This window comes from Phaenicophaeus curvirostris, chromosome Z (assembly GCF_032191515.1).
Source record: "Phaenicophaeus curvirostris isolate KB17595 chromosome Z, BPBGC_Pcur_1.0, whole genome shotgun sequence".
Lineage (NCBI taxonomy): Eukaryota > Metazoa > Chordata > Aves > Cuculiformes > Cuculidae > Phaenicophaeus > Phaenicophaeus curvirostris.
This window is the reverse complement of record NC_091431.1, coordinates 6,569,787-6,693,569: the sequence shown is the minus strand read 5'-3', so window position 1 is coordinate 6,693,569 and position 123,783 is coordinate 6,569,787. Positions and strand designations below refer to the sequence as shown.

The following is a 123,783-nucleotide window of genomic DNA, read 5'->3' as shown; positions in this document are numbered from 1 at the left end:
ATACTTAGCTTGTCCTCGCTTTGCTGTTGCAGTTAGAGGAGTGAGGGGAGCAAAACAGCCTGACTTGAAGAGGTGTTGAGTCATGCAAGTTATTGCCTTGTTTTCTCAGGATCTGAAGGGAGGAGAGGAGACAAGGTCTCCATTAGTCAGGACTGTGAAAATTTTGGGCAATTACTGTGAGAGCCGATGAGTTGATTCCTCCCACCCATCTTCTCTTTCTTTCTAATAAGTAGAACTGAATCAGTGATAGCACACGGGTGCCCAGCCAGGAGCACTGTCTGTTAGCAATGATGTGTGGTAGCGATGATGTGTGGTCCAAACTGCTTCCAAGTCTGCAGCAGTACTAATTTTGTCCAGTACTCAACAAACAACAATGCTTTGTACCCCAGACACCTGCAGAAATTTGTCACTGCTCTGTCAGAGAATGTCAGTTCCAACAACTGATAAAGTGATATACATAGGAATGAAAGAAAGCAACAGAGATCCTAACCCTCTACCTCCAGGACTGTTTCTGAAACACTGTTTTAGCACACATTCAGTCTAACTGATTTAGCATAGTAATTCTGTGGAAGAAGTTGGTTCATTCCTAGAAGAAGGAGCCAATGAAAGGGCTTAGTCCTTTGTGCAATAACTTCTCCCAGAAAGGTTCAGACACATTTTTTTTCTTGCATTATCAAGGATGCCAATACCAAGAAAAAACATCTATCATGGTAATCCTTGTTGCTTTCTGAATGGTTGGGTTTTGTTTCACTTAACTGCAGTTTGCTGCAGATTGTAGCCTCTCGCAGGTGAGGTCAATGGGAATTGTTCAGCTGACTTGAATGAAAGCTGGATCAACCCCACTATGCTACATATAATAGATAGTTTTAATGGCATGCACCCTATTATTGTTTGTATTTTACTCAAGATTGTGAAAAAAAAACAAAAAACAAAAAAAACCCCAGCGGCTGGGTTAAGATATATCTGAGCATATTTCAGAGAGCTATCTCCTATTCGTTTTATAATAGGATTTTGGTTCCTAGTCAGTTGTTTATGGGCAAGTCTCTGTGACAAGCATTGAACATCTGTGCTCAGAAAGGGATAAACTGCACAGACCCCTATGGCAAGCTCTGTTAGGTATTCTCATCTATCAGCTCCACAGCAGCCATTCTCAGTAACTCATACAAAATACACAGCAGGGATTAATTACTAGCTTGATCACAACCCATTTGCAATAGCAGTAAAGAGTTTCTCTTTGCTTACCAGTAGACAGTGTCCCATTTTGTCTGAGCCTCAAATAATGAGTTGACTGTGGTGAGTTTCGCAAAATTTTCATCAAGCTACAATGGATGTACATTTTATGCCTCCATGGGACAGAATGAAGAAAATGGGTTTTAGACAAATCCTTCACTGAACATTGCTGGGCAGCTCACCATGGACCCAAGGCCACTCATTTGCTTGTTCAGGCTAGAGTCGTGCAAGGTAAAACTAAGGTTAAAGCATCTCAACTGTCTCAGCAAACTTTGTCTGCCACATCTCCCACAGGGACAGTGCAATATCTGTAGTCATCCTAGGACTGGCCTTCAATTAAGTCCTGGGGTTGGTGGTTTGCCTGATGAAAGCCATGGGCTACAGCTTTCCCTTTTCACTACTGCAGGTTTAGGTGACAATGACATGACCTAGCAAGGTGGTTTAAAGTCTTCTTGACATGCTGTGTCACAAGCATTAGGGAGGCAGAGAACTTCCTGTAACTTTGACCTCAGATCCTCACAGCATGAGCTTGCTCTGAGGTAGGTGGCAGGCACCAGCGTTTTGACCATATCAAAATATACATTTTATTTTAAAGAAGCCAAAACTCATATGAAGAGCTCTACCGAGACACCACCTTACTGTATTAGTTTAGCCAGGCAGTGGATGCCAGGAGGCTGTTGCTTAAGAAAGTACCTGCAAGTCAAAGGGAAAAGCGAAAGGGGGAAACAGGAAATTTTCCTTGTTCGTCTTCCACCAACAGTGTTCATACTCCAGGAAGACATTACAGGGGCAGCATCAGGCTATTTGTATTCCCAGCTTGCCAGAAAGTACTGTATCTAGAATTTGCCAGCTGTTTGGATTTGTGCACAAATTTGTCACCAGAAGATCTCTAATAACATGTGAGGAGGTCAGGTGTAGGTCACCCTCATGTAACTCCAGCACGAATATGTAGCGTTGAGCTATGTTATGTGATCTTAACTGTGATCTTAACATCAGCATAGGTGTTGTAAATCTTTCCCTTGCATAACCACTGCCACTATGAGAAACCCACTGTCAATAGTGAAGATGGTGTTTTCAAGCATGCTCTGAGCAAGACAAATTCCTCTTCTGGCACCAAAATCAAGAGAAGCTCATCTTCATGGGCCAGCATGCAGCACTGAGTATGCAGAATAAGGGTGGAGGATGAGTGATGACTTCTGCCTCATTTTTCCTACCCCAGGAAGTGGAACAGATCAGGAAATTGATCCCAGCATGCCTATTACTTGGGAACAGCATCAACATGCTTGCTGCTGCTCAGCCAGGAAAAATTGCATTCCTCAGGTATTCCAAAAGTAGTCACGTCCATCCTGGGATGCCTTGTGGCTGTCACACTGCAGTATCACAGTGTCTCTGCAAGACAGATTTGCAGCAGAATAGTTTCATCAAGAAACTTATGTGCCCCAAAACCATTCTCCTTCCTAACACTCAGCCAAATGTTGAGCCCAAACCAAATGGGAAGACGCTTCTGGAAATAAAAGGACATCTGTACTAGTGCTGTGGTTCACATCCTTGCCAGGGCAGCTAGTGCTGGGATTGCTGGTCTTTTTGGCTGTGGGTGGAGCTGCTTGCCGATCCATAGAGCCATCTGTGGATGAATCATTACTTTCCTTGGAAAAAGGCCTGCCCAGGGGAGACAAGGCAGCCAGCTGCTTAGATCAACGGTGTTGAGGTTTGGAACCAAAAGAATCATATTTGGCCGCAATCATTTGACGCAAGGGAATGATAGTTGGTAGTGACTGAATGGAAAGAACACTTGCTAAGCAATGCCACTGCTGATGCCGTGTTGGTGTTTTATAAGTAATGCCGTTGCCAAATCTGAGGGAAGAAAACTATTTGAGCCTGGAATGTCAGCACACCAAATCATTCAGCGCAGTGGTAGCCTTAGGGATGTGATCAGCCTCCAGAAACTGGTGGGTGTGCATTCAGAGTTCAGCATATTTCTCTATGGCTGGCTCAGAGGTAAGGGCTCCAAATGCATGTTTTCTTGATTCTAATTTTGAAAACAGTTCTGTGCAATCCCAACCAGCACAGTTGGCTTGCAGGGTTGGAGTCCCCCATCACAATATAGGTACTACATGGACAGCTGGCGGGTTTCTGCTCTGGCCTCTTAGCAGTTGCCTCTGCAGATGAGCTTATCTCCTCACTCTGTATTCTCTAGTCTATTTTTTATTACACGTCCCAGTTATTTCCCTTCAACTTTCAGTACTGCTGCGCTTTTGTCAGCTGGAAACATGGTGAAGGCTTCAAAAATCAGTGGGTAGCAACACTTCAAGCTACATCAGGAAGAATTTTTCTGATTTCCTTGGCCCTGCAGATCCACACAAGGCATTTGTCCACTGAAGGGGGCTCAGGTGCTAGTTCAGCAGGCATTATAGCATAACCCAAGAGACGCTGAAACGCTACACAAGAAAACAGAAAGTTACCTTTTTTTTTTTTTGTTCATTTACTTGAACAACAAAATATTCCTCAGGTAGGAGATGTCTGTGATCGAAGCCCAGATTTTACAACCCAGGCCTTCAGCAAATGAATCTCAAAACTGAAGCAGTAAACCAGGCATCAGAAGGTCAGACAACCGGTAACCTTACTCCAGGTCATGACAGCGGATGTTTAAGAAAAGCACCAGATCAGGTCACACCTACATCTACTAAAGTAAGTTCTTGGTCTCTGTTCCTCTAAAAGCTTCTGGAAAACAGCACCGTAAAGCATTGAAACAATCAAATTTTATTAAAATTGGTGGGCCTCTTATGTGGCTTTATACAATCTCTTCTTATTTTTCTTTAAATTTGTTCATTCTTTTGGCATATATACAATCATAGAATAACCAGGTTGGAAGAGACCCACCGGATCATCGAGTCCAACCATTCCTATCAAACACTAAACCATGCCCCTTAGCAACTTGTCCTCCCGCACCTTAAACACCTCCAGGGAAGGTGAATCAACCACTTCCCTGGGCAGCCTGTTCCAGGGCTCAATGACCCTTTCTGTGAAAATTTTTTTCCTAATGTCCAGCCTAAATCTCCGCTGGCAGAGCTTGAGGCTATTCCCTCTTGTCCTGTCCCCTGTCACTTGGGAGAAGAGGCCAGCACCCTCCTCTCTACAACCTCCTTTCAGGTAGTTATAGAGAGCAATGAGGTCTCCCCTCAGCCTCCTCTTCTCAAGGCTAAACAACCCCAGCTCTCTCAGCCGGTCCTCATAAGGCCTGTTCTCCAGCCCCCTCACCAGCTTTGTTGCTCTTCTCTGGACTCGCTCCAGAGCCTCAACATCCTTCTTGTGGTGAGGGGCCCAGAACTGAACACAGGATTCAAGGAGCGGTCTCACCAGGGCTGAGTCCAGAGAGAGAATAACCTCCCTGGACCTGCTGGTCACGCCATTTCTGATACAAGCCAAGATGCCATTGGCCTTCTTGGCCACCTGGGCACACTGCTGGCTCATGTTCAGTCGGCTGTCAACCAACACCCCCAGGTCCCTCTCCTCCAGGCAGCTTTCTAGTCTGTAGCACTGCATAGGGTTGTTGTGCCCCAAGTGCAGGACCCGGCATTTGGCCTTGTTAAACCTCATGCCATTGGTCTTAGCCCAGCGGTCCAGCCTGTTCAGATCCCTTTGCAGAGCCTCCCTGCCCTCCAGCAGATGAACACTTCCACCCAGCTTAGTGTCGTCCGCCAACTTGCTAAGGGTGCACTCGATGCCTTCATCCAGGTCATTGATAAAGACATTGAACATTGCTGGACCCTGGGGAACCCCACTTGTCACTGGCCTCCAGCTGGATTTCACACCATTTCCCACCACTCTCTGGGCTCGGCCATCCAACCAGTTTTCCACCCAGGAGAGTGTGCGCCTGTCCAGGCCAGAGGCTGACAGTTTCTCAAGCAGAATGCTGTGAGAAACTGTGTCAAAGGCTTTACTGAAGTCCAGGAAGATACATCCACAGCCTTCCCCTCATCCAGCAGCCGAGTCACTTTGTCATAGAAGGCGATCAGGTTAGTCTGGCAAGACCTGCCTTTTGTGAACCCATGTTGACTGGGCCTGATCACCCAGTTCTCTTGCATGATAGCACTCAAGATCACCTGCTCCATGACTTTCCCTGGCACTGAGGTCAGACTGACAGGCCTGTAGTTTCCTGGGTCCTCCCTGCGGCCCTTCTTGTAGATGGGCACTACATCAGCCTCCAGTCCAGTGGAACTTCCCCAGTCTTCCAGGACTGTTGGAAGATGATGGAAAGGGGTTTGGCCAGCACATCCGCCAGCTCCTTCAATACCCTTAGATGAATCCCATCTGGCCCCATAGACTTGTGGGTGTCCAGTTGGGCTAGCAAGTCTCTAACCACCTCCTCTTAGATCATGGCAGCCTCATTTTGCTTCTCTAGCTCCTGGGTTTTTACACAAAGGGAACAACTTTCTTCACAATTAAAGACTGAGGCAAAGAAGGCATTAAGTACCTCAGGCTTTTCTTCATCCCCTGTCACTGTTGGCCCTTCTGCATCCAACAGGGACTGTGTGGTCCCCCTAGTCTTCCTTTTATTATTTATATATTTATAGAAAGATTTTTTTTATCTTTCACAGACTTTGCCAATCTGATTTCTAGTTGAGCCTTAGCCCTTCTGATTTTTTCTCTACACAATCTCACTTCCCTCCTGTAGTCCACCCAAGAGGCCTGTCCCCTCTTCCAGAGCTCATAAACATTTCTCTTCTTCTTGATATCCCTCAAGATCTCTCTGTTCAACCAAGCTGGTTTTCTCCCCTGCCGGCTTTTTTTCCAGAGCGTGGGGATGGCTTTCTCCTGAGCTGCTAGGATTTCCTTTTTGAAGAGCTCCCAGCCCTCATGGGCTCCCTTGCCCTTAAGTACTGTCTCCCATGAGACTTTGCCAACCAGCCTTCTGAAGAGATCAAAGTCTGCCCTCTGGAAATTTAATGCTACTGTCTTGCTAACCACCCTCTTCACTTCACCTAGTACTGAAAACCCTATCATCTCATGATCACTTTGTCCTAGGTGTCCTCCTACCGCCACATGCCCCACAAGGCCTTCTCTGTTCACAAACAGCAGGTCCAGGAGGGCACCCTCCCTTGCTGGTTCATTCACCAGCTGTGCAAGGAAGTTGTCTTCCATGCACTCCAGGAGTCTCCTAGACTGCTTCCTTTCTGCTCTATTGTACTTCCAGCAGATATCAGGAAGATTGAAGTCTCCCACAAGAACAAGAGGCATCAATCTAGAGATTAACCCCAGCTGTTTATAGAAGAGCTCATCAGCTGCTTCTCCTTGGCTGGGTGGTCTGTAACAGACTCCCATCACAAAATCTACCTTCTGGTGGGCTCCTCTGATTTTAACCCACAGGCACTCAATCTCCTCATCGCCACAATCCATCTCAATGGTGTCCAAGTCCTCCCTTACAAAGAGGGCTACCCCGCCTCCTCTCCTGCCCGTCCTATCCCGCCTGAAGAGTTTGTACCCCACCATAGCTGCACTCCAGTTATATGAGTCGTCCCACCACGTTTCTGTGATGGCAATGACATCATAGGCTCCTTGCCCTACAACAGCTTCCAGCTCTTCCTTCTTATTCCCCATGCTGCGTGCATTGGTGTAAATGCACTTCAGCTGAGGTGCCGAGCCTTCAGCCCTCTTAGAGGGAACAGATTTCATTCCCAATTGCCTGGTAACTGGAGTAGCTAGCTCCAGAGTGCCCATATCTCCCTTAGCACCCCGAGGTGTGTTCTCCCCCACTTTCTGTGTGGTGAGGTACTGGTGGTCCTCACCAGCACACCCTCTCCAAATCACCAGTGCCCCATGTCCAGGCTCGCTCCTGTCTAGCCTGGGCTCAGCCCCCTCCTCCTTCACATCTAGTTTAAAGCTCGGTTTATGAGCTTAGCCAGGATTTTAGCAATGGCTTTAGCCCCCCTAGGAGATACATGTGCCCTTAGTAACAAAGCCGGAGGGTGTGTGAGCCATCCCATGATCAAAGAAGCCGAAGCCCCTCTCCACACATATATAGCCTCCTGTGTATGTAATTGCACCCTGTGTAAGATTTTTTGCTACTGTGATATTAAGCCCATTGGGTACCCCGTCATTCCTGTGCTAGGAGAAGCAGTGAATTATTATCAGCCCCACAAAACTCTTACTAAAGTTAGGATTGCCAGTGAAGCTAGAGAGGATCTCAGAACCCTGAAAGGATGGACTATGTGTATTTTTTTTCCTAGACAGACATAATTTTATCTTATGTGCAAGATTTTAATCTAACATTTATCACAAGTATGGGGTTTTTTTTAATCTTCTTCCTAACAGATGATTCTTTGTCTGAAGTGGTAAGTAGTAGCAGCTACTTGACTGTATGGTAGCTGTCCAAAAAAACATTTGTGAAAGTCTTGCTGAGTCAGGAGTTTCTAAATAGGCAGTGTGCCCATTTCATTGACAGAATTTATCTCATGCAAGCAAAATGCAATACTCTGTTGCTCTACACACTCAGGGAAAGAGAACACCTGGTTTGCAAAAGAGACAGCAACCCTGTTCAGAACACTGTGTAAGTATCTTAGTGCAGTGTCTGCATGTGGTGCGTTACATGGCAAAATAGATTGGCCAAAAACTTTGTTGTTTTACCTAGACAGGTTCCACCTGGTGCCCAGAGGGTATTTCACAATTTTTCACATCTTAGATTAATAAGAGGACAGATCATTATCATGCTTTGGTATTGACTTGAAGATCTCATTTGCAGGGCATACCTATATCAAGTCATCTTGTCTATTCCCCTGCCAGTCCACAGCTGTTGGTCTGTGATGTGCTACCAATGCCATGCTACAATCAGCCTAATTTCTCTTGAAATGGAGACAAGCAGCAGCCTAGTGACTTGCAGTTCCTCTCATCAGGGCGAGTAATGACACCCAAAAACAACTGGCTTCAAATTGCTGTAAGTTTTGATCTGAACATTTTGTACAGTCCTTACCAGAGGCTCTTTCTAAAGAAGGCTCTCAGCCACGCAGAAACTTGCAGCTGTATCACACTTTGGGTACCCACCTGGGGCAGGAAAAGCACTGACCTGACCAGAGGCAACACAACCAACATCCCTTTGCCCCTGCAGGAGTTGTGGAAACATGCACCTTACTGTCGGTGCTGATCTGCTCTCTAGATGCACACCTGCCTGGACCCTACAGTTAGATGAAAGTTATACAGAATTGGGAAGAAGAGAGGGAAGAGAGGAGCAGGGCTGTCCTGCTGCCTTCCTTGAGAAGAGTACAAGGTGTGGGGAGTTCAGGGTCTTGGAGAACCAGTACAGCTCACTGTGGTCCAGAACAGGATGAGCAATAGAAAAGTCACTGGAAGCAAATCCCAGCTAAATCTAGGTTAATCCAGCACAGGAGCAAACATGCCTGGTGTTGCATCCCTGGGGAAAGTGGCGTGCTTCTTCAGCAAAGAATGGAGGAGGACCCTTTTGCTGCTGCCCTTTCCACGCAGAGATCCTGTATCAGTGTGCCTGCCCCATCAGCCACGAGAAGTTCTCCATCTTCACTGTAACCAAAGCCTGCCTCTTCCCAGGGTCACTGCTGTGAAGTCAGCACCACTTTAAATGAGAAGTTAAATTTAGCACAGCATGAGCTTACCATCAAGGAGAGTGAATATACCCCCCTTCATTTATCCCACATTCCTCCCTTCTGCACGGATCCTCTCTCCCATTAGTTTGTTTGCCTACATAAAAGTTTGCTAGCCTAAATAAACCCCCAAGCTCTAACATCTCTTTTACATAAGAACCATGGGGGAGGGCAGATAAACATACGGAAGGTACAGTGTAGTTATCTCACAGTCAAAGTAAACACAAGGGCCTATAAATAGCATGAGATTTAAAACATCTTAGAAGAACAAAAGAAATATATCTTTAATAAACATAATTTGTTTATTTATTTATTTATGGCATATTGGTCCAAATCTGACATCAAACATCCCATCTATCAATTACTGATTAAACTCTTATTTACTTAATCCTAAATTTGCAGGACACTAGGAGAAGTTAGCACAGAAATATGCCAGTGATATAAAGTGTGATCTTCACTTCGAGCTGCCACCTCCTGTGTTGAAGAAAATTGTAGCTACTGGCTTTCAGGCAGCTTTGAACTCCTCAGATCTTACCGTTTTCACAGTTACAGATGGCCACAGTATGGAAAGCTGCCTCTAGGGAATGCTCTTGGCTACATACAGCAAGACTAAATGAAAAAGTGAGTCTCTGACAACTTTCCAGTGAATGAGTCTTTATATTCTCCCCTAAGGTTGAGAAACTTGAAAAGCATCCACAGTGTTTTTATGGCGGGTTCTATGTCTTTGTTTGGGACGGTGAATTTACAAGATTTTTCTTTTTATTCCTTCTCGATAGTAAGAAAAATATCCTAGCCCTGCCTTTGAGAACCACTGGCAGCTTCCAATTTCTTTATGAAATATGCAAAGCAGTTTCACATTTACTTTAGAGCTCCACACCAGCTCAGAGAGAGGGAGTAGCTCCCATGTTACTGTGAAGTCAGTGACTTCGCAAAGGCCTCTTAGGACCTCAAGTTTCCTTTGAGGAAGCAACATGTCATTACATGCAGCTGAAGATGAGAATTTTTAAACAGAATGGAAGTGGATGAAGGTATTAAAAGACACAGTGAGAAATTTGCACCAAAGGCTGACAGAAACCCTTTTCTCCATCTGCACAAAGTGTGATTCCTCACCTTGCCCGTTTCCACACACAGGTATATTCATTCATAAGAATACAAATAGAAGCCAAGAAAACTTATATAATAAATTAAATAATCCATTACACACTTTAAAACTATTTGGTCTTGTGGTGGGAAATGAGGGTCCGGTTTCTCCTTGTAATTTGAAAAAAATTGGCATGTAAGAACTAATCCATCTAAAATGGCACCCCTAACTCATTATTGACTTTCTCAGTGAGGACAATATTTACAAACCACTTTTTTTTTTCCATAAGGCAAGATTTCAAGCAAGACTATTTGCAGAAGGTATTTTATATTGTATTGCGAAAAAAAGAAATTATGTACTTTATAGTTTCCCTAGCTAATTGTACTCAGGAAGTTTGGGTTTACTTCCCAGTTCTGATTTTCAAATATTTGCAATGAATTTTAAAATTTTAAAATAGTTAAAATTCATGTAGATTGCTGAATGAGTTCAAGAATCATGCGCAGAAAAAGAGGTTACGACATTTTTTGATAAATCAGTCAGTGACAAACTTTTCTCACCCGTGTTCCACAGACAGCAAACTCAATTCCCTTTTGATTTTATACCATGCTTTAATTCCCAACACATCTGTGTGTGAAATCAGAATCCAGATACAAACGGCAGGAAAAATCAGGAGGGAGGCAAATGCCATTCCAATCTACATGAAACGTCTTTCACATTGTGAAAGTGGTCAAGGGACAGCAACCAATGCTGATGTAAAAACATCCCCCTTTCTCTTCTCCTTGCATCATTAATATCATGAGACTACCACTCATGCTGAGAGCTCAGCACGCTCCCACTCTGACCCAGATGCTGTCCTGCAAAATGGCCTCCTCCAGAGCAATCTGACTGGCTAATTTAATGTGTCTTGCTCAATCTATAATCTCTTAATGTGTTCCTTTAACACCCATTTAACCATCAAAACAACAAGCCTTTGAGCAAACAGAATAGAGTAACTTAAAACTGCAGCTGTCTATAATGTATAACAACTGTGATATTAAAATCTGTCATAAAGCTAATTTAATAAAATTAAACACATCCATTTTCAGAAAAAAAAATCCAGTACAGGAGCAGGTAGAAAATGGAGACATCACAATTAGTATTATACTTTTATGATAACTCTTTATTTTATAAAATATTGCACACAAGTTACACAGATTGGGGTAATGAAAAATGTACATCTGTGCTTGGGATGCCTTTCAAAGCCATCATTTATGAAATGTATAACAATCACAGAGTAATAATTACTACATACCCTTGGAGAAATGAGACCAGACAGCTGAGTTTAGTCCACAGGTCTGAGACAAAATTGCTCTAAAACCAGATTTAATCATGTTGCAGGCAGTGTCAAATCAATTATAGAGTTTATGATTTTTACATGCATTTTAAATGCAACTCTTAACCAGAATCATGGGATTAGATTTCACAATACGTCATCTAGGATAAAGCTGTGTATGTGCTGCAAACCCTCTAGGTAGGGCACTCACAGCCAGCAATGGGTACCTTAAATATGCTGCACATCATCTTCTCCTCAGGGTTTTGGTTCATCTTCTTTCACTGCATGATTTATAAATCCAAAGTAGAGACTGCAACATATTTTTATTTCCAAACAACTTTCTAAAAAACAAATTTTCTTTTTCTCTTCTACTCATTCACACCCCTTTTTATTCTCATTCAAAATAATTTAAGTTACATGATAGTCACAAAGAAAAATCTAGAAATTTCTGAAGTAGTAGACGATATAACATACATTGAAGAAAGCAGAAGTCTCAAACAAAAGGAAGATAATACTGTGAATGAAGGCAAATTATGAAAGCAAATCAACTTCCAGCTTTTAGCAAGCTGAAAAGCGTACCATAAAAGAAAGCTGTCAGGGTAAAATCCATCTACACATCAAGGCAGCAGAAGGTCTGTCTACCATTTAATCCTTAAAAAGCATCACTATATAGGTGATAAGCCCTTCTGCCGGATCACTATGCAGAAGCAATAATCATCCTTGGAGAGCATGCTGCAAAGACCTTCTCTGTGAGTTGATCTTGAAATTCTCTTTTTCCTCTTACCACACAGGAAGCATTTTGCATCCCCACCTGCAGTCAGTCACTACCATATATTTCAATGCATGCTTATAATGCAAAGGCTGGAATGCTGGACAAGGAAAGGAATTTTCCATTCTTTTATAACTGCAGGCCTACATTGACCTGAGCATGGATTTGGGCTAGGAAAGTGCAATGAAAAGTGTATTCCTTCAAATTTGTGGGAGTGCCTCTTTGATAAAGAAAGCAAGGGAAATTTCATAGACTATGACATTACAGACAACTAATTTCATCCCACAGTAAAACAAGAAGAAAACCACGATCATGGTTTTAAAATAGTCTAGTTGGAGGAAATAGAGAGCAGGTGACTGAAACCAGCATTGGCATCCTGGTAGGCAGAAAGGCAGACTGTTCTTTGGACGGCAGATGGGTGTGTTTGTTCACACTAGCCCATTGTGTATATTTTGTAACCTGTACTTACACCTGTTGTTTGGTGTAAGATACTTTCCTGATTAGAAGGAGGTGCTGAATACCTGGACCCACACTGCTACCCACGTAAAAGGTCTGATCCTGCCCTCTCTAAAGATAGTGACAAATTGCCTGCTGCCCTGAACACTGCAAGACCCTTGAATTTGGCTCTTTTTACAGAGATGGGGCAGCTGCTGGGCTGTGCACTAGGGCTCATTTAGCAGAGGCTGCAGGCACCTCCACTCATCTGAGGATGTAGCTAACCCCCCCATCCCTCCTCTACAGAATGTGTTGAACAGCCAGGTAGCTGACAAAATCTAACAGAATTTAATGTTCAGCATTGTGAGGTGGTGATAACGCAGTAACAGGAGCTATATAAGGATGTCCAGTAATTATTTTATCTGAATTCAGCATTTTGGGTTTCTCAGCACGGGGCATGGGGCTAGCATCCTCATTAAATGGTTGTGTCATAGTAGCATGGCAGGACTGCTCAATGATTACACGGCACTGGTCATTTTGTGCTCACTGTGTAGATATCCAAGCAATTTAGCATTTCAGTGTTTTGCAGCCCCAAGCAAAGGTTTCTCTTTCTTTGCACTCTCTTGTGTAGCAGCAAGTTTTTTGTCTCAAGTGAAACTGTCATCTTCACCCTGCAGATGGACAGCCTGCAACACTTCAAATGGAGTATGAACCTTTTTCCACCTCTCCTAACTGGCAGATTATGTCTGAAGGCCCACTGATGGCAGGCATCCACGTTCCTCGCTTCTGTGCCTGTAAATTGCAGCACAAGGGCAGATGGCCAGGAAATGTGGCAGTGGGAGAAGTAATAAGGGTTAGGAGCTGCCGTCAGGAAAGGAAAACCAGAAAAAGGAGGCAATGACAGGAATAGAAATGGAAAGAAATAAGTAATATAACCTGCAGCATTTCTGGAAAAGGGGCTGCATTTCTTCCTGCTCTCAGCACAGTGAGGACTGTACTGCAGGCAGAGGCAAATAAGTACGCCTTGGAGACCTAACCAGGTGCAGGACCAGGCCCTTGGACTGAATTTCTCCCTTAGCACTAAATCTCTTTGTCACAGAGAAAGGCAGGAAATATGGGGTGCAATGCTTGAGGCAAGCTTTGGGCTGAGATCTTAAAAAACATCAAATGAACCTCACTGTGGATTTCCTATTTTTGAAAACGTAAGGCTCCACTTTAGACAGGATTTTGCTTGTCTGTGTAACATGAGATGCGGGTGGCTGCTGATGGACCTGCTGTCTCCTGTTCTAACTCAGTCCATGATATGTTCATGAGTATCAAAGAAGAGGTGGAAGCTTGAAGGAAAACCAGACTGGTTTATGGCTTCAGAAGCATCTTTTATCTACAAAAGTCCATGAGTATGCAAAAATAAAATAGTAAAAAGTATCCCCAAAAAGATTGAATTCTGCATTTTTTTTAAAATAATACTTAAAAACATATGAGGAAGTGAAGAAAAAGATAAAAGCCAAGAGCATAAGTCTAGAAAGATGTGGAGGGACCTGTTAGGAAGGGAAGTGCTGCCAGCAAAATGTTGGTTTGCTTTCCCTGGGGAACTCTATGCTCCTGGAAATGCCTAATATAGGTACTGAGTTAGCATGGCCAACACCCTTGCCAACCCAAGAAATCCAGACTTGGTAGCCAGGGGTTAGTCCTGACATTTGGAAAGTATAGTCCCACTCAGGAGGTAAAGCCACTGTAGGGGGTGCAGTCCACACTTTTTGCTTGGCTGAGGAACAAACTCTTTCTCCTCCACCTAAAGCAGGGCTTTGCATGGAATCACAGCTCAGAAGAAGCCCATGGGCAGTTCCAAGTCAGTGTGTGCTGGTGGAGATAGGGCATCCCCCTGGGCAAATCTCTCAGACTGATGGGGTGGCCACAGCCCTCTCATACATACGTTCCAAGATGCGGTGGATGCTGGCAAAGCTTGGCCGGTCAGCAGGCAGCTTGCTCCAGCAGAGGCGCATCAGGTTGTAGAGCTCCAGGGGACAATTGTCTGGGCAAGAGAGGACATTCCCATCCCTCACGTAGTAGATGACTTCCTCATGAGCCATCCCATAGTAGGGCTGCATGCCATAGGAGAAGATCTCCCATAGCACCACTCCATAGGCCCACACATCAGACTCTGTGGTATAGCGGTTGTAGAAAATGGACTCAGGGGGCATCCAGCGGATGGGAATGGCATCATTCTCATTGGCTTTGTAATAGTCAGCAGAATACATGTTCCTCGAGAGACCAAAATCAGCAATTTTTACCACCATGTTCTCTCCCACCAGGCAGTTCCTAGTAGCCAAATCCCGATGGACAAACTTGCGCTCAGACAGGTATGCCATACCAGCAGCTACCTGCTTGGCAATGCAGAGCTGGCTGGTGCAGCACAGTGCCAGAGGGTTGGGGAGGCGGATCTGTGTGTCCAGGCTACTGTGCATCAGGCTGCAAAGGTTGCGGGGCGAGCGGTCACGCAGGTACTCATTGAGATCCCCATAGGCCATGTACTCAAACAATAGGCACATCGGCTTCCCAACAGCACACACACCTGGAAGAAAACAGATACACCACACAGATCGCTTGGGTAGCAAAGAGGGTTCTGTTGTGCAAAAATAAAAAAAATCAAAAAATACTTACACAAAGGGGTGACATTCAAGAAGACATGGAGGGACAGAAAGATGAAGTGTGCAAATAGTATCAGATTCACACGCATCTCTGTGGTTTTGAAGCTCCCTCACTAGGGGTCTGATGCTAAGCTCTTTGGGAGATACTAACATGTGATGCAGTTCCCTGATTTCTCTGGACATTCCAGGGAAAAGATACACTTTTTGAGTTATACTTAATTAAAAGCCCACTCCTGCTTAATTTGGCACTAACACAAGATTTTCCTCTTTCCAGGTGAAAATGGAAAGACACACTCCCAGGAAGTAATGGGTATAATGGCTACATATATGCAGGAAGACTTCAGGAGTAGCCACAAAAGGCATGTTGAAGGCTTCAGTGTGACATTTAAATGCAAAGAGACACCCACTACAACTTCTGAGTTTTTCTTTTTTTTTTTTTATAAACAGCTTATAAAAAGGAAATGTTTGTTGCAGAAATTACTTTTGGCATAACAGACATTCAAAAATGAAGGAAAGACAACAGAAAAACAGAGAACAGAAAGGATAGATTTGCCTCATCTAATAGATGCAAAACCTAGTCCCACATTAGTGCAGGACTCCACTCCTACAACTTTTACCAAGCATACAGTGTTATGGCAAAAGTATTTGCATGCCTATTATTAATTTTTCAACCAAAAAAAGCCAGCATTTAAAATGTATGTATTTTGCTTTCTTAGGGTCATTATTTAGCAACTGGCAATCCAACTTATTGTGAAATCTGAAATTCTTGTTGGTGACCTAACACTTGAATCTTTGAGGAAAAACAGACAGCTGTTCCCAGTGTGATAAAATCAGGATCTGGCAAGCATGAGGAGTGTATGCGAGAGCTTTATAGTCTAAGCTGTCTTCAACAACATGGCTTTTTTCTCCACACCCCCTCGATGTGAAACTAGTTTGTTCCTGCACCTTTACCCTTTCCTGACCTAAAATATGTTGACAATAAACACATTGTTTATTTGAGTTTGGGGCATTTCCTGCCTTTGTTTTCTGAAGCCAAAGTATGTGCATCAACTGAGCTTTCCCAAAACTGGGATTTATCTATTTCCAAATTTTGCAAAGCTTCCTAATGAAATAAATCAGGATCTCAGTGATCTGTTCACAGGGATCAGATCTGCATACAGTAACTTTGAGCAGGATCCCCAGATGAAGGTGGCTTGCGACATCTACCACAGTCAATACCTGAAAATTCACTGAAATAAAATTTGGTCAGCAGCTTTCTTCATAGAAGAATGCCCTATTAGCCAGCTGTGGCACTGAGACTTTCTGTAAAACTCAATAAACTAGAATTTCCTTTGAGCTGATGAGGGAAGGAAAATACCACTTTTGCAGCTGGCTTTTTTTGTTTATTTGTTGTATTTTGGTTTTTTAATGTTGGTGAATATTCAGACATCACAATAGTAAATAGCACCCATAAAACTAACAAGACTTGTGCCTGTTTTATTTAAGCACCCACAAAATAAATCAGAGCTCCCAGAAGCTCATGCCTTCCTTGTAAGACATCTGTGCCAATGTTATTAAATGGGAAGCAGAGCTAAGAAGCAAGATGATGAAGAGTATACTCAATGCAGGATGAGGAGTGTTTATTACAATGCATGATCCTTTTCAGGCAACAGCATCAGAATTACACTTTCAGGATCATGCTCGTGGACAAATTAGCAAAGCATTCAGTGGCACATAGAAAATCTCACCTTTCTGCAAGAGGCATTCTCTCTTGCAAAAGAGATCAGCATTGCCATTTCCATTAAGCTCCAGCCATGCACATGTGTTTGCCCCTGCACCCCCAACAACCCCACAGCAGAATGTGGTACCCTGCACATGGATGCCTCATTCAGTTACCTAAAAGTTTGACGATATTTGGATTGTCAAACTCTGCCATGAGGGCTGCCTCCCTCTGAAAGTCAGCCTGCATGTCTGCAGATGCTTCCTCCTTCAGCATTTTCACTGCCACCATCGTGAAAGGCTCATATGGCAGCAGCCCTGGGGCCCTACAGGGAGAGGAGAGAAAGGAAAGCATTGGTGATGGGTACACGCATAACAAATGTTGGTTCTGTTTCTGCTGCAAAAGGAAAAAAAAAGAAAAGAAATGGTGGAAATCTCCAGTACCAACTGAAGGAACATGAAAGACCACCTTCACCTCTAAGAAATGTTTGCATTGCATAGGACAGAGACATGTAATTTTAGTTCAGAGGGAACAAAGGAATAAATACAGTATAGCTTTTTTTGATCATTGCTCTTTATGCTTTCAGACTCTTTACCATGACTGATAAAGAGAGAAAGATAAATAACAGGATGGTAAGTAATAACCTCTCTCTGGGCTGGAGGTCACATCATGGAGGGTAGAATGTACTCTTCAGTCCAACAAGTTCACTTTTGGGATGTAGTAACTGAGCTTAGCAGAGTTAAAACTAAACCTATTTCATATGAAAATATTGAAAGGTCTTCTTTTCACCACATCTTGTCCTATACCTGGCACAATAGTGGCATTGGTAAATCTGTCTACTATTAGAGTGAAAGCAACAATTACAGTAAATATGTTCCCCTAGTTTTGTAAGGGAAGTAGCATTTTGCTGCTGTTCTCTGTGTGTTGTGTGTGTGTGACTGCTAATTCAAGAACTAGCTAATTTCGGCTGCATTTAACATAGTGGAGCTGCAGTCTAGGAAATTATCATGTTCCTGCAAGTTTTGTGGAAACAGGTGACAAGACAGAAGGGACAAAGCATGCATGCATGCCCTTTGAAGAACAAGGTAATGCATGAATAGACTCATGTTAAGATATTGGTGAATCTTCAGATAGAGCTTATCAAGACACAAACCCATGGGAAACAGATCTTCCTGACCAAGTAATTACAGACGCATTTTGTTTTCTTTTCCGCAGGTCACTGCGCCCTCAACAAGCTGAATTAGATGGGCTTGTGAAAGATTTAGGGGTAGCTGTTGCCATGAAAGAGTAACTTTCCACTCTTCAAACATGTGACATGCCTTAGATGTGACACCAGTTCTTCCCAAGGGTCCTGCAGTTAAAGCATGCTCTTTACAGGTAGCCAGCCAGAGCCCATGGAGAGCAGTGCCCATTTATGTGTCATGTTAATTCGCCAACCTGACTGCCCTCCTGTTGCTCAAATGCCAGGTTATTTTACTGCTCAGTAGCTGCAAGAGGAGGTTCCGATTTCCAAAGCAAACTTCCAGTTTCCTTGTCATCTACTCCAGACATATGGCAGTTGCAACAGATGCACTTGGATGCTGTAAATGTCAAATGTCAGAAGATGGCAGGGTGCCCATTAAGAAAGGAATCTCACAGGTGGCCAGATTACAGCTGAGACACTTGGATGAGGAGGTCCGGCATGCCAGAGAAGAGGAACAGACTCCACGTTCATCTGCTACTGCCTCCACTGTGGCAAAATATCTTCCTTTTTTCCCCTTTGTGCTGGCAGTGAATTCCTAGTCTAGTAGGAGTGGAGAAGAACCAGCAAACCAGCACCTACCAGCTGCTGTCTAATCTTAGCACTCAAGAAAATCAGCAGCACCAGCCTGAAGAAACGAGTAAAACATTCTAAAGTAGTAAAAGGGGGGTCTTTATGTCCTCCAAACAACCCCATTGTAGATTACCATTCATTACTGGCTAGCATACCTAGTGCAGTGCCAAAGCATGGTAGGCAAAGCTCAGTCTTGCATGCTTTGGAGAAATTTACCCCGAGCTAAAGCCTGAAGTATACCAATCCATCTCCTCTTCACTGAAATCCTGCAAAGCAAACTAACCTAAATGTAACTTAAGTGAGATTAAGCTGCACAAAGTCTTTTATTTAGCCTTCAGGGAACAGTAAGTAATTTCGCTATTGGTAATTTATGCATTGCTTCAGCCCAGTTCTTAGCAGACCTGGGAAATTCACGGTGATCTGGAACAGAGAAAGACTCTGCCTGCAGTCTAGCCAGAGAAATATTTCTTCACCACTGATGGATTTGTGTAGTTTTGGCAGCATTTGGCTTCTAGGTACCTGACATTCAAAGAATTAACCACCAGTGCAACCATAGATTTTACCCAGTGCCTACCTACAGTTTCCAGTCAGGTTTTCTTTCCAGAGCAGTAACAGAAAAAACTGTGAAGCAGCTTCAACCTGTATTTGAGATTGTGTCCTGTCCCCCATCTTCCTCAGTGTCACAGCTGGGTAGCTTCTGCTAGATCATTAAATAATGCAGTTAACACCTACTGAGGCTGGCAGAGATCTAATTTTTACCCTGTCCTTTGGAGAAATTTGTATTCAGGCAGGAGAGTGCCTTTAATTGGCAGGGGCTCATTTTGTTGTCATTTTGTTTTGGGTTTTTTTTAATTAACATCCACACTGGTTTTCAGCTACATTTGAGACAACAGATCAAAGAAACACCCTTTGCACTTGGAAAGAGCATGACAAGTTTTCTGTCAAAGAAATTCCAGCCTTGGAGACAGCCTTGTCTCCTGCAGAGATCATGAGCTGTGCCTTCACAGTGAGGACCTACTGGCCTGCTAGGCAAGACTCAGCACCCATTAGCCAACCCTGGACCATGCAGCTCCAGCCCTGGGAGAAAACTTGCATGCTGGTCTACACTGAACCACATGAGGCTGGTGCTGTGGTAGCATGTGAGGTCAGCAAGGTCCTTTGGGGGGCAGAGGATTCTAGAGCCAGCCACCACAACCCAGTCAGCACAGGCCTGAAATCGGTCCTGAATCTTGTCTTAAGGATTTCTGTTAGGGTAACTGGTTACTTCCTCATCCTTTCCAGTGCAAAGCTGCCCCTAGTGAAGATGGAAACTTTCAGGAGAAGCTAGTAAATGATAGCCAGACGTTTCCTGTCCTAACACGTTGCTTGACCCAGGAGTGAGTAAACAGTGAATCAGGACTCACAGCAAGCCAACTGGCAAAGGCATTGCTGGCACCATGCTCAGAGATGTGTTTACAGGAGAGGGAGAGACATGATAAGTAAGAGAGTTGCTAAACTTAGTTCAAGACGTCCATTTAACACAAGTAGACAAGTACATTTTATCCACCTGAGATGGGAAGGAATGATCTGAGTTGTAATAGCTTCAGTAACCTGCAGGGATGCACAGCTGGAGCTACTGGATCAGCAGCCTGCACTGATCTGCCCGTGATGCACAAATATGTCAATGATTTAAATGTTCCCTGGAAATATAAGGCTTTAGAAGGAATTCTGGCAGAGATATTAATAAAAATATAAATAAGGAAGACACTAAGAAGATATATTTCAGTGGTCCTTCCCTGAACCATTAAGAGCAGACATTTCTCAGGATACAGTACTCTCCACTTTGCAAATGCTCACTAAGAACGCGGGTTGCTTTTTTTCTTTTTGTCTCTTTTTTTCTCCTAGTTTCCACTGACAATAGCAAAAACTTTAAATTAAAAGAAATTGCAGCACCGAGGTGAATGAAATCCACACAAAAGGTGTCTATAGCACTTTAGCACTTGCTTAACCCAGCGCTTTAGTGACATTTGAATACCCTTTGAGAGGTCCAGCTCAATGTGGATGACAGTCTGTGTCGCTCTTAAATTATATTTAAACTCCCAGCACACAGTCAAAGCAGCACTTGGCAGGAAGACCACCTGCCTTGCTTGCACACCCACAGCATGGTGAAGAGCCCCACCACACAAGCAGGAAGGCAATGTTCTACAGTGCATTCCCTGCTTTGCGCTGAGGCTGGAATAAGGCTGCCCTGTACCCTTCTGCTGGCTGGCATGTGGCGCCCCAAGCACAGCTGTGGCACAGTTCCTTGTTCTCATTTCAAGCTCAAACGTGTTTGGCATTGCCATCCAGGCTAACAATCAATCATAGACTAAGCATCTGTGATTTTCCCACTGCGCACCCTTCAAGCTTTGTTATTTTTAGCTCTCTCTATAGTAAAGAAAAGTATGCCTGTATTTCTTCCATTAGGAAAAAAAAGCATCCCTCCAAGAAAAGAAATCCATCACAGCTATTGAAACTGTTTCCTTGCTCTAACACAGTTAACCTGCATGGAATTAATTTCCTAGCAGACACATCAACAGCAAAAATGCAAACATTAATTGTATCTGCAACTATGACTGCATTTTGCAAGGAGAGTCCCCTGTCTTTGAAGCCAGTGGGAGCTGTTCCGCCAGGCAGGTCTTGGCCCGTGTGGGGCTCTGATAGTCTTCTGGGATTTTTGAGGTCATCATACACTACTCCAGATACAGCTGCAAAATCAGCCACATCCCAGACTCATTAACGCCAATGGACAAAATAAAACCATCCTGTGAGTAAGCATGGAACTGAACAGCCTATCACTTTCTTTCAGCAATTTGGGGTTGGGATTTTCTGAGGAGACCAGTACTGGCCAAAGAATGTACTGCAGGAATTATGGACTCTGTTGAGGCTAACAAGACACTCTCCATCCACCTCCATCTAAGCAGGACTGGATTCATCTCTAGGTTTTCCAATGAAACAGTTTCCATTTTTGAAAAAGTACATAATTTCACCTCCTGAGAGATTTAACGGAACTAGGATCTCATCTCATCCCTTAAATTTAAAACTGGTAAAAGAGACTTCAAATTCCAACAATACAAAACTAGTAACTAAGGAGGACATAAAAAAAATTGTTGGCCTAAGTAGGCTGGGGTTTTCCGGGAGTTTTGATTTGGTTTGGTTTTGCCACTGAATCAAATAGAAACTGGGTCACGACCTAACTGTAGATGACACATTGGTCTCTGTGGTAACTACTGGCCAGAGCTGGTGTTCTAATGGAGGACACCATACACGAAAAATTCACAAATACTGGGAAATGCAAGAATTTCACAATAGGTCATGTAAAGGCAATACTGTTGGCAAAAATAGTGATGATAAATTTAGACAAGCTTTTACACAAGGCTTTGGTACTGAAGTTATTCAAAGCTGAACATACTATTTAGTATACATGCCTTTGATTTTAGTTTGAGTGAATGAACAAATTACTTTCAGTGTCCAGATAAATTGCCCAATGGCCATTTTTTCACAAGTACCTCCAGATAAAAAGAGCTCACACATAGGATATTTACCTTGCTTGGAAGACCCTCCCAAATGCTCCTTCCCCAATATCTCTCACATATTCAATATTGTTCCTTGGATACTCCAGGCTGAGTAGTTTTGGATTAAGGAGAAGGGGCATCCGCTGGTACATTGGGTTAGGGTGTAAGCGGTCCAGGAGGAGTTCAGAGGGCAGAGTGGTGAGTGTTGGTGTCTCTGACTCTCTGAAATTAAGAAGCAGTTTTCGGTCAGTGTGTACACAGCCCACAACAAGGAGATAACTACCTGCATCTTCCCTGAAGCTTAATTTTTCCAGGATGGAAAAGGAAAGCTCAGGAGGGCAGCTGTAAGAGCCTTACAGCAAGGTGTTATGCCATGTCCCTGCAACAATCACTAGGTGATCTTCTGCTCTGGCACAGGGACTCCTGTGCTGGGCTGCCACAGGAAAAGTAAGGGCTGCCCTCTCCCTGCTACTTGTTCATAGGACTATGGTCTCAGAAATGGGTAAGCCCTCATTCAAAGCAACATTTACTGCCTCGAATTAAGTCCCAACCTTTACCTTTTTTTGTTTTTCCACTGCTTTCGCTGACGGCAGCAAACCAGGGTGACAATGCCAAAGATCACAACCAGGGCAAAGCTGGAGATGATCGAGATGATAACAGTCATGGAATATGTAGGGGAAAAGGAAGGAGGAGGAGGGAGATTTGGAGTCTCTCCATGTGGTTTTCTTGTTCCTAGTGATAATGATGCTGTAACACAAACAAAATCAGAAGGTTATGCCTCTGCTAGTTTATAGGGGTTTTTCTAAGAGGTATTTATAGAGTCAGTCTGCCATCCTGGGAATTACTAACATTACACATCCAACCACATGACTGCATGAGAGGACCATACCAGGGAAGCCTTGTTTGCAGGGAGCAAAACCCATTTCTGCTTGCCAAATCTGAAACCCCAGGATCCAGCAAACACCAATACACAGTTCCCATTGAGCAGGAAGCAACATTTTGGTAAGGAATGTTTGCAAAAGTTACAGATGGGAGGTCACATCTGATGGTCTCAACAGTATTCAAATATAGCAATGTCTGCAGTGGGATAGATCAATGGTCTACAATGTAGACCAGAATGTATCATATGTCCAAATAGGAATCTGCAGGGAGAAGTGTAAGACCAAGTAATATCACTCAGTGATACTTTCCTGAAATATCCCCTTGCCTCCAACAATTTGTATCTCAGTCTCTTTATAGAGCAAATATGGTAAACTAGTGTAAAATATATTTGGCTGTATCTTTAGAAAAAGAAGTTACTATTCAGGTAGCCACCTGCTGAGTATTTTTTGAGACATTCTAGAAAACACTAATCTGTACATGCAATTATTGGGAGCAGAAAGAAACTTAAACCATTCTTTTTAAGGCCAGGTAAACTGATACTAACTTGTGTTCCCTAAAGTCCATAGCACCCCTGTTCTCTGTGCAAGCAAAATTGTCTTATTTCCAGAAATAAGAGATCCAGAAACCGTGTATCTTGGAAGAAGTATGTTTCAAAAGTTGATCTGTTCTTTGAACAAGAAGTGGTTTTTTTTCTCAACATCACAGAGCTGAGTTGTTTCCATCTTTCTCAGATTTGTTTTTAGTTAGAATTGTTTATTATTATAAAAAAAAATCATCAGAAGCAAAACATCAGAAAATAGCCTGAAACCCCATCTTTCCCTCAAAATGCAGGCAAATTCATTTTTCATAATATTACTGGAAATTTGATTTCATCCTTTGGCTGTAATATAATCTGAGGCAAGGTGCTCAATTTGCCTGTCTTCACTTCATGCATGCTACCCCTGCAGGTTGAGTGAACCTATGAACCAGGACTGCCCAAATTGAGAAGACAGATCAGTGTGGCCATGAGCACTCTGGATACAAACATATTGCATGGCCCCAAAACAACCACAGTGGCAGAAATCATAAATGGCAATTGCCTACCATCTCCACAGGGAAACACACTGCAGTACTCCCAGGTCACAGATGGGTCTTTTGTGTAGCACCAGGGACGTTCGTTCTCACCTCCTGGGTTACGGCAGTAATTCTCAGCATCAGACAACTCAGGGAAAACCTGAGGAGTCCTCCTGTGCAAGTGGGGAGCCTCAGGGGTGAAAAAAAATCAGTTAGTGTTTCACTATAATTTTTCCTGTTGGTATTAGCAAAATAAAACCAAACCAAACCAAACAGCAAAGAAAGGCAGAAGTAGAACTTTCAGTAGCCTGCCAGAATGAGAGAGATCATAGCTTGCCATGGGAAGGGGAACTTGCAGATTGAAATATGGAAAGGGTATGAAATAATAGTGAACTCAAGAATTAAGGCAACCTGTCCCCTGTTCAGCTTTTCCACTGGGAATGGGCTGCCCAGCTCTGGGAACTCTTTGGAAAAGTGGGCCTCAAGCATGGCTTTCTGTTCTTTGGGTCTCACAGTGATGCACACCTGGTCGCTCCACTTCTGGCAGGGAATGCCGGAGACCGTGGTGTTGGCCCAGCCCTGGTAAAACTGCCCATTGCCACTGTAGCAAGTCCCTGGGGGAGAAAAATAACACAGGGTCAAGGTGTCTCAGACCACGCCCTACAGCAGGAACTCACAAGAGTAAACTTCATGTCTTAGACAAGAACATGTGGCAATTGGCAACAGATCTGAAGCACATACAAGGACCAGACAGGGAACTATTTGCACTTAATATATAAAATCTAATCATCTGGTGAAACCCCACAAACAGAGAAATCGAGCTCTTTCAAACTGAGAAAACTGGCCATGCACCTGCAATGGTTGCACTACATGTACCCAGTTCACAGCAAATGCAAAGTAAAATACTCTAACTTTGATTTATTTGACTGATGTGTAAGATATCATGTTCTGCCTCGTATCTCCTACAAGCAAGCAGTCCTTACCTGACCAGCACCTGTAGCTCTGCAGGGGTGTATAATCTTATTAAGCTGAGCTAGAACATAACTGTCTTGCATTTAAAGGCAAGGAAAGTAATGCCTGAAAGAAATGCCTCACAACTGAGCTAGTATCCCAAAAAAAAAAACCTTTTGCACAGATTTGAACTAAACATCCGTGACCTTAGAGAAGCAACATAGAGAGCTTTAGGAGCAACTGCAATACTAAAAAAGGACCCTTGACTTCTTGTTGACCTGGAAAATGCAAATGCCCTCATACATGGTCCTGCTGCCATGATAACCAAAGGAATAATAAAGGTGGTCCTACTGGGTTTTAATGAATAACTTTGATGAGCAAGCTAGATAACAGTTTGGTTCCTGTTCACTAAAGCTTTGGGCACATAACAGTGATGCTAAAGTTAAAAAAAGGGAGTAGTATCACTCATACATTACTCCTATCTCTCTTTGATTCATGACCAAATCACATACATCTGCACAATACCACCCCAGGAAAATACCATGAGAGCTGAACAGAAAGGTCACATATATACAAAGGAGACCAAGGCCATGTCCTGAACTTGAAAACATCCAAGGGGAGGCTGAAATCACCCTATCAATGCAGGACTCACTTGCCAGCATCTCTCCCTTTTGCCCCTTTCTCCAGGGAGGGGGTGACAGCTGCTGCAGGCTTTAAGCATTGGGCAGTGATGCTGGAACACCCACCAGGTGCTAAAATACTTGTCTCCCAGGTGCCCAGCACGAGACGCCTGGCACCTGGGTGGCCAGGTGGAACGAAGGCCTTCCCCAAAGCTCTCAATTTCACCTTTTTTTCACTTTTCTTCTCTATACATAAGGTGCATGCAACTGCCAAATCTGCAGACCTCACCTGTTCAGAGCACAAAAGGAGGGATGCACTAGTTTTCCCTTTTTCTAGGGAGACAAGCTTAATGTCTGAGGTCTAAACTGCAGTTTCATGTCAGTTGGAAGAGCTGGATGTGCATGTTTCAGACACGACCAGCAGCAGGGCAAGAAGCAGGTGTAAGTCACAGATAGGAGGCAGATAGAAGGGCATGGCTGGGTCTCACTGGTAGTCATAGTGGGGGTCACATGGGAAACAGGCAGATTTCAAAAATTAGAGGAGAGTGCTGGGCCCTTTTAGGGAGTAAAGTCTTACAAAGCCAGCCTGACATACATAACCACGCCAGCAACAGTATGTAAGGCCGGTGAGACCTCAGTTGTAGCATCAGAAATACCAAACATAAGTAAAGCAAAACTAGAAGCATGGGTAGAAAGAAAGGGGAAGAGCTGGAGGGGAGGGTACCACCCAAAAGCATCATGCCTCTTTAATCACACTCTACGGTTGCCAGCCATGTTCTCCCAAAGCTCTGAAGAGCTGGAATTGTGTTTTCCCATGCCTTGGATGTGGAAGCTTAGGCTTCCCTAGTAATAACTTGAATCCAGCCAGCCAGAACCAGAGTAAAACAAAAATGCCGTGCAAACTGCATCTTCAACAAAGAATATCATGCCCACTTCTAGAAACATAGAATGTGGAGCAGTCTACTTACTGGTTATATTCTCCTTCTTAAAATCTGTAGAAAAACAAGACAAGATGCAACAAGTTGTCCAGAGTGTTGATGTAATTGGGTGCTTGCTTAGGAGCAAGCTACGAGAAGTTGTTCTCTCCCTGTAGTGCTTAAGCAGCTTTTTTCTTCGCAATGGCACCTGGATGGCAACTTTGCCATCATTAAGATTGATTTTGGCACTGAGTTTATTACAAAACTCTCAATTTGAAAAAACAGGCTGCATTTTCTTGAGGAACTTGTCCCACATCCCAGTCAGACAAGAGAAACAGCCAGTGTGGCTGTCACAGTGGTGTGCACAGTCACTGACAGGACAGGACCCAATTCAGCCTTTAGCCTAGTTGTAAATTGTGGATTGTGTTCTCCCCCATCCTTCACCATGAACAGAGCTCTCTGGACAACAAGCAGCATGTGTCACCTTACCGAAGAAAGGGATACGTGTGCAGGTGCTGGGGTCCTCATGCAGGCTGGGCAGCCTGTTGCATTCAGGAAGAGTAAGCAGCATCAACCCTGGCTTGTAAATCCCCTTCTGAGAGTTTTCTTCCATTGAGAGCCATTCCTTAAAGCAGTAGAGATCCTTTACAGCAAGGCAATTCTCTCTACATCGTTTTGCAAAAAAACAGTGAAATACAGCAGTCAATGTCTTGATAACAACAGCTGCACTTAGCAGTGGTGTGCAGGGGTTATCTAGCCTAACAGAAATCTATTAACTGGGTTATACTTCTTTAGGACAGACTGTTTGGCTCATAAACTATAAAGGAAGCTGTATAAAATGTAACAGCTTCATTTAGGTAACCCATAAAGCTATATTTTTAGTGAAGTAGGGTTATGCCCCAAACACAGCACACATCACAGTCTGTAAGGAGTTCATTCCCATCTTTTTCTATACATTTATTGCTATCTTCTACTAACAAACATCAAGTCTTGGAGTTATCTTAGTATTTTTCTATTGTCATCTATTGAAGACAGGAGGTGAGCTGCAATTCTTAATCATCTGAAACTAAATTTTTGCCTGGATTTTTAATCTCACAGAATCGCCCATCCAGTTTTCTTCTGTTCCCCATAAACACTTTACAGTCCCTTTTTTATCTGTCAGTTGTCTGTAGCAAAAACTTTACAGTGCCTGGTAAAACAAAACAAAACAAAACAAAAAAAAACTAAAATCTGAGCTCAGCCAAAGTTCTTTATGGATCTGCGTCCTTCCTGATCATCACACTGGCTAGCAGGAATGGAAGAGGAAGAAGACACAGTGTTGCAGAAAGGTGTAGCTGGAGTCTGTGGTGAAGGTTTTAGCCAAGTCCATCACCTGCGTGGCTGAGGCCAATGGGAATTCTATCAGGGCAGCAGCTTTTCTGCAAAAGCAACGTAAGCCCTTCAAGGCTGCAGGCTGAAGCCATCAAAGCGCAGCTGTCCTGTGTTGGTTTTAGCCAGTGCTGCTTTATTGCTTCCTCACTTCCATGAAAACCAGAAAGCAGTCAGATGGTGTAATTTATCTTTTTTATTTAAAACATGTGGAACAGGAATGAACTTCTGAAGTAAAGAAATGTTTAGCTAAGGAAATAAGAAAATCTTTCATTTGAAGCACTGAATGACACTTGGGAGATCTGGATTGCATAAACTGCTTTAACTCCTGAAGCCTGGGCATCCTTAAACAAGCCCCTTATTTGGTGTGCAGCCACAAACTGCAAAAGACTATGCCTCTGCAATCCTCTCCACTCCAGCATTAAAAGCAGGTTATCTTCACCCATGAACCTACCCCAGGAGTGTGGTGAGGCAGCCAAAAGTAGGGATGGACGGCATCCTCAAGCTGGTTTCATACCATTGTTATAACACTTAATCCTGAGCAGTGAGAGGTTGATGAGATCATATGCAAAGATTAGTTCAGATTATTATTAGAAATTTTATGTCATGTAAATGACAGATTGACAAAGAATAGTAACAGCAGAAGAGAACAGGTGGGCCAGCAGTGTTGTAGGGCCCATAAAGAACTGCTTAAGAGGAGGTGGGGACACAGAGGCCTGACCAAAGTGAGATGTTTTCCAGCAGAAGACTGTTCCCTGCAGAATGGTCACTGGTTGAAATAGAAACTGAGGGTTTTTCTTTTGCTGTCACAGAAGCAGCCAGTGGTAAAAGGCAGATGTAATCAAGAATCATTAGATGAGACTCACTTTCCCTTAAAAGCAGAAAAGCTCCACTTTTAATCAAACTACATCTTAATTTACATGAAGTGAAATTTTTCCCATCTTGATTTCTTGTGTTTCACTTCATCTGGTTTTACCCCCCCGATTATTTTTACAAAAGCTTTATTAAGTCTGTCAGTCCATTCTTGCTATCTGGCTTCCAAACCAAAATGAATGTAAAAAATTACACAGGAAGAGAAAAAAGTGGTGCAGAGAATAAATAATAAGACAAAACCACATATAAATATGTCTCTCAAAAGCTGGAAGAGTTCTCCAGTCTCTGAGATAGTTAAATTCTTACTTGCTAATTATCTCAGCTGAAAATTAGTGTAGTGTAGCCAGTTTCTGCAAAGAGGTATAAAGTTGTCAGCAAAAAGCAGATGAGATAATTGGAAAGTAACCAAGACCACATGAAATGTGCTCAAGAGCCCCCAGAGGTCTCAGCTTTTCAGAAGTATATATTAGATGCCTGAGTTATCAAAAGGAGTATTGGGTTAGGGTTTTGGAGGAACTGTTGTCCAGCTGATATGCTCTGGTAACAGGAAACAGGAAGGATGCCATTCCAGGACTTTAGTCATGAAGAAATTTGCATTTAAAACTGCCTTAAAATGATGGGTTGAAATCATGAAAGGAAAAATATCATAACATTGACACTTGGATTTAAAGAAAGATGATGCCAACCAAGCCTCTTAAGATCTAGATACATTTGCAAATGCTGTGTCTGTTAGCTAAACATCAAGTGCAGATTTATGCTCGTTTATACCACTCCAACTTCAGAAATGCAGGTCTTCATTCGAATCACCATGAGTTCTACTCCTGCAGGGCTGCTTATGAGCAGATGTAAAGGAAGCAAGATCCAGATGTCACTGAAACGCCTCATGAAGAAAAATCCTTAGCTGGCAAATGTGCTATGCATGTGCAGCTCAGATATAAATACTGCCACACATCTTAAAAAAAAGTGGAGAGATCATGTTCTAAAGGGCACAATGACAAAGAGCAGAAGAACAAGGTGACGTGGAGGATTCTACTAGCCATAAGCAATTCTCAACACCTGGCTGCACAATTATCTGTGGATACCTGTACATATACTTCTGTCATAGGATATATGGCACTGCTGTGCTGGTGAAAGAATACTGAAAAGCATAGGCACCTAACAGAGAACACAATGCATTGTCAGGCTTTGTACTGGGATTTTCCTCTGTGGCACGATTTTAGAGATATTAAAGGAGGAGCAATCAGAAAGGTCCAGATTACAAGAACATGCTGCTAATTGCCCTAAAAAGTCCCTGCATAACTGTAAGTATAATTACTGGTAGGCTACATCTGGCTCATGTCCAGCTGGCAGAGCGCTTGCCGTGTCTGCAGAGAAGTCTTGTGTTTCAGCTGAGACACTGGAGTTGGGGCTGCTCTCCTGATAAACACAAATCTGAATAATCTGCTTTAAGATGCAATTCAAGGAGGACAAGAGTAAAGAACTGCACTTAGGCAGTCAGCTGCCCAGACATGAAATGGAGAATTATTAGACAACAATCCTGGAGGGGCTGAAAATGGACATGAATCCATCATAGCCAACAGTTATTTTAGGAAAAAAGAAGCTTCACCCTGAATGTCCATGTGGGGCTGTCCTCTGCAAGGCATACCAAGTAATCATCATTCTGTTACAGTTAACACTAACAGAGACTAGGCTGCAGGCTATATATACTTACTGCTTAGGGAAAGATGAGGAGCAGAAACTTCAGAGGCAGGAAAAGCAAAAGTTATGGGCAGAGCTTGGAAAAACCTGCTTTATTCTAGTCTAGGAAGTTGAGAAAGATGTAAAATCTTGCTGCAGACAGGAAGGGAAGAAACTCGTCTCTATGGCCATGGCTGGAGAACAAGGAGCAATGAAAGAAGGGCATCTCAGGAGCATACACGAGGAAGGAGCAGTGTGGCTGTCGCTGGGAAGTGTTGCACAAACACCTGTCAGCAGTGGATTAGCTGTAGTGAAAGATGCTTCGGACTCCTTAGGGCCTCTGCCAGCCCTGTTTCAATGCACGTTTCTTTGCATATGGAAGGATGCAAGAGCCAAATGGGTGGTTTGATTTAGCAAGTACTATTACACTGGCAGTGTCTCTGGTGTAGTCTTCTTTTTGTTTCATCTGTGTCATGGTGGGAAGTGTTGGATGATTAGCGTATTGCCTTGGCCAGGTTTGTTCCATGCACTGTGACCATATTTAGTCAAAACTCTAAACAAGCGATGGCTTTCGACAGTAATAATGAGTACATGCTGACCCAGAATGGTTTAACTGATAGTGATATGTTGATTATTCAAATCAAGTATGTCATTCAAATGGGTATTTCTTTTCAACACTGTCTGCTAAAAGCCTGTTACAACATGGACCTCTGGGCCTGAAATTCAGTCCATACTTGAGCAATGAGGATCTTCTTTCTCCTAATAGAGGGAAGAGCAAAAGGAGAACCCACGCAAACTTAGAGGACTCATTTTTATTCAGTGCTACTGCAGGTCTGGACAGACCCTCACTTGGATGGGGCTCTGAACAACCTGATCCAGTTGAAAATGTGATTCGAGACAGCCAGCATTTTTTCACCAAGGGCAAGTCCTGCCTGACCAACCTTGTGGCTTTCCATGATGGGGTAACCACATCAGTGGATACAGGAAAAGCAATGGATATAATTTGTCTGGACTTCTGTAGAGCCTTTGACACAGTCTCACATAAAATCCTTCTCTCTAAATTGAAGAGATATGGATTTGATGGGTGGACTGTCTGGTGGAAAAGAATTGATTGGATGGTCACATTCAGATAGTAGTGGTTAACAGCTCAATATCTAGGTAGAGATCTGTGACAAGTGGTGTCCCTCAGGGATCGTACTGGGACCAGTGTTGTCTAGTATTTTCCTTGATGATATTAACAGTGAGATTGAGTGCACCTTCAGCAAGTTTGCAGGTGACACCAAGCTGAGTGGTGCAGTTGTCACACCAGAAGGACAGGATGTCATCCAGAGGGACCTGGACAGGCTGGAGAAGTGGGGCTGTGAGAACCTCATGAGGTTCAACAGAGCCAAGTGCAAGGTCCTACACCTGTGCTGTGGTGGTCAGTATTTTCATTATAGGATCGGAAATGATGTGATTGAGATCAGCCCTATGAAGAAGCACTTGGGGGTGCTGGTTGATGAGAAGCTTAACATGAGCCAGCAATGTGCGCTTGCAGCCCAGAAGGCCAACAATATCCTGGGCTGCATCAAAAGCAGCGTGGCCAGCAGGTCAAGGGAGGTGATTCTGCCCCTATTCTCTGCTCTCATGAGACTGTGTCTGGAGTACTGTGTCCAGATCTGGAATCCTTGACGTAAGAAGGATATGGAACTGTTGTACCAGGTCCAGAGGAGGGCCACAAAAGGTGATCGGAGGGCTGGAGCACCTTCCATATGAGGACAGGCAGAGAGCTGGACTTGTTCAGCCTGGAGAAAAGAAGGCTCTGAGAAGACCTTATAGTGGCCTTCCAGTACCTGAAAAGGGCCTACAAGGAAGCTGGAAGGGACTTTTTACAAGGGCATATAGTGATAGGATGAGGGGGAATGGCTGCAAATCAGAAGGGAGAAGATTTAGACTATACATTAGGAAGAAATTCTTCACAATGAGGGTGGTGAGGCATTGGCACAGGTTGCCCAGGGAAGCTGTGGCTGCCCCATCCCTGGAGGTGTTCAAGGCCAGGCTGGATGGGCTTTGGGCAGCCTGAGCTAGTGGGAGGTGTCCCTGCCCATGGCAGGGGTGTTGGAACTAGATGATCTTTGGGGTCCCTTTCAACCCAAACCATTTTATGATTCTAATTTCCTGCTGCCTACACATCCCCACAAAATGAAAGATGAGCATTTTTTTTTAAATTTACCTGCACACTGGTTTTGGAGCTGGCCCAGCTCCCGAGGGATTGCACTCCTGGAAGATGTAGTTACACAGCAGAGACTCAGCGGCTGGTTGGCAGAATGAACTCACCATTTTCAGTTCAGTCCAGGCAGTGTGCACAAGCAGCTCTTGGGTCTCCTCTGGGTCAGCATAGGAGGAGTTGAAGAAAACAAGAGCATTCTTCGCCAAGATAGCACTACACACCTCACCTCTGTATGTGCTGCAGTAGCCTGCATCACCCTTGTACAGCTTGCTGTTGAGAGCAAGAACATACACACACAGTAAGCCCACAGCCCTCAACACCTGCAGGAGCAGGATGCTTAGGCTTTGTTTCTCAATAACGTGGCATCTGTGAGGCTAATAGAACATGGAGGGGAGGGTAAAGGGTTCTAACCAGTTTTTTGTTTTCCCGCCTCCCTGCAGAAGTGATCAGCTGTGCTGCTTGCTGCACACGTGTGATAGCTCAGGAATTTTTTTGCTCTCCTAACTAGCAGCAGCTTAATTTTGGATTAACTCAATGAGGAGCAGCCAGGTGAGTTCAACATAACACATACTAGGAAATTCTTTCTAAGGTCAGAGCAGCCAAGCTTCTGCCTGCCACTTCTCAAATCCTGCACCCCTCCAACCTTGTCCCTCTTCCACACATGTTTGTGTGAGAGACACACAAAGGAGGAAAGCTCAGGACTTTGCAATTTTCCTTCTGATGCATCTCTGCAGGGTTCATCCTCTCCTGTCTCCATTACCTCTCCCATTTTGGAAACTCCTGCCACAAAGCATGGGGTCAGAGCTATGCCAGAACAATAAAACACACAGCAGGTGCAGCTCCTTCATGGGCAGTTTATTTATCCTTCCTGCATTTTTCACATCTAGCAGGAGATGGCTGTCATCCCTCCCTCCCTTCTTCCCTGTGCCATCAAAAGGGAGCAGCAGAGAAAGGGCATGGACAGGTCAGCTGTGTTCCAAGCAGCTCCCATGGACACCACACAGCAGCAAGGTCTCTACTTAGGCAGCCAGTGGGACGCAGTGCCCTCAGTGGAGGGGAAACCTGGGACAGTAGCCTCTCCTGTGTGCAGGCAATGGTTGAATTGGGGAGGAAGGAGGGCTAGGTGCAGCTGTTCCCACTGATCATTCAGTCAGTTTAACTGAGGTCAGGGAGTTCAATTCACAACATGCTAACCATTTGGAGCAGCCGGGAGAGCTATTTGTATCTTTGCCTGTTATTTCTTTCCCCTGTCCAAATAATTATCCATTGTCAACTCTGGGGGCTCTTGCTGTTTTTCTTTGGAAAGCTGGAGATACATGCACAAGGGATTGTCCAGGATGTCCAGATTTCAGCTTTTCAGCTGCCATGCTCTGCAGATTACATTCTCTGTGTCTGGCTTACCTGCACTAATTTGAGTTCTGCGACAAAATTTTATTTTTTCCTATATGTCATGATAGTTAAAAAATACAAGAAGGCACAAATTTTTTGAGGTAGTAACAAAACAGCAATGATACTGTAACACCCAGAATCACCCCAGGTTTGTGGATACCCCTTCCTGCAACACAGGCAACCCCCAGCATCTTGTGCTGGTCCTACAGCCTGCGACATCTCCTTGGCACAGGCCAGGTTTCCCCAAAGCACTACACTGTGCTGCCTCCAATGCCCTGCTAGAACGGTCCTTAGCTTGACAGGGGTCATGTTATTCACATTTTCCTGATGATGCCCATTTTGTTTAGTTGGAAAGGTGCATCCTTCCTGTGCCCCAAAACATAAAAGAGGGCACAGATGTGGATGTGCTGCTGACTTCAGTGGACTGCAAAGGCAGTCCAACAAAAGTCATGAGAGCTAATATTGTGTTTCCTTACTCTTTTTAAAACCTACAGGGAGACACAGATCAGCCTGCAATGGAGAAGAAGCACCAACATCTTTCCCACAGTGCCTTGTCACAGAAAGCAACTTTCATGTGAAAAATGTTGAGAACAACTGTGGGACAGAAGGGCTGATCATTTGATCACTGCTTCCATGCCTGTCACACATACACAGGTGCAGGTGTAAGGCATAAGTCTGCCACCATTATCAGATGTCACTAAATGACTTACAAACTTTCTGAATCAATCTTGCAAACCCCTGTGACAGAGGCAAGGGCCTTCACAGTGAGCCTGTGTCAGCAGAGTAATTAAACCATTTGCTCAGACTTTCTCAGGATCTGCTTTTTAACCCTAGGGCCAGCAGCTCTCAGACCTAATCCCAGGCTAGCACTCTCATTTTCCTTGCAGACTGATCTGCCAGCAAGAAATATGCAAGGAGTCTTAAAATAAAATTTAAAAAAAAAAAGGAAAAAAAAAAACAAAAAAAGCAAAAGTGCATGTATGATGATATACAAGTGCCTGTACCCATCCATAACTCTAAATATCTAAATATCTCTTACCTAAGCTGGTGATCATCACACGAAAATATCAGCTGCGTGCAGACAGGAGTTTAACTTGTAGTTAAGTTTTTGCCTCTAAATTTACAAGGTGAGTGAAGTTGCTGATGTGTAAATGTGAACAGAATTTACTCCAGCATATTCAGCTTACTACTGCATTTTAAACCCATTAATGATGTGTGATCAACTGCTTGACTGATGTATCAGCATCTATCAGCCTGGGCCCAGTCTCCAACTATGCCTGTGTAAAGGAACTCAGTGTTCCCTTCAGGTGAACCTCATCTGCATCCTTAACATCCAGAAACCCACTGCCTTAATTTAAGTAAAATTAACCAACTCCCCTTCTTTCATCCTTCTTTTCCTCCAGGTCCTAGAGAAAACCCCTAGATAGCCACAGAAAATCATTCTTACCTCCATTCTGCCAGGAGCCACCAGATCCAGAAATTGTGATGAGCCAGGAGGAAGAAAAAATAGAAAAGACATTAGAGACACTTCACTGTCCCCTCTGAGAGGAGAGTTAAGATTTTCAGACTAGGATATCTGCCCAAGACCTGTAAAATGTCTGAAAAGGATGGATCTCAATTCTGTCTGTCCTGCACCTTCCTGGGGCTAAAAAGACTTGGACAAAACTGGATGCAATACAGAAACAGGAAAACTGGAGAAGGAAGTGGATTGCTGACTCCAGTCCTTGCTGAGTGGACAGCTGCACCTTAAAACCACACCTTTACACTTTTCCATTAGGTCCTATGTAACTGGCAGATAGCATCATCTGTTTAAGTCATCCTTGCACCCGTTACTGCTGGCAGCAGCTGTGTTTGTGGGAGAAACCAGTGCTGGAGAAACAATGCAGGTACAAGACAACACCCCCCACCTTGCAGCAGTGGCACAGAGAGAAGGGTCTGAGCATCCACCAAGGACAAAAACATGTCTGCTCTGGGACCCTCAGGAGTTGAAACAAGGCTGAGACAGCCTCCTGCTCAGGTCCAAGGGGCTTCTTCACTTCTGCTGAGCATAGGCAGCCTGGAGGAGGGCAGTGCATCTTCTCCCACCAGTCTAAAGCACCTGTCCTCCATACTGCATTGATCTGCTTTGTGAGGCACAGCTTTGACTAGCTAAAAGCAGAAGCGAGGATGTGAAATACAGTACCAAGCACTGAGTCTCTTACAGGGCAGAAATTGCTGCTAGGTCTCTATGCCCAGTGTAACAAAGAGCATGGCTATTTTCTCAACAGAGCTGAAGTTGAGGCACAGAGAGAAGGGCAGATAGATGCCTGGTTATCAGGACCAGGGCTACCACCTGTGTCTGGAGTTCAGATGATCTCTTTTTTCTCTAACTAAAGCCCTCTACTTGGAACGCACAAGCTGCAGCCTTTCTCTTGATATGACAAATGCTGTCAGCTAGCTTAGATCATTGGTATTTCTCCTCTTTGGATCATCCATTCCCCAGCTGGGATATGTTCTTGGGAGTAGAGGTTACCCCAGACACAGCAGGGTGCTGCTCCAACAGCAACATCCCTGTTTTCTGGATGCAACACTCTGAGAAGCCAAAGTGCTCAGAAAAGCTATTTTCACCTTGCTGTTAGGTGATACCAATGCTGGGTCACGGCCACCACTTCCTGCACATGGATGTACTTACCAAATGTGCATCTAGGACACAAAGTACAAGACACTATCAAACATTCAGGAAATAACAGCTGTGCCAGTCTCAAAAGTGTAAGAACACATGAGGAAATAGCTGGCACTCAAATTTAGCCCCCTGTACACTATTAGCTCTCCAAGACCTTCCTTCCTCCTCCAGAGTACTTCACACCCCTTTCCTCTCCCTGCTAAGGAACCTAGGACTGCGATTGCAAAGGTCAAAAATTAAAAACCCCTTCCTTCCCAGCACACCTGAAATGCTGATGGTCGCTGCAGCTTTTGCAGCTCCGAAAGTTTTGCTGTGCTTGTTTGTGGCGAGGCAAGTGAACAGGCCAGGTCGGGTAACATACACCTGCAGTCTGGAGTCAACCACTCTGTCCTTGACACTTTCCGCTATAGACCCTGCAGAAACCTAAGAGAGTGAAAAGCTGAGTGCAGTGGTGTTTCCAACAAAGGCAAACAAATCAATCAAGGAAAAATCTGAGACCCAGCCCCAAGCACTTAAACTGGCAAAGAGAGACGTAGCAAGCAAATAGAAATGGCAGAGCTAGAGCTACTGGCATTAATTTAGCACTTTCATTGCAGCTGACTTCACAGACACAAACAAATGTTGAAGACCTTTCCTATTTCACACTACCACAATACTTCTGCAATTAATTTTCACTTCCAGGGGGCTATAGTCTCAGTTTGTTCATGTAACTGAGCTAGATGATTAATCCTGGACCTCTTCTAGTAGATTATTTGCCTACTCATGCCTTAACAAGTAAGGGTGCCCAGTGGTTTTGTGAAACTTGGCTATACAAAAGCAGAAAATAAAACCATTTGGAAGTTGTTGGTTCTGGATTAATATAAGCACTACCATGCTTCCAAAGTGGCCATGAGCAAAGCAAAAGACCCTAGCTCCAACACTTTGGCAGATAATCCAATAGATGTTCTTATCTGACACCTGGGAACATGAAAGGGGCTGTAGATGCGTTGGTTTTGGCCAGCTCTTTTCTCAGGTCAGAAATTCCCAGGTAAATGATCTTGGATCCTGCTGATTTTGTTATTCATTAAAGTACGAGGATGTGGTACACCAAGGTTCTACCTTGAAAAGGCAGTAGGGAAGAGCACCATTGCCTGGTCTAGCCTTCATACTGATAGGAAGCACCAAGTGTAATTTAAACAAGATGTGGCCCTAGGGACACAGAATTGTCACTCTGGATCCATCTCAGAAAAGCACTCTGCCTATGAATCTATCTAAGAGATCAGAGAGATAGATCTGGCATCCCTGCAGATTAGAAGAAACATTATTTCAGTGGGCCCTCCATCTGCTCTGTGACTTTAGTAAGCAGATAATACTTTCTCCGAAAAGGAAATGCTGAAAAGAATATATTTGTTTTGCATCACTCAAGTTCACCTTGGAGTTCTGATGAGGACATGTGCATGGGAAGAAGTCAATAAACAACAAGAGTAACACAGTTATTGTAAGTATTTCATCAGGAATGACTGGTATGCTGGTCAGTGTGCAAGTGCATGGACCAGGGATATTTTTTGGCCTTACGCTGTGAACATGGTTCAGGTGGATAGGAGCTCAGGGGACATTTTTTTACAACTTTTTCTTTTGTTGAAAAAGTAGATCAGATTTATTTTAGGAACCTTTTTCTCTCCAGATGCCACTCAGCTCTCAGACACTTCCCGGTGGAAAAGAGGAGTTTCTTTACAGGTTACTCCTGCCTCACAGCATCCACCCCAGAGAGGTGGCCACTTAACCTGAGCCACTTGAGATAATCCAGCCCTATCTCCCTCCTTAAACCTCAGGCCTTAGACATAACCCGTCCTCTTAGATCCCCTCGCAGTAACACTGGACTCTGCCTGGTGAGCACAGAGACCTTGGACTGTTCCTCCCGGCTTGAGCCACAAGAGAAAAAGGGTGCTCAGGTAGCTGCAAGCGGTACGAGGAGTATGCATGGTCACATGCACTGCAGAAAATCATAGGTGAAAATGTCAGGTAGTTGTGTCTGGGACTTCCACACTGGCCAGCTGTTGTTTTCTCTACTGGAATATCAAGCCACTCCCTTGTGTTAATTTATTCCCTTCCATTTTCAAAAACATTCCCTGAGATTTTGTTGCCAGGGGGTCTTTTTCTAGCCTTTAAAATGCCACCTCAGCCACCATAAAAGCAGAGGCCTCTTCACATCTTCATATCTGGCTTACTTATTCTTTGCAGTGGAGAAAACTGCATTTTAAGGTCCGTGGTGGCCTGCAGTGCATAGCAGGAGGAAAAGGAATAGTATTTCTGTTTAGGTAGGAAACGCAGCTGCTGCACAAAGGATTTTCCATCCTTCTCTTCAAAGGTAACTCAATAACCTCAGTAGCATCACAGTCTTTAAACCTCAGGACTATTACAGAGACCATAATGTTCAGAGAACATAATGCTACAGACACATTGCATCTTCAAATGATTCACTGTTGCTTGCTGATGAGCCAGTCCTCAAAATCATGTGCTCCAGTCCACCCAATTCTTGGTCTGACCTCCCCACAGATGGGCTCTCATTAAGGTCTCTTTGCAATATGTAAAATGAGGCACTCTAGAAGACCGGCCTCCTGGAACTGGGTTTTGACTGGCAGATAGGAATGGGGCAGAACAGATCTGACCAGCCAGTCAGTGACACTAGGAAGGAGCTGAGCATCTTCTCACACACAGCTCTCTGAAGGAGTGATGCACCAGTGAAAAGTTGACAAAGCATGGGTCTGTGATCCAGAAATACACTGCCCTTGCCAGGGGCAAGAATCTCCAAAAGATTTCTTCCCCAATGGGGAAGAATTCTTGAATGAATACCCACAGGTGTCTCAAAATAATTACTGTTAAAAACTACCAATGACCCTTTGAGGCTCTGCACAGGCTGATCTGCTCCCTTTTCTGTTCTCCTTAGCAATTTCAAGGGAATACAGCAAACTAGCTCCAATCAGACTAGAGGACACAATAAGTTTTAGACAAGGTAAGAAAGGCAAGGCAGACTGCAGAATAGTCCAAGCTCCTTAATAATGTATTTGAATACACAAGAAGAGGGAACACTCCTGAAGCAATGAAGTGGAGCAAGAGGATTTGCTGGTTCTGTTGGATAAGCAAATCCATGGCAATGGCCATGACTGTCCAGTGGCCAGAATGACTTTGTGTTGACAAGGGGTCAGTGAGAAAGGGCAGAGGCTAATTGCCAGCATGCATGCAGCAGCTGCTCCACGTGCCCCCACAGCATCACACCCTGGGGCCCACATCCTTAAAAAAGCTGTTGAAGGACAACAGAGAGTATAAGACATGTCCACCATAACCACGTGAAGATGGGAGGAAACCCACGGCAGGCTGCCCTGCTCACTCCCTGGAAGGCAATAAGAGATGTCAAGTAGCTCTTCATTTCAACTGAAAGGAAGCCATTGCAATAAGCCTACGTTCAGACATGAAAGCCAGACAAATTCAAAGAAGGCACGTATTTTAAATAATAATTAGACCACAGAACTATTTTCTGGGAGAAACAGATTTGTATATCTTGTTGACTGCTGCTAAAGCTGGTATACTTTCTTGAGTATATATTTCTAGCTAGGAATAAATTCATGACATCCTTCATTAGCTAGCGTGTCACCTACCTCAGTCTAGAAAATTTCAGATGTATTAATCTGCAAATATGCCACGCCTATATGCTATCCCACAAGGATTTTCTATCAAGACATTTTGCTCCACGTAACTACCTCAGTTTGTATTACTTTGTCAAATAAGCAATTTTGCCAAACCAGTGATTTTGCCGTGTTGTTGTTATCACATGCGGAGAAAGGAGAGGAAAGGTGGCTGCAGAAATGCTTAGACCTACAATGAAGTCCTTAGACCTACAATGAAGTCCTAGAAACCTTGGAGGAAGGCTGTGAGCATCCAAAACATCCTTCATCTCCAGCTTTCCAGACTGTAACAAATTAATGCACAAAACACCTTAGAGAAGGAAGCAAGTGTTTTGTAGAGAAAACTGCAGCAGGGAGGTGAGGCAGACTCAACTTGATTGCCCAGTAAGGCACTAAATAAGACAGGAACAGAAATTGCACTTGCTGCTAGTCCCACATTTTGACCCCTGAGCTACGCTTCCAGATGCTAGCAGCCCACTGGGGGCAAAAGCATGAAAAAAGAGGTACTTACAGCTTTCCCATTTTCCAGCCAGGTGATGGTGGGGACTGGAAGACCCGCTGCTGTGCACCGCAACGTCACCACAGACCCAAAAGTGATATTTTGGGATTCTGGAGCCTTCAGGATTCTAGCAAAAACTGCAGGAGAAGACAAAGGTGCTAGTTGAATGGCAACATAAAGCTGAGGCTGTGCTGGCATAAGGATTCTTCCCTCCTGACGGGTTCTGAAACAAGCCACGGCTCCATAAACAAAAGTGAAGCATAGCGTGAGCTTCCTGATGAACAACAGTCTCGGGAGAGGGACAAAGAGGAGAAAAAAAGTGATTATCATGTTTATGTTCTGCACCTAACAGACCAAAATTTTACCTCTGGAAATTTTGATGTCAGGGGACGTAACATGAAAAAAAACAAGGGTAAATTCATCAGTAGCATGCAGACGGGACAGCTAACAGCAATTACACTGCAAGTTACCATGCTGACCTGCCAAGCATGGCCTCATATGAAACTTGTTCAAAACCACCAAGGGAGACCACCAGCAGTCATTTCCTTGAAGGTTAAGGCTCAGATAAGCTCCTCAGTGTGAGCACAGTGATTAGGACTTATCATAGAGAGCTGCAAAACCCAGCACTTCATGTCATAACAACCTGCTCTAAGAGAAGAGAGTCTGACACCGAGTTATGGTGAAATGGTGGGCAAAGACTTTGGGAAACTGAGTTTCCAGGTTGAAAGTAGATTTTTAAGGTGACTTTTCATCTCTACTGCTCTTGCTTCCTTTGTGGCAATATGGTTACTGAGCAGTTTGAAGATAAGCGAGATAAATGCCTCCTTGCCTCGAGTAATTATGGGGTTTGGTGAAAAGAAGAACTGAAGCATTTGGCTGAAAATTTAGTTCGATCCAGAAACAATTCTGATGGCCTTCAGAAGCTGTATTTCACCTGCTTTGCTTGGATGACATAGAGGAAAGCAGACAACAGAGACATTTCCCATGCAGAACATTTTTGGTTTTACCCAAAATTTTTAATGGAGATGCCCAAATGCCTGTGCAGAAGCAGGCTTAATTGTTCTGTGCCACTTCTTACTCCAGTTTCTCGTGCTTAGTAAGTAATGCTTGCTCTCTAGCTCTCTAACTTATGGGCTGCATAGTAATGACGAAAAGTCTGCTTCAGAAATTTTATTGGTGTATTGTTTGTCACTTTGGCTGCCCGTATGGTTTTCCTTACCAAAATATCTAACTAAGACATAGTCCTCTGTGTCTCTGTTTGCCCAACACACATCTTGGTACTGGCCACTGTTTGCTCCTAGAGCAAGTAGGAGACTAATGAGGGACCCTTCAGAAACTGAATATCGCCATTTGGGGTGGGAAGGATTTGCCTGCAATATTTCAGCTGGGATTAAAAAAGTATATGCTTTCCACACGGGCGTTCCATGCAGTCTTGGTCTGGGAATTGTTGAGATTTATGTTAACAAAGAGCCTAAAATCAGATTTTGCTCAAAGATAGGCAACACTAGGAGTACATTACCGTACAGAAACATTTTTGTCTTAGCAGCATAGCCATTCAATAGGCTCCTGGCCAGGGCTTTTTGGGAATATTAAGTTTAATGTCAGTGATGTGAAAAGCATGGGGGACAGGTATTATATTCATCTTCCTAATTCCTCTATGGTCCCCAAGCTGTCCCTCACTGCTGATGCTTGATGCCACTTACTTAAAGTCAAAGCAGAGCAGCACTGGGGCTGCTGCATTCCTCCCAACCCTCAGCAAATCAGCAGGTACAAAGCTCCACCACCAAGAAGGAAAGGAGCAGTCACCGACAAGGAACTTTCTTGACAATAAGTAAATGAAACCTTTGCCTAAAATCTCTCTTCAGGTTGTTAAGTCCAGATGATTACAAATTCAGCTCCAAGCTCCAGTGGCCAAGCTCGTAATAACTCTAATACTTCATTCAGAGATAAACTAAACATGCATGTGGCTCTTCAGATCCTGCCTGGCTTAATTAATACCAAAGTGACAAATTTAACAGCACTATGTTAGCTAGTGCCAGACACATACTTGTATGCCTTCCCCTATACCTGCTGCTTTCTGAAAATCTGTGAGGATCTTTCAGCCAGGATTAAAAAAAAGGCATGTTTTGAAATTGATGGAAGTCGCACAGGCAGGGAGCAAAGCCACATGAACACAGCGGCTGGTCCAGATCATATGCAATGGCTGTGAAGAGGCCAGAGAGCTACATCCCACTCCCCAGGGTTCCTCCACCAGTACTGACAACAGCACTTGTCTTAACAGCCAAGCACACTTATAGCATGAGTGCTTGTCCACCAGCACAAGGAAGGCAAAGGGTCAGGCCATCCAAGCCTAGAACACCAAATACAAGGATAAAAAAATCCATCCACAGCTGCTAAGCATTCACATATTTCTCATGGAAAGTAGTGCAGGTGCATTATCAAGCAAAGTGTGGGACAGCTAAATAAAAGTCAGCCTGTAAGGAAATAAGATTATTTCCAAAGTATGGAAGAATGCAAGCTCCTGCTACCCCCCAGTGCCAGTGTGTGCATTTCCAGGGCTTTCAAAATTGAAGCTTTTATACTTCAGCATTTCAGGTACTTTTATTTGCACGCTTTTTAAAAGTACTTTGTTTAAAGTTTAGCTATTTAACTTAAGTACTTGGCTTTAGATACTATGAATACATCAACCTCAGGGTTTTTTTACATTATTTTATTAAGTGAGAAATTCCCTGGAAGAAGGGCTGGACTCCCCAGGCCCAAAGGGGCTTTGGAGCACTAATAAGTGGCACACCCAGGGACAAATTTTACAGAGGGCTCTTACTCACTTTGGGACACAGAATTGTAAAAGAACTGTTGACTGCTTCTCAGCCCCATCATCTCTGGGCAGATATTTGACACACTGCTGCTGCCAGCAGACTTGGGTGCTGTAGAAAAGCCAGGACAGGTTATGTGAGAGAAATCAGTGTCATCTACCACCAGTGCAAAGAGGAGCAATACTATCAGGATGAACTTGAAGTTTGTTTTGGCAATCATATCAACAAGAAAACCTGTGCCATAGCTAGATGAATCAACCCAGCCCCCAACGTTATGACTTCCTCCACCCTACAAAGTATTATACAAAGAAAGAAAAGAGGCAAAGGCAAGGAAGACATGGCAACCCTGACGGTGCCAACTTAAGCAACTGGAGGGGAGATGCAGGTGAAAGACCAGAAGAGGAAAGGAATAGGAAATGGCAAAAAATGTTAGTAAAAGTTCACGTTATTTGTTGGGCTCAGGATATTGCTTTATTTTCCTACTGCCTCAGAGTGAATATTTCCAACAATCAGGAAAGTTTTAATGTCTCCATTACTTGCCATCCTTTTCCAGATCCTCCCAAACGTGGATTTTGCCAGGACTTTTGCCTATTTAGCTACATCATCACAAGGTTAACAACTTTCACATCAAGACTGCCCAGGCTCTCAGCACAGGATTTACCCAAAAGCATGCCAAAAAAGCAGTGAAGGAAGGCAAGGGAACAAGACTCCATTTATTTGTTTATTTATTTCAGGGGAAAATGAGAACAGAGGAGCTGAGAATTAATACCAGCCAGCTAAAAGCCAAGTCAGCATGTTAAGTTTCACTCCCAAGCCCCCTAATAAATGCCCTTTCTTTTACAGCTCTGCTAAATGATGTGATATGCACTGCAGGGCTTGCTAGGAGGCATCTGTACCATAGCCAGCTGCTCTCATTTCTGAAAATTAGGTAACATCATCCAGTCCAAACAGTAGGGCTTTAATTCAGTCACGAAGTTTTTACACTATAAAAAGTTTAAAGCAGGGTCCCCTCAGCCCCAGATTTGAAAAGCTAACTCTTTCCAGGTGACTTCATTCTCCCATCACCTTCGACTGATCTGTGTTTCATTTCCAGGGTTTGGGGCCCGATCCTGTAGTCCTGGCAGATGCCTGCCCCCTGACTAGGTAAGACCTGTTATTTTGTTAAAGCAGATTGGATTGGGCAACTCACAACAGGCAGCAGCCTGGGTGGCCTGCTGTTGCTTTCAGGAAAGGACAAAGTGATGCCCAGGGCTCACAGAAAACCCATATGTGCAGAGCCCGACTGCTGCTCCATTTAGCCAGGTTTTCATAAGCCTTAACACTGTCTTTGATGCACCAGGCCCAGTCAAACACTGGTTTGGGGTGTGGGGTGGGGTTTTTTTCTACAGCTTCCTCTGGCTTTGGTGAATCTCGACTTTCAGAGAACATAAACAATATTTGCCAATGGATGTGAACTAACCCAGCCTGTCAACATCCACCTGTATTCACTTCCAAGAATTTGTTGCTAGTCCTGGCATACTGTAAAGCATACCTGATAGTCCAAACCAAGATTAAGGCCACCAAGTGCTAAACCAGTGTTAACAACTGCCTGACAACAGTGGATACACGTACCATTCCCACTGCAATCAGAGCCTTTTCTAGCATATAAGCCAGAACTGGCATGTCTGCACTACCAGATCTGATTTCTCAACCTGCTCAACTTTCCCTGATTGCTTTGCTTTTATCATGAAAAATTGTCTTTTTGGTGCCTACAGCTAGACTTTATGCTGTTAATTTTTTTCACCTACACTGCAAAATATGGTGGGTAAAGGCAACTCCTATGTTCGAAAGGTATTTTCCTGGTACAGCTGGTGCTATGTTAAGAACCAATGTGTCTATATTTCTAAGAGAATTGGCAATGTAGACATTGCCTGGGAAACTTTCCTGATACAGTTTTTCCTGGAAAAGTCTTTGTGTTGCATTTCAGAGCTAAACTGTAAGCATTTTTTTTGTTTGCATTCACCGATGTTTCTGTATCTCTTTCGTACCTGAAGCATGAAGGATTGAAATGACTCCTTCTCTACAGAAGAGTTCTCTGGCCTGGACTTTGCTCACTAATCTGTAAAAAATTCTTTATGGTTGCCACCTATGCACACTGAAGAACTATAAACTTGTGCCAATATGTTTGCAGTCATTTACCAGTGAGAAATCCATCTGTCTAAATCCCCATTAAGATTCATTCATCTCACATCCATTCATTCTCCTTGGCATATCTAAACCAGAGAGTCAAGGAGAGGTAACAAACAGGGGCTACCATTTCCTTCCCTCTGGTGGGAGACAAGGGAAAGTCTGACAAATACATATCTAAACACACAGAGAGCCACAGCATTCATAATTTCTGACATTTCAAATTACTCGGTGTAAAATCCCAACAATTCTTGAAATACCAGGGCTGAGAACAGGCCACACCATGCTCTTGGATCAGCAGTCACAGGGGCAGCCACAATGAGCTGTGTGCAGCGGTTAATCACATGCCAAAGCCAGGGCTGAACAAGCAAGACACTATCTCCACAGCTGACATGGCGGAACTAAACCCCAGCTCAGAGAATAAACAAATTCTTCAGTAAACATGGTCAACAACTCCTCTCACAGCAGCAATGACGTGCTCTGTGTATGGCTCACTGCACACCTTGGTATGAGAACAGCTCACATTGTACCTTTGCTACTGCTCAAGATGGGCTGCCACCCTCCCACCCCCTTCCAAAACCTCTCAGTTAACAATTAAATCCTGAGAAAACTACAAGGTCAGTTTTGCTTTGATCCCTGAGTATTTCTTATCAAAATTGCAATATTTATCTTTCTGCAAGCTTACCAGGTAACCATACAGAAGAGCAAAATGCCACAGGCAAAGCTGATATGAGACACTTCCACTTATCTCTATCAAATTGCTTACCTATTTTTATTTAATCCCCATGAAAACATGCGAATTGCCAGAGAAGCATGTGTATACTGATTATAAAAAAAAAAGCCTTGCCAAATGCAGTAGGAAATCACAGAATCACTAGGTTGGAAAAGACCTCCAGGAACCGTTCCTATCAATCACTAAACCATGTTCCTGACCATCTCATCCACCCATCTTTTAAACACCTCCAGGGAAGGTGACTAAATCACCTCCCTCCGCAGTCTCTGTCAGTGCCCAATGACCCTTCCGGTGAAATTTTTTTTTCTGATGTCCAGCCTGAACTTCCCCTGGCGGAGCTTGAGGCCATTCCCCCTTGTCCTGTCCCCTGTCACCTGGGAGAAGAGCCCAGCTGCCTCCTTTCTACAACCTGCTTCCAGGTAGCTGAAGAGAGCAATAAGGTCTCCCCTCAGCCTCCTCTTCTCAAGGCTAAACAACCCCAGCTCCCTCAGCCGCTCACAAATGCGCACAACCAGTGTGTAGTTTCTCAAGAAACAGAACTATTAGGTGTGGGCCCCAGCTGCAGAAACACCGTCAAAAGAATTATTTCATCATCCACTCACCCCTTACTTGATTATCATAATAATCTGATAGGAGAAATCCCCAATACACTTAAAAAAACCCAGTGTTTTGTACAAAATCTCAAAATTTCTCAGCTCTTCTGGCTCCTGACAGGTGATTTGGGAAGTCTGAGACTTGCAATAGTTTTAACACCTTAGGCAGCACAGGACTGACAACACAGCAATACATAGACACTTAACCTGGAGCCTGGGGCTGTGAGAGGCACAGCAGGGACAATCCAATCTCTCTGTGGAAAGGAGATGGAGAAAACCACATCGCCTCCATCCTGAAGCATATGCCATCAGATTCTAAGCTCTGGTGTCTAATATCAAAGCAAGTTTTTCTTAGCAAGGCCATAGATTTTCAAGGTAACCTTATTCTAGGATGAGGTCCTAGATTTATGCATGGCAGGACAATTTGCATCAGCAAAAGGACTTGTATAAAGTTAAATACACCAGCCAGCACAGGAATTTCTCAGCTGTGAAAGACTTTGCATTGCATGTAAATGTCTCCGGAATCCTAAAAGAAGACCCTGCAAATATGCAAAGCTATAATAACCAGGACTAAAATGTAAATAGATAGCTTGTATCCTGTGTAACTATATAAAACTTGTTCTATACAAGTGTTCACTTCTAAATACAGAGCAAACACCAGATTCAAGGACAAGAGAGGATAATGTGTCCAAATTACTTCCCAAGGAAATTAATAAGGAAATTCTTCTCATGTCAGTACTGGTCGTATGTGTTTGGTTTCTCTGAAGGAAAACCCCTCCTCAACTTCCTCATGCTCTGACTTTTTTACAGTACAGAGACTCAACGTGTGCCATTTAACTCTGCTGTTAAATGTGCCAATGCTGCATGTGAAACTGGGAAAGAAGTTTCCAATCTTCTGAGTCAAAGAGCGACTATTTTGATTGTTCCAGTCATGATCATGACCCACCATGACTGCTGCCAAGGGTATCGATCTGCTTGCACATGCTGAAATCTCTATAGCTGCACACAAGTCTCCCTGTTTTCCACTCTCAGGAATGCAGCAGGCAGTTATGGGAATTGCTGGGATACCCAAAACTGAGAGAAGCCCTTCAGCATCCTGACATCTGGTCTCAACCAATACGTAACAGCAGTGCCATAAATTTAATTACATGTCATGTGAATCTATTTTAAAGTGTTGCTAGCAGTAGGTGCTAGGATGTTTCTTGTTTTGGAGTGATAGGAACAAGCCTGTTCCCTGTTCACCTTGTTCACCATGCATACTTGGTTTTCAACATAGAAAACTCTGCCAGTCCCTCCTAACACAGAGATCCATCTTCATTTCCTATTCTCAATCCCTAGTTTGAGATGCCCTTTTGGGAAGGGGCTGCCTAGGCCTGCATTCAGTTTAAGAGATGTGAGGGGACCATTCCAATACAGAGCAGCACAACTGCAGACATTTTCTGTTCTATAGTATAGACACACATCCTCTAGGAATATAATGTGACATCAGAACTGGTATTAGTGCTAGGAACAAATCTAGAGTTGTACTATTTGGAAGAGTCAATTAGAGTGGAAACTAAGAGTGAGGGTTTCATCTCCACCATGGCTATCTGAATAAGAAAGATGGAACAGGTCCTTTAAAGACAGAAGGCATTAGCCTCAGCCTGTGTTGCTGCACAGACAGCTTATAAAAATTGGACTTTTAAACAGATTCTGTAAAATTTTCAGGTTGCCTTCAAAATCCTCCTTTCTGTACCTCCAGTACCAGCTCTGTCTTGGTTTCTCAGTGTGAAAAGCCAATCACTTCAGGACAGTTGTCTCAGTTTGCTCTGACCCTCTAACTATTAGTATTGTCTATCCTTAGCCATTACTCATAGAATCATAGAATAGTTAGGGTTGGAAGGGACCTTAAAAATCACAGAGTTCCAACCCCCCTGCCATGGGCAGGGGCACATCCCACGAGCTCAGGCTGCCCGAGGCCCATCCAACTTGGCCTTGAACACCTCCAGGGATGGGGCAGCCACAGCTTCCCTGGGCAACCTGTGGCAGTGCCTCACCACTCTCATGGTGAAGAAATTCTTCCCAGTGTCTAGTCTAAATTTGCCCTTCTCCAGCTAATATCTGTTCCCCTTTGTCCTGTCACCACAAGCTTTTATGAAGTGTCCCTCCACAGCTTTCTTTTAGGCTCCTTTCAGGTTGTTTTCTTGCAGGCTCCTTTTTGTTGAACAGGAAACATGTGCTTCCTAGTACCCAACACATTTTACAAGCTAGATGGATTTTGTCCACAATATTTCTTTTTTTTCTTAAAACCACAATTCATGCAATGATGTGAGAAACTGATACATTTTTAACTGCCTTTTTGCAAAAAAAAAAGATATTTTTGCAAAAGGAAATAACAGGCTCAAAAGCCCATTATAGAATCACTCATATACACCTTTTCAGAAACGTCATGCTCTCAGGAAGTCTGCTTTGCAACTACTCAGTGCAGGGGGCCACCCCATGGCAATTACTTGATGGCAGCAAGCATCTTGTGCCTGTGTCACAGCAGAGAAAGCCTCAGGAATAAATTGAATAGCTCATGCTTGTTTGTCCATTTGCTGAAGGTCTGGGGCTGGTGTTTTCTCCTGTGGCTTGCGCTGTTACCCTATAATTAGGGCTATGGTTGTAACTGCACCATCTGAGAATCTCAGGATGACTATGGTGAATGTAGTAGGTAGGAGATTTAATGAGATATTCTGGGCTTTCAGTTCCGCCCATGCCACCCTGCTGAGGCCTGTCAATTACTTTGGTGTAACTACAGGCAAGCTCAGTACTAATTTTTTTTCTCTGATGTGCTCCCTTCCCCCAAACTCTTTGCAATTTTTAGAGGCAAATGGCAGTATTCACAATTTACTGCCATAGAGTGCTGCCTACAGATACATACACCAGCAACACTGTGGACAGGGAAAGCAATCTTTTCCCTGGGTTTCTACCTCTGCTCACAGCAGAGCCAAACATTCTTCCTCAGTGTAGCAATCAGAGTTTCCCTGAGGAAATTTTACCCAACACTTAAATGTAAAACTGAAAACTTCCTTGTCAGTCTGCTCTCTGGAACCCATCTCAACCAAAGCAATCTACCTCAGAAGATGACACAGACAAAACTTTAGATTTAATGTCAATAGCTGATCTATATGCAAGGTGATAAAAGTCAGAGTAACAGTGATGACTGGCTGTTTTGTTGGTTTCTTGGTATCTTCCGTTACTATTTCATCTATGAAAAGTACTTACATGTTGACACAAAACTATAGAAAACTTTCGGAATGGCACATTTGTAGTTAGTTTTCATTTGCAGTAGGGCTCATCTTTGGAATGTGGCCTATCCAAATCTACACATAAGCTAGAATAAATATATGTTCAGTCTTGTTACATGAATTATGGTGTGACTATCTTGTCTTTTTATTTACCTGTGAGGCAGATTTGTTCCAAAATTACATAAGAGGTCCAAAAAACAGCTTAAGAAAGTCAATGATCTACAATTCATGAGCATTACGTGTTAACTAAACAGCCACGGTTTTGCTTTTTATTGTCATCTAATCTGCTGTTCCCTCACTGTCTCCAAGAATTACATAGAATTATTTTTAAAAAATAAAAAAATTTAGAGTGAATCTACCCATGTCCTGGCAAATCCTTCCCTCTGAAGGGATAATTCTCCAAGGAAAATCTTCCTGTTTTTAAGGCTAAGGCAGTTCTCACAAGTGGCGTATAGGGGAACATTTTTGTGGCCTGTGGCAGGGCATTATTTTAGTAGCTAGTAATAAGCAAGAAACTGTGGGCAGGAAAAGACTTTTATCTACCAGGGCTAGAACACAAAAACAACCAGTCTCTAAATCAGGGGGCATGAGGAGCATTGCTTATTCCTTGTTTTGATTTGTTTGCCTCACGTGCTGCACAGGAGGAAACAGAGCAGCAACACTTCAACAGACGAATGACTTAAACTGCCTGGATAAAGAAAGGATCAGCAGTTCTCAATTAATCCTTCATTTGGTCAATTGGAAATTCAGCCAATTGCAGAGAAGATTTGATCAAAAAATGTTATTAAACCCATGGAGAATCCAGGTAGTTTCTTGATGAGCACACTGGGTCTTGAGGACTTGTTGTAGCTAATTTGATTGTTTATTTCCTGAAAGATTTCCGATCGTTAATTTCTAGACATGCTTTGGTACAGGGATGACTTCAAAACTAAAACTCATCACACAGCGTACTCCAAAACTCCTGAATTCCACAACTTTATCGTGCCACAAGCTGGAAACTGTACTTAGCTTCATGTAAATCACAAGATCGAGGTGCATCTTGCTCAGTGTACAAAAAACAGGACTGTGTGGGTACTCTTTCCTTTTACATTACAGTCCGTGTATTTATGGCTTTTTTTATTCTTGTTAAAAATTAAAAATGTAGCACTGGGCAAACTAGTAACATCAGAGGTTTCACTGGCTGGGTGCAACACCTACAAAGGTGCTACACCTAGAAAGGCACAACAAGAAGGTTGCTTTTCCTGCGCAATGGAAGAAAAGACTTTTTTCAGGATTTCTGCACACAAAGTCCCAGTATGCAAGGCTAAAAAGCACAGCTGACTATTCAGACTGCCCTCCTACAGCAGACAGCCTTCACGTAGAGGACAGAGCAAGATCATAAAAATAGTGTGCTGCCTTCCTTTGGAAGGAGGGCTGGTTCTCTTGGCTCTCCTGGCCAATGCTAGCCCCTTGTGTCCCTTCCCCATCCCTCATCTCCCATGCCCACTCCTTGCTGTCAAAATCAAGGGGATATCCTATGGCCTATTTCTCCTTCTAACACCCCCCAGGCACACCATGCAGCCTTTCAGGGAGGGCAGTACTGTCCGTGGACTTAGTGTGGCTCCCAGTGAAGATCACAGCTCTTCCCACACAGCAGTCAGATCTCCTATGATCGTCTTTCCACCCTTAATGGGTTATGCCCTTTAAGGAGAGTCTCTGTTTCACCATTTGCATCCCAATTCATGTGGATTCACCCTGAACTTGGGAAAAAAACAGTCCAAATGGGTAGGCCTTTTTCAAACCTGAAAATGAAAATCCTGACCCAGTTCTGGACACTTAAACTCATTAACTGATTAGAGTTCGCTAGTTCATCACCTCAGCTCTTGTGCCTAAAATATCCCCAGGGAGAGTAAGCAGGCTGCACTGGCTACGGACAAATCTATACAGGGGGAAGCACACAGAGTATCCTAATCTTCACTCTATTCACAGAGCAAAATTAGGAACAACTGAAAAATTAGTTCCATTAAGGAAGGCCTCCACCGCTTTCTTTTTCCTGACAAAAACTGCATCTGAATATTCATCTAAAATTGTTGCTCAAATTATTTTTTCTTTGCTTTAAAAATATTAAGTCATGCTTTAAGAGTGACAAATAGCAGCCAACGATATAAATGTTAAGGACAGCTGACAAGGAACAGAGAAAAAATATTTAGAAAATCAAAAAGCAGCATTTTTCAGACTGGTTTACCCTGAACCAAACAAGTAGAACTTAAGGCACCTCAGTGGTGTAAATGCTTAGGCCAAGACTATCATCAGCTTGTATGAGTGGATCCAGCACAGATGACTGTAAGTATTTGAGACTTTCTGTAGTTTCTAGGCCCAGCTTCAGCAAGTAATATTTAAGTATGTGCCTGACCTTGCATGCTTTAAGAAGCCCAGCTACAAGCAGGAGGCAGATGGTCAGTCTTTCAAGAAGTTAGGTAACTCTGCACATTGAACAATGCCTGAACCTAATTGCAGGGCTAACATTGAACCATTGAAATGGAATCTCAAAACAGAAAGTTAGACACCTCTTTAAGAATTCAGGACCTGCCTGATGTAGATTTAGCTAGGCATAAATATTTGCATTGCTGTTTGAATAGGCATTTGCTTCTGGATTACATATTCATGGTTGACCAGCCATGTTTGGTCATTTTATTTTAATATTAAGCATGGGAACTCCAGTGAATGGCAGCACCAAGATTTAAGAAAAAATATTGTAGTGTTATTACAGGGAAGAAATCAACAGTATATTTTCGTAAGTTTTCTGAACATAGAGAATGCTCAAAGAAGATTGATTGAAGTGTGATTTTCCTGTATTGAGTAATTTTAGATTATTATTAGCTTGTGAGTTATTTTTAAATGCTAATACTAAGAGTGTAGAAGGAATGGGGGGAATGGATACTAAAAATAATAATAAAAGGGGTGCATGGAGGGATACATAAGTGTGTGCATACCTATATACATACACAGGTATGTGCATATATATGTATGCTAAATATCCATGAGAATTAATCTAAAATACTTGGAGGGGAAGGGATCTGTGTACACAGCAAGCTGCAGTCAGGATTATTACGTTTGGATTCTGGAAACCAAAAAAGTAAAATAAACATGCATCAGTCTAGTTTGGGTGGCAGCCTGAAACGAGGTATATATATGGGTGCCCTACCAGACAAACCAAGGTGAGTGTGGAGAACAGTATTACTTTGTTCATCCAGCATATGAATGCAACATGAGGGGACAGTGTGTGGGAGCACTGAGCTCCCATTGATTAATTAAGAACTAATCTTCCTCACTTTAAAAAGAACACACAGAGGCTCTCATTTGCAAACAGGATATTTGTGGATTTATATACCATTCCTTGAATTAACAGGTGACTGCATAATTCTGGAGACAGGGACAAAACTACATGTCAGCCTTAGCAGCCTGGTTTTGTGTGCAGTTCCAGCCCACTTTTAAAAGCCCTAGATTCAGAGCAATATAGTCCCAATGCCTGAAGCCCTTCAGCATGGATACAGGTTTTGTATGTATGATATTTGTTTGCCATTCAGAGTCAATTCTTGACAAGCTTTTGGCCACTGTCTCAGCAACAGAGCCTGAACAAAACCCAAGACCCAAGACATTCACAAGATCTAAGTGTCTTTTGCTTGCTCCATCATTTTTAGCATGGGAGAAGAACAGCAATGAATCTAGATTTAGGAATAGCTGCCTTCCTGTTTTAAAGCTGTTTAGAGCATGTCTAACACACTTGAAATCTTTAGATGTAAATTTTGAAAAAAAAGAGAAAAAACCACCTGAAAGATTAATACTTCTTTAGGGAAACAGCAGACCTGTACTAATTTCTAGTTGGATCTAATGCATCTGATCCTGCTCACAGAAGAAATTCAATAGTCATCTTAGAAATGGGATTGCACCCTAAGAAACCTGTGGTAGTCCCAGCCCAAGTGTAACCTACAACAATCTTTTGAAGTTTATTAGGTTAAGGGAGACCCTTTTCCACTTTCTGCAATGCAGTCATTCCAAATAAGAAATAAAAATCTACTGGGTCAGTCATCCCACCTCCCACTTTGCAAAATCTTGCTTGACCCAACTTCTCTTATAGGATTCAGAAACATTAAATGATTTATTGCCTACGTTTGTGTTCCCCTGCAGTCCACTAGTTTCAGCACCCTGAAACTGGTGATGATTTATACCACAAAGCAAACACCTTCTGTAAATAAGAAATGGACACTGAGCACATAAAGACCAGAAACTGAAAAATCAATCCAGTGTTTGGTTTAGCAGACAGAAAATGTTCAAGTCCTCAAAAAGAAAAGTTCTGTTTACCTGAAGAATCAACAAATTCAGATGGAAGATTAGAGGAAAGGGAGAGGGATATAAACATAATGTCACAAAATGCCTCACTGTTTGCAGCTGCAGCTCCTCCTGATCAGGCTCTTTGCAGCAAGTTGCCAGGGTCGTCAGCTTCCTACTTGTCTATCTCCACACATTATATTGCCCAATCCATGGGTCTGATGGGACTTTTCAAAGAAGAAATAAGCTGGTGTCTTGGAAACCATCAATGAGAAGGAAAAACATGTTTGGGAATCCTTAGTCAGACAAATATCCCACCAGAGCCACAGCAGCAATGAGCAAGGACCCTCCACAGATCACCCATTTCATCATCAGTCAGCAATGGGAACTGATGTGGACAAACATTCTCTCTCACTTTTCTTTTCCTTTCTTTTCTTTTCTTTTCTTTTCTTTTCTTTTCTTTTCTTTTCTTTTCTTTTCTTTTCTTTTCTTTTCTTTTCTTTTCTTTTCTTTTCTTTTCTTTTCTTTTCTTTTCTTTTCTTTTCTTTTCTTTTCTTTTCTTTTCTTTTCTTTTCTTTTCTTTTCTTTTCTTTTCTTTTCTTTTCTTTTCTTTTCTTTTCTTTTCTTTTCTTCTGCCTTTCGGGTCATAACTTAGGATGTTTTAGTCAATATCAGTATTACTTCAAGTTAATTCAAGTTAACCACGCAGACACAAGAAGCTACTCACCTTCCACTACCACCATTGCAGGTTTTGAATAGGCTGTGCCCAGGCTGTTCTTGGCTACACATCTATATTGTCCTGCATCTTCTCTCTGAACATTGTGGATCCTTAAATTCCCAGAATCAAGAACAGCAATGCGAACATTCTCCTGCCAGAGGAAGGAGGGATCAAGGTCATAGATCTACCTGCAGGCTGCACATAAGCAACACCAATATCTGCTTGCAAAGATTATGGTTGAAATGCATGAAAAGTACTTGTTTTGTCCTGCAAGTGAAAGATTTGGGCCCAGCTCTTATTTCTTAGCATTGTCATGACACTCACTAACCCTCTTCTGGGAGGTCAGTGTGTTATTTCTTCAAAAGAGCCCCGAATTTTTGCTAAGCGGCTCAGTAGCTCTTCTTTATGAGAACACTCAGAAGTTTATTCAGCAACATTTGGCCATGCTTGGTAGTAATAAATAGATACAATATAAATTATAAATACACGGAGAATGCTTGGTTTATAGGCAGCATTATTGCAGATGCAAAGATTTATGAGATGAGCCTTGGATTTTCCAAATGCTTGCTTCCTAGCAACTAGAATTTACAAATGCCATAATTGATGCTGGTGTTGTAACACAGTACCTTTAGTGCTATTATTTAGCACTCTTTAAATTTCATTCTGTACTCACCTTTACAACTGTTTCTCCTTTGATCCATGAAACAGAAGGTTTTGGATTGCCCATTGTAGTGCATGGAAGAACAGCCTTTAACCCTTCTATTATTTCCACGTTTATAGGAGGTCGTGTTATTTTGGGCCCTAAAATTTTGAAAGTAAAAATATAAAGCTGAACTGAGGCTAAGACATACCAGAACAGAACAAGTTCAGAAACTACAGCAAAATATCTGCTGCATTTTCTGCACACTGCTGAAAGACTGATCAGCCTTAGAAGCTCATAAGCTGCCTGAGGAAAAACAAACTTTCTTAGGCTAAGCATTCATTCAATTTATGGACGCAAAAAGCAGCTAACTTGCATGGGTTATTTGTTTTCAGGAGTGGAGTTTGACATTGATTTGAATTAGGGCCTAGGCTAAAATCCAAATCCAGATAAGAATACTTCCAATACTAAAGAACGTTTGCATTCCAGGTTTTTACATTCCTCCCTGCATAAACAGTGTCTTGTGTGAAAGACCAGATCTGGAGTGAATCAGTTTTGAAATAGTTTTACCCCAGGCATTTCTCTAGCTCAACAAGAACAGCATGTAAACTCAATTAATGTCCCTCATAGAAGGATTTATAACTATGCTAATAAAAAGAAGAAAGAATCCTTAAAAAAGGAAAAATTAAACTTCGTTAAAGTTAATATGGGACAAATTTAAATCCATTTTAACCAAAGGAAAACATGGCTTAGCTTACTCTGAGATGGGAGTAAAAAAGATCTTTATCTCAGTCTTTTAGAACATCTGAAGTTTTGCCTCCTTTGCCTGATACCAAACCAGCAGAAAAACAATCTTCAGAGAGCATCACCTCCTGGCCCTGTCTGCAGGTGCTGGAGAGCCCCAGAATACCAGACCTGGAGGGTCGAGCTTGTTAGCACAAACAAATGCTTTGCTACAAACAGATGCTTCAGCCAGGATATACCTCAGCTGCCCTTTCAAGTGTTTGTGTAAATAACTGCAACCATGTGAGTTCAGCTTAACTGAGGTCAGCATGTATATAGGCTTTTGCAAGAACTAGTCGTCTGCCTTCCCTGTGGAATGATAAGACATAGACTGCAGTGCTCCAGATCTTTCAAGACTGCTGTTAAGAACATCTGTGCAGCATAACTGGCTTCTGCCATCCTCAGGCATAAATCTGATTAGTGATCTCCTGTGTTTAAAATTCACAAGGAATTTATACTACTTTGGTCTAACCTATTAAATTGTACTGCTTTTAGGAAGTTTTGTACAAAAGGCATTCTTCAAAGCACCATTTATCTTATGTTATGCAAACAGTTTGCCTAATTCTAGCACAAGTGTTTGTTGTTCAAAATGAATAATGAGAACTGCTTTTAGTTAAGATATGATCCAATATGCCAAGTTTCTGCTCAAAAGACTGCACCCAGCCCATAGGAACATGGATCTGCCCAGAACACGGACCCCATGAAGCCATTCCTTGAGGGGGGTCGACTCTGGCTCGCAATTACATGCTTACACAGTGTCAGAAAGAAATTACATCCCCACTTACGCATTTTCACTTGGAGAGCCCCACAGCTCTGCGCAGCCGCTCCAACCCCATTATCCGCCGTGCAGCAGTACACCCCATCATCACTGTCCTCCACACTCAAAATGGTCAGTAGCTGCCCGTTCCTCTGTATGCTGTAGCGAGTGTCGAACAGCCTGAAAGGCACGGCAGGGATTGTGAGAGGCAAGGGACCAGGTAGGGTCAGAGAGGGAGAATTCTATTTGTCTCTGCAGACCACTGATGGCATTACAAATGCCAATATGTTTCACTTTTTATTTTTTAACCTGCAAACAGAAGAGAAGGCACAGAAAATCTAGAGTTGGACCTTAAGACTTGGTTTGGTCCTTACTAGACTATGCAGTCAAGACTGCCACCAGCATGGTGGCAATTCTTCCTCCACTCAAGTATTGTTCAATTATTTATCAATTATTTATTGTTCAAGTACTTATCACAGTTGGATTTCTATCTGGCCAAGGATAGGCAAGAACAAAAGTAATCTTACCTAGCTGGGTCCTGTTTTAGGTATAATCACTCCGTACAAGGGAAGGACTACCGGTACAGAAACTGGAACTAGCTGAAGTTTTTTAAAGAAATCTTCTTAGACTTAAAAAAAAATAATAACTTTTAACTAAACATATGATTTTGTGCAAAGATATTTACTGTTGTGATAAAAAGATGCAGACCAAAACCAAGTATTTTTATGTCTGCATCTGGGAGAGATTTTCACAGAATCACAGAATCACTAGGCTGGAAAAGACTCACAGTATCGAGTCCAACCATTCCTATCAATCACTAAACCATGCCCCTCAGCACCTCATCCACCCATCTTTAAAACACCTCCAGGGAAGGTGACTCAACCACCTCCCTGGGCAGCCTGTTCCAGTCTTGTCTTGTTCCCTGTCACCTGGGAGAAGAGGCCAGCACCCTCCTCTCTACAACCTCCTTTCAGGTAGCTGAAGAAAGCAATGAGGTCTCCCCTCAGCCTCCTCTTCTCCAGGCTAAACAACCCCAGCTCTCTCAGCCACTCCCCATAAGACTTGTTCTCCAGCCCCCTCACCAGCTTTGTTGCTCTTCTCTGGACTCGCTCCAGAGCCTCAACATCCTTCTTGTGGCGAGGGGCCCAGAACTGAACACAGGATTCAAGGAGCGGTCTCCCCAGTGCCAAGTACAGAGGGAGAATAACCTCCCTGGACCTGCTGGTCACGCCGTTTCTGATACAAGCCAAGATGCCATTGGCCTTCTTGGCCACCTGGGCACACTGCTGGCTCATGTTCAGTCGGCTGTCAACCAACACCCCCAGGTCCCTCTCCTCCAGGCATCTTCCTAGACAGACTTCTCCTAGTCTGTAGCTGCACAGGGTTGTTGTGCCCCAAGTGCAGGACCTGGCATTTGGCCTTGTTAAACCTCATGCCATTGGTCTCAGCCCAGCGGTCCAGCCTGTTCAGATCCCTTTGCAGAGCCCCCCTACCCTCCAGCAGATCGACACTTCCACTCAGGAGTTTGTCTACTAAAATCTTTTAAATCACTCAATTTTAAATCTTTTAAATCACCCAAATTTTTGTCTATTTAAAAAACAAACAAACAAACCAATCCAACAAACAAGCAAAGAAATCTGCTGAGGAAAATAAGCCATCTAGAGATCAGAGGATGCAAGGAATGCTGTAGTTTAATGACAGCAGGCTTTATCCAGAAGAGTTTAGAGACATCAGGGAAAGCCCAGAAGCTGGAGTAACAAAGGCACGAGATATTGTAACAAAGTCTGTGGAGCAAAGACCAGTTCTATATGTGAGCATGGGACGTACATGTGTGCGTGTGTGTGTGTGTGTACATGTGTGAGAGCAAGGGAAAGATGGAAAAAGAAGTGGTACAAAAGTGGAGGACTTATCTCTGATTTTCATTGCAAAACTGGAAAAGTATAGCAAAAATTCAGTGGAACAAAATTTACATCTTATTTCATATCTTCCTCCATGTTTGCCCTTCACACCTTTGTTGATGATTTTTGGAAACACTTCTATGCAATTGGCCTTTGATTCTGATGAACAGTAACAAAAAGGATCTGACCTGAGGATCATCTCTCAAGTTATCATAAGTACCTCATGCCTAAATATGTCCTGTTTGGTCTTTTACTAATAAAAAATGCAACAGTCACTGAGTAATCTGTATGTGCCATTTACAGTGTTACTGGCACGTATTTCTCATGAGATCCCCACATGGACTACTGTGTCCAGATCTGGAATCTCTGACACAAGAAGCATATGGACCTGTTGGACCAGGTCCAGAGGAGGGCTATGAAAATGATCAGAGGGCTGGAGCACCTCTGATTTGAGGACAGGCTGAGAGAGTTGGGCTTGTTCAGCTTGGAGAAGAGAAGGCTCCAGGGAGACCTTACAGTGACCTTCCAGTACCTGAAGGGGACTACAAGAAAGCTGGAGAGGGACTTTTTACAAGGACATGGAGTGAGAGGACAAAGGGAAAAAGCTTTAAATTGGAAAGAAGAAGATTTACACTAGGCATTAGGAGGAAATTCTTTACAATGAGAGTGGTGAGGCACTGGCACAGGTTGCCCAGAGAAGCTGTGGCTGCCCCATCCCTTGGAGTGTTCAAGGCCAGGTTAGACGGGCCCTTGAGCAGCCTGGTCTGGTGGGAGGTGTACCTGCCCATGGCAGGTGTTTTGCCACGAAAAGGTCTTTGAGGCTCCTTCTAACTGAAACCATCCTACAATTCTGTGATTCTATGATTACTTTCAACAACATTTCACTTTTCAGTCTTGTATCCCCCTCCTTATTTTCACTCTGGGAAAAGGGTGTACAACAAACTCATCTGTCATGTAAAAGATATAAAGGCTCCATTCCCTTTTTTCTCTTAGGAAGGTTTACCCTGGGCAGCCCTGTCCTGGGAGATGGGGCAGGCAGCCATTTCACTCAGCACATTGCACCTGACCATGTACTTGTACAAGTTTTGATACTGAAAGGAAAGGCTCTTCCTGAACGCTAGTGCAGATAAGAGTCTCTGTCCTGGTTGTATTCCCATTGAAGCTGCATGTTTACATACTATTTTGTTTTGAAGGTTAGCTTAGCTGTCTGTTCAGGGTGCTGGAACCTTGGCAAGAGAAGAAAATTTTGTAAATAAAATAATTGATATTTATTGCTTGCAATAACTAGGTCCTTTGAAGTTTGATACACAAACAAAAGCATATAAATAAGTGTGTTCTTTTTTGAAAAAAAGTTCACTGATCTGATCCTTGTCCATCATGCAAGTACTTTCATCCATGTTCTTGGAAAATTACAGAAATACTTTCATCTTATTGATTTCCTTGCCTTTGGTCTGAGTTTTTGTATCCAGCAGCACTGACTGTTATTGCCAACGCAGCTTTGGGAAAGTGAAATATTTGCTGCTATTAATGTTACTCCATAAGCCCCAGTAAAGGAACAAAGCACCTGAGCTCTCCAGCCTCACCAGCAGAGCTTTCTTGATCAGAATTTTCTGTTTCTAGTCAGTGTTGTAAAAAAGGCACTGTGTCTCAGAGAGAGTGGGATGGCTCAGTAAGCTGTGGGGATTGGGGTGAGAAAAGATTTGGGTTTTATATGATCTTAGAACACAGAGAGTGTGAAATTTTAAAAACCATGGGGAGGGAAAGGCATGTAATCTCTGCAGTCCTGCATGAATGGCTTCATCTGTCAGCTTTGATTTTCAGGCACAGTGTCTCTGATGGAGAAAGAACTGTGATAAAACTGTTTTGCCCACAGATTTGGAGATAACATCCATGGAAATTTAGACCTCCATCCTGCAAAAAAGCTGGCATCAGAGGGTTAGGACTAGAGTTTTACTGAGATTCTGTTGCAGGCAATGCAAAATAAAGATTTCTGAAGGCCTGCATGCACATGTAGCATTCTGCTTTTCTCCTGTTCTAAAATGGTCTTTCTATCACCAAGACCTGCTTCTGTTGCTAACTTATTTGGATTTTCCCAAGCCAATGTCTCAAGTGCTGTTTGGACACTTCCCCCTGCTAGCAGGAACCATGCTCCAGGTGACCATCTATCTATCATGGACATCTCCTGTGGAGAACAGGCCTTACCTGTCTTAGGAAGATTATTCAGTAATTTTCTCTTCCTGAGGAAGTCACTACAGAATCACAGAATGACCTGAGTTGGAAAGGACTCACAAGGATCTTCAAGTCCAACTCCTATCTCTGCATAGGACAACCCCAAAATTCACACCATGTGTCTAAGAGCATGGTCCAAATGCTTCCTGAATATTGTTAGTCTGGGCACAATGACTGCTTCCCTGGGGAGCTGTTCCAGTGCTCCACCACCCTCTGAATGAAGAACCTTTTCCTAATATCTAACTGAAACCTCCCCTGGCACATTTTCCTGCCATTCCCTCAGGTCCTATCATTGGCCACCAGCAAGAAGAGCTCAATGTCTGCTCCTTCCCTCAAGAGGAAGTAGTAAACTGCTATGAGGTCCCCCATCAGCCTCCTCCCAGCTGAACAGGTCAAGTGATTTCAGCCACTCCTCATGAGATTTTCCCACTAAGCACTTCACCAGCTTTGTGACCCTCTTCTGGACACTCTCCAGAAGCTTGATATCCTTTTTATGCGGCAGCGCCCGAAACTGCACACAATACTCGAGGTGGGTCTGCACCAGTGTGGAGTAGAGCAGGACAATCACCTCCCTCGACCAGCCAGCAATGCCATGCTTGACGCACACCAGGATGCAGATAGCTGCCAGGGCACGCTGCTGACACATGTTCAGGTTGCCATCAACCACTGCGCCATTTCCACAGGGCTGATCTCCAGCCTAACAGTGATTTAGAATGAGAAACTGATGTGAAGCCATCTGGTAGACATAATGTGATTTTGGAGTTGGAAGATCAGGTACAGTGTACTTTGCAAGAGCCTTTATACAGCATTAGAATAAAAGCAATGGTAGCAACTTCCATAACTTGTTTCCAAGGCAGCCTTCTTCAGCAGCACCTTGATGCCAGATTGTTAATATTTGACAGTGCATAAAAACAACAAGCCAGTTTCATATGGTCAGACCCAGAACTAGAAGAAAACAAGAATGGCATGATGCAACCTCTTCCATGCAAAGTTTCCAGGCACATTGCAGATACTCAGGCACCACATCTGGCAATGTTTCTGTGAAATATTATACAATATCCTTGTCCTTTGTATATGTGTAAACTGATGAACAGAGCAGTTTGAATTGACTGAAGCTGGATGGCAAAATCCTCCCTTTACTTACAACAGAAACCAACCAACATCCAAGCTCAAGTATGTGAATTTTCAGAAGCAATGCCCAGGTACTCTTATTGCTCCCTAAGGAACACAGTACATATATAGTTACAGCCATTCACCCTCTTCCCTCCAGAGACCCATTTTGATGTTTCCGGATGTCTCCTTTATCAAGAAGGAAAGCAATGACAGTTTAGGCAGGAAATTCTGAAGAGGGCAGTGGCTGCTCCCTACCTGATGGGAATGTTGTTACGTGTCCACGTGATCTCCGGCTCAGGGTATGACTCCACTACACAGACAAACTTGGCGACATCCTCTACCAGTGCATCTACAGTTTCCAGAGGAGTGCTGATCAAGGGAGCTGCAAAAGGAAAAGAAAATGAGAAAACCTCCCAGTGCCTCCCAGAAAGAGTGATAAAGCTTGCCAGACCCCTTTGGCAGAGGGGCCTCCTGCCAAGGGACCGTGGCAGCCATGTCCCTGTAGGGTCATTTAAAGTCTATTTCCCCAGGGCAGAGGTGCTTTGCCTATTCTCCATGCATTCACCATAATACAGATCCTTCCACATTTGTAGCTGAAGCCTTCTGTTGCTTGCTGCAGGTTTTGCATTTTCCCTTGTGCTCTCTCTGTAGGGTGCAAAACAGAGTGACCCAAGCATGGAACAGCTCCAGTAAACCAAATGTGTCCCTTGTTTCCAACCCTCCTCTCCTGAGAGGTGCACAGCATTGGGTGGCATACTGAAAGGACACAGGTGAAGCTGTTGCCCTGCTACAGGGGTGGTATTGCATGGGCTGGAAGTACAAGGTACAGCAAAAAAAAATGAAGCCAAGCTGACCTGCCCCTGGAGTGGGCACACTGCCATCTTATTAATGCATAATGCATGAGATTTAGGCTTCTTCATCATTAATGCAAGATTTACACCACTCAACTTCTTCTCTTTATTAAAAAGAAATGCTATATAGTACTATATTTTTCAAATCCAGGCTTGTAAGGGTCCCTCAGGTCTTCCAGATTTGTGGCATGACTAGCACACATTCTCCTTTTCTCATCCATTCCAATGCAGTAGCACCAGGGTCAGAAGTCTAATAGTGTCTGTTGCTTATCGCAGACCTATCATCATGTATTATTTGAATATATCTTTAGAAACATTTTATGTTACCCTGATAAAATTCTAGAAGCACAGCTGAAAGGGATCAAAGAAACATCTAGCAAATCTCTTGCCCTGTGCATGATATGCATTGCAGCCATTGCCTGTAAAGATGTTTCAATGACTTATCATCTGTGGATGCAAGGGACATATTCAGTATTTGTTGGACTGGATTTTGTTGACCATTGCGCTGAGATGAACTAGTCTGATACGATGTTCCTGAAATGCCTCCTTGAAAATGCACAAAGGATGCAGGAATCTTCCTGTTCCCCAACGGCTATAGCAGTATCTGGCATTTCGTGTGTCTTTTCGCAGGACAATCCTGCCTGCACTGTATTTGCTGGCCGTCCTTGGTACAATCAGATTTAAATTGAAGCAAAAAATAAACTACTTCAATTTTACCCCTCCCTACTGGGGGAAAAAAAAAAAAGTTAACATAAAAGACATGCTACTATAAGTGACTGAGAAAAAAAAAGACTTTGATTTCATGCTTTTTCAATTTACCTGGGAGTGAAAATTAGTATGTCATTGCAGCTCAGCTGGAATGAAGCCAAAGGAAGAAAGGATCAACTTCCACTAGCATGTTTATGTAAAATTCCTAACACTTTGGAAGTCTCATTAGAATTAATCTGCCTCACTAGTATTTCTAGACTATTCAACTTCAGGTTGCAGAATTGGTCATGACTATACTTACATAAAAAGATCTTAAACCTACAGTTGAGGCAGCACTACAGATTATGTTAACTAAACTGTTAAAACTGTTAATCTCAGATTCGTTGAGATCACTGCTTCAGAATGTATGAGGTTTCACCTTTTCGGTTCATTTTGGCTCACATGACATAGAAGTAGTCATTCTTATTGTACTCCAGAAGAATCCCATGGTAATGAAACCAAATGGAAGATTTTCATAAAGCCTGGATTTTCCTGCTACTGAAGGTTATCTTAGGAGAATAACCTCCATTGAAGGCTATCCTGACTACTTCAAAGGGGATGTTGATATTATGTGACAGATTTTATTAGATTTTGATGGCATTAAGTCTGGTGAACTGGAGTTTTACAACGTAATTTTATACAGTATGTTTTTCCCACTGTTGTCCACATCTCTTGATCTCTGGAAGGATGTTTTTTTAGCCCTGAGATATGTAAATTTTTACAGTGACCAAAATTCAAAGTAACCAGTCTCACAACTGTGCAATGTGTTATGACAAGCATGGCCATTCTGAAGAAGAATAAAGTGAAATTTGTACCAAGAGCCAGTACACATAATTACATTATTTTATTATTTGGGCTAACAAAGGCTGTTAGTTTTACTTATTGAATAAATTTACTAGCACCCATTAAGTACTTTAATGGTATCTCTTTAATTCAACATATGACAGAATTATCCTCAGCAATACTTCCTACATGGAGTCAGATCAGGCATCTCCTGAAAGCAAGTACACAACTTTTAGGGCAAAACCAAGCTCCATATTCATAACAAATACTGTCCAAATGAATAACATGTTATCTATGGCAAAAGCAGAAAGCAAATGGCTTTTTTTTACAGCTGCCTTGCCAAATTCTACATACCTGAAGAGCAACCATCATAACAACTGTGATGTGTCATTTTCTCAAATGCTCTTTTTTACCTTTTAAATATTAAAACGAAGTGCTGGGCCAGCAGAGGGGTGAAGATAGTTATCCTGTAGCCAAGATGGGGGCACAGGGCATGAGGCTGGAGGACATACTGTCCATCTGCAGGGGACAGCAAGTGGTGAAGGACATGGCCATTTCATCATGAGATGGTGAGAGAGCCCCAAAATGGCTGAGATGGAGCCTAATTCTAAAAGACATCCAGGAAGCTTAGGTGTTGATGTCAGTCCATGTTTTCTCAGGAAAGCAATGGAAAATTATGATGTTTTCAATTACTAGATTTTAATGTGGGAAAATAAGATCTAGACAATGTACAGAAACATCTTTCATCAACCAAAATGGCACTATACCTTTCCATGCACATTCATTGGAGGTCTCTGACATTTTTAAGTAGCTGTGTAGCTTTAATTAGCATTGAAAATTAATTAACTTATGTATGTCTAAAGCCACACAGGTGCTGTTTTTCTGGGTGTCAGCTGTAGTTTCCAGAGATAGCAAGATGACCCAAGACTGGTCACAGGGCCATGAGAAAGCCAAATTCCCTTCTATCCCCAGCCCACTAGAAGCTCCCAAATTGCTTGGCTTTTGTTTTGGATTTGCACTTTGGAAACAAGACAAGCTCGGCAAACAAAACAAAGCAGAAAACAGAGCCAGTCTTCCCTGCAGCATCACAGATGCCTGGAGATACTGCAGCTTCTCTGCCCAAAAACTTCTCCATCGTCTTTCCAGCTAATACTGCAAATCCTCTTCAGGGCACCACTGAGCTGCAGTCATGTTTCAGGCTCTCTCAGCAAACAAGGTGACTCAGCCATTTGAGACACACTTATCTTCACTGTAGAGTGCCACCAGAAAAAATCAGTCCTTTCCTCTTTGCATTTCTTGTTTCTACAATCCTGCCTTAGAGACCTTTTTCTTTATTATTATTTTTCATTTTGAGACCAACAAGACTAATGGTTGTAAGAACACAGCGCCACAAGGGTAGATGACTACTGGCATCCTCATTGAGGGTGGGTTTTTTTGTTTTCCTGAAGCTGCAAATTTTCTGATATGCTTTGAATGCCTTCTGATAATCACCATGCAGCAGAACTTTTTGTCTGCAGGCTTACCAGATGGTATATCCAGAAAACCACTGCTGCCCTTTCTACCTCAAACATTTCTGAAAACAGATTTTTTTCAGCTCTTGTATTGGCTAGAAGTGTGTGTGCGTGTATCCATGTGTGTGTGTGCACACTAGATAGGAAGAAGTTATAAAAACTTCTGTGTTATATGTAATAGAAATCATGCATATTTGTATTTATGTACATACATTCTGTAAAGACATTACACATATTTACTTCTTGGATATTTATATATTTATAAACATACACAGGCATGCAGAACAGCAGATATCTTGGGCTCTGCAACAATGGGTGCTACTAGCCATTAAAACCGGTAAACTTCCTTTGACATGAGAAACGTTCATCCCACCCAGGCTGAATCCAAAGTTCTCCCCTGCCCATTACATGACTACATGCTCTTTCTAAACAAAGAACCTTCAATCCCAACCACAAATCTAAGATTATTTTCACTGCTATCCTCCTACAAACTCTGAAGTAATCATTGAAAGCTGCACATTTTTGCCCTTTTTGGGAATGCTACCACACCACCCACACCACCATTGTAAGATACGCCTTCCTCTTTGCAAAACCTCCGTCAGCAAATGTCAGAAGCAGAGCAGGGCAAAATCCCCTCCCAGCAAACCTTTTGTGAGCGTCTCGGCCAAGCTGAGGGCTAGCAGGGTGAGGATGAACACCAGGGGCACCTTCAGCAGGTCTTTCATATTTGGTCCAGAAGGCACCCAGTTCCTTCAGGCGAGGTGTGCAGAGCTCCCTGTCGGTTGCATTTCAGGCATCGGTGTGCAAGCAGGGCTTCTCTGTTAATGACAGAGCCGGGTCTGCAGGATCTAAGTATAATCAGGAATTCTCCCACCCAGTTGTGGTGATGGACACAGCCAGCTGGTGCATATCCACTTCGGTCAGTGTGAAAATGTGGAGCTCGTGAAACAAGAGAAAGCAAATCCCTTCTGAATTCCTTCTAAGCAAACAGAGAGGAGTACAATAGGCAAATGCATTTCCAGGGCAGTACCCTACTCCAGCGCTGCACCCTGCTCCAGAACTGCACTCACCAGGCCTTTATCTCAGTACCATGTAAGTGCAGTAGCGGAAAAAATGCTTGCCATTGGATGTTCCTTTAGCTTAGTCTCCTTTTTTTCATTTTTTTCTCCTCTCTCTTCCACACGTGCACCCCCTGTCTTATTATAACCTTTCATGATTGGCTGCAATATGCCACCTGCTGCCCTGCTGATAGCATTTCTTTTCGTAACAGATAGATTTGCTGGAGCAGAAGAGGGTGGCATTGAGCGCTGAAAGTGCCCTTCTTTGCCAAGGTGGTCATCAGTGTTTGAGAACTGCAGCAGCACACTGGTAAAGCAGAGCCTTGTCCTGGAAGCAGACTTCCCCACAAAGTAAATACACACAGTGAGAGCAACGTTTATACCCTGGAAGAAAAACAGCATTTCATTTCAACAGCAGCAGCAGCCCAGGGTTTAGACACAGGTAAAGGCATTGCTGTAGGGAAATATGACTGTTGAATTCTGACATTATTAATCCATCATAGATGTTTTATTATCCACCAGGTCTAAAGTGAAAAACTAAAAATCAGAGGTCATTTTCTAGGAAGTTTTGGAGGAGCATCAGACTTCCGCCAGCCTCCTGACTACTTCAGTCTTGCCCCATCCTAGCATGGCAAATTACATCACATCATCTTTTTCAAAAATGCCAAGTGACTTGTACTCCCTGTTTTTCCAGAGTAAATATTTATACAAAGAGAATTTTCAATCAGACTTACCACTGTGGAAAGGCTGGTGTGAGGCAATACCTGCATATGCAAAAAAGAAAAAGATGAATAATCAAGTTGAGAAGAATCTAATTGATGATGATGAATAGGGAACATGTCTCCAGATACTTTTCATCATTTTACAGGTAAAGTCGGTGTAAGCTTCGCACGAAAGGGCATGGCTTGAGGAAAGAGAATGTGCAGTCATAACATATCCTAGTAAATGTACTTTGAGACCTCCGGAATTACCTTTATTTGCTGAACTTCTCATTTTCAACTGCTCCTTAACATTCATTTCTGTAATGAACATACATAGTCCAGCAGTGTTCCCTCTAAGGAGTAAATGGAATAAAGCTGGCCAAAACTATGCATGTGAATCTCAATGTTTGGCCTGGTCTGATAATGGCAATGTTACTTCAGGGACAGCAATGGCTGATTAGGAGCAAAGATCCATAGACAAGTGTTCCTCTGAAGATGAATAAAGGCAGAAGCACTCAACAAACATGTGTTAAAGATCTTCCAGGAATTCTGGAGCTAGCAACAACAGCAAAGCAAAACAAGACAACAATGAAACAACAATAATCCTACCAAGGAACAGAGAAATCCTGACTTATGGCTGAACTTACAAATATTTCTCTTGTTTTGTTTAAATCAAATGACATGCAATTAATCTGCTCCATAGAAATGCAAATTGGTCTTTTAGGGTCAAATTCTCTCCATGGAGGCACTTGAATCAAAGATCTCTACATCACTAGATTCCTGTCTGGGTTGTGTTGTGAGGACTTGAAACTGCAGCATCCTGTACACGTTTGAAAGCTAATCTTTTACTTACCAATTACAGCATTTAGAAAAAGTGTTGATAGCAATGGCTGTTAAATGTATTAATGCCTTTGCATTTTAGCAACTAGTAAACTACTCCTAGCCTATCATTTCCTTTTTTCTATAAATTTTTATTAAAGATCACGGTGAGCCATGCTGCTTTAAACTGAAAGGATGTCAATTAATGTTTTAAATGGGAGTAGAGACAATATATATGCACAAGGTGGAGTTATTTTGTTCTCTAGCTACACATGCCGTACAGGTAATAGAAAATGTATATGGGAAGCTGGTGATAATCTGTGTCCATCACGGAAAGATGTTTCTGTATAGGATGAAATAAGTGGAAATGAAATAGCAGTGACACCACATTTTCCTTGATTCCAAGCTTTTTTCAGGCTTTCCTTATTTAAGTAAAATGCTCCTTTAAATTTTACTCCCAGTAGTTTTGAGACTGCTGTTTGTTGGTTGTTGGGGATTTTTTCCCTAGCAAAGCTGAAATGCATACAGTGAATGGCTAATTGTTATTTACATCTATTGTTATTTGTAGTTATGATTTGTAGTCATGGCCCCAGGCTTCTGCTAAGATGAAGTCTCAGCAGCCTACAACTAATAATGTATGCCTTGACTTTCAAAGATTTCTGACAAAGCTTTGTTCCCACAAAGATTTGTGCAGCAACTTAGCTCACTGCACAGTGAACACCTTTACAGAATTCAGTTAATGAAGTTCAGTGCACAAAGACATGATGTGCTGGAGTACTCATTCTTCTAGCTACCATTTTTTCCCTTTGGAAATTATCTGCAGAGTGACTTTTTAATAAATATTTTTAATAAATACATAAATACAAAGGAATTCAGAATTTTTGAGTGTTCACCGAATAGTTCCGATACCTGTCTTCCAGCTGACTTATTGGCATCTGCCCACCATGATGAGGGGAAATTTTCTCTTCGCTGTTAGCAAGACAGGACCTTTCCTCTCTACACTTCTCTCCCTCCCTTTTCCAAGTGTTCTCTGGAGACTGACAGTTTTACTTACTAATGGAACATGATTTGATCACTGGATACTGCCAGTTCCCCACATCACCATTTGGAATATCTTCTCCTTAGATAGTCCCAGATGTTCATCCAAGAAGACAGGCTAGGGCAGGTATTTCCAGCAGAAGGTGTCCTGTCAGCAAACGAACTCCCTCTGCAGAGGGAGCCCATGGAGTTGCTTTGGCAATGATGCCAGTCACCCGGCATGATGATTCACACAATAATATTCAAGTCAGCACTATCCCAGCCTGACCAGAGTTCATTTTAGTGCAGTGTTGTGAATTTCGGTGCTGGCAAGCTACCTAAGTAAATACAGGTCCAGGAGCCTCCAGCTATTGGTGCTGCCAATCCTGCAGTCAACCTTTTAAATGCAACACAGACATAGTCTCTGAAGTTTGAGACCAGGTCTAAGGTCTTATACAACAGGCCAAGCTATTTTTATTTGCTTTTCAACAACAACAAGAATCCCTAAAAATGACTAGGTCACTACTATTCAGCTCAATTCATACATCTAACAATGAAACCAAAAGAAAAGAGTGATCCCTAACCTACCAATATAACAGATGAGTACAGACACAAAAGACATGATCATCAAACCCCAAGCTCCCATGTCATGGCTCTAAGCACAGAGCTCAGAAGGATGTATAGTGCGTGGTCTTTCCCTGAGACGCATGCATGCACATGTCCCTGTGTGTGCTAACCCTGTGCCTGCTGCACCTTGCCGCTTCCCTCCTCAAAGCTGCTGGCCTCTCAGATGCAGGCACCCTCACAGAACGCGTGGCAGTGAAACCCATCTGAACACTTGGGCCTACACACGTGCCTTCCCACACAAGGTCAAATTGCCTTAGGGTGATGGGCACACCAGCCCTCACAGTCCCTGCTCACATTGCCAGCAGCATCTATGTGCAGCACACACTCCTGAGTGGGAAGGACACGTCTGACTATGTGTGCCAGCATTTGGGAGGAGGAAAACATCATTATAGCTCTTTTATTACAGATTGCAACTCACTTCTTTATGTTGGTCTTGAGTAGAAGGAGATGTTACAGCCACTGTCTCCAAAGGATTTAACCCAGCCTGTAACACATACATGGCAAGCAAGGTGTGGTTGCTTGTGTTTGTAATGGCAAATGCTATATTGAGCATAACATGTGAGGGAGTAAGCTATATTGCTGCTGTTCTTCACTCTGCAGTGGCGGGCAGGGGAGCCATTTTTTGGCATTTGGGTGGGTTTTTTTAATTGTTAAAATGAAGGTAAGACTTTTCTCTGAAGTCCTTTAAGAAGCACAGAGCCATCCCAATGCCCCACTTCCTGTGTTAAAGTTGCATGGCTTCAGGAGGACACGTCTTGGCCCCTGCCCTCACCCATCTGCACCAATTTCTGATCTTCTGTTAGTACATCAACACTAACTGAGTTCTGATGCCTCAGTCTGAGAGTCCCCTTTTCTTCTCTTGAGAGTTTGTGGGTATTGGGGAACCTAAGATTTGCATTAATATCTTGCTACTGTCTTGCAATAACACAAAACTTCCTGTATTTTTTTCAGCTCACAGGATCTGCCAGGACTAATACCAATCTTATCTGCTGTCTATGTTTGTGGTGGGGAAAATTAGGCAGTGTCATGAGGTGAAATTACTGTAGTGAAATAGTGTAAATACTATAATGAAAGAATAAGATCCCTTGCCATGCAGTTAGCTTACTATGCAGTAGTGTATATAGAGCAGAGGATGAGCTGAATTAGGTTTTTCATAATATAAGAGAATTTCTCTGCTGGGAAACCTGCTCCCTATCTCACCTTACTGCCCCACATCATAAAAAAAGGGCAAGTTCCAACCCTCAATAACCTTCTTCTCTCTGGGAGCATAATGCTGTCACAGTGCTGAGCTGTGAGCAGTCGGAGATACCCATGTTTCCCCAAACACGGATTCCACAGGCAAGCACACCCTCTTGCTCCCCAGCCTCTGATTTCAGTCATTCATCTTCTGGCTGCCATTGGAAAAGTGCAGTCTGTAGGACTAGAGTGGCTGCTGACACATGAAATGTGCTCTCCGCCACATGGTACCACAGTAAGCAACAAGACCTACATTTAGAAATGGTTATAGCAGTGTTGTAAGTGAAACCCCTAAGGAAGTGGGGAAAGAAGGAAGTCCATGTGTATTTCCAGGCCATCAGGACTACGTGAAGAACATGTCCTTACAGAAAACTTTCTTGCAGAAATAAGGAAGTGCTTCAGAACAGGAATGCATTAAGGATATGACATGTCATATTGATTCCAATTCCAGAACACTGCACCTCATAAAAGCTCCCTCTCACCAAGAAGTAAATTCAACCACAGCTTGATCTGATAGTAGTATTAGCCATTACCACATGAATACATGAACTATGCTATTTTGTACCAGAAATCCCATGAGTACTAGTTTAATCCTTGTCAGCATCTCTTTAAAACAATAACAACTAAAATCAAGGAAAAGCACAATGGAATTATTTTATGTACTGTGATGCTTACATGCCAGATTGAAAAATGTTCCATTTTCAATTTTTTACTATCATTTCTTGTTCTTCTTGATTGCTGTTTAAGAGTGTGGAGGAGCAAAAGCCAAGAAGCTTCGGTTCATAGGTGTGCCACAAGCAAACATCCAGTTCACTTTCAAATATACAGCTTCCAGCACAATTGGCTTTGAATGGAAGATTATGGCCCTGTACACAATGCAGAAATTAGCTTTCACAAGTGGTTTGTATCATAGACCTATAAATACCTTTACTACCAATGACTATGGCCTCTCTGAAACACCGCAGCATCCCTCTGGAGCCAAATGGGGTCTTGGAGGCGTGATATGAAGAAACACTCAAATTTCAAAAGTACCTGCACCCATGCTATAGCATGTCTGTCCGTGGAACAGGACACCTGTAATGGAGCTGCCACATCCTGCCAGCTGATGGCGAGTTGCCACCACGAGTTGCAGGAGGTGTGCAACACACCAGCCCCAGGGGCATCCTATCCCCTTTCATTTCACTGAAACATGCACAGCATGCTGCAACATGCAAAACAGCTCCATGAGACTTTTCTAGATAACTTTTTTTCTGTTACTGTGATAGTACAAAGTACTTGCACTGTGTGTAGCCCAAGAGTAAATGGTGACATTTTTAGACGCTGTACTACTACACATTGGAAAACGTTTTGGGGGGTTTCAGCTTTATGCATTAAAAACAAGGAATTAAATTCTGCTCTGAGTTAACCCCAGGCAACCCTGCTGACGTCAATGGAGTGTAACTGAGAGCAGAAGGTTGCCTGTGATCTTTATTTCTTAAGAGTTCACCTGCTGCTCATTTGAAGCCATAATCCTTGGTGACATCCCAGTCATTTCTATGGGAGAGAGCCTTGCACTGCAGAGATCAGGTCCCAGTGCGAATTTCACTCAGTGCAGCTTTCTTGGCTATAGTGTTTTGGACCATCGCACTATCTACCTGTTACAGCAGTAACATTGGATGCTGTTTAAATACTGCTGCCTATTATTTGGAAGAACTACAATGAGCACATCAATATGTGTGGATATATTTCCTTAGTCAAGTGGTGGAACTTTAGCTGAAAGACATATCCAACATGTTCCACTCATTTAACAGTGAGCACTGTGATATGATAAGCACTTGGATGGCTGACATGAAACAAGAAATGAGGGCAGAACCAAAGGCCCAACTATCAGGTAAATGTCCTTAGCAATGCACAGCTCCTCAAGGACAATGGGCCCCGGTACAGTCTAAGGGGCGACGGCAACCATGGCATTGCTTTCTGCAGAAATCACGGTGGGGTTCTGTGTCCCAGCAGCAGAACTGTGCTCTCACACCCTTCCACAGCTTTTTCAGCCCTACAAAAAACCTGCGGGTCACACAGCGTGTTGGGAGGAGTGAGTCCAGGAGCCCCTAAGACACTAAGAAAGGAGATACGTATGGGATTTTGCATGTGCCTGATGAACTTGGGGAAGGAGATTAGACAGTAAGAAAAAGGGTTCTGCATAGCAGGTGGCATTTATGACCATCTGTGAGATGGTATGCTCTCCTATCCCATATTTATAAGCTCTGTCCAGTATTTTTCCTTAGGAGTTGGTTTAGTCCTGAATAAGACCTAGAGCATAAAAGATCTGAACCAAAACACTGGCACATCCACAGAATTAGTCCTTTAACATCAGTGGACTTGGCCCGAAGGATCTGTCCCTGCCTGTTGTTGACACAGCATCATTAAACCTGTTTGAAGCAAGGGCAATGTCCATGGTCTATGGGCCTGGTGCTTCAGCACGAGTGTTTGGCCAGCATGATATTCTTCTCTCACTTAAGATATTGTGAATAATTAATGAATGGTGGATCAGTTGTACAGCTGGTCAGGAGATAATACAGGTGGGGGGCAAGGAATTGCACCAAAACCTCAACTGAAATTGCTTTTTGCCTAAATGCTTCAGTATTTGTTATCCATCTGTTGGGGAGGGTGTGGCAAAGGACAGAATTTACTTTAAACCCTGAAAATGGTGCTGTTCCCAGAGGGCAGCTAGAGTGGCACGCTTATCTGGGTAGTCCTTTCTTCATCCCACCCTAGATGGAGAGGAGGTTTCAGGTCTTTCCCTTCATCACATTTCCACCTTGGACCTTCTCCCACCACCAGCGTCAGATTAGCTGTGGGCAGGTGGTTTCTGGGAGAGGACGCTATGTTAGGAGCTGTAAGATACCTGAGCATCTTTGCAGTGGTGACCGAGGCTCCATTCTATACCAGACATCAATCATATTTGGCAAGCAGCACTGGGCTCTAGTCCTCTGAAGAGTTTGCTACCAGTCAGTTTAAAGTGTCAGTGCTGCCATGGAAAGTTTTTGTCTTGGGTGTTCTCATAGTATCTGCCTTTTTTCCATAAGTATCAGTGGCAGCTCTGGAGCATCTGGATGAATGAAAAATGCAGTGGGTCAAAGTCATCTCCGAGGTGTTCCCACCAACCGCAGTGGGCATGCAGCAGGGCTGGATTTCTCCCACCCTAATGCTGTGCTTTATGTGCTACAGTGGCTGAGCAATGCCTGCTGACAGGTCTAGAGCAGTCCAGGGGGCTTTTTCACAGCAGGCTTCTCAACTCATTGCAGATCAGGTCCACTCAACTGCAATCTCATCTACATGTGTTCAGATAGGCTGTGCAGCTCCATGAGGTGCGGTCAGCTGCACCCTAGAACCCACCTGGTCCTACACCAGGGCATGAATCATCATGTCCTAAATCCATTAATTTTCCCCAGCCATTTGGGGACACAGGAGATGGTCCATGAGAGATGTGCAAAAACCCACTCCTCTCGCAGCAGGGGCTGGAAATCCCACCTTCACTGACACCAGGGGCTGAATTCCTACTGGTGTCAATAAGACAATTGAAGATGCAAGATAGAAAAATCAGGATGGACTTGAATTTCCACAAAACACCTGCAGACTTCCAGCTGGTGTAAATTGTTATCCTTCCCTTGGTAATAATGGAGCTATGTCAGTTTGCCCTTGCTGGAGAACTGGATTTGTACTTTATGTTTGACTAGCATCACTGTTTCAGCTGTTTGTCTAATCTGCACATCAGAGGTTCCACATGCAGCTGCTACACCCTGTAAACCACTCTACTCTCCTGCTTCTGATCTCCAGAAGTATTTCAGCTCATGGAGATATTTTAAATTAAGCCTTTGTGAAGACTTGTCCCACAGAGTCTGTGTAGCGTCTAAATTACAACTTCAGTAGGTACATCTTCCTACTTTAACCAAATCATACTGGGACGCAGATTCTGCATTTTGAATGTGAGTTTTGTGTTAAAAGTCTGATTTTTTTTCTCTAACATGATAATTCCACATGTGATGCAAAATGCAGTTTTAATTCATCAGACCTAGAAGCAGTGAGCAGGCTGTCTGTAACAGCAACAACCACCCACCAGCCTACATCCATGCTGTTGAACCACACAAGGTATACAGTCTCCCAGTTGCCTGCTGGCAAGGATCCATCCTAAAACCAGAGCCACCCCTAAGAGTTGTTTTAACATGGCCTGAAACTGTGCCAAAGGGCTTGTAAGTCACCAGATGATAGTAAAAACCTTTAGCTCCCAGCGCTGGGAACATTTCCTGCTGCTGTGCAATCTACACGTATACACAGAGCTACAAAATCCAACTGAGGTCAGGGACTCGCTTTTAGTTCAGCAAGGTGAGCTTAGCATTTAGTCCAGGCAACAAAAAGGTTTTTGGTGTACCTGGGTATATGGCTGTTCCCTAGCATACGTGGACCCCAGAGCTGCTCTCCCATGCATGCCAGTGTGTTTTTCACACCAGCAGGAGCAATCTGGATATCCTTTCACAAATAGCAATCACTTTCTTTTCCATACACAGCTGAGTTGAGCGCTTATTAGGCAACTGTCTACAGCTCTCTGAAGATTGCCTAATCCTGCCTCTGGGGGCTGTTGTCACCAGTGCCAGCTGGTGATGCTTGTCCCATGTCATGGGCTCATCCTAGTAAACCCCTCCCAAACACTACTGTTTATCCGCTTTAGCCCAGAACTGTAGCACAATATCTGTGGTGTCACACTTCTATGGAGGCATTGTCTTCTTCCTACTCAGTTCTCTCCTTTGCCTCCTACAAGCACGAAAAAACATTGCATCAATACTTGCAAGTGGCAATACCACCCACCAGCTTGGTCAGGAGTCAGACAACAGGGAATTCTTTTTCTTCCAGGAGCCACCTCAGGGTGAGGAGGACGTGCTCCTGGGGCAATAGACAACTTCATCTTCACACATAGTGGGCAAGCAAAAGGAGGGATCAATTGCACCTGCAAAGCCACGAAACTACATATGATGGCTTCACATAGAGTCAAGGTGTACACAGGTACTTGTTTGCAGTTGTCTGTGCTTTCAGACATTGGAAAAAGAAAGACCACTGCTACCCTTAATGGAATTTGCAACATGAAGAAAGTTTCATCGTGAAAATGGTGCCAAAATTGACTTTTTTTTTTTTTCGGCAGACAAGAAGAATTTTGAAACTGTAAACGTGCTGTAGGACATTTGTTAAGGCATTTCCATTGACAGATGCATGACAGAGGCTCCTGGGGGCTTGCTTCTGGAATGTCAGAAATGCATTACAGAGCTATAGCATTCAAAACATTCAGAGAAATAAAAATCCATGAATTAGGCAATGCTGTCAGGTTGAGGAAATAGGGAATCAAGCTGAAAAGCTGAACAATAGTTGCATTTTTGAAAATATATTAGTGTCCCTCAGGCATTCAATAATCATGAGTCAGGTCTTAAAAAACATCACAGTTGGCTGAAACATAATAATTAGGGGCAGTTAGTAACCTTGTGTTGTCTGCACTATTAAGGGTCACATTTCTAAGCTCTTCTGGAAAAACTAGAAAATTTACTTAATTTTGTAATAAAAGCAGAGATTATTACATAACCTTATAGCCCTAGGGGCTGAGACATTTAGCAGAACATCAGATTATGTGATAAAATCCCAGCAGCTGGAAATATTGGAGCAAAACTAACTTGTGCAGCCCTGGCAATAGGCTTGGGACCTGGCTTAAGAACCCACTTACACAGGAGTAGTATGCTCTGGTGGAGTGATTCACAGCCTTAATTTTTCCAGGCTGCAGTTTTTGTATGGTGGCTGTCAGAAATTACATGATAGCCCTGTTCCAGTCAATGGAAAAAGTCTCTCTGAATAGCAGAAAGGAAAAGCCCCTGAGCAATAGACTTCTGCAGTGACAAATTAACTAGCACAACAAAGTCTAGAGTTTCAAAGGCCCTTCTGAGGTTTTAGGCACTTTACTTAGAGAGAATGAGTCCTATTGTATTTCAACTGATGAACTGGTTTCCTCTAAAACTTGTTCAATGTGCATCACATTATGGTGACATTCATGTGTAGCATGAGGTTTGGGAGGTTTGGCTAAAATACACTTGTTTCTTTGCTAACTGCTTAGCATTTAAGGGGACCTAAAGTCTTGCTCAAAAGCTAGAAAAAGTCACAGCATCCGACATTTCCACAAGCTCTTGCAGATTTGCAGCCTCTCCTAGCACAGATGAGAGCTCTTTCCATCATCAACCGCTCATGCTGGGAGATGGCCTAGGAGCCCTGAGTGTCCACCATCACACTGGGGATAGACCTGAGATGCACTCCCAGTCTTTAAGAATGTCACCATGCACTTTGCACAGGGAGAAACAATTCCTGTTTTGTCTGGGGACAATTGCATATTTAGAAACAATTCCAGAAGCACAGATTTACCCTGAATGTCACATACTGCATATGCTGGGGGTTTTTTTCTGGAACATAGAAGCATTCACTCCCTCAGATCCACTCATCTTTGGTTTGTCACCATATGTCACACAGTGTTTTTCAGAAAGTGTGTATCAACGTTTCCAGCAAGTTTACTTCATTACAATGTCTTTGCCAAAAGATGCTGCATCTGGCCATGGCTTTGCTATGAAAGGCAGAGCACCAGATTCATTTGCTAAGAAAATGGATACGGCTTTTCCTTATCAGACTTTGCCCTTAAAAGCAAAGGTGCTGCCTACATAGCACTCTGTGCTGAAACTATCTGTGCTCACTGCCTGTAGAAGCACAAAATTACACAATCTTTTCTGTGCAGCTGCTATTTGAGCAACTGTGGTAATGTCTAGACTCTCCTCTCTCTTATATGAGCTCAGAGGCATCACAAACACAGGCTTTGCTCCAGTCCAGGCTCCTTCAAGGCTTGATAAAAGATCTGTGACTCTTCTTCTGTGCCAGCCGAGAACTGAACACTCAGCAGTCCTGTCCTACAGCACAGCAGGATTTAGGCTGCCACATAGAGTACCTCATGTATACATAGGGAAGAGAAGTTGGTGTGAGGGCTAAGGAAGACCTGCTGTGTTGCAGCAATGATCCTGCTGTTCTCTCTGAGGCTGTAGTACCTGTCTGTGACAATACATAGGCTTCTCCAATGGCCAGGCAGGATGGAAAACATCCCTTTGCCTCCATCCTGCAACTACTTGACATCAATAATGGTGTTGAGGGAAAGGAACTGGGACATGTAACCAGAGATGAAGGGTATAACTGTCACTACTGCCACTGCCAATGGCATAACGCATTATACATGACAAGGAAGGATTTACCACAGGCAGCAGTAAAGAAAGCAAGTGAGAAACAAGGCCAGCCACAGTAGACAGAGAAGGGGAAGTCATGGGTCCTGAAAGATGTAGAGATGGCATGCAGTGTAGGGAGGAGCAGAAGCTGGCCTTGAGAGATGAAAGGACTTGCATAGTGGGCTGGAAGTAGGTCTTAGAAACCCACACTCAACACCACTGCAAAAAGAGCAGCTTAATTTCTTCTTAGCAAAGGTTCAGAGGACAACTTCCTGTACACAAGCTAAAAAGCATAACCTGAGTATCGCAATTGGAGAAACTAAGGACCAGTCAAGTGCTCTTCGAGTTAGATCACAAACTGCAATATCCTTAGTGCTTTTCTTACCATCCTTGTGCTGGCAGTCTGTGTCTACTGTCAGCCTGCTGGCCTAGCAATGCTCTTAAAATGCTTGCTCCAGAATGGTGGCATTGATCTTTAAGTATCCATCCACATCAGCCACCAGGCACTAGCGGCAGCCAGCTGACTGTGCAACCAATCAAGGAGACAGTGATTAAATCTTGCCAGAATAATTGCTTCTCCATTTATTAGCTACTGCCCTGTAAATTACCTTTTGAGAAGCCATTTTAGTGCTAGACAGAGCGCGGAATAAGAAATCTAGCTGGAAAATCCCTGACTGCTGTGGACTACGGCATGAGAGCATTTCCCTGGTAGTATTCGGCAACCTGAAAGAGCAGAACCAGAGGGCACGGAGAGTACCCATCACACAAAGCTTACACAATGCTGTGTGGGAGGATGGAGTAGAAATTTAAACCTGTTGATTTTAACCAGTAGATTTGAAACTTGTTGAAATTAAATGCTGGCCTGGGAGCCAGCATGAGTGGCTTGTGCCTCTTGCAGGATTTTCCAGGGTACACTGCCCCCCACCAGCAGTGTGGCCATCAAGGTATGAACCCTGCAGTGCTACCCAGCATGACAGCATATATATCACGAACAAAGCACCTGCAGTAAGCAAACCCTGACACCTGGACAAAGGGATGATCCTAAAATGGCTGTCAAGGGGCCAAAAATTTTGTTCTGGTGGTGCACTTGACTTTTGATGTCTTTATTTATTACGGGCATATTAAAATAGTTAAGTGATAACTGTAATAATAATGAAAAAGAGGTAAGTAGTTGTTCAGAAGCAGAAGACAAGGATCTGTTCCATTTCTTTTGCAGAGATATGGATTAATTTCAAAAGGCTTTGAATTACAATTGGGAGTCATCAAAAGAAGGTTTTCTTACATACGTTTTTCTGTAAATTGAATATTGGTCCTATAGACCCCTCATATAAAGAACTGGCAATGAATGAAACTATAAGGGAAGTGTCCTGATATTTGGTTGGGTTCTTATCCAATCTCCAGATAACTGTTATTTAATATTGTGTGAAGTGTCTGATTTTATCTAAAAGCTATTACTTTTTCAAGTCAGTTCATAAGGATCATTGAACATTGCCAAGTTAAACTCCCTCATATACTAGGAAAAATAAGTGAGGTCTTAAAAAGAAAAATGCAATTTGGGATTAATACCCAGGAGATTTTTGGCATGCAAAGCCTCTACTAGATTCAAAGTACTTATAATTCATAGGAATAGGCCTTGGATAATCTCTCGTTGATTTTATGACAGTCTGATTCATGGTAGTTCTAATATAACTGAGTTCGGACTACTAAAACATCTGCAGGGGAGATTCAAGTTTGAGGAAAGGCAACCCAAATGGGATTCTGTGGTGCAGCGTCTCTTTGCTGATACGAACAATACCCTCATTAGTACAAAATGCAACATCCCTTGTGGTTTGGCTTTAAAATTCAGTCCCTGGCAATGTCAAATGCAAAGAGTGAAGTGACTCACCCTGTGCACCACAATGAAGCAACACTGCAGGCACATATCTGGAACTGTGCACCTTATTTACCTCCAGTGAGCTTTCTCTTTCAGCAAGAAACTTCTGTGGTTCCCAGTATCTGAATTTCCTGTGATAGAGGCTCATAAGAGCAGTACAGTGGAGATATGCAAGTTACTGAACTAAAGACCATTTTAAGAAATGTGGAGGATGAGCTTGGGAGGTTTTTACTGAATCAAAGGCAGGTGAGAAGTTCAGTTGTGCAGAAAATGTGCCCCTGTGCTGGCCAAAGATACAGATACACATTAACCTCCTTCCTTTACACAAGCCCTGCTACTCCACAAAGGAACAGACCTTGGGAGTTATTTAATATTCATTAACTTGCCAGAGTGCTAGACATTCATTTCCAAAAGAGTCAAGCTTGAGCTGGTTGAAGGCATTTTATCAGGAACACTCATTTCACCCTGTGATGAAAATCACAGCCCTTAAGAAATATTGTTCTGTGATGTGAAACTACATACAGTTTGGTGGGTGTTATGCATCTCTGTTTTGAACATGCATTCTTAAGACCCTCCAGTAGTCCTAGAAACCAACATCTGGCAACTGGATAATACTAGGCATTCACAATACAAGGATTAAATAAAAACTATTAAGATAATTGGTTTGGGGCCCTTTTGTCTCTGAATTGGTCATTATTATGAAATTTCAATTTAACAGTCTGTTTTCTTATGACAATTTCTGTGTCAGGGAATGTCTGCTTAATTTCTTGCTGGATGATCCTGAATACTCTAGTACTAAACCACAAGGAAATCCATCTGCAGGCAGAGGCAGGGATTGCTGTTCCTCATGCCTGAAGAGCTAGGGCATTGATAGCACAAAAAACCATGAGAAAGGAAAAAGAAAGTTTCAGCTGCTGGGGCACCATGTCCGGTTTGCCATTATCCCAACACACAGGTAAACACACAGAGTTGGCTTGGACTGGACGGAGCTTTGTTTGGGTCCTTCTCCTGCAGTCTTCATCTGTGGTGCACCTCAAAAGACAAGACTATGGCCTTTCTGAAACTACATAATGCTACTGAAAACCTTGCGCAAGTCATCACTGGCATTTTTCATGAGCTGCTGTCATGCCTCCCTCTCTGATTTCCTTCACAAGGCATGATTCTGTCATGGCCAGAGATGGGGAAAAGTCCATTCTTTCAAAAGAGCAGTATCTGGTTTGTTTCTATATTACTGTTTGTTTTATGACAGTGTAACAAAGCCTGTAAATGTTGTTAAGCCAGAATCAGTATTAGCAATGGAAATAATTACTACTGCTTTAACTGATGTTTTGTTAATGTTACTGTAGTGCTGTCTCATGAGTCATGACAGGATGGAAATTAATTTGTCACTGCTGTAGGTCTCTTTCTTTACTATAAAGCCAGTTTCTCCTTTTACTGTCATCTGCTTGAGTGCCTGTAACAGAGCTAATAAATGAAAAATACGCTTAAACATCCTTGTACATGCTGCCTTCTCTTTGGTCAAAGCATTTTAAATGCCATTTTCCTTCAGTAATAAACAGTCATGTGAAAACTGAGGCCCTGGATGAGGAACCTCTGAAACTCACCTAAAGGATCTGGACTCCTTCAGACTTTGAAAAGTTGTATTTTTATAATCCTTGCAAAGAAATTTGCTTCTGAGGACTTGGTGGTATGAAAGTTGTGCCTCCACAAGGGTGGAACTAATTTTATATCAATTCACAGCAAAGCCAGCTGTCCTCTGGTCGAACTCATCTGCCAGCATGAGGGTACATGGAGCCCATGCAGTAACAGCAGTTCTTCATTCCTTCTCGTCCTTTCCCAGGATGATGCCTTCTAGTGATTCGAAGTCTTCCTGATGAAAAACTAAAATGCATTGAGGTTACATAAATAATAAGCAAGAAAATATGTATTCTATGTGATGACCACAGAAGATCCTAGTAATGGCTGGGACTGGAGCATAGGGCAGCAGAGCATGCTGCGCTGGTTCAGCCTGGAGAAGAGGAGGCAAAGGGCAGAACTTATGTGCAGATATTCTGTGGTGCACAAGAGGCAAAAAGACATAATCTGAAAAAGAAAAGTTATTCTGATTTACCTAGTAAGGAATTTTTTTCACCATGAGGGTAGCCAGTCACTGAAGGAGTACCTTGGAGATGTTGAAGGATCTCCAGCCTTGGAAATACTCAGATTTACACTTCACAAGGCAGACAGGAATCTGCTTTCATAGAGCCTACTTTGTGCAGGTTATTCGCTAGCCAGAGGCCCCTTCCCACCTGAACTATTCCATGACTTAATGCAGACTTTGGAAGGTTTGCTGATTTGTTTCTTTCAAGAACTGGCTTCTAATCCCTAGTTAATTTCTCTGCCCTGGATTTAGTAAACTCACAATGTTTCAAACAAAGTCTTTGACAAGTTTTCTGTGTTATTTTTTTAGTCTAAAAAAATCCAGGAGGACAAAATAGTTAGATTCTTAGACAAAAATATTTAAAGAAACAATTCCTCTTTGCTTTTTCTCTGTCAGTTGGAACAGGGATTTCTTCTATTTTTGCATCCATTTTGCCATCATCTGTGGGTATATTCAGCTCTTTGTGCAGTAAATCCAGAATTCAGCAGCCCATTAGTCTTTAGCCATTGGCAAAACCTACATTTCCCAGTGTCAATATGACAGAGCCAACTGCAAACTTAGCTAACTTCACATAGCACTCTCCAGATCTGCTTCACAGAATCACAGAATCACAGAATCACAGAATCACAGAATCACAGAACAACCAGGTTGGAAGAGACCCACCAGATCATCGAGTCCAACCGTTCCCATCAAACACTAAACCATATCCCTCAGCACCTCATCCACCCATCCCTTAAACACCTCCAGGGAAGGTGACTCAACCACCTCCCTGGGCAGCCTGTTCCAGTGCCCAATGACCCTTTCTGTAAAGAATTTTTTCCTAGCGTCTAGCCTAAACCTCCCCTGGTGGAGCTTGAGGCCATTCCCTCTTGTCCTGTCCCCTGTCACTTGGGAGAAGAGGCCAGCACCCTCTTCTCTACAACGTCCTTTCAGGTAGTTGTAGAGAGCAATGAGGTCTCCCCTCAGCCTCCTCTTCTCCAGGCTAAACAACCCCAGCTCTCTCAGCTGCTCCTCATACGACCTGTTCTCCAGCCCTTTCACCAGCTTTGTTGCTCTTCTCTGGACTCTCTCCAGAGCCTCAACATCCTTCTTATGGTGAGGGACCCAGAACTGAACACAGGATTCGAGGAGCGGTCTCACCAGTGCCGAGTACAGAGGGAGGATAACCTCCCTGGACCTGCTGGTCACGCCGTTTCTGATCCAAGCCAAGATGCCATTGGCCTTCTTGGCCACCTGGGCACACTGCTGGCTCATGTTCAGTCGCTGTCAACCAACACCCCCAGGTCCCTCTCCTCCAGGCATCTTCCTAGACAGACTTCTCCTAGTCTGTAGCACTGCACAGGGTTGTTGTGCCCCAAGTGCAGGACCCGGCATTTGGCCTTGTTAAACCTCATGCCATTGGTCTCAGCCCAGCAGTCCAGCCTGTTCAGATCCCTTTGCAGAGCCTCCCGACCCTCCAGCAGATCGACACTTCCACCCAGCTTAGTGTCGTCCGCAAACTTGCTAAGGGTGCACTCGATGCCTTCATCCAGATCATTGATGAAGACATTGAACAGGACTGGACCCAGCACTGAGCCCTGGGGAACCCCACTTGTAACTGGCCTCCAGCTGGATTTCACACCATTTCCCACCACTCTCTGGGCCCGGCCATCCAACCAAGTGCTTCCATGCACTCCTTCTGCATAAGTAGGAGTACAAATGATAAGCTGTTTCCATTGAGGAGCTTTATCTCAGAATTCAAAGAAGCCTTTCTCTGTTCTTAAGTGATTTTATTTTATATTTCAAATTTAGTATTTATTGAAACTTGAATTGTTGTAAGTTGGAAAAGTGTACAGGGAGGGGCAAGATATGATGTTTTAATGCCTGAAAGTGACATAGACAGAAAAGCTGGGAGAAATTAGACGCAAGATGAAAAACAACATTTTTTGATAAACAGACTCCAGCAGTGAGGTCTGAGGAAGCCTGAGGCTGTCATCCACATGTGCAGGAATGAAGTTTTGACCCTGGGAAAGTATGTCTGCTTTCTGTGACTGATGATGAATCACAGCCCATAGCTTCCCTGGCTTGTAGTTCAAGGGTAAGATCTGAGTCCAAAGCACGCCTCCATCTGCTCTCTTCACCCAAGCAGGTGTACTACTCCATGGCCTGATCATCTTTGGGAAAATGGTAATTCACTTTCAGCACTATGCTATATTCTCAAGGTAGCTTGTACATAGGGCGTATGCATCCATCCCTGAGAGGACCTATGGACAAAAGAAAGGTCAGACTTCTTTTCATTGTTCTAAACATGTAGGTTAACACTTAAATGTTTCATTATCTCAGGATGTGCTTTGACAATACACAGAGGAAATAACAGTTGGATTTCCATCTGCAAACTCAATTTTTCAGGTGAAATTTCAGCTGTTGAAACCAGATCCTTTTGTGAAACTCCTTCCAAAGGGCTTTGTGTAAGCCTGATGCATATTCCATAAGTCCTGAAACAATACAATATCCCCTTCATAACACGAGTAAATGACACCGTTTTCCTCACTTCACCATGGATGTCTGGTTGTTAGCATGACAGCAACATAGGTGTATATTTAGGACCTCATAAAAAAAACCCAAAACATTGACAGTCAGCATGGTATATTAGTTGGCATCAAAGCACTCTCTTGTGTCAGGCAGAGCAGTCCTATTAAAGAAGGACCCAAGGAGGTGAAAACAGACTGGAACATGCCAAACATGACTTCTTACCTTGGCGTGTAGGAGAGCCTGTCATGATTCTTCCTATCACAGTAGCAGTTTCATTCAATTCAGTCCTACTCAAAGGTGTTTTCACCTGTGAGTTGGTTCCCAAAACTGCACAAAGTTTCTCTAACCACTGGCTGATAAAAGCATGACTACAATGTCAGTATGTTATCCACAGTTTTCACAGTGCCCACAAATAAAGACCTGAATGGTATTTTCTCAGACTGACCAAATAAGTTGGTATGAGGTGCTGAGGGATATGGTTTAGTGTTTGATAGGAACGGTTGGACTCGATGATCCGGTGGGTCTCTTCCAACCTGGTTATTCAGTGATTCTGTGATTCTGTGAAACTTAAAAAAGGCATCATATTCCGGCTATTTCCTATCTTTTCCTCCACCTCTCAGACCCTGAGTCTCTGAATCCATGACCCTCACAGCATATACCCTTATATTTTTTCCTAAATGAAGGGATCTCATCATTTGGCTAAACAAGACATTGGAAAAGTGGAGGAAAGCTACAAACTTATTTCAGTAGGTGTTGCATTTTAACATCTGGACTCATCATATGGCAAAATTTATGCTGCAGCATTCATGGAAGCCAAAAATGTGCCTCCATGAACACATGAATATTTGCTTAACTAAGTAAAATGAGAAAACTGTATTCTTCTTGCAATCACAGATTATTTTGGTTGATTTGGCATGGATTGACATAAGAAGCTTTAAAACAAACAGAATCTGTCTCCTAATAGGTTATTCAGGAATACATCACCTTGCCTCCTTCAAATATAGAGGTTTAGCCACTCTTACAGTGTAGCCTAAGCAGTAGAGCTGAGCATGTTCAGCCTGAGACAGTTGCTAAAGCTCTTGAGATAGCTGTTTTTCAAAGGTGCTTTATTTTTTTATTGGTGTGTGAACACTTTCGTTAAATGACATAGAAAGCTGTCCAATGAGTGATTCAAATCAAGAAGAGCTCTCTTGCAAGTTTGACTAGGCAAATAACTATGTTCTGTTTGTCACTATCAATCTTATAAATTTAGAAAGTATTCTCCTGGGTGAGATAGAACAGGACTACCCAAGATATTAATAAGGTCTATGGTTGTGCCTATTGTTTCCTTAAGCTGCCTGAAAGTAAGTAGCTTATTCTTCGTTACCATCACTTCTTGGTTTCTTTGACACACTTTGGGGGGTTGTTAGGAGTGTTGATTTATGAGATGCAGGTTGTCTGTTCGTAAGCAATTTCATGGAGATCATGAAATAAAAGGCACAAAACCCTTGTGAAATGTTAAAAATGTCCAACCAATAAAATCTGAGACAGGCATGAGCCAGCAAGATAAAGAGCATGCCCACTTCCAGTAGAGATCAGCTCTGATTTTCAGCTTTTCTTCAGGTTTCTCTTTTCTTGCAGCCCTTCTGTGGAGTACAGAGTGTGGAAGGGGAGTGAACTGTTGTATTTTAGAAACAGGATGGCCGCTGTCTGACCTTCTCCATGAGTAAAATACAAGTGCAGACATGCTTGTAGCTTTCCCATGTGAATACTGAACAATATACATTGTCCAGGAATATTCCTTCTCCCAAGATATGTCATACATAAAAGATATAATCCAAATATTAACTTCTCAAGGGAGACTAAGCCATCTGTTCCTCCAAGTATCTTCTGCACTGCTTAAAACCATCGCCAGCAATTTGCTCTTTGTGAGCATACTGACATCGCCTGGTCTCATCTGAAACTGTGATCGACTCGTGTACAAGAGATTAGTTTCTGCAAGTGATACTCTATTTCTTTTTTTTTTTTTCCATATGTTGCATTATTTTGGCTGTTTTCAGGAAGGTAGACCACTGAGGTAGTGAAAAATTAGACATGAAACTTCAAAAGCAGAAGTTGTGTTTTGTTTGGGATTTTTTAAAGCTTGCTCTTTTCCAAAGTGCCTGAACGGACTCTGAAGCTCAGAGCACTGCAGTCCAGGGAATCGTGCTTGTTGGCAGAGCCATCAGTAGCAAGATTCAAATCTATTTCCACCATTCACTTCACTGTCTTTAGATGGAGAAAGGTGAAGTGACTGTGTGGGGGTGGTGACTCAGTGTCACCCAGCCTTGTCCTTCTACCAAGACCCCTGCAGGTGCACTTAGCTGTGCACTGACCCAGACCAGTGGCAAGATCGTGCATGCCTAGAAGTTCAGCTCTGTTCATGCCAGAGAGCATTTCCAAAAAGTTGGCTAAATCAAGAAAAGGACAGCTGAGTGACACATGAAATTCAGGCCATGATTATCCCTATTACCACTTACTATCTTAGCTACTCCAGAAAGAGAACTTTCATAAAGCCTGTGTTCATTATGTGGATAAGATTTTACTTGTGGTTTTGGTTTCACGTGGTTCCAATCAAAACCAAAATTCCTGAGTGTGAACATTCAAAATATTTTATTCAAAAATACTGAAGGAAGATGGTCTGATTTTTTTTGTCCTTCCTTTTCTTTCAGTGTTCCTCACAGCAGAGCTCTTAGTGGTCTTTGACTGCTTTTCTGATAAGAAAAATGTCCAGACTTGCAGCTGCTTTTTTATATTGATTTATTTGAAGAGTAAATACATGCAGCTTCTTAGTAAACCATCACTTATGGCGAAATCTTCTCACTATGCCTGATCTCGTTGAATTTGCTCTGATAAATGAAATTAGTTGTGCACCAGTTATATTAGAAGTGAAAAGGACATGAGAAACATCATTTAAAAAACAAACAAACAAACACAAAAAAACAATAAAGAAAACCCAAAACTCTGCATATAGGGGTAAGGCTCATTCATGCAGCCAGTTCCCGGCCATTCTGCATAAGATATAAAAAGCCTAGAGCAGGGTCTGAGTCTGAGCTCACTAAGGTATATTCACCACCTGTGGGATGAAGAGCACTGTGGAAAATCTTCTTGCAGATAACTTCAGTTAATTAATATGTTTTAAGCAAAGTTAGACCTGGGTCCTAGTCCCTGATTAATTCCCTTATGCTTGGGGTGAGGGGGAGGAAAGTGTTGTCCCTCTTTGGATTCAAGTTATGCCAGATGCTCATGGAGAAGAGCAACAGGCCAAGTCAACCCTATCTGCTCCCTCCACAATAAGCAGAGCTTGGAAACTCTAGAGGGCTGAGGAGAACCATGGAACTGACTGTGAGACTGTACTGCAGGGAGCTCTGGGGATGGGGGGCATCAGATTTTTTACCAAAGACCTGAAAAGGAAGTCTTTACTAAAAGGCTCTGCAAGAGGTAGGTCTGGGAGCTTACAGAACCTGCAGTATTGCCAACCCTCCTGCAGACTTAGTGCTGAGAGGGGCATTCCCACCAACAAAGACACTGAAGGGGAGTCCTGAGAGGACAGCCAGGCTTCCCTTTCCTCATCCTTTGGCAGGAGATGGACTCCCACACCAATCAGAAGAGCCAAAACAGAACTATCATCAGCTGAAGCTGACATGGAAGGGAATAGACAGGGATTTGAAGAGGAAAGCCATCAGATATGATGCTTGGGTGTGGAGATTGTTTACATGCTACTGATTTATTATGGAGCTACTCCAACTCAGCCGTACAAGTTGTTTTTTGTGAGCTTCATGTTAAAAAGACCTCTTTCCCCACGAGAGTTGCACTGACAAGAAGTGAGGGAAACAAGAAACAGGGGTACTCGACACACTCAAGATTTATGTGACCAATTTCTAGATCTGTCAAGCACAGAAAAGTGGATCAGGTGTTCTCAAAGCAGTCATACAATATGCATACAACAATATGCATTTAACAACAGATGCTGTGCACACACATGGAGCTTGTGGCTCAAGAGCAGCCTTTGGCAATGGTCAAGACAGGGAGCCTGCAGCTGCTAAGTATGGAGCACCACGGCTCCCTCCTGGCTCTTGGTGCCCCATGAACAGTAGCAGACTGCTGCACAGGCAGATGCTCTGCCCATTCTCTGGCTGGCATCCATTACTGGCCCCATGGAACCAGCACCCAAAACACATAATGCCAGAAAGTGCTCATCTAGGGGTGGGCTGACATTTCTAAACCCTCTCCCTGCTTGAGACAGGAGGAAAGTAAATTGGAGGCAATGGGCTCAGCTAGTACAATAGGGAACAGGCCCAATATTGATCCCTGTTCTTCAAAACATGCAGGAAAGTCTTGCCTAAAGCCTGTCTAGCCTTTGTGGATAGCTATGAGTGAGGGCAAGTCTATTATTGTTATCCAGGTCCCTGTAGTGATGACTGTTATGCAGCAACTTAAATTCCCTCAGAGAGGCCATTGTGACTGCAGGGGCGCAGCGCAGGAGGCAAACTACATGAGCCACAGTGATTGTTGATACAGTGTTAGTACACTGTTGGTACAACAAGGGAATAATTGTCACTTGCTTATTTCAGTGCCTCCTGAAAATGAAAAAAAAAATTAAAAAAATAAAATAAGCAACTTGTGAGGGAGACTATTCCCATTTTCAGGTGAGCTCACAGATGAGACTGCATTGAATGGTTACTTACACCTTTCATTAGCCAGAGAACATTTGTCTGCATCCCCAGAAAAGTGTATTCCAGCTGGGCAGAGTTAAAATTAACTGTCCGTGGCGGGGAAGTTCAAAGTATTTATCCGAGAGAAAAAGGCTGGAGATTGTCCTCTGATCATTCCTGTGAAAGTTCAGAGTGTGCTGCTTTCAACTTCAGTTGTGAAGAGTCTTTTACTCCAATGAAGACCCATCCTGCAGTCCTCAACAAGATCTGCACAGTGCCTCAGCTCACACCAGGTCTGCTTCATTTCAGTTATTTTGTGACACGTTTTCCTAAGAGTGCAAGAACTTGCAGTCTTGGAGAGACGTGAGCAGTGTTTAGAGGACACAGAGTTTTCCCTCAAAACCTTGTGAGACTTCTACTGTTTACAATCTGTGTTTATAACATCTCATAAAATCCACACCAGCCCCTCCTCCTGGCTTTCCTTCCCAGCTAATGATGCCCACACAGAAAAGATTCTGGCAGGGTGTACGGCCACCCACAGCAAAGGTTGCCATGTGTGGGCTCCTTTGATCTGGATGGCAGGCAGACTTTGTGACAGAGAAACAAGCAAATGTCAAGCTGTTGACTCTGGCGAGAAAGAAGCCTTGTGAGGAATGGAGTGCATAGCTGTGTGGAGAGGCTGCACTGCAGGTTTGGCCTCTCTTGGATCTCAAGGGTGCTCTCTCCAACTCCGTAATGTAGGTTCTCATCCTTCCCTAGGATGATCTCAAAGGCCTGGGAGAAAGGATCAAAGTAAAATTACTAGAAAATTTTGCTTCAACTCATAAAATCCCTGACAAAGGGAAAATAGGATTAGCAAACACAAACACAGAATTTGGAAAGGGAAAAGTTCTTCTCTGCTTCAATGGATTTGGGGTCACCCCTTCACAGACCTTCATAAATAGATTTTGCCCTTATCACCTTCACATAAAATGGTGTGATATCTCTTCCTCTGCATCTACTAAGGCCTCAACTGCAGGGCCACATCCTGTGGCTCAGTGGTGGTGCAAGTAAACAGAAACGCTGCAACAAAACAGACAGAAAAGGGGATGAGAAGAGAAAGAGGCAAAATATTGCCTTCCTGCCTCTTCAGCTGATAAGACTGTTTATTCCTCTACCACCATGAAATGGAGAGGAAATTATCTCAGATTTCCGAAAAATGGCAATATTGGGCTGAAACAGGAATAAGATCTTATTAATCTTTAAAGGAAACAGAGACTTATGGAGATTCCCTTTGGATAAACATAATTTTAATAATAATAATAAACAAAATGTTAGAAGCATAGAAATAGCACAGTTTGAAATAGCACATTTCGAACAACCTGCATTTCTGAGGAAGTTTCTTTAAGCCATCTACTTCTTGCAGCCTCAAAACAGGCTAATCTTTCTGGGAAAGACTACATGGGAGAACCGTCATTTATTGTTGCCTGCTCTGCAGTGCAGTGCAGGGCTTTTTGCTGTCTCCCAAATGAAGAGACATGAAACTATGCCTGCAGACAGAAGCGATTGTCTGCTTGGTTTATTGACTTCCTCTTTCTCATTAGTGTTGTTTATTACAAATAACTTGTGGATGAGATAAAAATGCTTGAAAATCTCAGTAACTGGCGAGTGCTCAGATTCTCCTCAGAGCCCATGGGCACCAGAGCAGTTTCAATTATCATTACATTTGTAGTACGTAAATATTTGTAGCCTGCATAATTTTAAACTTTTCTTGTATCCATCTCCACACCTTGAGTCCTAGATATGCAAAAAGATCATACAGCATGCACCAATATCTTAAAAATACTTCCTTTTTTTCTCTCTTTTTTTCTCTTTTTTTGTTTTCCTTTTTTTCTTTTTTTCTTGTTTTGGGGGTATTCTATAAACCATGGCTCTGATTTACTCCGTAGCTTCAAGCACGCTCTGTTGAACCAAACCAGCTGGGCAATCACAGAAACTGGTCTTTTTCAAGTTTGGACCGGGTTTTAAGACAGTAATTGCATTTGCAATCGTCCAACGAGCTGCTGTTGCTTCTGAGCTATGTGCAGTTTCACCAGAGCATCGCCAGAGGGTAGCAAGACGCTTTGTTTCGGCCGGTGTTCCTGGAGTTCGCTGCAGTTTTTACAATGGTGAGCTTGCATACACTCCCTTTGTCCTGTATTTATTCTCTTTGATACATAAGAGACGTTAATTTCCTGAAATAGTAAACGTTATTTACTGTCTTTGACCTTTTGAAAGACAACACAGAAGATTTGGACTGAAATTTCTGTCAGAAGAGCTTTAGTTGTTGCTCTTGCCTGACACTGCTCAGATTTAGTGGGAAGACCAGACTCATTCTTCCCAAGCCTTAGCAATAGCAGTTACTGTTCTCTTTTTGATCCCAGAGCAAAAGCACTGAAATCCTAATGAAAACCTGAGTTCTGCACATTTCAGTGTTGCCTCCATAAAAAACAATTGCTGAAATGTTGGTTTCCAGGATGCAGTTTGCCACAGCTTTTTGTAGTTGCTGCTTGGTTGTGAGTTTTTGCAGGACCCACGGTGCATGCTTCTACACACTTTTGGAGCTTCCCAGCTAGGATGAAATTGAATAACAATGTCAAGAGAATAATAAAGCAAGTAAAAGAGAAAATCATGTATGTTCCCCAAGAACATCAATGCACTGAAAATACTTCCCACCTATTGGCATGGAGATAGAAAAACTCAATGTTCATGGATGCATTGGCATGGTTTTCTTCACTGCTGCCTTTCCAGGCTTAATTTGGGAGTGTCTAGGAACTGCTCTGCAGAAAGGACCAACCTGCATGGAGATGCTCAGCTTATCTAGCAGCTCTTGCATCAGGCTGTGCCTGGCTTGGCTGGAACAAGTCCACGGTCCTGCTGTTCTTTCTTAGTAACCTCTCCTCCCTGAAGGAAAGGGGATAATATTTTCTGACCTACGTTTAAAAAAAAAAAAAAAACAACATCGGCATGAATTGATGTTTGACAGCTGGATCCTACAACCACAACCTGAACGGTTTTGGTCGTTTCCACTAGATGACGCTGTAGACCCTCAAGGGAAGAGGGGCTGTTACTGTTCGAACTGGCAGGGGGAGGGGGAAGTTATAAATTTTAACTACAAATTTAGGTGAAGGTCTGTTTCTACTCATCAATTCATGCCCAAATACTACTCTTCAATCTTATCCTCAGGATACTCTAGGCGGCGCAATTTGCATATATGAAAACAGAGGTTTCAGCCCAGATGACCACCCAGCAACTTTACACTGAGGAAAATCAAGTCTGGGGAGCAGCAGAGTTCCAGTGCTAGTCTGCAGTTCCAACACTCTTCTATCTCTCTCCTTCTTTATTCTGCATGGAGCATTATCTAGGGTATCCTAACATCAGAACTTGGTGGTCTATTTCCACATAGGTCTGCAGCAGCCAAACAGGGCAGATATCCAAAAATCCTGCCTCATTTAGTTGGAAGCTGAAACAACTATTCTGGTAAATCTGTGATGTGGTAGCAATGTGGATCATAGCTTCAGGAAAACAAATCCAAATAGTCATCTTTCATTTTGTAGTGATTGGGAAAGAAATGAGAGTGAGGAAAGTTGTGCACACATCCTCTGTGCTGTGACTTTCTTAATGACACTCTCATTAAGAGTGACTTCTGCCAAATGCTGTTTACATTTTGCTGTCAGATTTGTCTAAATTTGTCACAAACAACTCCACTTAAAAGTGAGATTTGTCCTCTTCTGCTTCGTGACACACAGACCATGTGCGAGAAACAGCCTGCCAATGGCTCTATCAGGCAGCCTGCTCCAGTACAACATCTGAAAAATAAAAGACATCTTGCCAAGTCTCCATCTTACCCCATGGTCCCTCATACTGCCCTCCCATCAATGCAGTTACATAGCCATCACATGGAGAAGGCTTTGTTCTACAGAATTCTCATCTGTGGAACTGATCTTGCACTGCTGACATGTTCTGAAGAGAAATAAGGCAAGAATCTTACCTCAGCCCAGACTGGCCACACACAGTGTAGAACTAAGAGAAACCCACTAAGAGGACTAAGAGAAATCAAGCCTGGATGGCAATAGATACGAATACAGGAAGCCATGCAAAGCCAAACCAGATGACTAGAAAAACATGAGGGAGTGGTTCACCAGGTTAAATTAATTGTGTTCTTTTCCCACATCACAAAAATTGTTACAGGCTTTAATGTAGTGTACTCATGCAGCAGCTGAACTGAAGAAGCTCCTATGCTGATCTGTTCAGTATATATTGGCAGCATTATTTACTGGTTAATTAAGAAATTACTCTTATCATTCTCACTTACACTCGAAGTCATGAAAAATAACTTTCCTGTGCAACACAGGCTGCGACTTTCCTCTTCTTTTCTCAAGACATTTGAGACCAAGTCAAATGTGTTTATATCTAAGTTGTCTGATTTGTCCTTAGCCTTCTAGTTAATTCACAGGGAGTAGTTAGATCCATTTTTTGCCAAGTCATATGTCAGTACTGTAACTTTAGGTGTCTTATTTCGAGGTCTTGGCTGACAATCCTTGATGATGTACAAACTCCTTCTGATCTTGACAAAAATACATGATTTCTTGGGGCTCCAATTCACAGACCTGCAAAAAGTGAATAACTTAAGTGAAAGTGAACTACCTTCTTTGAGCTACCCATTCCTGGAAAAACTGTTGACCGCTGGGCAGAGTCCAATGGCATGAGGTTTAACAAGGCCAAATGCCGGGTCCTGCACTTGGGGCACAACAACCCTATGCAGTGCTACAGACTAGGAGAAGAGTGGCTAGAAAGCTGCCTGGAGGAGAGGGACCTGGGGGTGTTGGTTGACAACCGACTGAATATGAGCCAGCAGTGTGCCCAGGTGGCCAAGAAGGCCAATGGCATCTTGGCTTGTATCAGAAACGGCGTGACCAGCAGGTCCAGGGAGGTTATCCTCCCTCTGTACTCGGCACTGGGGAGACCGCTCCTCGAATACTGTGTTCAGTTCTGGGCCCCTCACCATAAGAAGGATGTTGAGGCTCTGGAGAGAGTCCAGAGAAGAGCAACAAAGCTGGTGAAAGGGCTGTAGAACAGGCCTTATGAGGAGCGGCTGAGAGAGCTGGAGTTGTTTAGCCTGGAGAAGAGGAGGCTGAGGGGTGACCTCATTGCTCTCTACAACTACCTGAAAGGACGTTGTAAAGAGGAGGGTGCTGGCCTCTTCTCCCAAGTGACAGGGGACAGGACAAGAGGGAATGGCCTCAAGCTCCGCCAGGGGAGGTTTAGGCTAGACGTTAGGAAAAAATTCTTTACAGAAAGGGTCATTGGGCACTGGAACAGGCTGCCCAGGGAGGTGGTTGAGTCACCTTCCCTGGAGGTGTTTAAGGCACGGGTGGATGAGGTGCTGAGGGATATGGTTTAGTGTTTGATAGGAACGGTTGGACTCGATGATCTGGTGGGTCTCTTCCAACCTGGTTATTCTGTGATTCTGTGATTCTGTGAAATAGGAATAAGAAACAGTATTTTTAAACTGTGAGCATAACAGAAGATTAGCATGTTTGGGGGACCTCAGATGCTTCCATGTGGACAGTCAAAGCAGTGCTCAGGAAGCCTTTGGTCTCCCCTGTGAGTTGCAAATGTTCTAGTCAGCCACCACTGCTTTGTTATCCCCCCTGTGCAATCTACACAACAGAGATCTGCAGCTGGATGACTGATAGGAGACAAAAGCTCTGTGCCAGCCTCTCTCCACTTGATGACTACAGAGGGAATATTTTTGTCTCTGTGGTGTCCCTTCCCTACCTGCCTGACTCCTTTCTTAGAGAAAGGAACAAGGAAACTTCATAAACTGACATGCTAAGCCTTCCCTCTCCATCAGGTTTGTCCTTACAGTCAACAAGACCATGCACATGCATGAGAAAGGCTTGAGAGTATCTGGTCAAAGAGGAATCATAGAATCATAGAATAACCAGGTTGGAAGAGACCCACCGGATCATCGAGTCCAACCATTCCTATCAAACACTAAACCATGCCCCTTAGCACTTCATCCACCCGTGCCTTAAACACCTCCAGGGAAGGTGAATCAACCACATTTCACGTAGTTGTAGAGAGCAATGAGGTCTCCCCTCAGCCTCCTCTTCTCCAGGATAAACAACCCCAGCTCTCTCAGCCGCTCCTCATACGACCTGTTCTCCAGCCCCTTCACCAGCTTTGTTGCTCTTCTCTGGACTCGCTCCAGAGCCTCAACATCCTTCTTGTGGTGAGGGGCCCAGAACTGAACACAGTACTCGAGGAGTGGTCTCCCCAGTGCTGAGTACAGAGGGAGAATAACCTCCCTGGACCTGCTGGTCACGCCGTTTCTGATACAAGCCAAGACGCCATTGGCCTTCTTGGCCACCTGGGCACACTGCTGGCTCATGTTCAGTCGCTGTCAACCAACACGCCCAGGTCCCTCTCCTCCAGGCATCTTCCTAGACAGACTTCTCCCAGTCTGTAGCACTGCATAGGGTTGTTGTGCCCCAAGTGCAGGACCCGGCATTTGGCCTTGTTAAACCTCATGCCATTGGTCTCAGCCCAGCGGTCCAGCCTGTTCAGATCCCTTTGCAGAGCCTCCCGACCCTCCAGCAGATCGACTCTTCCTCCCAGCTTAGTGTCATCCGCAAACTTGCTCAGGGTGCACTCAATGCCTTCATCCAGGTCATTGATAAAGACATTGAACAGGGCTGGACCCAGCACTGAGCCCTGGGGAACCCCACTTGTCACTGGCCTCCAGCTGGATTTCACACCATTTCCCACCACTCTCTGGGCCCGGCCATCCAACCAGTTTTCCACCCAGGAGAGTGTGTGCCTGTCCAGGCCAGAGGCTGACAGTTTCTCAAGCAGAATGCTGTGAGAAACTGTGTCAAAGGCTTTGCTGAAGTCCAGGAAGATACATCCACAGCCTTTCCCTCACCCAGCAGCCGAGTCACTTTGTCATAGAGGTGATCAGGTTAGTTTGGCAAGACCTGCCTTTTGTGAACCCATGTTGACTGGGTCGGATCACCCGGTTCTCTTGCATGTGCTTCATGATAGCACTCAAGATCACCTGCTCCATGACTTTCCCTGGCACTGAGGTCAGACTGACAGGCCTGTAGTTTCCCGGGTCCTCCCTGCGACCCTTCTTGTAGATGGGAATCCTTACAAGACAGAGTAAGACAGAGCAATCCAGATCAATCCTTACAAGACCAAGCAAACACAAAGGAAATATCAGCATGTGTCTGCCTGCAGTGTATTAAATCACATCTCTTATGCTATTGATTTGTCATATCAGTTATTTGGTCGTAGCAGTACTACAACAGTATATATAACGTGTTCCTCAATGAGCTGGAAAATAACTGTCCTCATGCCCTGTGTCCTCTGGAGGGAATCACCAGCACCTAAGAAATGCCTGCTGTAAGCTCCTTGTGTTTTGTGTTGCAGATGGTTCCCTCTGTGTAACTTGGCTTCCCTGATGTCTAGTAAAGGTTAAGCTTGTACAGCTGTCTTCCTTCTTAAGGCGTCTCTCTTCTTAGTGCCTAGTTATTTCCATGAAGCTTACAGTGACTCTGTATCTGTTAGTGTCTTTGAGACTCTCTAATACTTTGTGATGAAGGGTTGTCCTCTGGTTCAAAGACTGTGTGGTATGCACATATTACATATTAATCTGCACTTAGTTTCTTAAAAAGGTGCTAAACAATATATAAGAATCAGTTATTGAATTCTTTATAACCAGAGTGCTTGCAGTTCAGTTCCCAAAAACGTAAGTTATATAGATATATAGATATGAAAATAAAAGACTGATCTTCACAACTGCTTACATCATAAGAAGCTCATCCAGAGATGATTATTGCTGTTGTGGCACTGGGTGGAACATGTAATCTACACATCTGCATGCAGGGAAGGCAAATCAACTGACTGCTAGTGAGTTCTCTTAACATAAGGCCCTGATTTGAGGTTTATAACTGCACTAGATTTTAAGTTTCACTGTCTGAAGTTGATAGAAGTAGCTGTGATTCAAGGAGAGGTTTGTGATAGATCCTGGGTCATTTTTGCAGCCAAAGAAATCAACTGGCCCATCAACTCCCTCACTTGAGTTGCAGATAAAGGGGGCTGAATAGATTGCATTACGGTAGCCCTTGGTTCTCATCATGGGGATTAACTATATCATGGTCTTAGAAATCTAGAGGATTTTACACAGCCACCCTCCGCCTCAGCATTGCTACATTTTTGTTCAAAAAATTCTTGTCAATTTGACAGGAAGAGCTAATTCTACTTAAAGATACTTTATGATTTAACTGACACTAGTACGGTGGAAAGACATTTGTTCTCTGGCACCTCAGAATCTCTAAGCTAAGTATCATGGCTGTGATCCAGCCAAGCCTTTAGAATGATGTGCGCTATAAGCACATGCATTGTCTTATCAGATGCAAGCACTAATATAACTAAGAGCCATCACAACAGAAATATTCTTTGGACTGTGTAAATAAGAAATCATCTCTTCAAAATGAATCCTGAATATCTTCCTAGTGTGTATTTTTCATTGTACCTCATCTTGAACTGAAAGCTTATTTAAGAATTTTTTTCTTGCCATCAAGGAAGTTGGAGCAAAGGGAAACGTATTGAGAAATGCCCCTGCAAACATGAACAATGACGGTTTTGAGTTACTCTGAACTTGTACGCAGTCTGTACAAACCCTTTCATAAGTTTTCATAGTAAGGCTTGCTCTGTATTAGTTTTGGAAGCTGGGTGGGGTTCCTCCTCTGCCAGATACTTCCAAATCTCTTGTGCTCTCGGTAAAGGCCCTTCAGATTATCCCATCTCTTGGGTGGTATCTCTGAGTTTGTCTGCTCTTCCAAGGGTCTGACCTAATAATTGTTAAGTTGAAACAATGCCTTTGGGAGTGAGCTTTCCCTCTCTGTCTGTCTTTAAGATGGCTGGGAAACAGACTCAGAGCTCTCAGATATGCACTGTGCTCTGCTATCACTAAGTCTGCCCAGGTTAGCAGGATGCACAAACATACTGAAGAGCACAACTCCTGCAGTGGCAAGCTAGATGTGGTTACAACACAGCATGTCCTGCTGCATTACTAAGTGGCTTGTTCTCTGATAAGCTGTAAAGCTGCTGTATCATTTGTTTGTTGTACTTTGAGGTACCTGAAGGAAACAAGATTTTCCATCTTGACCCTGTTAAATAGACATGATAAAAGTATTGACCTGCTTACAAGTGGGGAAACATTCCAGTTATGTAAACAGCAGAGACATTTTTTTTCCTCTGCATTCCTAGGGTAAGCTGGCTTTAGTTTAGTCCATAATTTAACTTCTGTATGTGCTGTTGCCTTGCTGCCTCCACACATATAAATTGGTTTATTTTTAACTACAGGCTGTTGACCACAGAAACAAGGAGTTTCAACATGTTCTTGAAAAACCCAGCAGATTTTGAAAACACATTGAGTGACCAGCTCTAAAATGTATTTCCAAAAGATGTATAAATTGCAGTGCTGGGAGAGGCCAAATGCTGCCTTGAGCAGCATTCTTTTCTAATGGAGGCCACTAATGACAGCTTCAGAAGACCGTAAAACATGACAAGCTAAAACATTTTCTTTTTGTTCTTCTTGTTAAAAGCCTCAGCTTCCAGTGGCTAGAAGTGTAAGAACTTGCTGGTATGACAGCTACTGAATTTCAACCTGAAGAACCCAGTTCAACAGAGTTTGATAGCCACACATAGTTCTCGTCCTTAAATTCATTGAACCTATTTTAACCCATTCATTGGGAATGGCTTCAAGCTCCACCAGGGGAGGTTCAGGCTTCATATCAGGAAAATTTTTTCACAGAAAGGGTCATTGGGCACTGGAACAGGCTGCTCAGGGTGGTGGTTGAGTCACCTTCCCTAGAGGTGTTTAAAAGACGGGTGCTGGGGGCCATCGTTTAGTGATTGATAGGAATGGTTGGACTCAATGATCGAGTGGGTCTTTTCCAACGTAGTGATTCTGTGATTCTGATTCAGTGACGTCACTGCCTTCTACAATATTCCGTCTTAGATAGGAGAGAAATCTGAAAGGATAGAATTCCTTTTTTTTTTTTTTTTTTGTGCAACGTGTACAAGGACTTGAAATTCATGAAATGAATTAATACTGTCACAACACAATGCATAGTGAGCTCTGCTTTTCCTTCATTTGTATTGGACCTCCATCTGGGATACAATAGCAGAAGGTGCATGGAAGTTATGTTTGCTGTTAATATACAAATCTGGTAGTTATCAGGACTTTCATTTCTTCTGCAGCTCTGGTTCATTTCTTCACTCATCCATTCAGGAATGCTGTATATAATGCACATTGCAGCCAGTCCAACACTATATTCATCCCAATAAACTGACTCCACTATTAATGAAGATGTCATAAATTTACTTATTTGTTGGCTTTTGAAACTTAGCTTTAATGAATAACTGCTGGACTTCTAACCTGGAATGCAACCTGGAGCTGCCTTGTCTTGATACTTTCAGACATATTTCAGGCAAAAGAGAGAGTGCGGAAAAGACAGCTTAATTCACCTATTTGCTAGCTAGTGTCAGCACAGTCTTCAAAGCAGGGTTGCTCTGGAATGCCAGAGATAGTGAAAGCCCCACATAACTAAACAAACAGCTGAGAATAATAAATTGATCCATACAATTTCCTGTATTGTCTCTTTGGAGTCAGTGGGTTCAGGAGGCTCCTGATTGACTAGGAAAAAAGGGCAACTAGTTCAGCCAAAAAAAAAAAAAGGTATGGCCATAAAACAAACACTCTGCAAGAACTGTGTCAGCTGCACTGTATGTTATTTCACTTCTTCCTGCAATCGAAACTGAGATTACCAGGAAAAAAGCAGCAGCCCTGGAATTTTAATGGATGTAGGCGTCAGATCAAGCTCAGAAGCAGTATTTCTACTTTGGCCCCAGCATTAGCATTTCTTCTGTAAATAGATTGAGGATAACACATTATGAAAACCTATTTTTCTGGTGTACACCAGGTTTCATTTGGCATAAACATATGGAAGTAGGGTCCATGTTCTCATGTGTCGAATGCTGCCCTCTTTCTGCTGAAGGCAGGGAGAGCTGCAGTGGTTGGTGTGTTACTTCTTGTGATGCAGGTAACCTTCGGAGCTTATCTGAGTAGCACATAGCATTATCTCTGCACCTGTTTGCACTAATCATTGCAAAATCTGTGGATCTGTGGAATGGCAATGAGATGCTTCCTCCCTCTGTGTCTTCTAATCCTCATCTATGGATTTTCTTTTCCAAACAATAACAAGTCAAAGAAAGCCGATCCCCTTTCCAATTTGGACCTGAAGTCAAATACTTTTTTAAATTAGTAGTAAATGTTTGCATACTACAGTGTGTCTGGCATTTGAGTATGAGACAGCTAACCTGCTATTCAACTTAAGCTGACTTTAGAAGGCTCTGGATATCCACATAATGCTGAATCTTCTCTAAGAGCAAGTTTATAAGCGAAGTCAGAAGAACAGCATGAAGCCAACAGACCTTCAGGCCTCTTGATCCTGTTTCTATGAAAAGAAGTATTTTGTAAGCTACTAAGAATAGTTGTTAAGGAATTTAAGGAATCCAGCAATATTTATATGGAGTACCTGGCCATGTGAGAGGCACAGGGTTCATTCAGACTTACCTGGTTGTGCACATGTATGGAGCAAGACTAACCACATCACCACTCCTTATTCTTGATTCTGCTGCCCTGCTTAAAGCAAGCAGTTTTGTTCAAAGATCCAAAAAGACAACCTAGCTGTATTATTTCCCAGCCTCAGAGTAACTGCTTTTGCAACTGGCATGTATCCCTCAAACTTTTCAAGTGGTCTTAAATATAGGATTAAGGTAGCAGACAGAGATTGCATGTTTCTCATGGCTCTCTGGAAAAATGTGTGCTGGACACAATATAAATTTTAAAATATTTGGAAGGCAAAAGTCAAGAGCTTGCCAGAGGATGACTGTTTCACAACAGCTCTCAAAGTTTCAAAACTTGTTTTCAATGTGTGCTAGAAGAAAAACAAAGGTCTCCCAATGCTTTCAGGAAGTGTAACTGTGATAAAATGGCTCCCCTTGGACACAGAAATCCAGGCTGCACACTTCCACCTCCCAGCAGCAGATATGTCATGTTCGGTTCAAGAATCTACTCAAATTGTATGCAAGGGTTTGTCAAAAATTATGTTTTCTTAAATGAGGAGAGTATTTTTCTTACTTTGAAAGCCTTTCAGTAAATTTAGTGGGTCTATCAGCTCTAAATCAAGTGTCATCTTGTGGATGTGACAGAAGCTGAATGTTCTGCCATGCATGGCCAGCCTCAAAAGCCAAGGTGGCAGTAGAAATATTCTGAATAACTTTTCTAGGGATTAAATTTTTTTGTAAAAAAAATCTTGCCAAAAAAAAATAGCCCACAAACAAACAAATTCTGTGGTGAGGAAAATGTGGAGAAAAATCATGTCAGAAAAGCAGAGCAATAATCTTTCCAGAAAGACACATTCTCTTCATACTGCTTTTTATTTGTTCTTGAATTGTAGGAGAGGAGTGAACACATGCATTTTGTACGTCCTGTATGTTCATGCATGCTATGCCAGAAACTTTACTGAAGTATCCTGCCATTTAACCTTCTGCCACAACTATGTAGACTATTTAACAATACAGGCCCAGGAAGATAATGTTTCTAGGCATGTTTTTACAATGGTCTTAGCATTTTAATGTGTAAGTGGTCAAATCTTTCTATATTCAAAGCCCAGAAAAAATAAATGAGCTTTCCCATTTTGCTTCATTTGACTGTTCAAGATTGTTTTATGAAACAATAACCAATGTGACCTTCCAAGGTCATATGCATGATAGTGACAGAATTCAAATATAAAATGTCAATACGCTCTTAATTAGTTCAAGATGTCTAAGCAAAATTCCTTCTGTCCAAAGCATCCTCTTTTTCCATGTGTAGGATAATTAAAATAAATTATGCCCATGAGAAAAGCCATGCTCTATCACCAAAATCCCATTTATCTAGACAAGCTTCAAACCCCTCCTCCTTTTGTTCAGATAAAAGTTCATCTGTCTTTATTTGCAATTGATCTGGCTTTGCTTAAGCTTAGTGTTGTGGGCTGAGGTTTTTTGGCCTCTGTAGCCTCCATGATTGGGTTTACATCACTGAAGAAAAAAGAATCCTTAGCCCCCTCTGTTTCCCAGCTGCCATCACACTCTCCATCTTAACCTTTGTCAGTGACCTTACAGGACTCCATATCTGGCCATCCCTAAGAAGCATCTAAAGAGTCATCAACAGGTCCTTCTTAACCTTTAAGTTATAAGGTGATGCAATGGTCAGAGGCAGGGAAACACCACAGTTTTCTGATAGGCATAGCAGTGAACAGTCCACTTTATTCCAACTGTGCACGGGGGAGACAGCTTAAGACAAGCAGCTGTGCCAAAGACACAGGAAGAGGATTAAATGCTCCAGTGTTTGTTTTTGTAATATAATAGATACTTCAGTTCACGTTCTTCCTTCCCAGTATTTACATTAGAAAGTACCTCCAGCCCTAGTGCTTTCTATGTGACAGCTCATGAGCAGTAATCACTTCCAAACATAATGGCCCTAGCCTTTAAAACTGGAAAAGCACTCCCACTTCTTCTATGTCATTTGGATTAGGAAAATGAGTCTCCACACCTAAAAGCATTTGTTTCCCTTCCAAGAGCTCATTATCCTTCTTCTACTCTGATTTTTTCTGCACTGTTCTCTGTGGGGTTTCTTTTCCTCTCAATGTTTTAACACTCCAGACAGATGTTCCGTTACTGTAAACTTTTACATGTGCTTTCAGGAGAAAGAAGCAGAAGTTAATAATGAAGAGGAAAGAATGAAACAAAAAGACAACACTTTTTTCTTCCTGTTTAATGGAAGGGGGTAAAAAACTAATGCTCAACTAGGTCCTAGCTATGTTTATTGTTTTAAAAGGTTCTTCCTAGCTGGTCTGTAATGTATTTAGCTGGTAATAAATGAATCAAATTTTAGTACATATGAAATTACCAGGTTTTAAACCTAACACTACTATTCTGTGGAAATAAACATTTTTGTGTTCCATCACCTTTCAATAAGGACAGAAAGTAATTTCCATTATTACTTCCCTTTGAATTCTGCAAGCTATGCTTTGGGAGTTCAAACTTTTCACTCTTCTAAATCCAACTATTTAATTACTTCAGTGTGAATTTGAGCTGTCATTGAAGTTGGATTGGATTTTGAGCCTTTTATCATGCATGTCTTTCCTGACCAGGCTACATACCTGAGCTAATGGATATCAATTTCTTCATGATTTTCTGTAGGCGTGCTGGCAACTCCTGTAGCTGCAAACTTGAGAGTGCATAGGACAGAACAAAGGATAGTGTTTAACAAATTCAAGGAACTTAAAAAAAACATGTGAATGCGCTTTGCACTTAATTTTTTAACATTAAAATTGCATTCCTTATGAAATGATTTTGCAAGCATGTGCAATTAATCATAAAGAAATAGGCAAATCTAGCGTTTATAAACAAATAGCTTTGAGTGCAGAAGTTAGTTTAAGATGGGGTGAAATATGCCATTGCTTTCATTCACAAAGAAAGATTTCAAACCAATTATGTTCCCTTATGACACTTCTGCTGATGTCAAGGAATCTGTTTTAGGGATTGTATCAAACAATGAATTCTGTCATGTCGGTGGTTCCTTCTGCGAATAACGGTGTCTAAAACATATGAACAGAAATTGTCCCCATTTGCTTGGTGAATAATCTGGGTATACTCCAAACAGAAGCCCATAGAGGTGCCATCTACTCTTTGGAGACCTGAAGGAATTCCTTGAAAGATCAGAACACAATCTGTTAATTGACTACTGATATCAGGGTATTGCACTGATATGATTAAAAGAAGGGCAAAATCAAGAGCATCTGTTTTGTGTGTAGATGCAAATGATAAGAAGGGAAAATGTAAATATTAAGACTGGAAGGAGAACTGAAACCTCCAATAGACAGGAAAGAAAATAACAGAAGAGAGACACAGTGCCTCTTTACACACAGTGCACGAGCCAGGACTTTTAGTTCCTACCTAATGACTACTAACAAGCCCTGATATTTTCCTTCCAACATGTTAGTAAGTATTTATAAGGGCTATTTATATACTGTTGGATATAAACAACTTCTCCATAGTGCTCTAAGTGATTGCATCCCATGTTTCTGGTAAAAATCTGGCTTAAAGCTTCACTTCCATGAATTTAAGAGGCTTGAGATAAAAGCCAACTTGAAAGTGATCACAAACCATGAGACTTTTATCAGGGCGCCTCAGCTATTGTAACTCATCTCAAAAATGGACCTGTGATATGCCTGATAATGAAAACTGCAAAGCTGCAGACAGCAACAGATTCTAGTTGAAGCCAGGGCTGGTCGTGTCATGGTATTTAGTGCATGGTCCTGGTAATCTGTAACCTGGAATGTCTGAGACTGAGACACTGATGAAGCAGAATGAATGTTCACTGTGCTAGCTACCCTCAGCCAAAGCTCTTCCCGCCTTAAGCCTCTCTTTTCTTCCCTACAGCACTTGGTATGGTGAAGGCCTTTGTCTCCACTGATGACAAACATGACATCACAGCAAGAGAACAGAGATCCGTAGACCAAATCTACTAACAAAAAATGGTGTCTAATGCAAAGTAAATCAGCAGCTGAATTCACATAGGCTTCAGGGAACACAGGACGGAAGGCCAAAATTAAATCATAATTTCATTAAAACATAGTTTCGGTTAAGTGTGGCTACAAGAACAGAGGACCAAGCTACACAAAAGTAGAACAGCTTTATAAAATGGAAGAGTACTATCACTGAGTTGACTAGACATGACTTTCCATGACTTAAGATGACTTCATTCTTCCACACCTCTAGTAATTTCAGTGGGAAAAAAATCATTTATTACTGTTTAGGAATAAAGCCTACAAATAGGCTTCGTACTAGATATAGTAAGATATATCCACTGAATTTATCCTATGTCTTTTTCCTAACATTTGTCTATGAGTAGCAATAGTGGTGGAAGTATACAGAAATTTTTTCAAAGTAGTATCTGAGCTTTTAGCACAAATTGTCCATTGACAAAAACTTCACAACCGATCTTCTACCATACGCTATATAAAGAGGTAGTAATCGACATTTCTGGTCATAATTATCCTTACTTCGTTCTCAATGAGAAAGGATGAAGTCTAGTTACTATATTAGGAAGAGCTGGGAGCAGGAAGAAAAAGAGAAAACTGAATGTTCTTGAAGAATCATGAGAAGCAGAGGTAGGGAGGTTTACTAAACACGATAGTCATTACCATACTTTTCTGAAGACTGTAAATACAGAAAATGTGTGATAAACTCCTTATACTTTTATTAAACTCTATAAGTAATAAAATCTTACAAACTATCTCCATGTTACACAAGAGTTCCTGAAAAGGCAGTCAGTTATAAAATCTTTGTAATAGAATTTGTAATACAAACAAAATTAACAAAATTAAAAATTAAAAAATCTTTTATTTCAGTAAAGGATCATGTTTTATTTACTTAGTTCATCTAGTGGCAAACAGCAAAAGCAGCAGAAGTGAAAGCATATGTCAACTGAACTAAGTTCATCTAACTCCCTCTTCTTTTGTGGCCATGCAATACTGATGTGCTGACAGATGAACAAGCAATTCTTCATGACATGTACACAAAATACAATACTATACAATACAATAGATAAGTAGCAAGATATAAGCTCAGACATGATTACTGTATAGAGTCCAGACAACAAGAGAAGGGAATACACAAAATATACAGTTCTCCATGGTGCTGAGGTGCCTTTGTGTACCAGGTGAACAGCCTTAGGGCCATTACGTACATGGGTGTTGTGGTTTGAGCTAAAGCAGAAACAATTTTCTAACTTTCCAGCTAAGCTGCCATCTTAGGCATCCTTAACTTCATTCTCTGAAAGTCAACTGCAAGTTTTTCAGACAGTGTTCCTCTCTAGAAGGGACAACATGGGGCACTGGTATGCAGAAAAGCCAGTCATCCTCAATTTGGTGGGATACCATAAGTGAAAGAGACAAAAAAAGGTTACGTCTGAGTAAGCAGACAGGACAGATGACCCAAAACTGACCAATGGAGTACACTACTCCATATATACCATCCTCGGTATAAAGTGAGGGATCATGAGGGTCAATCTCTCTTCTCTGATGACAAGTGTCCAACATGGACCTCATCTTTCTTTTCACCCCTGATCCTGGATCTCTGCATTCCTGAACCCAGTTCCTGAATCCAGCTCCTGTCTGCTGCTGAGTCCCGCCTGGGACTTTTCCCTGTTTCTCCTCTACAGCATCAATGGTGATGTAGTCATTAGCGGGGAGGAGTTTGATCTCATATACTTGTATATATTTTATTATTTTCTTATTAATAGTATTTTCTTTTTATTATTACTTTTTTCATTAAAGGTTTTTTAGCTTTAGTTTCCATCCCACAAGTTTCTTTCTCTCATTTCCCTTTCCCTGAGGTGGAAGGGGTTGATTGGAACCAAAACTGGTTGTGTCCAGCTGCCAATTGAGATGAGTTGGGCTAAACCTTGATATACGGACACATGTATGGGAAGACAGAAACACAATTCTTTCCTCTGTGCAAGAGTACAGGTGAAATATTTAGATTTTCTGTTTCAGACTAAAATGTTGGATTCTGAAATGGTGTCAGCTGTCATGGCTCTGTTGGTTTCACAGATTTCCAGAGTTAGCCCAAATGTGGATGTCTTTCTTAGCCCTTACTCTGGCAAAATTTTCATTAGTTATAAATGGGAATTATGCCTGAATATGCATGGAAGAATTAGGCCCAGACTGTGCAGTCTCAGTCTGAGGTCCCTTATGTTTATTCCTGTTTTGCTGATGTGTTAGTGTTATCTAGCTTTTGCTAACCAGATAGGAAAGGAGACACTTCAAACAGTTAACAATAAGGGCACATAACCTCAATGTCACTTCAACCAGAAAGAAAGTCACTTGAACCAAATGGGTCAGACTGCTAGAAAAAGTACTAAGTTTACTGCCAACACCTCTTTGGTTTGACTGATGCAAACACATATACCTTTAGTGTGATCACAAGTGGGCAAGGGAGCCAAACCCAAAACGCAGCACATCCTCGTTTCTGTTTGCCGTACCTTCTGACAGGGTCCTGAAGAGGACATGGGAGAACTGTGTGTGTGACTTCAAGCAAGCGTTTGTAAGCTCTTGAGGTTCTCAGTGTACCTGCTGTTAGGACAGAAAAGATGCAGCCAACGTCTGGAAAAGAAGAGAATGAAGGCTGATGCTCTTCCAACTGTCCCAGAACTGTGACATGACTGCTGGCTGGGATGTCCCAATGCTGTTCTCATTAATGTGTAAAGGAAGAGATAACAGAACCTTCCTTCTGCTCTAGCTCTCATTTCAGTTTTTTTCCTGCTCCTATTTTAACATATTGAGTTCAGTGTAAATTATTCCTGCTGCTCCACAAGTTAGTGACAGAACTCTTACTCTTACTTTTTCCTGTAGCCTTGCATATTTTCCTTCTCTTTACACTGTGGCTTTAAAAGCTCTTTGTCCAAGATGTGTATCACAGTAATTCTGACAGCATTTCTGTTTCTCATGTCTTCAGTCCCGAGTTGGCTTCATTTCAAAGTAGTATTTTGAGTAGTGTGCAGACAAACTCTCATACATCGGGAGAGTGAGGTTGTATGATTGTAAGAGCCATACAAGATTAGACTAAGCATTACTCTACATTTGAATCCTCTTTTTAACTTTCACATTTCAGGGAACAGTTTAAAACTAAGCAAGTGTAGTTAGTACCATCTTAAAAACTGGGATATGCAACTCCAAGTGTTCAGAAATGGAAGAGATACCTACATACTGTGGTAAAGCATTGGATAGATTTTTATTCCGGTTTTTTTTTTTCTGCACACAAACTTTCAATATCTATTGCATTATAGCTTGGAGTTCAATTACCTAGGTTACAATGTTTTGTGAAGCATCTCCTTTTGAAAGAAGTCCCTGCCATTTTCTCTTAATGCCATGTAATCCTTGCATTAGCATCAACACTTAAGTCGTTCCCTATTCAGCACTTCTGGTTTTCCTCATGACTTACTATATAGCATATTCTTTTGCCTATCACATCTCCGTCGAGTTATCTCTTTTCCAGGCTGAAGATAATTTCTTGTCTGAAAGCAGTATTTTCATCATATTATCTTAAATGCATATCTAAGATAATTAATATTCATGGGTGATACTAAAAGTGGTGTGAATTTTAAAAAGGAAGCTATATCTCTAGTGACTAGAGTCCTTTCTTATTCACAAAGTTACATTTCTCCTGCTTATGACTTTAAGCTGCAAAAGTGTAGAACTGCTCCATATTCCCCAAACCTTCTCTCCTTTACTCATTAAACTTTGGTACCTCTGGATACAATAGAACTGAAGTCCTCCTTCAGAAAAACACTTTCTAAACATGTTTTTCAAGACCATTTCTTATCTTCTTTAGGGGCTATTAGATACAGAGAAGAGAGTTTAGAAATTCATTCTCATTCTTCCAGAGCACTTTGTTGGATTCATGCAGAACACACTGTGAAGCAGATATTCACAACAAGCAGTACCTGTGGACAGTCTGCAACCAACATTAAAGACATCTAGTATTTCAAGATTACAATACACAACATATTTTGAAACAGCAACCTAGAATAGCTTGTCTACCAAACCCATTTATTTAATTGTGACAGCCTATTCAGGAGTAAAACATGCCCTAAACAGATTTCACCCTACAGACCTTGCCTGTTACTTCTGTCCTGACACACCAGAGCTTTGAAAGTCTCCAGTTTTCCTGATTTTGAACCTGCCTTCTATGATCAAAGAAGTCTTCCATGGTTTATTCACATTCACTGTCTGCCTAAATCTTTAAAAAAAACATACATCACATACTTGTCCAGATGGAGATCCGTGACAAGTGGTGTCCCTCAGGGGTCCGTACTGGGACCCATGTCATTCAATATTTTCATTGATGATAGAGACAGTGAGATTGAGTGCACCCTCAGCAAGTTTGCAGATGACACCAAGCTGAGTGGTGCAGTTGCCAAATCAGAAAGATGGGATATCATCCAGAGGGACCTGGACAGGCTGGAGAAGTCAGCCTGTGTTAACATCATGAGGTTCAATAAGGCCAAGTGCAAGGTCCTACACCTGGATGGGAGCAATCCGTGGTTTCAATACAGGATAGGGGATGATGTGATTGAGAGCGGCCCTGTGGAGAAGGACTTGAGGGTGCCAGTTGATGAGAAGCTCAACACGAGCCAGCAATGTGCACTCGCAGCCCAGAAGGCCAACCGTGTCCTGGGCTGCATCAAAAGAAGCTTGGCCAGCAGGTCGAGTGAGGTGATTCTGCCCCTCTATTCCACTCCTGTGAGACCCCCACCTAGAGTATTGTGATCAGTTCTGGAATCCCCAACATAAGAGGCATATGGAATTGTTGGAACAGGTCCAGAGGAGGACTACAAAGATGATCAGAGGGCTGGAGCACCTCCCATATGAGGACAGGCTGAGAGTTGGGGTTGCTCATCCTAGAGAACAGAAGGCTCAGAGAATACCTTATAGCAACCTTCCAGCACCTGAAGGGGGATACAAGAAAGCTGGGGAGGGACTTTTTACAAAGGCATGTAGTGTTAGGACTAGGGGCAATGGCAATAAATTGGGAAGGGGAAGATTCAGGCTAGACATTAGGAGGAAATTCTTCCCAATGAGGGTGATGAGGCACTGGCACAGGTTGCCCAGGGAAGCTGTGGCTGCCCCATCCCTGGAGGTGTTCAAGGACAGGTTGGATGGGGCCTGGAGCAACCTGGTCTGGTGAGAGATGTCCCTGCCCATGGCAGAGGGGTTGGAACTGGATTATCATTAAAGACCCTTCCAACCCAAACCATTCTATGATTCTGTGATACTTCCAGGTGGAGAATATGGCAAAATGTACTCACTTTAGCATGAACATACTAAGCCAATGACAGACTGTCTTTGTGCTTATGGACAAAGTATGTTTCATGAAGCTTTAAGTTTTTGTGAGCTCAACTTAAAAGTATATCCAACATCTGCTGTGCAGAGACCAGCAGATGTTTTGATTTTGCCTACCTTTTTTTTTTTTTCTTAGCTTGGAAGCTAGCCATATGCTATTCTTAGTGTGTAATGGACTTGTCCACAAGTGAAGATGAAATTCCTATGACTAAACTTCTTCATTTTCCGAATACTGCAGAGCAATATGAATCTTGTTTTTCTTTTTTATAGCTTGAACTAATAACCCATAGACTGATCATTCAAATGCTTGTTTGCTGTACTTAAGACTAAAACACCCAGACCTCTGCCTGAAAGGAGAAACTTTTGGCAGACTGACTCTTCTCCTCCTACGTAATAATCTTCTTCCAAAGTCATGCGGACAGACATTTTGCCCTCATTCAAAGGCCATGTACTGTCTTCAGTCTGTGCCAGAACTCCCAGAGGTGTCCATGGGATTTGCATGCAGAAAACTGTCTGCCCTCAGTTTGTGTGTGTTTAAACAATTTATGTGGGAAGTCCAAACTTCAAGTTTTGTTCCCTGAAAAATTCATCTTAAAATAATTTAAGCTAGTGAATTATTCCTATTAGAAAGGATTGTAAAGCATCTATCCTAGCTTTTTAATTATAAATCAAGGGATAATTTTATTCTCCTTTTTGAGAGTACTCTTATTTTTATAGAAAATTTTTATAGAAAATTTCCTCCATGCACATTGCTTCATGTTCTGTTTAAGCCAAGGGCTGAGGCCTAAAATGGCCAAAAAAACCTACCCATTTTTTTATGACTGGGATCTTGACTGCCTGGCTTTTGTTCTTCGGTACTGAATGTAAAAATGCATCCTGATCTGTCCTCCATGCTCATTTCACTACTGCTACTAAAAAAATATTCAATAATCAGAAAATGCTGATGCAGCATGTTCCAGCAACGCATCCTACTGGGGGAAGCTCTCAAGGGCTCTGCAGTAAAATTGCAGTCCTGCCTGGTCTTCTCGGGCAGTGAATGAAAAATGTAGGTAGAGCAGGTAAGGCACTGGCAGCACTGGGAGGTGAAGGCTTTCATTGGTGAGGCAAGAATTCATGTTTCAGGACTCAGAACTAGACCTGCTGTCTCTGCCCTTCCTCCAAAAGGCACAGGAGGAAAGAGAAGAAGCAAATTCCTAAAGCCCTTTCTGCCTCTTTCCTTCCTTTCTCCTAGTACAAGTCTGCTGCTTTCATTTAAACCATGAAGACTTTAGATTTCACCTACCAGGGACTAGCACTTTTCCTCCCCAACATACTAATGACTACCCAGTGGCACACTTCAGAGACCATTTTCTGAGAACGCAAGTATTTCTCCCCTCACTCCATAAATACTATTCCTGCAAGCTTTGGTCCGCATAGTCTTAAAATACCACAGCTGAAATTCTGCCTGACATCTCCAAAGGGAAGTGGACAGCACAGAGCAATCCTGTATGCAAGCGGTTCAAATGGAAGAAAGACAGCTGGCTCCGCTAGCTCCCCAGATGTGCTAGCTCCCTGTCCTGCACGACGCCTCCCCAGATGGATGCTGTGCACTTGAGCACAAATCAAGGCTTAAAACAAAACTTAATACCACTATCTGATTTCTGCTCTTTAGCTGCCATTTCATCGCTTATATAAAATTCATGCTGCGGCAACATTCCTGCAGAAGACTTAATGTTACAGCGGTCCTGTGTTTCCACTGTAGCACAAAGTCAGTAATCAACCATCTTTACTCTCAAAACAAAAATGACCAGCATTCCCCCAAAAATTGTAGGGTATGTGATACTGTGGCGTAGCCTCTGCAGGCTGAATACAAGAATGTATTCTGTCCAGCTGCATTTGGGGGAACTAGAAGGGGAAGGAATATAATGCTTTTTCTTTTTTTTTCACCCATGTTTGGAAAGACTCTTAGCCATGTTTCAATGAGTAATTCAACCAAAAAGCTATTTGGCCAAAGGACAGCAACCCTCAGACTGTCTGTTTGCAGAAGGGGTTTTAATTAGGGGTGAAGATTTCCCTTTTGTTTAGGAAGCAGGGTTATGTCAAATGCCCATATAATCTTCCAGAGAGACAGTAAAGAATTACTGGAATTCATGAAGTCTGTGGATTTTAATAAAACAATTAAAGAGATACAGGAATGTGATTGTAAAAGCTGTTAAGTTCTGCTTTTCAGCTTCCTTTTTCAGGACCAGTCAGCCCTCTCCTGTCACACAACAAAAGCAGTTTATTCACAATACCTAGTGGGTTTTGTTACCTGCTGTTTTGTAATAGAGTAGAGTCACAGCACAGCACTGTCTTCTTGTGCTGTATTCTGATTGTCATCAGAAGTCACATGAAACCTGCATTTTTCCTTCAAGTAGTAAAGCCCAAGGCAGATATTTTGACCTTCAGGGGTGCTTAAAGTGGGGAAGACTCCTTCTGCTCTCCCTTTCCCCATCTGCTACAGATCAGTATGAACCAGAATACAAGTAATATGCATGAATACAACAGGGAAAAGACCATCAAAAGGAGAAGGCTTAAGCACATCAACATGGAAGGGATTTGTAAAGAGCTGGCAGGCAGGCTTGGAAAAAGCAATTTCATTACAACAGAGATTTCCCCTGGAAATGGTGCTTTCAGAAAGGGTTTGTGAACATATAGTGAACAGAAAGCTTGCTGCTTACACATACCCACCCTCTTGTACCACCTGCAAGATGACTTTTTCTCTTGCAAGCACAACCCTATGGATAAAATAGCTTCCTCAGGTTTTCACAGGCTTAATCCAAACTTCTTAAGTTTCAGTTTACTTCAGAAATTATTCTGTTGTTTTCTCAAATCACATCAGGAACACACTGGAATACTTTGGATGCCCTCACTCTTCCCTTCATACCATTAGATTATGTTTATTACAGATGCTAACTTCTGATAGCATCTTATAATGCTTTATTTAGTGTCTCCTATTCAACATAGGTTGAATGCCAATGATTTTATAGAGAGTTACCCTGGTTACACAAAGGGAGAATATATAAGAAGTGTTATTCACTACTGACAGGTCACCGATTCCACTTGAAGTCTTCTGCATGCTAATTATCCACGGATTGAAATGAAATATCCCTTACCATTACAATTTTCCTGAATTTTGCTTCACATTAATACCATCCTATAACGTCAGTTTTGTATCCATAGTCAGAGCTTAGCTGTTCACTCATTTATTCTTTTTCTGCTGTGACAAATGTATTTACATCTTGAATTGATGATTTCACTCTGCTGCTCTTACACATAAAAACCCAGCTCTCCATTGAACTAATAAGAGCTTCTGCGCAGGGCAAATGCAGGGTCTGTGTGACCTATGAGAACATAGATTCTCACAAACTGTGCATGTATCAAGGATTAGTTTACAATTGCCCTTTTTTGCATTCGCAATTCTGATGAGATCGCTAAGACTGAAATTAACTGCTGTGTTCTCACAGAGAGTCATACCTGATTGCAGTCTCCCACACCAGCGGTATACGTGGTGCACATGAAAAGCGGCCACTGATACGAATTGTTCTTCCTTTGCTAAGAAGTTTTCCAGTTCATCCTCCTCTCCTTTCCTTCTGAGTCCTAAAATGTGTGGCATTTATAAATCTAGATCTGATGTTACGAACACATGGGAAAAACAAGAGACTTGACAGTTAGCTTTCCAACAAAATACACCAGCTTATAGAAAACTACTTTTTATGACCTGAATACTCAGAAGTAACAACAGCACATCATAACTGCAATAGTCCACTTCAGTTAGGAGCACCTTGCAGAAAGAAGGCATTTCCCCTTCTTTCACCTCCTTTTCTTTGCTATACACTTCTGCTCTTTCATTCTGCTGTGTGCCAAGACTGACACGATCTCAAGCCCCGTACACTGTAGATGAAAACCATTGTTAAGTATAATAGTGGTTTGACTCACACAACAGTGAATGCAATTAGGGCAACATTTCTTTACTCCTCCAAAAACCAACTGTGCAAAACAACTTGCTGAGAATTTCAGTGGTTGTTGCAACTTTCAGCTACCTCTTTCAAGACAAAAAGGGCTTTCCATCACTACAAATGAAAAACGGAGTAGCCCAAGCCTGACGTCGCAGCCTTTATTTTGCTGTCACATGAGCAGGAACAGTTTTAAATGATCTGGCCCATCAGCTGCACATCCTTCTTTACCAAAAGTGCTCTTTACACATGGCTGTGTAAGACTGTCTGATTGCTATCTTCTCTTCAAGTACTAAATGGCAAAAGAAACAGATTTTTGTGAGGCACTTAGACTACTACATAAATGTAAAAATATGTTGGGACTGTATATCAAATGCATCATTTTCCTAATTAAATAATATCTTCTGTCACGTAGTCTCTTGCTGTTTAAAGTGGAATTTGAGTGTCGCTGGGAAGTCAAAGGGGCAGTATTGGATCAATTTCCCACCAGCTGACACCCCAGTAAAAAAAAAAAAAAAAAGAGTAAATAATTTAATTAAACCTAAATGTGAGGTTTGATTTGCAAATGCACCAGTGTACATGTGTATTCCATGGTACTATGAAATGTAAACAAGAGCAAACCAAATCAGAGAGGAAAACTAGAAAATGATTAAAGGAAGGGGTTCCAATCAACAGGTTTACCTGGCTAACCTATACAAAGGGAAATTTTCCAGAATGCAGCTGCTCCTGAAAATGGAGTTGATCAGCTAAAGAACTAGTTTAATACTAAAATAAAAAAGTAGCTGAAATTCTCAACACTTATGAGGAGAGTCTAACAGTCTAGGGAATTAAACCTGTACATAGGTTGGCTGAAGGGCGAGTGGGTTCATAATTTGGGCAGGAGGTCTGTTGGGGAGCGTTTCTCCCTCCAAAAGTGACTCACAGACAGTCAGCAAGACAGCCCGGGAACCCTTCCAAGCAACAGCTTGTAATCTCACACTTGGCTACCGGCTACTTTTCATAACAAGCACGGGAGATCACTGTCACCGTCGGCACAGCCGTGCGCGTCTATTTACACACGCAGGTAGACGTAGGTTTGCAGGTGCCGTCCCAGCGTTTCACGCACATTCTCCTGGGCACGCGCCCCCCACACATCCCGACACCGCGAGGTATTATCGCAACATCTCCGAAGCTGAAAAAAACTCGAGTCCGCAGGCAGGAGCGTCCCCTTGAACAAAAGAGGGAGAGCGTGACAGGGACGGGAGCGGGACAAGCGCGTCCCCCACGTCGAACCTCCCCGCGGCGAGCGCGTCGGCCTCGCAAAACAAAGGCACCAGTCACCCACGATTAACTCCGCACGCTCCAGCCCGAGCCCTCCGGCAGCCCCCGCAGCGCGGAAGCGGAAAAAGGCTCTTTCGGGGGTGGTTTTTTCCCCCCACACCCCGCCCGTGCGGGACCCACCGGGGCGGGACGGGGCGGGACGGGGCTCGTTCCCGAACAGGCGAGCGGGGGGCGTGCGAGGGGGGGATTAAAGGGGAGCGGATCCCCGCGGAGCGGGTGGGGGGAAGGCGGCGAGCGGCCGTCTCTCCGAGGAGAGCGGAGGCGCGGGCGGCGCGGGGCGAGCCATGTGGCCGCTGCTGGCTCTGTGCTGCTGGGGGGGGCTGTCGCTGTCGCTGTCGCTGTCGCTGCCGGCGCCGCAGGGCGCCCTGTCCCGCTCCCCGGGCTTCGCGGCTCCCGCCCCGGCGGCGCCGCCGCCCGACTCCACGGCGAGCAAGGTGGAGAAGCTGGGTCGCGCCTTCAAGCGCCAGGTGCGGCGGCTGCGGGCGCGCAGCGGGCGGCTCGAGCTGGTGTTCCTGGTGGACGAGTCGTCGAGCGTGGGCCCGGCCAACTTCCTCAGCGAGCTGCGCTTCGTCAAGAAGCTGCTCTCCGACTTCCCGGTGGTGCCCGCGGCCACGCGCGTCGCCATCGTCACCTTCTCCTCGCGCGGCAACGTGGTGCCCCGCGTGGACTACATCTCGCGGCGGCGCCCGCAGCAGCACAAGTGCGCGCTGCTGGGCAGCGAGATCCCCGGCATCGCCTACCGCGGCGGCGGCACCTACACCAAGGGCGCCTTCCAGCAGGCGGCGGTGAGCGCGGGGCGCGGAGGGACCCCCGGGGCGCGGGGAGGGGTGCGGGGGGACCCCGGGATGCGGGGAGGGATGCGGTGGGACCCCTAGGGTGTGGGGAGAGGTGCGGGGGGACCCCGGGATGCGGGGAGGGATGCGGTGGGACCCCTAGGGTGTGGGGAGAGGTGCGGGGGGACCCCGGGGTGCGGGGAGGGATGCGGGGGGACCCCTAGGGTGTGGGGAGGGATGCGGAGTGACCCCGGGGTGCGGGGAGGGGTGTGCAGGGTCCATCGGTGTGCGAGGAGAGATGCACGGAGACCTTCGGTGTGCGGGGAGGGATGCCGCGGGTCCTTCCGTATGCAGGGAGGGGTACGGGTGGACCCCAGGGTGCAGGGAGGGATGTGATGGGACCCCCAGTGTGCGGGGAAGGATGCAGGGGGCCCATTGGTTTGCGGGGAGGGATGCGGGGGACCTCCGGTGTGCGGGGAGGGATGCGGGCCCCGGGGTGCAGGGAGGGATGCGGGGGGATCCCGGGGTGCAGGGAGGGATGCGGGGAGTCTTTTGGTGTGCGGGGAGGGCTGCGGTGGGTCCTTCGGGGCGCGGGGAGGGCTGCGGGGGGACCCCGGGGTGCGGGGAGGGATGTGAGGGGACCTTCAGTGTGCAGGGAGGGATACGGGGGAACCTTCAGTGTGCGGGAAGGGATGCCGGGGGACCTTCAGTGTGTGGGGAGGGATGTGGGGGAATCTTCAGTGTGCGGGGAGGATGCGGAGGGTCCATTGGTGTGCAGACTGGGATGCAGGAGGACCCCCGGTGCGCGGGGAGGGATGCGGGGCATCTTCAGTGCGCGGTGAGGGAGGGACACGTTGGGTCCACCAGTGTGCGTGGAGGGATGTGGTGGGTCCATCGGTGTGCGGGGAGGGGTGCAGGGTGACCCCAGGGTGCTGGGAGGGATGCGGGGATGGATGGGGTGGGTCCATCGATGTGCAGGGAGGGATGCGGGGGGACCCTGCTGTGCGGGGAGGCATGCAGGAGGACCTCCGGTGCGCAGGGAGGAGTGTGGGGCATCTCTTCAGTGCGCGGTGAGGGAGGGATACGTTGGGTCCACCAGTGTGCGGGGAGAGATGTAGTGGTCCCATTGGTGTGTGCTGAGGGATGCGGGGGTTCTCCTTGGTGCATGGGGAGGGATGTGAGGATTCCTTTTGGTGCATGGGGAGGGATGTGAGGATTCCTTTTGGTGTGTGGGGAGGGATATGGTGAGTAATGCAGTAGGTCCCTTTGGTGTGCAGTGAGGGATGTGGTGGCTTCTCTTTGGTGTGCAGTGAGGGATGCGGTGGGTCCTTTGGTGTGACAGGAGCAATGCAGGGGTTCCCTTTGGTCTGTGGTGAGGGATGCTGGGGTTCCCTTTGGTCTGGTGAAGGAAACGGGGGGTCCCTGTGGTGTGTGGTGAGGGATGGAGGAGTCCTTGAGAGCTGCGGAGAAGGATGCAGTGAGGGATCTGCTGGGTCTACAAGGTGTATGATGAGGAACCTGGTGGCTCTGTGAGTTGTGTGGAGAGGGATGTAGAGATTTTGTGAAGTGTGTGGTGAGGCATAAGGTTCCCTGGGGCGTGTGTGAAAGGATGTGGTGGGTCCGTGAGGTCAGTGACATGGTAGGTCCCTTTGGTGTGTGGTAAAGGATGTGGTCATTCCCTTTGGTATGTGGTGAGGGATGCAGTGGTTCCCAGAAGTGTGTAGTGAGGGATGTGATGGGCCCATGAGGTGTGTGGTGAGGGGTGCAGGGATCTGTGCATTGTGTGGTGAGGGATGTGGTGGGTCCATGAGTTGTATGGTGAGGGATACAGTGGTTTGGTGAGTTGTGCGGTAAGTGGCACAGTGGTACTGTGAGGTGCACGTGGTGGTGAGGTGTGGCATGGTGAGGCATGGGGTGTGCTGTGGCAACTCTCAGCGGCAAGGGGAGGTGCAGCGAGGCATGTGGTGCAGTAGTGTGTGGGGTGGTGAGGTGTGGTGGCTTTGTGTGTAGTGTGCTGTGTGGTATGTCATGTGGGAGTCTGGTTTTGCATGCTGTACGAGGCTGTTCAGTGTCAAGAGGTGGGCTGTGTGATGGGATGTGGAACAGTGTGGTGTGGGATGTAGAACAGTCTGGTCTGGGATGTAGAACAGTCTGGTCAGGGTGACCATCTTACCCTCCCGTCTGTGTCTGTGGCTCCAATGTTTTCTGCTTCTTGCAAACAAATGCGTGAAACTCGCTCTTTGAATGAGTCCTGATTTCAGAAGTGAAATATATATGAGTCAAGTCTGGCATCTGAAATGTCTGCCTCGCTGTTTGGCAGTGGAAATTGGGTGTCCAATAGCTGTCAGTAGGCACAGATAGCTGCATATTGTCACCAGGTGACTATTTTAATTGCTGATGACTGACAAAATTACCCTTAAGCTGTGTGTAGTACACCAATAGCAGCATGTCCAGGAATGTTTCTAGACACTGAGGTACGATCATCTGTGGTATTAAGCTGTTACATAGTCCCATGGCACAGATTTGGTCTAGGCAGCTCCTGGGCGTGTGTTGACACTTTGACATGCTTGGGAGGTTCCCAGTAGATGACTCCTGGACAGCCAGTCTACTCTGGAACATTTTTATGAGGCTAGACCGGACTGCCTCTTGCCATTTGGCCTTTGTGTGCAGGGGCATTCCCAAAGCAATTCTAGTTTTCTGTAAAAAAGGTCTAGTTTCTGATAATGTCCTGTAGCTGAGCATTGGGTGTACTTCTCTGGAAACATCTTATACGCTTGCATTTGGAGTTGATGAGTGAGACTGCAAGTGGTGCATCAGTGCTGGGCATATGAAATTGGCAAAGATTATTCTCCGTGTTTGTCAGGAGAAAGGAAGACCATTTTCTAATGTGCTTAGTGTTGAACATGGAAAACCTGCTTTAGGAACACACATCCCTATGTTAGAGCTTCCACTGTGAAGTCAAGTTTCCATACAGATTCATCCTAGGAGCGCTGTGTGAAACAGTTAATGATACAAGTTAAAAACAACTGTTACAAACAAAATAGAAGCTTAAGTAATACCGTCTCTTTTCTTCATATGAAGTCTTGACTCCATACCTTCAAAACTGAATAAGGAAAAGTTCCCTTCAGAAACCCACAATTTTGGTTTATGAGCCCGACTAAGTCTTGTGGCTACAACAGCATCATTGTCATTTTACACTGTGGTCTCATAAGAATGTGGGAAGAAAAATATTCACATGGTGGCAAAGAGAACTGCAATAGAGTGGCAAAGTTCAGTTTCAAGCTGCTTGCTGGCTCATAGTTAAAGATGCTGTACTGTGGTTTTGTTCAGTATGTCTTCTTCATGTGAGACAAATTATAGCTTTGGGGAATATTCTCCTTTCTAGAGACTCTTCAGAAAATGACTGTTCTAAGTTTAAAATACTACTCTTGGAGTAAATTCAGATAACTATTTTGAGTATAGCAATTATTGTTCCCTCTGGACTCTTAGACTGCTATCCTTTTACTTGTTTCACTTTCCTCAAATATATCTTTTTTATTTCTTACACTTTAGTGTGGGGGTTCATCTGCTGCTAACCAGAATTCTTTGCTTCTTTTCCAAAACCAAAACTGTCTGCAAATCATGACAAATTCCCCAAAATAGTATGTTGTGTGTCGTAGTAACAGAAAATTAAGGAAAGTGCATTGTTAGAATAATCCCGGCACTTAAGTTGTCATGCACCTCTCTCATTGGTAAGTCCCAAAGTGATTAATCCAAGTCTGTGACACTTCTAAGGAAACTACAGAGGCACAGAGATAAGTGAATTCTGCAAGGTCATCAGGCCAGTCAGTGGCTGACATGGGAACATTAGTGAGCAGGAGCAAGATTTACTTAGCAGTTAGTGTCTCAGAACGTGCAGCAGCAAAACCAATTCATTTAACATCATCCCAAAAGCAGAGCTACTCAATTTGACAAGCTGTTGTACATCCATGTAGTGCCCATCTTCTTTATAAAACCAAGAAAGTTCTCTGTGGCACCACAGTTTGCATCCTCTCCAAATGTGCTTTGGAGAGAGGTTTATTGCAGAGTTTCTGTGTTTTGTCAAAGCTGTCCATGTTTACCTTTGCTATGCAGACCACACTTTAACGTTCTTACGGAGCAGATTAAAGATTAATTCTGTGAGGTACACAGAAATATGGAGAGACATCAAGAGAGAGCAGCAAGACAGCACTCTGATGAGGAAGGCTGAACTGCTATCAGTGTTGGTTTTTCAGTCCTGCTTGAGATTTCATGCCATACTTGAGGTAGCATGTGTTAGATACATTTGGTCATGTAGGAAACACAGCATTTTTGTTACTTTTTGCAGTGATCAGGGTGCTATGGAGAGAGTTGCTGCTGCCGTGGTGTTTATTCCAGAGCTCCAGTGTCAGGGCTTAGTTGCAGGATTGGGGGAAAAAAAAGAAGACCAAACTATTTTGCCTTACGTTCCAGGAGGGAAATCTATTGCAACTAAGTACATGTGCCAGAAACTTCTTAGAATAGCCTTAGATTGCAGGTATTTGACTTTGTCATACTTGCCATTTAAAAACCCCTAGTGAAAGGAGTTTTTTCAAGCTTGAATTCTGACAGTCAGATTCAATAGCATTTCAGGGTAATTTTTTATTTAGACTTCATCACTGTTGAGCTCATCTTTATACATATTAGCATGTTTTCAAACGTGAGTTTACTTTCAGCAAAACCCATTTTTTAACATCTATAAGAAATACTACTTACACGTTCCTGCTCAGCAGTAAAGTCTTATAGCCCCCAGGCTAACCTTCCCGCTGCTACAACTTCTTATTATTTTCATTGGACTATTGTTATTCACATTTACAGGTCATAGGCAGTCTATGATTTTTGCTTTGCTTGTTACCACATGAGACAGGAGTAGAGAGAGCAGTAGGAAACTGGTTATCATATCTGGACATTTAGAAAGTACCATCAAAACCTCTGTATTCTGCTTGTAAAAGTAGATCATAGCTGTAGGCCACTTTGACACAAGATATATGAAGATCTGCTTCATGAGGTCAGAGTAAGTAAGAGCTTTGTTGCTGATACTTTTTCCTATGTCTTGCATTCCCAAGATGTTCATTGACAGTGAAATATAAGATGCTAAAGTTTTCACTTTGTGGCTGAAAGCTGTAGCATGGGTAAGAATGTATGTCTTCTGTGTAATGAAATCATATATGGTTTACAATATGAATATGTCTTTCATGGTGTCTAGAGTAGTTATTTTTAAAACAGGAGAAGAGTTAAGGCATGAGCTTGATCAGAATTCAGTTTATCTACCAAACATCCCTCAATGGACATTTAATTTATGTGGCTGTAGACTCTTGCTCTGTGTTTACGTTGTGTATCCTAGGAAGAGCCGCTGTTGAGTTATTTAAAACAAGTTTAGTGTAACAAAATATAACAGTGGTTATTTAGAAGTATTAACTTCAATCCATGTTGAGCAGTCTTTCTTTTAAAGCACCTGTAAATAGTTTTAAGGAAGAAACTAAGCTCACTCATTCAAAATTCTTTGGCTTCAGTTTTTCACAATGAGTTGGTGGGACAGCACAAACTACATGCAGTTTATATGAAGCAGATTGCTTATTGCATTATGGACAACTGCAGAGTTATGACAGCAAGGAAGAACTGAAGCAGAACTGAAGAAAGTGCAAACAGTTTCAGGCAAGTGTTGCTGATGATGATTAAGGAATGCAACTAAAGCCCAAAAAGCTCAATAGGGTGAAGTGCTGAATTTCCCAGATGTAGGCACCTGGACTGGAGCTTTTGATGCTGAGACATAACTGCTGCTAACAGCACCCACTGCATCTCATGGGGAAGGTTGTGCATTTGTTGCCAGATCAGTCACAAAATGGAAATGAGGAGTCATGGTACAGCAGTGGGAGTTTAATTGTGTATTCTTGTTTTGGCATTCA

General features: G+C 43.2%; 2 protein-coding genes across 2 annotated transcripts in view; one reads left to right on the top strand and one right to left on the bottom strand.

Moving 5' to 3' along the window:
• Positions 1–13,639: 13,639 nt before the first annotated feature.
• MUSK (muscle associated receptor tyrosine kinase) lies at positions 13,640–67,541 on the bottom strand. The gene is made up of 16 exons (XM_069880292.1): positions 67,451–67,541; positions 63,168–63,294; positions 57,701–57,852; positions 56,166–56,293; positions 55,502–55,643; positions 40,905–41,029; positions 36,995–37,154; positions 35,517–35,523; positions 32,684–32,950; positions 27,019–27,218; positions 24,591–24,679; positions 24,096–24,255; positions 22,688–22,877; positions 22,161–22,352; positions 16,961–17,109; positions 13,640–15,009 (listed from the first exon to the last, which is right to left on the bottom strand). Exons 1-16 carry the CDS (start codon positions 67,527–67,529, stop codon positions 14,333–14,335), a joined length of 2,844 nt encoding a protein of 947 aa, XP_069736393.1. The 5' UTR covers positions 67,530–67,541; the 3' UTR covers positions 13,640–14,332.
• Positions 67,542–117,352: 49,811 nt separating this feature from the next.
• The window catches only part of LOC138733426 (sushi, von Willebrand factor type A, EGF and pentraxin domain-containing protein 1-like), a 152,185-nt gene continuing 145,754 nt past the window's right edge, over positions 117,353–123,783 (top strand). Inside the window, exon 1 of the mRNA XM_069880597.1 lies at positions 117,353–117,853. Within this exon, the coding sequence (XP_069736698.1) occupies positions 117,353–117,853 (501 nt within the window). The remainder of the gene's footprint in view (positions 117,854–123,783) is intronic.

Bases quoted from the DNA above. Each gene is read 5' to 3' on its own strand.
- MUSK (XM_069880292.1), bottom strand. From the start codon at position 67,529: ATGAAAGACCTGCTGAAGGTGCCCCTGGTGTTCATCCTCACCCTGCTA. The intron at 63,295-67,450 runs GTTTGCTGGGAG...TTCCTTTTGCAG, and splicing joins GGCCGAGACGCTCACAAAAG to CTCCCTTGATCAGCACTCCT. The intron at 17,110-22,160 runs GTAAATATCCTA...CTCTCCCTGTAG, and splicing joins GGGAGGGTCTTCCAAGCAAG to GGCCCCAGGGCTGCTGCCAT.